This window comes from Zootermopsis nevadensis, unplaced genomic scaffold (genome assembly GCF_977971745.1).
Source record: "Zootermopsis nevadensis isolate Lab colony 2312 unplaced genomic scaffold, Znev_1.0 Znev_ptg000204l, whole genome shotgun sequence".
Taxonomy (NCBI): domain Eukaryota; kingdom Metazoa; phylum Arthropoda; class Insecta; order Blattodea; family Termopsidae; genus Zootermopsis; species Zootermopsis nevadensis.
The window spans coordinates 1-125,760 of NW_028259335.1; the positions used below are offsets into that span (position 1 = coordinate 1).

The 125,760-nt window shown below is 38.3% G+C and overlaps 6 protein-coding genes, 2 long non-coding RNA genes and 2 pseudogenes across 36 annotated transcripts; 8 read left to right on the forward strand and 2 right to left on the reverse strand.

The window, feature by feature from the left end:
• The first annotated feature begins 6 nt into the window (after nucleotides 1-6).
• On the forward strand, nucleotides 7-2,869 carry LOC147870739 (uncharacterized). Of its 3 annotated transcripts, none has more exons than XR_015533204.1 (3): nucleotides 7-1,795; nucleotides 1,927-1,974; nucleotides 2,651-2,869. It is a non-coding gene; the product is annotated as an uncharacterized LOC147870739 (long non-coding RNA). The 3 variants fall into 3 exon arrangements; XR_015533205.1 differs by having other exon boundaries at nucleotides 7-1,746; XR_015533203.1 differs by having other exon boundaries at nucleotides 7-1,974.
• Nucleotides 2,870-2,920: 51 nt separating this feature from the next.
• On the forward strand, nucleotides 2,921-21,574 carry LOC147870740 (uncharacterized). 2 transcript variants are annotated; one of them, XM_087342037.1, is made up of 10 exons: nucleotides 2,921-3,114; nucleotides 12,118-12,190; nucleotides 12,329-12,489; nucleotides 12,875-12,959; nucleotides 13,098-13,267; nucleotides 13,653-13,737; nucleotides 13,867-14,039; nucleotides 14,426-14,510; nucleotides 14,649-14,818; nucleotides 14,923-21,574. In XM_087342037.1, exons 2-10 carry the CDS (start codon nucleotides 12,120-12,122, stop codon nucleotides 15,000-15,002), a joined length of 1,080 nt encoding a protein of 359 aa, XP_087198163.1. In that variant the 5' UTR covers nucleotides 2,921-3,114; nucleotides 12,118-12,119; the 3' UTR covers nucleotides 15,003-21,574. The 2 variants fall into 2 exon arrangements, with proteins under 2 accessions (XP_087198163.1, XP_087198164.1); XM_087342038.1 differs by lacking the exon at nucleotides 2,921-3,114 and adding an exon at nucleotides 9,499-10,239.
• On the reverse strand, nucleotides 4,767-9,704 carry LOC147870741 (uncharacterized). Its single transcript, XM_087342039.1, has 2 exons — nucleotides 9,635-9,704; nucleotides 4,767-9,279 (listed from the first exon to the last, which is right to left on the reverse strand). The coding sequence occupies exon 2, from the start codon at nucleotides 7,642-7,644 to the stop codon at nucleotides 6,715-6,717; it is 930 nt and encodes a 309-aa protein (XP_087198165.1). The 5' UTR covers nucleotides 7,645-9,279; nucleotides 9,635-9,704; the 3' UTR covers nucleotides 4,767-6,714.
• A 2,976-nt stretch (nucleotides 21,575-24,550) lies between the features above and the next one.
• LOC147870742 (structural maintenance of chromosomes protein 6-like) lies at nucleotides 24,551-61,481 on the forward strand. 16 transcript variants are annotated; one of them, XM_087342023.1, is made up of 15 exons: nucleotides 24,892-24,940; nucleotides 27,729-27,834; nucleotides 37,187-37,346; nucleotides 37,778-37,973; nucleotides 38,531-38,689; nucleotides 39,348-39,508; nucleotides 41,586-41,675; nucleotides 42,545-42,667; nucleotides 49,037-49,195; nucleotides 50,699-50,843; nucleotides 51,961-52,021; nucleotides 53,992-54,137; nucleotides 55,385-55,570; nucleotides 59,530-59,593; nucleotides 60,223-61,481. In XM_087342023.1, exons 1-9 carry the CDS (start codon nucleotides 24,907-24,909, stop codon nucleotides 49,079-49,081), a joined length of 1,074 nt encoding a protein of 357 aa, XP_087198149.1. In that variant the 5' UTR covers nucleotides 24,892-24,906; the 3' UTR covers nucleotides 49,082-49,195; nucleotides 50,699-50,843; nucleotides 51,961-52,021; nucleotides 53,992-54,137; nucleotides 55,385-55,570; nucleotides 59,530-59,593; nucleotides 60,223-61,481. The 16 variants fall into 16 exon arrangements, with proteins under 16 accessions (XP_087198155.1, XP_087198161.1, XP_087198149.1 ...); XM_087342024.1 differs by having other exon boundaries at nucleotides 60,675-61,481; XM_087342026.1 differs by lacking the exon at nucleotides 55,385-55,570.
• On the forward strand, nucleotides 27,426-27,538 carry LOC147870743 (U5 spliceosomal RNA; annotated as a pseudogene).
• LOC147870744 (uncharacterized) lies at nucleotides 60,252-68,209 on the reverse strand. The gene is made up of 2 exons (XR_015533206.1): nucleotides 65,026-68,209; nucleotides 60,252-63,712 (listed from the first exon to the last, which is right to left on the reverse strand). It is a non-coding gene; the product is annotated as an uncharacterized LOC147870744 (long non-coding RNA).
• A 587-nt stretch (nucleotides 68,210-68,796) lies between these two features.
• LOC147870745 (fatty acid synthase-like) lies at nucleotides 68,797-83,662 on the forward strand. 10 transcript variants are annotated; one of them, XM_087342043.1, is made up of 10 exons: nucleotides 68,814-68,982; nucleotides 69,130-69,834; nucleotides 70,132-70,248; nucleotides 72,600-72,828; nucleotides 75,483-75,729; nucleotides 75,824-75,935; nucleotides 77,291-77,584; nucleotides 79,266-79,562; nucleotides 80,284-80,474; nucleotides 83,231-83,662. In XM_087342043.1, exons 7-10 carry the CDS (start codon nucleotides 77,570-77,572, stop codon nucleotides 83,298-83,300), a joined length of 573 nt encoding a protein of 190 aa, XP_087198169.1. In that variant the 5' UTR covers nucleotides 68,814-68,982; nucleotides 69,130-69,834; nucleotides 70,132-70,248; nucleotides 72,600-72,828; nucleotides 75,483-75,729; nucleotides 75,824-75,935; nucleotides 77,291-77,569; the 3' UTR covers nucleotides 83,301-83,662. The 10 variants fall into 10 exon arrangements, with proteins under 10 accessions (XP_087198170.1, XP_087198175.1, XP_087198169.1 ...); XM_087342040.1 differs by having other exon boundaries at nucleotides 69,130-69,355; nucleotides 69,710-69,834; nucleotides 75,483-75,935; XM_087342044.1 differs by having other exon boundaries at nucleotides 68,797-68,885; nucleotides 75,483-75,935.
• A 3,561-nt stretch (nucleotides 83,663-87,223) lies between these two features.
• LOC147870746 (calcineurin-binding protein cabin-1-like) lies at nucleotides 87,224-96,656 on the forward strand. The gene is made up of 10 exons (XM_087342019.1): nucleotides 87,224-87,235; nucleotides 87,660-87,839; nucleotides 89,255-89,392; nucleotides 91,166-91,355; nucleotides 91,909-92,054; nucleotides 92,531-92,644; nucleotides 92,974-93,138; nucleotides 94,613-94,711; nucleotides 95,278-95,384; nucleotides 96,160-96,656. The coding sequence occupies exons 1-10, from the start codon at nucleotides 87,224-87,226 to the stop codon at nucleotides 96,206-96,208; spliced, it is 1,200 nt and encodes a 399-aa protein (XP_087198145.1). The 3' UTR covers nucleotides 96,209-96,656.
• Nucleotides 96,657-100,479: 3,823 nt separating this feature from the next.
• On the forward strand, nucleotides 100,480-119,607 carry LOC147870747 (uncharacterized). Of its 2 annotated transcripts, none has more exons than XM_087342051.1 (4): nucleotides 100,480-101,205; nucleotides 103,528-103,633; nucleotides 105,425-105,495; nucleotides 107,065-119,607. In XM_087342051.1, the coding sequence occupies exons 2-4, from the start codon at nucleotides 103,530-103,532 to the stop codon at nucleotides 107,175-107,177; spliced, it is 288 nt and encodes a 95-aa protein (XP_087198177.1). In that variant the 5' UTR covers nucleotides 100,480-101,205; nucleotides 103,528-103,529; the 3' UTR covers nucleotides 107,178-119,607. The 2 variants fall into 2 exon arrangements, with proteins under 2 accessions (XP_087198177.1, XP_087198176.1); XM_087342050.1 differs by lacking the exon at nucleotides 100,480-101,205 and adding an exon at nucleotides 101,212-102,809.
• LOC147870748 (U5 spliceosomal RNA) lies at nucleotides 103,225-103,337 on the forward strand (annotated as a pseudogene).
• Nucleotides 119,608-125,760: the final 6,153 nt, after the last annotated feature.

The following is a 125,760-nucleotide window of genomic DNA, read 5'->3' on the forward strand; positions in this document are numbered from 1 at the left end:
GATTTTGGACGATACTGATCAGGTCATTCTGACACAAAGATCCAGATGCATTCATTGGTCTGGCTCCATTGATTATGTATTTTAACAAGAAACATCAGCAACATGTCACATCATTCCCTGTAGGTTTCTGAAATGCTGGACTTTGCTCCAGATTGATGCTGCTGGTTGCCTGAGAAGATTTTATCACATTTAGTCACTGTGAAAGCTTCAAGTCATTTCTGACTGATGTTCAGTTTTGAAAAGTTTATCATTATCATACTTTTGACTATGTTATGTTACAAGTTATATGATTATGTTTGATTTTCAAGAATGGTGATATAGGAAGTCACATTTTCAAATAGTTTATATGTATATATATATATATATTATTATTATAAAATTATGTTTGCTAAGAAAGCAAAGCATTACTGAAAGAGGGAACATATTTCATATGTACATTGTTTTCAACAGTAATTAGCCAGTTAATGTATTTAAAGCAAATATATATAATTACAAAATTATATGAGATATTTATTACTATTTTCATGTCTTCTTCTTCTTATAGCGTTATAACACTGTGTGGGTCTTAGCTTGTTCAATGATTTTTTTCCATACTGTCCTATCATTCACAATTCTTCTCCATCCTCTTACTCCCATCGTCCTCACATCCTCCTCCACGTCGTCTATCCATCGTTTCCATGGTCTCCCTCTCATCGTTCTTCCAATCGGTCTCCATTCCATCACTCTTCTAGTTACCCGGTTTCCTTCCATTCTTGCAACATGGCCAAGCCAGGCTAACCTTTTGCTTTTGATCAGCCTCACAATATGTGCTCCCTGTATGATACAATCTAGTTCATGATTCATCCTAATTCTTGTGAAAAATAAATTAAATTATATTACATCCTATAGTTGTACCCTAAACAGAAGAATTAGGAAAATAAATAAAATTTCACTTCATTTTAGTGTGCTAATGTAGAGGTTTAGGGGGGATTAGATAACACATTTTCCAAATTGGAAAGTCTGACTGTGAGGTGTATAATGTTTCCACTTTGAGACATGTATAAATACATTTTGGTGTTTCCCGATAGGAAGAGAGACAGTCATATCCATCACATCTTGTTCGACAAAAGATAGCATTCAATTATACTTGATGTCTAAGCTTTCATAGAAATTTACTGAGATAACGATCAATATCCAGTGGTTACAACAGTTGGGGAGTGACTGTTACAAAACCAGTGAGTAGCATAAAAGCTTAATAGGGAGAGATTTAATGCGAATAAAGTACACAGTGTGAATATTAAAGACCAGGAAACAACTTTACAACTTCAGAAATATTTGAAAAAGTGTTATAGTGAACCTAACATTCTCTACCATAGAGAATGTATGTAGTTACAAATTGAAGCAGCATAAACTATGTTTTGATGATGAATTCTGAAAATTAACATTAATAGCAAGGGGATAGTTTTCAGTTGTGGCAAAATCAAGACAGGATGAATGGAGATAGCCTAAACAGTATAACATGAGAAAAGTTGATGTTTAACAACAGAGAAAGGGAGACTATTTGAAAAATAAAATCAACTTGAACACAAAGGAAGAACAAAAAATATTGCACATGTGTTTGAAGTGCTGACGAGAATAGGGGTTCTCTCTGCGTTTCTGATAATGTCATCTCTGGTTGGGACGACGATGGCGCCATCATTCTACTTAGTGTGTTAGGGATTATTTGACTAAGATATTTTGTTGTGTCTTCTGCTTCTGTTTTGTAGTGTGATTATTAATCTTTTCTGTATTTGTTAAGAAATATTGAAATAATTTAGTAAGAGCTTAATATTTTTTATTACATTAACATTTATCTTTATTAATGAGGTCAATATTGCTGTAGAATATTTCCCTGATTTATTTTTTTCATGTTTTCCAGACTGTTTTTATCTTGTTTTTTTGCTCTAGGCTGTTTAGTGTGGTTGTCACATTTAATCTGATTTTGACCTCCAGGAAGTAAGTATCTTACAATATTTCTTGCAGTGAATTTTCATTACTTGGTTGTTCCACTATTGACAAATTAGGTAATCTCTTTTTATCTTTGTGATCCAATCATTCTTTTCAGATATTTTATCACTGTTTTTTTTGGTGAAACTTGCTTATACATTTTTAAGAAATTATTTAGGAATGTGTTGAATTTTAAATCTACATCAAGGCTGTTTCATACTGAGTGCCAATTTTCAATCCATGTGTTGTACATTCTTTAATAGTGTCTTCATTTCTGAGTCTGATTGGTATTCTGTACTTATGATAACTGGAGATCGACTTTTTTATTATTAATATTACTAGAAGTTGTACATCGTGATCAGATGGAGTAATTTTGGATTCTTATGGGGAAATTAACTATTGCCATGACATTGAAAAATGCTACTCGGGCATTTTACACATTTTTATGGTGACTTTCAATAAGATAATTTGTATTGATGATAATGGGACCACAGTTGACGATGTTGTGCTGTAGGTTTAAAAAGATAATTTATAATGCTTTGTAACTTGTTTAGGAAAGTCAGCATTGCCAGTGGGGGCTCTATATATAGCTAGGACATATATGTTGGAATGTTTAGATTCCAATTGCACAATGCAGCTTCTATTTCTTGTTATTTTAGTGACACAATACATTTATCTAATTAAGTATATTGCAGCAAACTACAAGGTCGATTCTGAAAAGTTGGCGTCGTTCATCAAAAAGTACCTCAAGTCAGCCGTAGCATCGGGAGAGCTTGTGCAGACCAAAGGCAAAGGAGCTTCTGGTTCGTTCAAGTTATCCTCTGGTAAGCCTGAGAAGGCTCCGACAGTAGTTACTACTGCTCGCGGCAGGAGTTCTTCAACGTCTGCACCGAAGGAAAAGAAACAGCAGCAACCTACAAAGGCAAAGCTGAAATCTTCGAAAAAACGCCGGTGAAGAAGACTCCTGAGAAAAAGAAGCAGGTTCCAGCGCCGAAGGCCAAGAAATTGCCATCTAAGGCTAAGAAAGCTACAAAAGTCCCTACCAAGAAGCCGAAGCGCCGAGACCGAAGACTACTGCAAAATCCAAGGCAACGAAGAAGGCAGCTGCCAAGAGAAATTGGCACCTTCTTTTACCATATTTCGTCTAGAGTAAGTACCTCCAAAAGTAACATTTTCAAGTTTTACCTCTGGTGTTGGGTTAAACACAGATTAGGGTGTGTATATATTATTAATGGACACTGATAGTTGATCAGTTTTGTTTGAAAGTCCTCTTATGTTATGATGGTGCACCACAGAATTGTTATCTTGATTGTATTCTGAATTTAGAACTGGTTTATTAGCATTGATGTAGACATCTTTCAGGTATTTGGTGACAGATTTGGGCTTAAGCCTAAAAGAAGGGTTAGATCTTACATCAGTGATTACAGGTATCCAGTTTGCACCTAATCTAATTAGCAGTGAGTTGCACAAGCTTCTACTTGCCTTCTGAATTAAGTTGTAATCCGTGTCTGGTATGATCATTCCTATTTGAGGATGAATTGTCAGTTAATCCAATATGTGATTTGTCTGCATTCCAAAGGGCACACTCAAGTAGAATATTTCCACTCCCCACCCACTTGTCTATACTAGAGCAGGGCGCTCCTTTTGGAGCTCCTAGGGGGGGTTGGTCAAGTTTGTAAAACGCAACCAAACTTGGTTAGTCCCAAAGTGGAGTTAGTTTAGTGTCTCATTCAAGTGTTTTAACCCCTGAGTAAGAAACTAAATTAACCCACCCGAATGGGGGATTTAAACACTTGACCAACCCCCCGAAGGGGGTTGGTTGCGTTTTAAAATCTTGAGTAAGACACTAAACTAACCCGTGTGTAAACAAATATAAGGTGATATTGTTGATGACGTCATTTTTTGTCGACAACGATGGCTAATCCTTTCGGAGAGCTTCCTGTAATCTGATGTTTTAGTTCTTTGCGTAGCTTTTCAGAGGCCAACTGTTCTTGATCAGTCAACTTTCTATGTCCAGCAACACCATTGCTAATCTTCGTGTTTTTTTTTCTTTTTATTTTTTTCTGTTCTTGTTGTATACGTTTTTCTATGTTTATGAATGTTACTCTCCCTTCGTTTTACTTTATTTGTTAAATAGGTCTGACGGATTAGTTCTTTACGTCGCTTTTCAGAGGCCAACTGTTCTTGGTCAGTCAACTTTCTACGTCCAGCCCCACCCCTGCAAATCTTCGTCTTAAAATCGATCATAAAGTCAGTTTTCATAATAGTTTTCGTAATCGTAATATATCGAATGGGTATCAGTTTACCTTATTGAAGTTGTTGGAGTTGGTACTTCAAATACTTGATAACGTGTTCTTTCACTTTTCTGATGTTTTAGGCCAACTGTCAGTCAATATTCAAGAATGCGAAGTGCTCCTTCTGGAGCAGTGATAATGCGACTGGCTTGATATTTTTTGATTTCTAATCTGATATTTTACTTCTTTACTTCGCTGTTCTTGGTCAGTCAACTTCCTACGTTCAAAACCCAACCTTTGCAAATGTTAGTCTGTTTCTTATCCCTTCTGTTCTTTTTACATATTTTTTTTACGTTTATGAATGTAAGTCTTACTTACCTTTCCTTCTTCTCTTAATATTTTGCTTTAGCTTTTTTTAATTGTGAGATAAGTCTGATCTTTAAGTTTTTACTTCGCTATTGAAAGGCCAAATGTTCTTGGTCAGTCAACTTACGTATTGTTTGTGTTGAAATAGTATGACAAAAGAGGGAAGTGAATTTTTGAAGGCAATATACGAAGACAACAGAATAGAGTAAAGAAATGACCTAAAATTTGTTATTGTATGATTCTTTCGAATAATAAGAGTGTTACACTTTTACATTAATCGATAAATTTCCTAGATTTTGTAATATGATTATCGTCGAAGATAAGCCATTCATCGTTGTAACGTCGCCATGCCTTAAAATGTCCGTCGTTTCCAGTACCGTTAATGTCCACAAATTCGACCGCACTTTGCAATTTCCAATGTTTTCCATACATTAATTGGTTGTTTTGTGTAATTCTCATTATTTGAAATGTGCGTACTCCATTTAGAGTTAATCTATTTATTTCCAAAATCATGTACTTTTGACGGTCACCAACATCAATATCTGTCGTTCCACGTACGTAGTGTTGTTGACATTCCGTACACGTTCCGTTAACTAATCCTTCCCAAACGCTTAAGTTACGTACCAACATGACAATAGCGTTCTTACGTAGTCGCAAATTATGTGGGGGCAGTGATCGTGGTCGCAAAGTGTCTAAGTATTCGGGTGTCACCATTTCACTGAACTTTTCTATGTCCGAGTCTTCGACACCATCAATGCTCGAGTAGATTCGCTCAGTCTTTTCGTCTAGTAAGTCAACAACTCTCTCATTTATTTCGTCGACGTCACAATTTCTTGCAGCAAGGATTGCGGTAGTTTCGAGCATTTCGATGTCATTGTTTCTTATGATATCTCCGCAAATCTTTTCGATTAAATCGCCCGTGGAAACCATGTTTTCAGGCACTTCTACCATGTCGTCGTGGTCGTTGAGGCGTCCTTCGCCGAGGTCGAGTAAGAATTTAGTCCATTTTATAGCTTGGGGTGTGGCGCGCATGTTTTCAGACAGTGACGTGACCTTAAAGTGTTTCCACAAAGGCGAATATTTTATTGTTGAATACAGTGTTGACGTTTTGTTTGAATTGCGTAAGACAGGTAAAATCTGTCTAAAGTCTCCACCGAGCAACATAACTTTACCTCCAAAGGGTAAGTTACAACGTGTGAAGTCTCGCAAAGTTCTATCGAGTACATCCATACAATACCGTGGTGCCATTGGTGCTTTGTCCCAAATAAATACGTCTGTATCTATCAATTCTTTTCCTCTGTTATCCGTTATCGAAATGTTGGTGTTAGAGTCAGGCAAAACAGGAACGGGCAGCCCGGCTACTCTGTGGACAGTGTTTCCTTTAGGCAACAAACTTGCTGCGATACCTGTATAAGCCATCGTAGTGACTTTCTTTTGTCGTCCTACTAACAAATGGTACAATGTTTTATATGTGTAAGTTTTACCGCATCCTCCTGGACCATCAATGTAGAAGTACAGGTTTTTGACAGTTATTTTTTCGTCTATATGATTAAGTATTAAGTCAACGATTTCCTTTTGTTTCTCGTTGAATGATTTGTACATTTCTTCACCAATTCCAATGTGTTCCTCAACAGTTAATTCTTTGTTAATTACTGTCTGTAATTTTTTAATTTCCTGAGGCAGTGTTGGAAAGTCTTTCAAACTTTTCCCTTCAATAATTAACAATTCATTAATATTAGCATGAGCTTTGTCACGTGCGTCAGAGTCAGAAATTTTATCTTGTTTTTTTAAAGTCTTGCGCCATTATATCGATGAAATCATTGAAAAGCTCTTCGGGGTGCAATGGGTGACAATGGATTAGAATCTGAACAAACAACACACGTAGCTGATAAGGCATTTGGTAGATCGCACCTTCTTGCATTCAGCGTCATCTTCGATCAGTCCACGTGCTAAACAGGCTTCTGTGAATGTTTGGTAAGTGACAGTGTCGTAAGTCTTTAAGTCCTCATAGTTTTCTGCGCCTTTCACATTCATCAAAAGAACACGAAGATGGAATGTTTCTTGATCTCTAGGGCGTCCGATTGTGTGTTTACCATCTCTTCGTGGAAACCATGACTTCTGTTTCTTCAAGTTCGTCTTTTGTTCGTATTCAACAGTTTTCTTCTTCATCATTGGTACCTTTCATTCCTGCTCTCCACGTATAGTGCTTTGGAATTTCGAAATAATAATGCACAGGCAGACGTTTGATTGCATGACTGTGTTTGTGCATTTCATTTTCAAGAATGCGATGTGCTGCTTCTGGAGCAGTGATCATGCGACTGTCTTGGTAGTTGGTGATCTCGTCGTAGTGAAGCTCATCTCCTTCGATGATTGTATAGTTTGTCAAATCACCACCTTTAAAAGCATATTTGAATAGGTACTTTACTGAAGTAATCGACGATACGGACTCAACATTGATGTGACAATTTAATTCGTGCATCAAATACGGACAGTATGGAACAACGTCTTGATTTGTTGCGACAAATCCATTTTTTGCGGAGTAAGTGCGTTCATTATTTTGTTGTTTGTAGTTTGGATAACCGTCTTCGACGATTATTGTGCAAGGAGAAAAGTGTTTGGGAAAACCTTTACTACGCTCATTTCCCTTCATGCAACGCGGACTACATTGATGAATCACGTTACGCGTAACAATGTCGTAGAGATTTGGTTCTGTTTCGGGGTCTGGTAGTTCAGCGCAAATGAATTTGTCAACATCTTCATCAGTCTTAATTTTTGATCCTTCTTGGAGGATTAAAAGGATATGTGCATGCGGAAGTCCTCGCTTCTGAAACTCAACTGCGTACACGTAAGCGAGCGACTTTCCCGTAACTGAATGTTTGGTCAGCAAATCCATCAAGTGATTGAGTTTCAACTTGAATGCTCTGTCAACGAAGTCGGGTCTGTCTGGTGGTGTTTTATGTGGTTCGAGATTTTCGCGAATTTCACGCCAATTAGGATTGGTCGTAATGGTGATGAACAAACACGGCGTGCCGAAAGCAGCGACCATTGCCATTGCTGCGTCTTGGTACAGTTCCAACATGTATCGTGGCGATCCAACGAACGATGAGTTCAAAACTTTAATGCGCCCGATTTTCTTCTTCTTTTCTTTTGCAAGTTTGCTTTCAAACTGCTGCACTTATCTACACGTTTACCTTGTTGGAGTTGGTACCTCAAGTAGTTGATAACGTCTTTTTGACGTTTAATTTCAGTATCAACCAAATATTGTTGGAAAAGTTTCCCACTTTTTGTGATTGGATTAAATTCCTTTTCGCGAGTAGCGATTCTATAGCGAGCGAACATTCCTCGTGTTAAACGATCACCAACTTTAGCATCTTTCAGTCTGAGGTCTTTATGCCATTGCATTGTGCCGTAAGGAAACAGAAGGGGATAGACAAAGGGTTCAACGAATGGATTCATTGTCGAAAGACGTCTGAGTCTTTGCTCCTTGGTACTGTAAACAACAACATACGAATCAGGAATGTCACCGTCGTCGGTTTTAGGACACACAACAGCGACGTCATTGCTCCATTTCGGATTGTACCTGTTTTTGTCGTCTCCAGGAAACATCGACATAACCAAGTTTAGCTCCGGTTCAGACTCGTTGTTACGCTCAGCGTTTTCTTTTTCAAGCTTGTATTGGTAGTTCATCATGCGATAGGATTCTGCGTGGACGTTAATGCGCGAAATTATATCAGTTAATTTCGTGACAATTTCTTCTTTGGTGTCGCCTTTCGAATTCTGACGTGCATTTTCTATTCTTCTTCTTCGTCGATCATAAATAGTTGACCAAAAGTTGCATTCTCATTATCTTTCGGAAAAGATGCCGCATTCATGTTATAATAAATTTGGCCATGCAATTTAAAACAATATGGCCCTGGTCGACTAATTCCGAAGTCCATGAGATTCGCTTGAAATGATGCGAATGCCATCATGTTGTTGTAAACACGACATTTGTTGCGAAAATGTCGAAGAGAAAAGAGTTTTCTAAGTTCATCAGGGTTTCCATGTGCACAACAATCATAAAACGATTTACTGGAACGTTGAGTCGATTCATCAAGCCAGTGATGTTCGTCGTTGTTGAAATGTGCTGCTATTAGCAGTCGTCCTTGGTTCTTCATTACTAATTTACTTTGATATCTAATACTTTCCTTTTCAGCGTCTTGTTTTTTTCTCCTCTGTTCTTACCGAATAAGTTTTTCTACGTGTGTCGTTAATATGGTCTCGTCTATCATTGTAAGTCTTCTTTCGCTCTTCTTTATTTCTTAAATACGTCTGATATTTCAGTTCTTTACGTCGCTGTTCAGAGGAAAACTGTTCTTGGTCAGTCAACTTTCTACGTCTCGTGTATCATTGTAAGTCTTCTTTCTTTCGCTTCTTATTTTCGTAATCGTAATATATCGAGTATATATATGAGTAGTATTATTAGTATCACTTTACCTTGTTGGAGTTGTTGGCTCTGGTACTTCAAATAGTTGATAACGTCTTATTTTAGTTTTCTGATGTTTTCCAATAATGCGATGCCACGTGCTGCTTGTAGAACTGTTATAATGCGACTGGCTTGGTAGTGAAGCGTTATTATTTGTTTACTCGGCATATGATAGCCTACATATTCTTGTGTATTTCATGGTCGGAATTCCTTTAGAGAGAGGCGTTGAAGTCGTGACTGTTCTGCTTCCTGTAGGGAAGAAAATGAACTCAAGTTGCCAAGTAAAGAAATGACGCGAGTGGATTGCGCTAAATAAATATTTGTAGAACCTAAACCATTTGTGATATGTAAAATCTGAAAACAGATATGGAAAGCTCTAGAGGTAATACGTATTTCGTACGCAATATGTCCAGATCCATCTGTTACGGTTTTCGAGAGGCGGGCGCTTAACGCCGCCAGATGCATTAAAAATTGCACACATTGGTTCATTAAAATTACAATAAATATATAAGCAATTATAATTACAACAAAATACATTACAGATTCTTAAAGGTCTTTATTTACTGATCATTTTACATATTGGTTACATTACCCTTACTCTTACCATTCCTGAGGAATGAACATTTAAAGGTGACTCGGCTATGGATAACGCTATTTGATGACGTCATTTCATGAAGACAACGAGGAATCAGAAATTTTTATAGTAAGAAGATAAAAGAAACACAGGTGAAAGCCTTCAACTTGCCTGTGGGGTGGGGGTGGGTGTTCTAAAGAAGATGGATGAAAATCATAATAAAATTCTACTGACAGTAAAACAAAGGCTTCGTGTACTTAGGAAATTTGAGAACAGAGAATGGGCAACAGAATTTATAATAAAAGTATGTGATAGGGATTGAGTGATTCCATCCTTGAAAGAACACCATATACCAGGCTGACCTACTGATGGCTTATTTTGGGCATAGTTTTCTGGGAGTCCAGTAACACTGGTTTGATTATGGGGGAAACTTTCTCCAGATCTAGTAAGAAATCAGGAAATCAAAAGTTCATGTCATGGTGCGTGCTATGAGAAGTTTTGAAAAGATTGACAGTGAACTGAAAAATGGCTTCAAAGTGGTGCGTGTGAAGTGGACATAGTCAGTGCTGCCATGAGACAAATGAGAGTGAAGTTCATGCTGTCATGAGGGAGAGTCTAAAGAGTTTTCAGAACAAGTGAGCATTACAAACTGTTTCTTAAAGAAGGTCTGTTGTGTGAGGAACGTTAAGCAGTTTGTGAAGTTCTGTGAATGCACCAAACAAAATAGTTTGGATTAGCTCTTTTTTTTTATTATTTATGCATCTTCTACCCTTCATTAGCCCTGATAATCAATACAACTGGTGGGAAAGGGAAATTCTTGAAATCTGTTAACTTTTTTGGTTATAGTTGTAAAAGAAAAGTTGTTTAACTGTGATGTCTTCGTTATTATTGTATAAAATATGAAAGAGAATTTCTTGAAATCAGTTTGGCTATTATTCTGTAATTCATGCTCATGTAATTCTCTTGGTCAAGTTTATAAACTTCATATAGGAGTGAATGTTCTGAAGGGAACATACCAAGCTCAGATCTTAATAACACTGGTGTTTCACAGTGATACAAATCTTATAAACTATATCTGGCCAAGGTGTATTCTGGATTTGTGCAAAGTGAAGACTTGAATGTGGAAGATTTCATAGATAAAATTTTGGCTGTGACGCGTACTGCTTGAGTGCGTTAGTCGCCAGGTACCGACTGAGGGCGAAGGTACTGTGCCTGTTACAGTTTTATTTTTATGGAAGCCCCACAGCCCAAATGTTACGCCGAGTTTGAAATCTGTGTGTGTATCTTGTGTTTTCTTTTGATTGGTTTGCCAGCTCTTCCAACACAGACCTTGCCACACATGCAAGGAATTTAAGGTGCAGTGTGTCTTCTATGTGAATGTTCTTTGCTGGTCTTGCTGTTGTTCATTTTGTTTGAGAACATTTGTTGAAACTATCTTCACTATACCAGTGTTGAAATCTTGCAGGGATTGTGACTGGATGTTGATGTGCTGGTCAGGAGCCTGCTTCTGCTTTGCAAGAATTCACATGCCCGATTTATTATTCACTTGTTACAGAACTTTCATTCAGAATTTGAATGACTTTTTTATTGTAATGACAGCTTTTGAGCATGTATTTAAAGTACAAGGATACAGTTTGGTCCAGTATAATATGGATTTTTATAGAAATTCCATCAATGCATAACATTTACATTTTATGATATTCGTGCAGAGATAACCGTATGGAAATGACAGATGTAACTTGGGACACTCCTACTGTCTGTCACATCTATCGTAGGTAATATACGATTGCATAACGCCTTTGAAACACAGTGGTAATAAAGTGTACCACAAAGAGCGTTCAGTGATAGTGCCATTTGGCCACAGAGTATAATGTTTCTGCTTTCTATCATTCTGACAGTAAGCATTGATAATTTCGCTAAAGAGCATTCACCGGTTGAGGAGGCTGTTTTTTGTTAGAAAAAGAAAGTTTATTTTTAAATATTATTTTCACAAGTTTCAGCTGCAAAAGGTTAAAGTTTATACTTGAGGAAGCACCCGACTGTTTCAAGGTACCAGATTGCAAGTGGTAGGGTGTGTGTCATTACATGTTTTGGGGCGGAATTCTGCAGCATAGCGTCGTTTCGTACTGTTATTTCATTCTACTCGTATTTGTTTCAACGTCAATAATTACACGTTTTCCCAGCGCGTGGGGTTTTATCTAATTTTTTATTGTACATTATTTAGCTTATTTAAAAACCCTGGTTTCCCTTCAATACTGAAGATTTCTGTTGAGGGGAACATCTGATTCATACTGTTTCATTCTTACATTTGGATTACTGGTTGATTTTTTTAACTTTGTTGTATTGAGAATGTCAGAACAAAAATGACTACTGTGCAGTTTTGGGATCTAACGTAATATTAATCTCAAACGCTACCGCGTCCTTATCAATTCCCTGTTACAAATGCCATTGCCCATGTCAAATCCTAGATGAAAACTGCTTGAGTTTTCTTTATACGTGCTGTATGTTCACAGCAATGGAACCTGGTCCTTCAAAGAGGGTGAGGCAGGAGGAAACGGCTGCATGTGCCAGCAGCACGTCTGAAGGGTAAGTGTTCATCATTACTTCTCTCTGATGTACAGGGAATATTTCCCTCAGCACAGGGAAATTGTAAAAGTATGAAAGTAAACCACCAGGTGTATCTGAAGTCTTGACCTGATAACTGTCTGTCCTTTTGTTTGCTAGGAATTCTGACATCGCCATCCGTTTGCTGCAGTTGATATGCATTTGCCGATGTTGGCCACCTCCTGCTTACCAGGGGCAGCTGACGCATGATCGGAAGTTCAAACACTTCTGCATTGTGCGGAAGCAGCGTGAGGAAGAGCAAATGAAGCTTCAGGAAACAGGTTAGTTGAGTCATAGCACTGGGTATACGATGAGTGCTATGTTTGTGAATGTGTATGCTATGATGAGGTTAGGAATACCAATAGGTGATGATTTTGTGTCGTCATAGTAATCTATAATTTCCCTAGAAAATTTTGAAATTATTTTTAATATTTATATGAATCATACTGTTTCATTCTTACATTTGGATTACTGATTGATTTCTTAACTTTGTTGTATTAAGAATGTCAGACAAAAATGACTACTCTGCAGTTTTGGGATCTAACGTAATATTAATCTCAAACGCTACCGCGTCCTTATCAATTCCCTGTTACAAATGCCATTGCCCATGTCAAATCCTAGATGAAAACTGCATGACTTTTCTTTATACGTGCTGTATGTTCACAGGTGTGGGCACTGGCCAGTCAATGCAAGAAGCCAAAGAAGCAGCTGCCAAAATTATTTTGGATAAACTGCTTCTTGCTTCCAAAGAGTAAGTGTTCATCATTACTTCTCTCTGATGTACAGAGAATATTTCCTTCAGCGCAGGGAACCTCTAAAAGTATGAAAGTAAACCACCAGGTGTATCTGAAGTCTTGACCTGATAACCGTCTGTCCTTTTGTTTGCTAGGAACTCTGACATCACACTCGACCCCATTACGTCATTGGAGACTATGTGTCTCTCCAGGAATTGGCCGGCTCCTTCTTATGAAGGAGTACTCGCTGAGCAGGGCTCACACACCTGTTCCTGTATTGTCACGAGGCAAGAAGAAGAAGAATATTTGAAGCTTCAGGAAACAGGTTAGTTGAGTCATAGCACTGGGTATTCAATGAGTGCTATGTTTGTGAATGTGTATGCTATGATGTGGTTAGGAATACCAATAGGTGATGATTTTGTGTCGTCATAGTAATCTATAATTTCCCTAGAAAATTTTGAAATTATTTTTAATATTTATATGAACCTTGCTGTTTCATTCTTACATTTGGATTACTGATTGATTTCTTAACTTTGTTGTATTGAGAATGTCAGACAAAAATGACTACTCTGCAGTTTTGGGATCTAACGTAATATTAATCTCAAACGCTACCGCGTCCTCATCAATTCCCTGTTACAAATGCCATTGCCCATGTCAAATCCTAGATGAAAACTCCTTGATTTTTCTTTAAACGTGCTGTATGTTCACAGGTGTGGGCACTGGCCAGTCAGCTGAAGAAGCCAAACGTGTCGCAGCTTCTTTTATTTATGAGAAGTTGTTTGTTCCTTCTGAATAGTAAGTGTTCATCATTACTTCTCTCTGATGTAGAGGGAATATTTCCTTCAGCGCAGGGAACCTGTAAAAGTATGAAAGTAAACCACCAGGTGTATCTGAAGTCTTGACTGTCTTTCCTTCTCTTTCTAGCAAGTCCAGCTTGATACCTCCAAATTCCCTTCGGGCCCTGAAGGAATCATGCAAATATCTTTCTTGGCCGGCACCTGTTTTCAGGAGTGGTCCAACACAGGAGAGGTTGTTCACCTTTACCTGTGTTGTGACCAGGCAAGCAGAAGCAGAATATATGAAGCTTCAGGAAACAGGTTAGTTGAGTCATAGCACTGGGTATACGAAGAGTGGTATGTTTGTGAATGTGTATGCTATGATGTGGTTAGGAATACCGATAGGTGATGATTTTGTGTCGTCATAGTAATCTATAATTTCCCTAGAAAATTTTGAAATTATTTTTAATATTTATATGAACCATACTGTTTCATTCTTACATTTGGATTACTGGTTGATTTTTTTAACTTTGTTGTATTAAGAATGTCAGACAAAAATGACTACTCTGCAGTTTTGGGATCTAACGTAATATTAATCTCAAACGCTACCGCGTCCTTATCAATTCCCTGTTACAAATGCCATTGCCCATGTCAAATCCTAGATGAAAACTACTTGATTTTTCTTTATACATGCTGTATGTTCACAGGTGTGGGGTTTGGAGGGTCAACACAAGAAGCCAAAGAAGCAGCTGCCAAAATTATTTTGGTCAAACTGCTTCTTCCTTCCGAAAAGTAAGTGCTCATCATTACTTCTCTCTGATGTACAGAGAATATTTCTTTCAGCACAGGGAACCTGTAAAAGTATGAAAGTAAACCACCAGGTGTATCTGAAGTCTTGACCTGATAACCGTCTGTCCTTTTGTTTGCTAGGAACTCTGACATCACACTCGACCCCATTACGTCATTGGAGACAATATGTCTCTCCAGGAATTGGCCGGCTCCTTCTTATGAAGGAGGTGTTGCTGCGGGAGGCCTATACTCCTACACGTGTATTGTGATCAAGCAACAAAAAGAAGAATTCTTGAATCATCAGGATACAGGTTAGTTGAGTCATAGCACTGGGTATACGATGAGTGCTATGTTTGTGAATGTGTATGCTATGATGAGGTTAGCAGTACCAATAGGTGATGCTGTATGTTCACAGGTGTGGGGTATGGATCTTCCGAACAAGAAGCCAAAAATGCATCAGCTAAAGTTATTATTGACAAGTTCGTTATTTGTTAAAGGTTCAGATAATTGTACTACAAGTTGTGTTCATCATTTTTGTTTTTATTTGTTGCAACGCACTTATTGCAGGTGCTGTAAATTTAATTTAATTTTGGTACATTTTGTCTGCATACAGTGAAACGTCTATCCATCGTTCCCGGATGCATCGTCTGTTTTGTTCGGTCCCGAATACATCCCATATAAAATAATGTTACATTTTGCCGCTTCTATCGTTCCTCGGACTATCGTTTTATCGCATCGATCGTTCAAAAATGTTAGTCCCGGCCCAAAATTTTCCCGCAATGATCGTTTCTGAGAATTTAAAATGCTGGGTTTTGAGATAAATTAATACCGAAAGACGCACAATGTTTTTGGAATACGCAGTAGCGGTAACATGTTATGTCGCCAAACCATTCTTTTGGAATGAGGGGTGATAGTTGGAGTGAATGGCGGTGCTCATTGTCAGAAATTTTACGATTTTAATTTGGGTGACTCATATTTCGTTCCAGCGATGCCAGATGGCATGTGCAGTGTGAATTTCTTCACAAATGCTTTTATTATAAGTACAAAGGAAAGGCCGGCGACACTTTTCATTTTTCTGGTTCATCTCGTTTCCAGTGGTTCAGTGTCTTCTACAGCTACGTTTCGTTGAGTTCGGCAGTAACAGTACTTCCATTCTTCCTGTTATAGTTCCAGTCTATACTTTTGTTGTTGTTCCCGTAAATATTTTGTTATTCCTCTTACTCCTGTTAATTATTTTGTTATTATTCCTGTACCATCTCTCGCCCAGTAAAACAAGTCAGAATTCTTCTAGAAAGATTAAAAATCATAAAAGAAGTTGAGAAAAATGCATTTGAAAAAAGAATCGACTTTGCTAAACGCCTTGGATTAGCACCATCTACTTTAAATTCAATGATTGCAAAGAAGAAATAAATCCGAAAACAAACTGACAAGTGCGGTAATTCATGCAAAAAAAGGAAAACCGGAAGGAAATCAACTTTCAGTGAGCTAGAAAGTGTCCTCTTCACTTGGTACCAGCAATCGCGGGCCTCAGGAATTCCTGTTGATGGCAACATCTTGCGGGAAAAAGCCAAGACGATAGCCGCAAGACTGAATATTGAAAATTTTGCAGCGTCGAATGGCTGGATTAGTAGATTTAAAGAACGACATGGTATGGTCTACAAGAAGTTAGCCGGCGAAAGTGCTGCTGTGGATGTGGAAAGAACGGAGCTGTGGCTCGAGAGTCTGCTGGAGGGACATTTATAATGTGGATGAGACAGGACTTTTCTACAACGCCCTCCCGGATAGGACGCTGGCATTGAAAGGTGAATCTTGCCACGGGGGAAAACGTGCAAAACACCGAATTACTGTTCTTCTGTGTGTTAACAGTGACGGTAGTGACAAACGGGTTCCGATTGTAGTTGGAAAATCACTAAAACCGCGTTGTTTCAAAAACATGAAAAAACGTCCGGTGAAATATCACGCCAACAAAAAGGCTTGGATGACCACAGACATCTTTACGGCGTTCTTAAGTTCTCTGGATGCCTCCATGGGCACACAAGGCAGAAAGATTTTGCTGTTTGTAGATAATTGTGCCGCTCATCCGAAGGACACGACATTTCTACGAAATGTGAAAGTCGTGCAGTATCCAGCAAATTGCACGAGCGTTTACATACGCTTGATTTAGTCTTTCTTTTATGCGCATAATATTATTGAACGTGACGAGGAAAACATTTTGAATGTGGAAAGGTCTCTGTTTGGCTTAAAACGTAAAGTTTCGACAAACCATTTGTCCATTAAAGACTTTTTTGGTAAAAAGAAGTAACTTTGAAAGAGAAACATTGCTTTTTTTAAATTTTTAATGCTTTCCCGTATTCATCGTTTTTATTTCCCACCCCCGCCGAAACGATGCATCGAGGTTTCACTGTATATGCTTGAAAATGTCTGTTACGCACAGGCACAAAAATGAACACACAAATGGTACAATTATCAGTTCTGGGAAAACACCAATAATAACTTTAGTTTGCTTACTTTAGGTGAGTGCCACTAAGAAATCTGTGAATCATCTCTTCCTATAATCCTGTCATCAGCTTGCTGAAATAAGCTTAACATTTCTTCTTTATGTTTTCAAGGTTATGCCTGCAAGCCTTGTTCACTAAAATGTGTGCGATGTTTACCAGTGTCTCTGAATGGATTTTAGCATTAAAAATGGCTGTCTTCAGCATTGTAGCGTCGTGTATTCTGGTGAAAGTTTACCAGCACGGCACTACAACCTGGAAGACAGCCATCTTCATACTCGCCAATTTGAGAATCTCAAATCTTGCAGTTTATGTTTTATCTGTTTCTTAATAATAAGATTTAATTCATTATTGTTGTGAGGTTTAAGTAAGCAGTAAATAATACTTAAAATGCAGTTTATACCTCAAAGGCAATTTAACGTGTGTCTGTTACGAATATCAGTTAGCTGTGCATTTGAGGGAAATTATCACTGTTTATTCCAAGAAAAATTAATGGAAAACAGGTGCACAGTATCCGGTTTGCAGATTACGAGGTGCGATCAGAAAGTTTCCAGACTGTGTCAATAGAGGGCGAACCGGATGTAGTACGAGCTTCTGCCGCTAGGGGGTGCGGCCTACAATCATAGTGAATCAGTGTGCCAGCCGGCATCATCGAATTAGCATTTGTTTCTTAGTTACGGGCGTTTTGGTAGTGCATTACACCGACCCTCCTGCAATTTCGGAATGGCGTGTGCATCACATTTTGCCAAAGACTCGCCAAAACGGCTACGGAAACCTATGAAATTCTAAAGCAAGCATTTGGGGAGTCCGCAAACTTTTGTGTGGCATTCACGTTTTAAAAATGGCCGAACCTCTGTCGATGATGACGAGCATTCTGGACGACCATCTTCGAGCACAACGCCCGAAAATGTTACGAAGATCGACGTCGTACCATCAACGACTTGTGCGACATTGTTGGGATAGGCTATGGGACCTGTCAGCTGATTCTAAAGGAAGAACTCCACATGCGACGCATCATGACAACGCGCCAGCACACACCGCCCTCAAAGTTCGGCAGTTTTTGGCCTCAAACACCATGGCTGTCATCCCGCACCCTCCTTATTCGCCGTGTGACTTCTTCCTCTTGCCAAAGATGAAAATTCAGCTAAAGGGAAGGAGATTTGAGACGATAGAAGAGATTCAGGCAGAATCGCAGATGGTGCTTGACAGGCTGACAAAGAAAGATCTCCAGGGATGCTTCCAGGCTTGGCAGCGGCGCTGGGAACTACTCCGAGGGTGATGGATGAATTTAATACCTGAGATAAGTGTACAGGTTTTTATAGGCGCAGTCTGTAAACTTTCTGATCGCACCTCGTACATTGCAATAATAGCAAATTGATAAGGTGAAATGAACAGGATGCTTGGAATGTTTAGCAAAAAACTAGAGAAGTTCCAGCTAAAAGTAATGAACTTGACAGTGACTGTCTTGTGGATATGGATATGGCATGATCTTACGTGTTTGACAGCTGTTGAGGCATCTGCAAATTAGCTGATGACAATAGGGAGGGCTTCTTGAGCCCATAGCACAGTATGGAGTCAGCATTTGTTTAGTAGCCTCGTTTCTGTGAAACAAGTGATTACTGACTGAAATGCTTCAAGCGCTCGTATTCACGCTGATTTTGATGAGGCGTTGTATATTTTACGTGCAGAAGTTTGGAAATTGCATGATCTGTGAAATAATCCTACAAAATAGACGATGCGGTACTTTTGACTGATTTGTGGATTTTAGACGATACTGATCAGGTCTTTCTGACACAAAGATCCAGATGCATTCATTGGTCTGGCTGCATTGATTATGTATTTAACAAGAAACAGCAGCGACATGTCGCATCATTCCCTGTAGGTTTCTGAAATGCTGGACTTTGCTCCAGATTGATGCTGCTGGTTGCCTGAGAAGATTTTATCACATTTAGTCACTGTGAAAGCTTCAAGTCATTTCTGACTGATGTTCAGTTTTGAAAAGTTTATCATTATCATACTTTTGACTATGTTATGTTACAAGTTATGTGATTATGTTTGATTTTCAAGAATGGTGATATAGGAAGTCACATTTTCAAATAGTTTATATGTATATATATATATATATTATTATTATAAAATTATGTTTGCTAAGAAAGCAAAGCATTACTGAAAGAGGGAACTTATTTCATATGTACATTGTTTTCAACAGTAACTAGCCAGTTAATGTGTTTAAAGCAAATATATATAATTACAAAATTATATGAGATATTTAGTAATATTACTATTTTCATGTATTACATGCAATTGATATGTATATGTGTCTTCCATGAATGAAAACTGATGGAGCAGCATTTTGCATTTATGTATACATGCATATATGTCTTTATATATGTACACCTAATAAGTGCATACATGCTTATACAGTGTACATGAAATGTGACCATTAAAAGTTTTGGAACCCGTATTTACAAATTTCATGGAGAATTGATTTTTGTATGTGAAGAATCTCTTATGTATGGGTGAAACCATGTGGATGGACGTCTGTTGAGTAGAAGTGAATGTTGCAGTTTGAATATCATAGAGTCGAGTTCTTTTAAGTATATATCAGGTTGCGTGCCAGAGACAAAGTTTTCTTAGTAATTAAAAGTTTGATCTCGTTTGCTTGACACAGAAGAAGAGGACAGTGCAGGCATCTGCAGTCACTGTCGTGATGTTGAATGCCTGATGATAATACACAAGATTTATATAGGAATTTGCTATTCTTGTATTTATATGCAGTCCTGTATGTCAAAAACAATACTGAATAGTTTTCATAGTTTCCATAGGGCCATGCTCTTGGATACCTATATTTATGTTAGTTTTTTTAATGGCAGATCAGAGTTATTGCTTTGCTGTTCTGTTTGCCTTATTGACATGAATTGTTCGTTATATGTTCATGAGTAGGTATTGATTAAACGAGTTGTGATTGTGTCTTTTCACTATACACTTATTGTATAATAAAATGAAAAAGCATAGTTAAAGACTAGTGATAATTCACTATATGATATGAATGAGCAAATAAGGATATATTTGCTTTTAGAGACAATTGGGCATTAAAATATCAACATGTGACTTGTGCGTAACTGAAAAGTTGTTCAGATTTGAAAGGATTCATGAATGTTCAATTGACAGTGCCTGTATCTTTCACCCTTATTGTGCATTTACAACCTATTTGTAATTTTAATTTAGTCCTTATAACCCCTAGTGATTACTGGCTTTAAGATACTTAGAGTAAAGGTGTATTACTGTAAACCTCATTTGCTATACCTTGTGTTCAAAGAAGGATGCATTAAAGAATAATCAAGTTTAGTGTGGATAAAATATCCAGTAACTTCTCTGTTATGGCATCTGACTATGATGAATGGCACAAGCACATTATTGAACCACAGTTCATTATCGAGGTGTCTTACAGGGATTTGGGGAAGTTTTTCCCAGTTTTGGCAAGTGGCCTTGAAAGAATGTGATCGTGGATTTAAAATAACTGGCTGTGATAAAATATTGCATACTGTTTTTACTCTGTATAGCAGCTAAATGTTTTTGAGAAGATCATATTACTCTGCTTGAATTTCAGAAGTATGGATGGAGGATGTCTGAGGACTGGTAAAATACAAGTATCATTGCTTATCTTGTGTCACTTGAAACACTGCGTGCCTCTACACGCCTTTACTGGTAATTGTTTTTCAATTCTCCTGCATGAAATGCATGACATTGCAATATTTTACATTGGCCAAGCTTGCCTCTTTGTGAAATTGCCATTTCTTTTGTAAGTCACAAACCCTCAAGGTAGACATGCTTGAAGAAAGGTGAAAGTACTCACACTGGGACAAATAGTTATTGGGGATTGTCTTTACAAATAAACCAATCTACATCACATACCTTGTGCAGTGATAGTTACACAATTCATCTCTTGGTTTCACACAGCATTAGAAATTACATACACTGTTCTGTCAGAAGTCTTTGTAGAACAAAGCTTGCTATTTCTTTGTGTTGAGAAACTGTTGATAATCTCTGAATATATATATATATAAATTGTAAAAGTGGTTAAAGGCATGTCAGAAACTGTTTCGTTTAAAGTTAAAATGTAATTTCCAGTATTGATGATGTTTGTACTGTTTGTTGTAAGGAATACTTTGTTGTCCATGTGGAATCCCAGGTTTCCCCTTTTTTTAGGGCAAGTGTAGAATTTTCTTATGGATCTGTCAAAGAATTACTCTGTTTAAAGTTATATGTCTTTGCAGCTATGCGTGTGCAGTTTTACAATTTTTGTTAGCAATAATGTTCATAATTTAGCAATATAAAGCAGTTGTACTGTTTAATGGACAGACAGGTTATGTAAAGCTGATGGCAAAGATCATATTAACAAGTAGTTTGAAGAAGAGGGGATGTTACTGAAATGGTTGTGAGAGTGTGAACCAGGTTGAGTAACTATGAATGTAAACACACACACAGAAACAGTTGTTTAATGCCCACTTGTCGTGTTGGTGTCAGATTTTTGTCTTGAATGTTATAAAAAGGAGAGAGTAGTCAGATTGAGATTGTCGTTGTCTATTTTGAATTAATTTTGTTTCCTGCTTGTTTCCCTTAACCTGACGTGTGGACTCATTGCAGACAGTTCAATGTTCATAAAGAGCATGCATAGGAAAACTTTGAAAGCATAATATTGTACCTTAAATGAGCATAAGAGTTTCAGCAGGATCTAGGAAAGAGCATTTAACAATCCTGAATCCATTAAGTCGTGTAATTGAATATTTTATGTGAGAGTGGTTATGAATATGAGGAAGTAACAGTTTGAAACTCAGTGGTTCTAATGCGAATGAAGGCTGGATGATCTTTTAGCTTGGGTGTAAGCGACAAGAAATGCATCAGGAATTGTTGGGGTTTCGGAGGAGGAAGCAGACTTATAAAAAGAGGGAAGATGATGTTAAATTTTGTTATTTTTGACCCAGTTTAGTGTCATCTACGTGGCTACTGTTTGTCCTGGCTAACAAGTCTCATTGGTCGGGTCAGAGCATATAGCACAAGGGAACATGGCTTCTGGTCATGGCTTAGCTCAAGTGTGTCAGGGTCAGTGTCTGCGATAGGTCACATTAGAAAGAGGTAAAATAGTTTTAGGGGCAATCACAAGAGCATGAAAGATTATAACCATCTATTTTTACTAATTCCGAAGCTTAAACTTGGTGTTTGTTTGTTATTCTTGTATATTCCCACATGTTAATGAAATGTGAATTTCATTTAAACAGCAGTACACAAGTAGCTGTCGGACATGTTATTTGAAACATAATTTTATATTAAAACTGTGAGATTTGAGAGCTGCTGTGTGGAATCTCATAAAACATTGAAGAGGACCCCGTGAGCTGAAATGTTTGGCAATGCCTGGTGTAGCTGTAGTGACATATCACACACAAACCCAAGATGGGGAGACCTCAGTTTGAGGTGCAGTGGGTTGAATGTTCTGTGGGAATGTGAGCCATACTTGACTTAGTGCGTTTGAAATGTGGAGGTGCAGATGCAGAGGTAGTAGTTTGTTAACCTCTAATGTATGAGAACTAGGGATTTAAATGCGAATACTTGAGGCTGCTAGCTGGACTCCAATTCTGGGCCGAGGCATAAGACCATTGAAGTCAGATTGTCACAGGAATATTGAAGTGTCTGAGGTACAGTGTTGTATCCCTTTTGCTTCTGTTTATAGTTATCAAGTGTTACGGATTTCGGAGCAGTTCATGTCTTATCTATATTTCAAGATTGTCAGTTGTTAGACAGCGGTCAGTAATATATCTCTTCAATAACATTGAAGGAACCCCACTTCTTGCAGGTAGCTTTGTGAGAGCTGAATATGTAGAGTTTATAGCCTGTTGTGTGTTAAGGGAAAACGATTTTTGTTTTTCTGGTGCTGATATATTCATAGGTTATTTAGCATATAAACTGTATGTCATTTATATGTTTAGCGTTGGTTGCAGTTCCTTTGCCAGCTTCTGAATTAGGTGGTTTGTAGGCTGTATGGATGCCTTGTATGGTGATAATAAGTATTTGAATGGAATTGTGTGTGTGTTTTAGCAACGATCTAGAAAGTGGTTACTTTGGGGACTGAAATGGTAGTGGGAACATGATACTAACATTCACGGTTGTCCTGATATGTCCAGGGTATGAATTTGTGTGAACATTGAATTTGATTGAGCGTGATAGGGGGATGAGAAACGTAGACTGGTGAACAGAGACTAGGCAGATACAAGAAGGAGAGGTAGGAAAGGCCAAAGAGGAAGTTTAAGTGGTGGAAAATGAAGATGGTCACTATTTTTGGAATTTGAGTGTAGAGTCCTAATTTACTATGTTCCTGTTTATAAGTAGGAAGATAGAATAGGTACAAATCTTTAATGCAGCAGAAGGTTTGGCTCCTGTTGGGATGGTGGATATTCTGCAGTGTTTTTTGAACCCTTGGTATGGCAAAGCAGAGAAAGTGGCCTTGAAAACAGTGTTTAAAATTACGTAAAATATAAAATGTAATTAATTGCTTCATATTGTGAAAAATAAATTAAATTATATTAAATCCTTTAGTTTTACCCTAAACAGAAGAATTAGGAAAATAAATAAAATTTCACTTCATTTTAGTGTGCTAATTTAGAGGTTTAGGGTGATTAGATAACACATTTTCCAAATTGGAAAGTCTGACTGTGAGGCATATGATGTTCCACTTTGAGACATGTATAAATACATTTTGGTGTTTCCCGATAGGAAGAGAGACAGTCATATCCATCACATCTTGTTGGACAAAAGACAGCATTCAATTATACTTGATATAAAAGCTTTCATAGAAATTTACTGAGATAACGATCAATATCCAGTGGTTACAACAGTTGGGGAGTGACTGTTACAAAACCAGTGAGTAGCATAAAAGCTTAATAGGGAGAGATTTAATGCGAAGAAAGTACACAGTGTGAATATTAAAGACCAGGAAACAACTTTACAACTTCAGAAATATTTGAAAAAGTGTTATAGTGAACCTAACATTCTCTACCAAAGAGAATGTATCTAGTTACAAATTGAATCAGCATAAACTATGTTTTGATGAAGAATTCTGAAAATTAACATTAATAGCAGGGGGATAGTTTTCAGTTGTAGCAAAATCAAGACAGGATGAATGGAGATAGCCTAAACAGTATAACATGAGAAAAGTTGATGTTTAACAACAGAGAAAGGGAGACAATTTGAAAAATAAAATCAACTTGAACACAAAGGAAGAACAAAAAATATTGCACATGTGTTTGAAGTGCTGACGAGAATAGTGGTTCTCTCTGCGTTTCTGATAATGTCATCTCTGGTCGCGACGACGAAGGCGCCATCATTCTACTTCGTGTGTTTGGGATTGTTTAACTAACATATTTTGTTCGTCTTCTGCTTCTTTTTTGCAACGTGATTATTAATAGATTCTGTATTTGTTAAGAAATATTGAAATAATTTGCTAAGAGCTTAATATTTTTTATTACATTATCATTTATCTTTATTAATGAGGTAAATATTTCTGTAGAATATTTCCATGATTTAATTTTTTCATGTTTTCCAGACTGCTTTTATTTTGTTGGGTTGCTCTAGGTTGTTTAGTCTGATTCTCACATTTAATCTGATTTAGACCTCGAGGAAGTAAGTATTTTAAAATATTTCGTGCAGTGAATTTTCATTATTTGGTTGTTCCACTATTGACAAATTAGTTAATCTTTTTTTATCTTTGTGATCCAATCATTCTTTTCAGATATTTTGTCACTGTTTTGGTGGTGAAACTTGCTTATACATTTTTAAGAGATTATTTATTAATGTGTTAAATTTTGAATCTACATCAAGGCTGTTTAATACTCATTCCCAATTTTCATTCGATGAGAGATACATTCTTTAATAGTGTCTTCATTTGTGAGTCTGATTGGTATTCTGTACTTATGATAACTGGAGATCGATTTTTTATTATTAATATTACTAGAAGTCATACATCGTGATCAGATGGAGTAATTTTGGATTCTTATGGGGAAATTAACTGTTGCCATGACATTGGAAGATGCTACTCGAGCATTTTACACATTTTTATTGTAAATTTCAATAAGATAATTTGTATTGATGATAATGGGACCACAGTTGACGATGTTGTGCTGTAGGTTTATAAAGATAATTTATAATGCTTTGTAACTTGTTTAGGAAAGTCAGCATTGCCAGTGGGGGCTCTATATATAGCTAGGACATATATGTTGGAATGTTTAGATTCCAATTGCACAATGCAGCGTCTATTTCTTGTTATTTTAGTGACACAATACATTTATCTAATTAAATTTTAGGTTCTTTTTGGCAATAATACTTGCACCTTCTTTTACCATATTTCATCTAGAGTAAGTACCTCCAAAAGTAACATTTTCAAGTTTACCTGTGGTGTTGTGTTAAACACAGATTAGGGTGTGTACTTATTATTAATGGACACTGATAGTTGATCAGTTTTGTTTGAAAGTCCTCTTATGTTATGATGGTGCACCACAGAATTGTTATCTTGATTGTATTCTGAATTTAGAACTGGTTTATTAGCATTGATGTAGACATCTTTCAGGTATTTGGTGACAGATTTGGGCTTAAGCCTAAAAGAAGGGTTAGATCTTACATCAGTGATTACAGGTATCCAGTTTGCACCTAATCTAATTAGCAGTGAGTTGCACAAGCTTCTACTTGCCTTCTGAATTAAGTTGTAATCCGTGTCTGGTATGATCATTCCTATTTAAGGATGAATTGTCAGTTAATCCAATATGTGATTTGTCTGCATTCCAAAGCGCACACTCAAGTAGAATATTTCCACTCCCCACCAACTTGTCTATATTGGGCCTGTCATGGTTGCAAAAGGAAAGTACTAGAAATCTGTTGACTTTGTACATTATGATTGCATAATGTCATGAAAGAGAAATTTATGGGTTCTTACTTGTTCAGTAAGCTCCTGATTATGAGTGTTTGGAATATTCATGCATTACTAATTTTTTAAATAAGCACAGGTGAAATAGGCCTTCAACTTACCTGTGGGGTGGGGGTGGGGGTTCTAAAGAAGGTGGATGAAAATCATAATAAAATTCTACTGACAGTAAAACAAAGGCTTCGTGTACTTAGGAAATTTGAGAACAGAAAATGGGCAACAGAATTTATAATAAAAGTATGTGATAGGGATTGAGTGATTCCATCCTTGAAAGAACACCATATACCAGGCTGACCTACTGATGGCGTATTTTGGGCATAGTTTTCTGGGAGTCCAGTAACACTGGTTTGATTATGGGGAAACTTTCTCCAGAGTTAGTAAGAAATGAGGAAATCAAAAGTTCATGTCATGGTGCGTGCTATGAGAAGTTTTGAAAAGATTGACAGTGAACTGAAAAATGGCTTCAGACTGAGAGTGAAGATACTGTGCCTGTTACAGATTTATTTTTATGGAAGCCCCACAACCCAAATGTTACGTCGAGTTTGAAATCTGTGTGTGTATCTTGTGTTTTCTTTTGATTTGTTTGCCAGCTTTTCCAACACAGACCTTGCCCATGAATTTAAGGTGCAGTGTGTCTTTTATGTGAATGTTCGTTGCTGGTCTTGCTGTTGTTCATTTTGTTTGAGAACATTTGTTGAAACTATCTTCACTATACCAGTGTTGAAATCTTGCAGGGATTGTGACTGGATGTTGATGTGCTGGTCAGGAGATTGCTTCTGCTTTGCAAGAATTCACATGCCCATATTATTCACTTGTTACAGAACTTTCATTCAGAATTTGAATGACTTTTTTATTGTAATGACAGCTTTTGAGCACGTATTTAAATACAAGGATACAATTTGGTCCAATATAATATGGGCTTTTATAGAAATTCCCTCAATGCACAACATTTACATTTTATGATATTCGTGCAGAGATAACCGTATGGAAATGACAGATGTAACTTGGGACACTCTTAATGTCTGTCACATCTATCGTAGGTGATATACCATTGCCATTGGTTTAAATTTTTGTCATGTTCATCTTCATTGATGAATTGGTATACTAGTTTGCAGGCTGATCAGCATTGATAATTTTGCTAAAGAGCATTCACCAGTTGATTAGGCTGTTTTTTGTTAGAAAAAGAAAGTTGATTTTTAAATATTATTTGCACGAGTTTCAGCTGCAAAAGGTTAAAGTTTATACTTGAGGAAGCACCCCACTGTTTCAAGGTACCAGATTGTAAGTGGTAGGGTGTGTGTCATTACATGTTTTGGGGCGGAATTCTGCAGCATGGCGTCGTTACATACTGTTATTTCATTATACTCGTATTTCTTTCAACGTCAATAATCACACATTTCCCAAATGCTTGGGGTTTTATCTAATTTTTTATTCTACATTATTTAGCTTATTTAAAAACTCAGGTTTCCCTTGATATTCGCATAAATCTTTTGCCTTTTACTGAAGATTTCTGTTGAGGGGAACATATGGTTCATACAGTTTCATTCCTACATTTAGATTACTGATTTATTTTTTTAACTTTGTTGTATTGAGAATGTCAGAAAAAAGAAGACTTCTGTGCAGTTTTGGGATCTAACGTAATATTATTCTCAAACACTACCGTGTCCTTATCAATTCACTATTACAAATTCCATTGCCCATGTCAAATCCTACATGAAAACTGCTTGTATTTTCTTTATACATGTTGTATGTTCACAGCAATGGAACCTGGTCCATCAAGAAAGAGAGTAAAGCATGTTGTTCAGGATCAGCTGTCTGGCTTGCAGGAAGATCCAGCTGCGTGTGCCAGCGGCCCGTCTAAAGGGTAAGTGTTCATCATTACTTCTCTCTGATGTACAGAGAATATTTCTTTCAGCACAGGGAACCTGTAAAAGTATGAAAGTAAACCACCAGGTGTATCGGAAGTCTTGACCTGATAATTTTCTAGTGATGTGTAGTGCAGTGAAATCGGCTTTCCTGTGTTATGTACCGTGGTGATACTTTATTGAGAGTGTATTGAACACGGCCTATTGAAGCAACGCATGTGGGGTCAGGATGCTCAGTCATGAGCAATTCGGTTAGAGAGAGAGAGAGAGAGAGCGGCTTGCTTGCACGAAACTTGTGACTGGTGGCAAGTGACGATGTCTTGCGCTTGCGCAGGACCCCGCCTTGTTTTAGTTTCTTTGTGTTTTGAGGGTCAGTTCCCTTCGTAACTCTTGGACCCAGGTATTAAATCAGAATATTCATTGCAGTGTGGATCGTTATGGTTTTCCTGTTGTCATTCGGTTATCCTTTAAGACGCTGCAACGTACGTTCATATTCGTTTTTTGCAATTTGAGGTTGTGTTGTGTTGAGTTGTTTGCGAATGTTGTGCGGGCGGTGATTGGAAGAAGAACGCTAGAAATTGACTGCATATTCGAATGTATGTGACTTGGGCAAGGGAAATTGAGTACGTTTATGCATTAATATTGTGGGTATTTTACACGTGCCATTCTGAGAAGTAAATAACTTCACTCGATTCACGCGTAATGACAAAGCCGCTACTTGTCCTTTGTTCGTGGGTTGAACGCATATCGCCATCTTCATAACTGAGGACTGAGTTGGAAATATGTTTGTAACATACTTTATTTTTGTAAAAAGCCTGGAATGTCATTGCCCAAGAATCTCTACTGTTATTGTTTGTGTATGTATGATTGAAAATTAAATTTCTTTAAGATTTTTTCTTGTGGTAAATGTTTGAACACTGTTATTTGTTTTTTCGGACAGGAATAAGTTGTCAAAAGTAATACTGTCCTCTCATCTTGCCAAAGATTTGGCCTGTTTTTATGAATGTGTTGCTGTAAAGGATCTAAAACTTGAATTTATCATCTTTGGTTTTTGAAGGTGTTTCGTCTCATTGTGATCAACATCAACATTATGGATTAAGTTTTGGCCTGCCCCATATACAGGGATTAAAGTTATTCTGTTTTTTTTTTTCAGGCATTCCTGGATTGTTCTACTCTTCGGTTTATGTTGATAAAGTTGCTTTGGAATTCTGTTCTCATGCATCTTTTCATAGTTTTCATGTTGTCCTCATATTTATTATTGGTTCTTCTGTATTATCTTTGTTACATTTAAGATCCGGCATTCTGTATCCTGCAGTTTCTGTGAGGAATCACATTCCTATTGTTTCATTAATAGCCAGTGTCACGAGATGTGACAAGTTAAATTTCCATACTGAAATTTTATCTCAGTACTTATTTGATGCTGTTCTGTTTGGAAGTACCCTTTCAAACCTGTTACAGCAAATACCGAGCTTCTGTAATTTTATAAGTTGCTGTGGAATTTTGAAAACCTAGTCTTTGATTGTCCCCTTTATTTCATTGATGTCATCGAAACCTTTTCGCTTTGAATTCTAAATTGAGTTTTTGGAAGAACGAAAAGTCGCGCAATACTAAATGCGGAGGAATATGTTAAGAAATGCGCAACAGCCGGAATGGTTGTCAGAAATTTCTGCACAAACAACAGAGTGAAGAAAGCAATCACAACATTTTATTTAGAAAAACTTATATATGAAATAAACTCCCAATACAGATTTCTGTTTACATCAAAAGAGGAGGACATTCTATGTGCTCCTTGCATTTGAGTGAACTCGTCTGGCCTCTTTTATGATTCATCATACTAGACCTGTTAATTTTGAAGATTTGTTTTGGGGTTACCCATGAACCATTGTTTTATCACTTCTGATTTTCTTGGAAAGGAAATAAGGTTCTTTCTGAAGTTTTCCAGGAGTTTTGACACATTGACTTGACTCTACTTCCGCTTGTAAGTCAGCAGATGAGACAAATTTTGCAGCAGTATGTTGGTTCTTAAGATTTTGTATCAGAATGAGAATCCATCCTTATTAACTTACATTTGGTGAGATGTCTGATTTATTTGTAAACAAGTCCCCTAATTTGTATAACTTTTTATCTGCTTTACTGTTGGACTGTAAAATTTCAGTATCTTCGATGAAAGTCATTTTATTTTTTTTTTAAATTTTGAAACAGCTTACCTATTTGAGGTCTGCTAATTGTTTCTTCTGTCAAAGATATTTCTGAAATGTTGCAGATGTCTATAGCAATATTGCTTATTTCATATGTTCTGCTAGTTTTTAAGAAATGTAAATTGCAAGTACGACACATGACCTTACATCGAGATTCATAACCTCTAAATGATACATCCTGTGATTTTGAATTTATGGAGAATGATTTAACAGATTGTACTGTGCCATCATCCGTAACAGAGGAACTTTGTACTGACAGAACTGTTTAGATTTATGTACTTTTATATTAACAGTTTTATAATGGTTGTTTCTGTTGAAATTAGAAAAACTTATCAGCATTTTGATGTTGTGATCTTTTTGTTTCTGGTGTCGCTGGGCTTCCATTGAGATCTTCGATGAATTGTTTTGGAAGACACACATTTCTTACAACTGCTCAGATTCCTTCAACAAACTTACTGAAAAGTCTGGTTATGTTTCTTCGCTCATCCTAATTTTACCATAATATTGCTGAGATGCTTTGCAGCCTCCGTCATTTGGGTGATGAGTAAGTCAGATGATAACTGGATCTTGGTGACTGACGCACAGATGCTGAATCATTTCACGTTTTTCAGTATATGCATACTCACTATGTTTCCACTCAGTGTGCATAAATGTTACGTGTGTTATTTAATAGTAAGATATTGTTTAATTACCAGGTGACTTTACGTCATGTTGTAAGTCAGGCAAGAGTTTATAGTTTATTTTCAGCTATCATCTGTTTTTGTTTTTTTTGAAATTTCTGTAATTGAATAAAATATGAGAATTTTCCTTAATCAGCTTTGGTTGCCCAAGAAATGGATTGGTTGGACAAACTAGAGAAGCGATTAGGGAAATCACTTAGTCAGATGACCAGACATAAGATGGCTGTCTTCTGTGGTCTGGTATAAGTTTACCAGTGATCATTGTCTTTGGATTTGTCACTGTGGAAACCTCAAATGTTACATATTCAGTGAATCTGAAATTTACCTTCTGAGGATAATGCATGTAGACTATTTACTGTGAAGGTGATGAGTGCAGGCATTAACACATTTTTTTCCCTCGTAACTGAATGAATAGGAGTAGGGTAGTTTTGAGGGGAGAGTCTACTTTAGGGCAGTTTTCTTGCATTTATGTGAAAATACTAAGGAGACCCCACAAAAATCCTCGGTCAGAATAACTGAGTTTGAAACCTTTGAGAAGACTCCATATCTGCAGGCTATGTAGCAGTTACATTCTGAACTGGCTTATATTCATTTTCACATCTCTTGTTGAAATTTATGGATCAGAGTGAGTTCTGAGGAAATGGTCTTTCAGGGTAGCTTGCAAGGTTATAATTCTTATTTCAGTCTTCTGCACATCTCCTTGATGAGTAAACACATTAAAGAACAAACAATTTATATGGAGTTGTGTTTGAAGATTATGGAATTCCTGCAAATGATCGGTCTTTTGGCTTATATCCTAAAAAGTGTCATTCCTGGATCGCTTTCGAAGTCACTATAGCTACTTTTATGTTTTGTGAAAGTAAATGATTTAGCAATTCTTTTGAAGGACCTTGAAAACTACATTCGAAATCATCCAGAAGCTCGCCTGGCCAAGATCCAGGATATTGGACGTCATTTTGTGGATGATGGCATCATGTCACAGACAGTGAAATCAGATGTGGAGGCTACTACATCAAGGTGGAGTCGTCTGAGTCAGCAGGTAGAAATAGGGAATTCATTACTTGCTTCTTAAGTCAGCATGATGAGATGAAAGTCTGATAATGTGTAATAATGTGATTGCTCCGTATTAATCTGCTTACCTGTTTGTTTTGACTATTGTACTTTTAAGTTGCCCTCAGTGGACTTGTGGTTTGCGTTTTCGCCACTGGACCCAGGGTTCTCGGGTTCAAACCCAGCCAAGGTCGGTGGACTTTTAAGGATGATAAAACTTTCTTCAGAGGGGAAGTAAAGCCGGCGGTCTCATGTCATAGTTTTAGGGCATGTAAAAGAACCTTATGAGCAGGAACAAGATGTTTTGTAAGCAAAATTCATTGGCCATTTCTCACCCGTATCTCTGTTTTTGGAGTTGCAGCCATTTTTACTGTGGTCTGCTTATTGAAAAAAGCAATTTCGGTCATGGCACTGTCCTTTCATGTCTAGTTTCCAAGCAACAGGAAGCACCATCACCAGCACTCAAATTCAGGACTGAGTTTTTGACTTTTCTAAAATATCTTCTTGGTTTCCAGGAAGAAGCACTTCAAATTTCATATGAATTAGAATATATTTTTTTGAACTGTAAGCAAACACACACACAACTCCGAAATTGAAATTAAGATTACCAACCCTATGAAAGTTATTTTTACCAAAAGATCACATGGGGATGATGTCTTGTCAGTGACATCTGAATGTAAGCTAGATGAAACACGCAATGTTGCCACAACAAATAATACTTCATTCATTGTTTGTAGTTGCGTGATTTTTGTTGTTTTGGAAGTTTGAATACTGTAAATGACCTACGTCGTATGTTTACAGAAACTGACATATGTATTGAAGTTACGTTTAGTTGAAACTTGAGGAACGAAATAGAGAACATCTAATTTTGAAGAGTGTCTCTGATGAAGTAATCTCATTTGACAGTGAAATTGAACCAGCTTGTTGTGGCAGTATGGCATCTGGTAATAAGAATAATTCAATTAAAATCTAAAATAAAATTTGGCCAATACCATGACATCCATTGAATTCTCTTGGTGTCCATCATTTTGTTGAAGGTCTCGGTTACTGGACGATATAAGCGTTGATCTGTGTGAACAAATGTTCCTAAGCTTTAAGGGTTAAGTGTCCCATTAATTTGTGTGTGTGTGGTTGGTTGAATAGGACTATATGGTCCTGTTGTGTCATGATATTGTTATAATGTTTGTATATTCAGACAAATAGCACTGTGTATGTCCAAAATGCTTCTAAGGCTTGACAGTACGTCAAAGATTAATTTTTAACCTAATCATCCACTTTAAGGAAAGGATTCTCTAACTAAGATTCACTTGAAATTTTCAAACAATTTGGAATAATTAAAAGGAATTTTGTTTTCCTGCAGAATGTCAAAATCGGACTAAACAGTCTAAAGGCAGTTTAAAATGCCCCTGTTTATATCATTATGACTGTGTATATATTTGAGGGAATGAAGTTCAGACTTCAGCTCTACTTAAAATACCCACGAGTTTATGAGATTGTCATTTTTTATTGGGAAGAAATTGAACTCTTTATATATCATAAAAGCAAGCTGTATCATACTGCAGTACTGTGGGATGTGCTATAGTTTACTACTCTTTCCAGGCAGGTGATACAATACCTTGCTCTGCTAATCCCATTGATACTCTTCAGTCAAATCACCCCTACCCCTGTCTAAATGTCTCCCCCCCTTACAAGGGTCCTGCAGCATACGTATTTGGTCCAAATATTGAACAAAAAAATCTGAGAATGCTCTTTGCTGTTTCAAGGATCTCTATGAAACAAATAACAAGATAGCATATTTAATTCTGTAGCTTCTCAGTTGGTACCTCAGCAATCGACTTGTACCCACAAGTGAATCGTCATATATTGATGTCAAATGCCACCATTTAAATTTATTTTTAAAACATTTTAAACAGTAGATTGTAGTGCCTTAAACCCAGTTTAAAATTACAGGTGACATTTCACTGTGTTTTTCTTCTTGTACAGTCTGAGGAGCAGTGGGTTAAAGAATAATAATTTTGTTGTTTATATAATTTGTTTTAATTAGTATCAAATTAGCAGTGTTCATTATATTAAATGTGTGTGTACTACATATTTACTTGTAGGTTTTATTTAGTATGTGAATGTATCACGTTACCATATCGATAATAATTTTTCTCTAAATGAGTATGAAATTAATTTTTATATATGTAGCAATAAAAAAGGGAATATCTGCCTTTAAAAATTGAGGAATGAATGTATTAACTATAATTAATAGGAAAAATTTATACCGCTGTATGTGGCTTACATCCTGAAATTGGTTACAGGTGTCAAGACTGATGTTTTCTCATCATTCCAGTGAACTATATAACAAAATATGCCACAGCTGCTTTGTTTTACTCTCTTTCCAGTTCACCATAGTCTCAGGATTCAAATCTGATACCCTAACTTTTCAGTTTTCATTATTTTCCTCAGTTCCTCTGGGTATTGCTGTATTCTGTACAATTTATAATTTACAATGTTCCTGCCAGTTTATGATAAGTGTTCCTCGGAAATGACAAAGCATTATTAAAGTAACAGAGGAATAAATATGGTTACTTTTTTCTTTAATGACAATAGCATGAGGGCCTAATGGAGCTTATGTGTTTTAGTATAAAAAGACAGCTTGTTAGGATTTTGGGATCATACTTTCTGTGCCTTGTGATGATTATCTTTTATTGAAAGTCATTCTACATTTGGCATTGCATTGGAATTTGAAAGGCATGCACTGGCCATGCCTTGATTGCATCTTGCTTTGTGAGTTAGGGATCGTACCGTATTGCTTGAGGACTCTGTCACTAGTCTGAGTAAGAAAGCTTTTATTTGTATTTGTTCTTGTGCCAGTTTTTTTAATTGTCAGTGACATTGCAGCAAAAGTATTAGTTGTAATTACAACTGTTCACCAGTACCAAACATTTTTGTCCCTCTACTGAAAGCTGTTAAACTGCGATATCGTGAACAACGTGGCTGTGTGTACAGCTAAGGTGATATTAAACTACAGGTTGAAACTTTTACACTTATGTTATGGTATTCACCAGTAAGAGTTTTACTAATTGCTAAATTCTGTCCTGTAATTTGTGTTGATGAATTAATTATATTTAGTCTTTCAGAATCCATATACATTTCCACTCGCATACACAGCAACCTTTAAAGTATTAGCAGCTGCACGTACCACGCGCAGTCACAATTAGAATACTCCATTTAACTGTTGTGTGAGGCTCTTCGAACTGCATCGGAGTCACATTCGAGCTAAGAGAATCCTAATTGTTCTTCTTTAAAATGGGGACAACAACAAGCAGCGGTTGCCGTAGTAGCCCGAATGAAAAACTTAAAAGTGTTAGAGCAACGGTTTAAAAGGGGATACATTTTTGACAGCGTGTCCGAGTTCATTTTTAACTTGCGGATGGCGTTAACATTCAGGTCATTGTATCTGTCAGTTATCGTCAGGAGGCCAGAATATGTCACAAGGCTGGCCCGGATTTTTCTCTAATTTGTATTTGGAGGTGCCCAATTAGGCACTGCAATTGTAATGAATGAGCTGCTTTTCTGCCGGCCAGTGTGCAGTCGTGGCAGTCACCGGGTGAACTCGCTCGATCTTACCCGTCGAAACAATTTAACGTCAGTGGAAGGCACTATTAGTCGTCTAAAAGTTTAGTCTGTACGGAAGCCGTTTATAGTTTGGTAGATATTGACCGCCGTTTCAGATCCTTGTGCCCCCATCATCATACTCGTCGCCGTGGGGAACTCAGATCTTACCAAAATCATCTTAGTTTTTCTTTAATGACGAGTTTATAAAGCCAAGGAAACGATTCAGTCCATTATTGATTTATATAACGTTATTTTTGTAATATAATTAATGATAAATGTACCTTTCTTCAAGAACATATTGACTGAGCAGCCATTTGTTACGTTTTTATGCAGTCAATTTTCCCTTACTAACGTAAGAATCCTCAAACACGTATAGAAAATAGGTCTACTTGTTCAGTGACAAAGAACATCATCGCAGTCACATAATTACAGTTCGGGTTTCGTATTTGTGAGGCTCTGTTCTCAGCCCAAAGACCGTGCTTTCTGATGGAGGTATTTCATGATTTTCCTCAGTATCTCCAGGAAGATGCCTGGATGGTACCTTAAACTACGCCACTGGCCGTCCATCCTGAATACTTTCCGGTTAATTATTAACTAATTATTCTGTCATTCGACGCTGTCTGGTTTGCGATACTGAAGTTACGTAATTTTAAATGACCAAAACATGTTCGTGTGTGAAGAGAGACCTAGTATGTTGTTATTCTTTGCAACTAAAACAGGGCTGTGTAAACTTCTCTACATTCGAGTCGAATTGAATGTGGATGGATGTATTTGGGATCCGAGTAGAAAGAAATGTGTGCCTTGAAACCAGTTGATAGAATATTTTGTAATTTGTTCCCCCTTGTTCTGTTTCTTGTTAATTAATATTCTTTTTTTGGACTGGTCGGTTTATGTCAAATTCCATACTTTCCCCTCGATATAAACGATTTTGAGCACTTTTTGTACAGAAATGCAAACACAAAGGCTTTACGTTCTGCACGTAGTATCCAGCGTATTCAAAAATATTGTTACGATAATAAAATCTAGGAGGGCTTGATGGAGGAGACATGTAGCGCGCATTGGAGGTATATGAAATGTGTACCTCATGTTTGAAGTAAGGAGACCACTGGCAGGACACAGGCATAAATGGAAATTGACTTTGGTGGCGAGTCGAGCGAACACCATCATGTAACACGGGGAATTATATAATTACCAGCTCCTCCAAGTACGTGCCTTCCAAATTGATGTTTACCAAGAAATTCAGTGTGAATTCCTTAGATTTCTATTTCAAGCCATAAACCCAGCTCATTGTAGGATTTTAGATTTCATTGATCTAAAAATGGCATTTGACCCGTATCTCATGCGAAATTGCTCGCTCACTCTGGCCTTCACATGTCCAGATTATGTTGATTGACTAGAAGTAAATGTGGAAATTGCATATTTGTTTATTCTTGAATTCCTTATGAAATAAGACCTATTAAAAATTACGTACATCTAGTGTCTAGCTGAATGAGAATTGAGTCAGGTGGGCCTGTGTAAGCGAGTAGTGATGTGATACAGTATCGTGAAATATTTAAAATTTGAGTTTAAGCTACATATTTTGTGTGTTTTATGAGTAATTGTTTAGATGTGGTTACTTAGTTTGGATGTAAGGGAGGACGTAACAGCAGAAAGAAAGTTCTATCTTATTTCTAGGATAATTCATTCAAGAAGTACGGTTTATATGAGACAGGTATTACGCATGTAAGTTGTGTTGAAGTCTGTCAAATTAAGTTTGTTACATTTTTATGAAATTATCTAAGAAGTAAAGTTGTAGTTCTCACATGTTTCTGATTCTGTAGGTCATCTTTAAAAATGAATGTGAAAGGAGCTTCACTTGAACAAAAGAACTCTGGCAGTCGAGATGAGCGAGTTCGAGAATCAGACGATGCACCGAGCACCTCTAAATTCCGAAGAGATAATGACGGAGACGAATCCAGTTCTAGTGGACACCCCTCAAATGTGAGTTCTATGTAACTGGTGTGTGTGCGCGTACATGCGTGAATATATACTGTATATGAGTCCTTATTTATAGGCACATGATTACACACGCAGAGCATAAATTATAATATGTACCAGGTTGCCATGTTACTAAATATTTGTTTTGGTGCCTGGGTTTCTTCTAAGTCGTGTATTCATGTGTGAACATTTTAAGAATTTGGATCTTGGAGTTCCACTTTTGTTGTACTGCAGATTGAAGTTTCAATCTGTGTGTCATGAATTGACAGAAAAGTGTGGAACTTTATACATTATAGGAGCCCCTGAAGATTGATTATTATAAATGTGATTGATGTGTTGCAACTGAACTAGCATGGTTCTAGTGCTCAGGGACAAGTTTGCCTCATTTGTAGAGTTTACTGCAATTTTATTTTAAAAGAATATTGACATTACAGGAACCAAAATCTGGGATCATTGAAAAAATATACATAACAAATTTCATGTGCCACTCATCCTTGGAGGTTCGTCTGAACGGAAGAGGTAATTTTGTTTTTGGGAAGAATGGCAGTGGCAAAACTGCGATAGTTTATGCTCTTGTACTTGGTTTGGGAGGTAACCCAAGAGCTATTAAGAGAGGAACCTCTTTGAAAGGTAACATATTGTAACAAGTTGCTAAGGTCATAGGTTTAGTCTTTGCTTATCTAGCTTGAATTTAGTCCAGTCTGAAAAGTCTGAGTGTACAGTCTACACAGGTAATGAACTGAAATTTGTCATCTCTTATCTTCCCTTAAAACTAATTTCCCAGTACATATTATTTATGTTTTTAAATTTCTTTAATCTGATTATATAAAATAATTCATAGTGTGTACATGTGTGAGCTTGGTAACTCAGGGGGCAGAGAAGATCCAGCATATTGTGCGCTGGATATTCTCCTACCATGACTTACCATTCCTGCACTGATAAAAAAAATTATACCATGGTATTTATTGCCAACCCATTAAGTAAATTTTGTAAGATCGTGATGTTTAATATCATCAAGCCCAAATGACTGAATTAGAGAACATGAGAATTGCGAAGGATCCCCTCAGTTAACCTAATACTGAATGAACAGTGGATTTGGTCCAAAACTTTAATTTTATTTCATATGATATTGGAAGGAAGATTAAGTGTGTGTATCAGAATTTTAGAATTGTTCCTGTTTCTTCCAGAATTTATAAAGAAGGGTAAAGTCACTGCTACCATCGAAGTGACATTGAAGAATACTGGTCACCTTAATTACGAGAGAGAACAATATGGTGACCATATAATTGTAAGGAGACGCTTCGATGCAACTGGTCGCGGCACATACGAAATAAAGTCAGAAGAAGGTACTGGGCTTTCTTTCCCTCTGCTTTTCCTTCATCTCATATATTGGATGCTCTCAACAAGAAATTTGTTATCTTTAAACAATTAGTTTTTTATAAATAAAATATGACTTGTCCCCTTCCTGATTGTATATGTGTTTTAAGAGGGCATTTTACCATGCACACTGATTATGTGTAAATGTCTGTTTTGTCATATTTGTTTCAAATATGTTCTATTTTTGGCTGTTTAAAAAGATACGCAGATTTCAGGCCCATTTTACTGAAATTGCGTAAAAGTGTCATATTAGGCTTCTTCTTTTCTGAGAGTCCTGTTGGTCTTCCTCCATATACAGCATTATATAGGAAGTTTCAGTTTATTTCAACTCGCGTTACTTGATGTATTGAATTAATAACTTGGGTGAAGGTTGATTTACAAGATTTATGTACTGTACTCCATTCAAACTAATAGTCTCGATTGACTCTACTATATTACAAAATTTACAGCTTTTAAATATTGAAGATTTCTGTAAGTGGCACATTGCCTATCCTTTCATCTTCGTTAAATTGGCACCAGGTCCCGACCGTCTCAATGAAATAGTTTGTTTGGAGTAGCAGTTGATCACATTTGGGTCAGTGGGTTACATTACTGTGTATATCATTTCTCACTTGTTTCCTGTTGCAGGTGAAGTAATTTCCAGGAAAAAAGAAGAACTGGACAAAATTGTTTCAGCATTCAACATACAAATTGACAATCCTGTAACAATTCTGAATCGGGAAGATGTCCTGGAATTCCTAAACAGTAGCAGTTCTCAGAAGTACAAATTCTTTATGAAGGCAAGGAAGGTAGGACAAATAAAATGGTCATGTGCAGAGTCGATGTCAAATAAACGAAAGGTCACTACCATTTTAAACTCTAAGAAAGAGTATCTTGTTACATTTTTTGTATTGACGACATGTTTCAATGTGTATTACATCATCATCAGGTCTATCAATTTTAAAAACTGTTGTACATCTTGCGTTGCGTATATTGATTTGTTTGGTTTTAAGTTTTGTCTCTCCTTTAAATTTGGAGGTTGTGCTTGGATGTTTTATATTGGGTTGTAAGTGATGTGTTGTGTGTCCGATATTAAGGGACAGTAGTCTACCGTCTACCGTCCCTTAATATCTAAGAAAGAGGTTGTTATTCTGTTCAAATGTTGATTAATGTTTACAATAGAATGAGTTTTGTTACAACTTTTTTACAATTCAGATGGCTGTCATTTCCTCTTTAAATGATTAAATTGTGTAATGCACTTATTTGCATCTGCGCTGTAGTGAATGCATATCAGACTGAACAGCAGTACCAGTTTTATTTTATTCAGACAAATTTACAATTAACTTGGCTTGAGATCCCATTTTCTGTCTGTTGCCATGTGGGTTTGTAGGTGGGTACCTTTTGTCTTGGAGGAACATACTGGAGGAAATATGTTCTTCCATGACTTTGATACTCACCTGTTCTCTGTGAGAAACTCGAATTTCATCCCCACTTTCTGTTTATCCTTTCAGGAAATACGCCGTTGGTGACGGATTTTGTGGATGTCACTTGCTTTAAAAATTATATTTTTATTTGTTTGTGGTTTATTTTTCGCCACTGTCATTAGCTACTAGTTAAGACTTTATGGCATTAGATGATATATAATGGATGGGAAAGGGTGTGGAGGGAGTGCTATCTTGTCCTCACCTAATTTAAGGTACTGACCCAGGATGTGCCTGGAAGGACTGAGGGAAGTCTCAGGATAATAGGTCTCCAGGCTGAAATTTGAACCAGGGACCTCCTGTGTATAAAGCACATGGTAACTACACTGCTGCAATGGTTGTTTGTTTTATGCTGTGTTTATTCCAGAGAAATTACTACTCATTTACTATTAAAAATTGTAATACTCAGGGGAAGTAAAATAAGGCAGGGAAATTTTGTATTGTATGTAAGGAAGCCAGGGTCCACCAACTGAAGAAGAATAAGATTGTATTTGAATGTTTTCTATTTGTGCAGATTGTAATGTGCAAGCAGCAAGAAATCAGGTGACTTGTCTTCTAGGTTATGGTAGAAATTTACCAACGTTTCGGAGGCATTAAGCGCCTCTGCGATGTAGGCGAGTTTCAACCAGACTACACATTGCAACATTGCATCAACTTCATATTTATCGTGCTTGCTTACATTTTGTTAAATCTTTGTAATAGTATGAGTTACACTTGTAAATTTTGCACTGGAAGTTGCAACATCAAGTTTTGATGTAAGTGAAAGTAATAAACTCGGTGTCATTTGCAATCAATGATTAAGTGCCACTTCTGTGCAACTCCTTTGGTGTGGTACTATTAAATGAGAAATGCACATTTTTTAAAAAATGCTACTTTCATTTGAGTGAGAAATCAGACTTTGGAAGCTGCTGGCAGGGGCACAGTGGTTATGGATCAATTGTTGCTGATTCCAGACAACTGACATCACAGACATTGGACCATCACTGTTACGCTGTGCATACATTTCTTAGCTCGTTAAACATTTGTTTAAGTTGTTAAATATGAATTCATGAAGCCGTTGTTGTTAATCCGTAAATATTGGTCTTGTGGGTTGTAAATCCATGTGGATTTGTATGTAAATACCAACATTCCTGAGGAACGTCCTGCTTCCATCTTTAGGGCTGAAAATATCGAGGCAGTATGTTCCTCTGAATTGTTGATATTTGTTACGTGGGTAGTATGAATCCTAGTAGCTGTGGCTAATAATTTTTCGCTGGATAAGGTGAAAATGCAGCTGTTCAGGTACTCCTGCCCTACCAGGTATTTTGAGTTGCGTTTTTGAAGACTGTAGTAGCTGTTGTCTAATTTTATAGGAATTTGAACTGTTTCTTCTGTGGTTATTTAGTTTCTGTTTTGTATGTTTCAGGATCTAGAAAACATGATCGAACCACGTGATATGATTGATTTGCAAGTGAAGTCCCTTTTCGAGAGTTTGCTCCAAGGGTGCGGACGCAAAGTAAGAATCAGAACATTTCTCTAAAACAGTAGTTCTCAACTTTTCTGTTTTATGGACAAGTAGTCTCTCTCAAATCCAACGTATTGTCAGACGTGTGGTGGGATGATATTTAATTTTAAGTGAAACATTAATAGAACTAAATTAAATCGTATGTAGGCAAAAGTGTTTGGGGTTTGACAGTGAAAGCTGAACCAGATGTTTGATGTTTGTGGCCTCTTATGTGTTCTGTTAACTATGTTTTTAATTTGTAATGTGTTTGTGTCTCCTCAGAGACTTTGATTTTGGCAAATGTTGATTGCAGGGTGAAATTAAGATTGATCACCAAAAACAGACATTCTTCTTCTGTATATGTTACACCTTATCGATTTTTGTACCATATTTTACAATTTATTTGCCCAGTATTTTGCATATTTTCAAATGTGTATGGTCAACAGAATTGTGTGATGATGTTAATGTATTTATTTTGACAGAATCATTGTACATAAATCCCTTCTAGTTTGCTTTTCACTCTGAATTCATGAGTCACAAATTCATAGTTGGAATACATTTCTAACTTTAGCGTGTGACTGTATACACCATATTTTAATTTTAATTTTAATATAGTGATTTCCACAAAGACTGAGGTATCGTAGACATAATCCTCAAATATGACCTGTGCCATGCATGGTATTCAGAGTAAATTGTATGAGAACTGTAAGCTATGCCGTCACCAGACGACACGTAGAACGAATAAATAGGCCACATGATTTATAGGAAGCAGAGTAGGCTTTGTATAAATGTTATCCTTACATTGGCATTTCATAGGTGATTTTGTAAGTCCTTGTTTTAAGGTTTTTGTTGCTTCTTTAGTTAAATATTTTATATTTCAGGATATGATGAATCATCAAAGGATCATCGAACCATCCCCGACAGAAGACAGACTTCCAGTTTATCTTCCTCACCGCACAACGCGTATCCGCCATTCAGTCCCATGGGGATGTTACAATACACAGGTACTAAATAAACTAAGAGCAAGATAGAATACTAAGCCTCTTCTCTGTATCGACCACGTTCATCTTCAGTGTCTGGTTGGGTTGGAGGGTTCTTGGAATATTTAATCTTTTTTGCTGTTACATTTGGTGAAAAGTTTGAAGTTGGATAGGATGTTGTGTGTGCGCATACGTGTGCCTGCATGTGTGCACATTAATGCTTTATATTGCATAAATTATACTTGCTATTCTGTGAGTGGTAAATCTTTTCCAGCCCCTGCAATGCCATTTTAAGAGTTTTAAAAGTTTGTTGTTTACCGACTAAGTTTGTGTACCTGTTATCATGAAATACAGATTAATAGTTAACTTCTGCAGCATTAAAAGTGTTGCCTTGTCAGTAGGCTCACGAGAATACAATTCTAGTCTGTTTTTTTGATATTGTGTGCCAGCACTTGCATTTATTAGCTTGCTGTTTGCATGATTTGGTTTTTTAGCTAACAAATAGATACAGTGAAACCTCTATCTATCGTTCCCGGAACTATCGTTTTCCCGGATGCATCGTCCGTTTTGTTCGGTCCCGAATACATCCCATATAAAATAATGTTACATTTTCCCGCTTCTATCGTTCCTCGAACTATCGTTTTATCGCATCGATCGTTCAAAAATCTTAGTCCCGGCCAACAATTTTCCCGCAATGATCGTTTCTGAGAATTTAAAATGCTGGGTTTTGAGATAAATTAATACCGAAAGACGCACAATGTTTTTGGAATACGCAGTAGCGGTAACCTGTTATGTCGCCCAACCAGCACAGATTTTTTTGGAATGAGGGGTCAGCGGTGCAGGGGTGATAGTTGGAGTGAATGGCAGTGCTCATTGTCAGAAATTTTACGATTTTAATTAGGGTGCACTCATATTTCGTTCCAGCGATGCCAAATGGCATGTGCACTGTGAATTTCTTCACAAATGCTTTTATTACAAGTACAAAGGAAAGGCTGGCGGCACTTTTCATTCTTCTGGTTCATCTCGTTTCCAGCGGTTCAGGGTCTTCTACAGCTACGTTTCGTTGAGTTCGGCAGTAACAGTATTTCCATTCTTCCTGTTATTGTTCCAGTCTATACTTTTGTTGTTGTTCCCGTAAATATTTTGTTATTCCTCTTACTCCTGTTAATTATTTTGTTATTATTCCTGTACCATGTCTCGCCCACTAAAGCAAGTCAGAACTCTTCAAGAAAGATTAAAAATCATAGAAGAAGTGGAGAAGAATCCATTTGAAAAAAGAATCGACATTGCTAAACGCCTTGGATTAGCACCATCTACTTTAAATTCAATAGTTGCAAAGAAGAAAGAAATCCGAAAACAAACTGACAAGTGCGGTAATTCATGCAAAAAAAGGAAATCCGGAAGAAAATCAACTTTCAGTGAGCTAGAAAGTGTCCTCTTTACTTGGTACCAGCAATCGCGGGCCTCAGGAATTCCTGTTGATGGCAACATCTTGCGGGAAAAAGCCAAGACGATAGCCGCAAGACTGAATATTGAAAATTTTGCAGCGTCGAATGGCTGGATTAGTAGATTTAAAGAACGACATGGTATGGTCTACAAGAAGTTAGCCGGCGAAAGTGCTGCTGTGGATGTGGAAATAACGGAGCTGTGGCTCGAGAGACTGCCAACACTGCTGGAGGGATATGAGCCGCGGGACATTTATAATGCGGATGAGACCGGACTTTTCTACAACGCCCTCCCGGATAGGACTCTGGCATTGAAAGGTGAATCTTGCCACGGGGGAATACGTGCAAAACACCGAATTACTGTTCTTCTGTGTGTTAACAGTGACGGTAGTGACAAACGGGTTCCGATTGTAGTTGGAAAATCACGAAAACCGCGTTGTTTCAAAAACATGAAAAAACTTCCGGTGAAATATCACGCCAACAAAAAGGCTTGGATGACAACAGACATCTTTACGGCGTTTTTAAGTTCTCTGGATGCCTCCATGGGCGCACAAGGCAGAAAGATTTTGCTGTTTGTTGATAATTGTGCCACTCATCCGAAGGACACGACATTTCTACGAAATGTGAAAGTCGTGCAGTATCCAGCAAATTGCACGAGCGTCTTGCAACCGCTTGATTTGGGCATCATAAAATCTTTCAAGCAGTTGTATAGAAAGCGCCTTGTGCAAACCGCTGTATGTGCAATGGATGCTGGGAAGGATGTCAACATGAAAATTGACGTGCTACAAGCAATTCATTTCACAGTGGCAGCTTGGCGGCATGTCTCCCAACCAACTGTTCTGAATTGTTTTCACAAAGGTGGCTACGGGTGTGAACTTCGCACAGAAGCAGACTCTAACGTCAGTGTGGATGAGCATGATGGCTTTCACGAAGACTGGAATAGATTTGGCGCCGTGAAAGACGTGGTTAAATTTGGTGACTACGCGGCAGTAGACAGCGAGCTTGCTACATGCGGAGTCGACACGATTGATAAGTTGTGTGACGATCGCGAAGGGGGTGGGAGCGGTGAGGAAGACGACGAATGCGAGCCCGAAGCTGTGCCGAGTTTTGCCGAAGCACACGCTGCATTGGCAAAAGTGAAGTCGTTCTTTTATGCCCATAATATTAGCGAACGTGACGAGGAAAACATTTTGAACGTGGAAAGTACTCTGTTTGGTCTAAAACGTAAAGTTTCGACAAACCAGTTGTCCATTAAAGACTTTTTTGGTAAAAAGAAGTAACTTTGAAAGAGAAACATTGTTTTTTTTTAAAATTTTTAATGCTTTCCCGCATCTATCGTTTTTATTTCCCACCCCCGCCGAAAACGATGCATCGAGGTTTCACTGTAGTTCACATGTTTCTGTTGCTTATTTCATCAGTAGTATAACACTGCTTAACTATATGACAGTGTTTCCTTTTAATATCATAATATATTATTTTTATTTACAGGATGGATGATCTATGCAGGGGTAATAATACACAGTGAAGAAGAAGGAGCTTGTATCTTGAAGATTTCTGTCTTCTGGGTTGTTGCGCTCAGTAGTTTGGTCGATGTTAACCAACGTTTCAGAGGTCATACTGCCTCCATCATCAGAGTATGAAGATTTCTGTCTTCTGGGTTGTTGCGCTCAGTAGTCTGGTCGATGTTAACCAACGTTTCAGAGGTCATACTGCCTCCATCATCAGGGCGGTGAGTATGAAGATTTCTGTCTTCTGGGTTGTTGCGCTGTGTATTCTGGTCGATGTTAACCAACGTTTCAGAGGTCATACTGCCTCCATCATCAGGGCGGTGAGTATGAAGATTTCTGTCTTCTGGGTTGTTGCGCTGTGTAGTCTGGTCGATGTTAACCAACGTTTCAGAGGTCGTACTGCCTCCATCATCAGGGCGATGAGTATGAAGATTTCTGTCTTCTGGGTTGTTGCGCTGTGTAGTCTGGTCGATGTTAACCAACGTTTCAGAGGTCATACTGCCTCCATCATCAGAGTATGAAGATTTCTGTCTTCTGGGTTGTTGCGCTCAGTAGTCTGGTCGATGTTAACCAACGTTTCAGAGGTCATACTGCCTCCGTCATCAGGGCGATGAATGTGCCAGTTGGGTGAGTGGTGCTGTTTATAGGAGCTGGACCGTGAATGGAGTATGACCTCTGAAACGTTGGTAAATGTCTACCTGATTACACAGTGCTACAACCCAGAAGATAACTATCTTCGTTCACACTGCCATTAGAACCTCAAATCCCACTAAGAAATTACTTAAGATATCTCAGAGCAGTGCTTTGATTCAGATTAACAGTAAATTGGTATGCTGCATCTTGTCTTAAATATGTCAGTATCATTAACAATTATAATGGGCACAAATCCAGTATTTCAGTACAGCCCCTGCATTGTAACTTGCATACCCACAGTCAACATCTTTACTACAGTGATAACCTGAAAGTTGATATTGTTAACCTCTACAGTTAGGCAACACTATGCAGAGTCAAACAACTAGTTTTGTATCAACCCTGATCATGGAGACTATATGAACATTTCCAAAATGTTGGTAAAAACTTGCTGTATGGGATCACAACCCAGAAGATCACAATTGGCATTGCCTTAAATAGCTTTTTCTTTGTCATTGTTCATATGGAATGAGCTGTGACTAGTTACGGGCTGGACAACTGAAATTTTGTCCTCTAGCCTCTGCATCCAGACTCGTATCCAATGGGTACTGGGGTCCCTTCCTCGGAGTGTGGTGTGACTGGGTCGTGATGCTGACCACTCACCCTCATCTAGTGCTGAGGTCAAGAATTAGGAGCTATACATCCTCTCCCCCCCAAGTGACCTACATGGCGTATAATGGGATGGCTTTACTTTTATTGTGCATGTGGAATGTTATTACCATGCAGTCTTTTCCTCATTTAACACTTCAGAGACAGGGAAATCAGTCTCCAGCATTTCACTGGAAGGAAGCAAAGAAGGCCCATATGTGTCTCTGCGTTGCTTAGTGAGCATTTTGTGGAGTGTCATTGATACCACGACAGAAGATCTTTTGTTTTTAGTGCCAAATAGACCTCTGCAACAGGAAACCTTTGTCTTGCCTTTTGGTGGTCTGATAAGGGATGGTTATTTTCATATGAAGAGAGAATGGCTCCCTGAAGAAACTCCACAGCTATTGCAGTACCCTCCAGAATACCAGAGTGACCAAGAAACCGACTGTAGTTCCTCCCAATAGGAGGCCCATCAGGTGGTCTGTGAATTTCTGTAGTTCACCTACTCCTTGTGCTCTCCCTTGAGATTAAAGATGACATGCGTATGACATGATAAAGACGGTTCTGAGACACCATCCATTTATCTCACACGGATTAAAATCTATTATTTCCTGCATTCTATTGCTGAGGAAGGTGAACCTTTCTCCTTGATTTAATATTTGTAAATTTTTGTATTCTGGGTATTCCAGTAGTGCTCTAGGATTGGTGACCAAACTTCTCTATGTTACTTGTTGTGATTAATAAGGCCATTTGCCTTTCCCTGCAGTAGTTAATTATGTCTGCCAACATAGACAGCAGCAGTTTGATTGAGTCACAGAGCAAGTATGCAGAACACCCTTGCCATTGGTGTTGAGTCAGGTATATAAATGGATCTTCCTATAGAAGTACAGTCAATATCATGGCTGCTGTGTCAGAGATATACTTGTATGCTCTGCAGTCAATTCTTCACTGAGTTTATGAGTGCCCAGTTTGCTGTGATGCTAGTTAATCTGTAGGAAGGACAGCCCCATTCTCAGATAACTAAGAAGGAGCCACCGACCCCCTTTGTCCATGCCTCTGAACAGCATAAATACCATCATCATACACTCTCAAAGTTAGGTGAGTGGACCCCTTTTTGGGGAACTTGTCTGTGCCTATCCTCAGACTTGAATTCTGCTGTCGTAATCTCATAAACGACCGCCACAGTGGTCTAGTGGTCAGAACACTAGCCTTGTAATCCTGGGGTCCCGGGTTCAATTCCCGGTGGTTCTCAGATTTATAACTTGTGTTGGGCAAGACCGTGGTCTAGGTATCACGAAGTTTTCCTCCGGGGGCTTCCCCGGTTTCTCCGTGGCATCCCAACAATTACTCCATTCACACACAGAAGAAGGCAATGGCAAACCACTTCTGGATCATCTGCCAAGAACGTATATGAACAGGTCCCAGTCCGAGAAAAGGATGGAAGGATCCTGTTCATATGGACCTGTCGTCAGACAGAACACTAATAATAATAATAAAAAAAATCTCATAAACATGGTAGCCATCTGCACTGGTTTCCCAGGGATCTATGTCACAAATTTTTCTGAGTTCTGAAATTGATCCAGTCTTCACAACTCTCAGTCTGACTCTCTCCCAGTGACTTATCCGTGAAATTACGCCTCAGAGCCATTCCTTAGCTCATTCAAGAACACACATAAGTGTGCTGCTGCTCAAGATAGGTAGGTGTCATGCCTTTCTCTTCAGGAAACACATCAGTTTCCCTCTCCGCACTTTACACCGTCGACCGTGAACTTCCACAGTGATGCCCATGTCCTGATGACCACCATACCTGAGCATAGCCGGTGGATCCATGGCTGCTGACAGCTGGATATCTCCGGCTTCCCTCTGCAATTTACTGACTTGAACAGCAGAGCCCCCATCATTGGTCCCAGGCTGAATCAGCAACAGAGTTTTTCAGTCAACCTTCTTGAGGAAACCTTTCCTCTTTCTGCCCCTCTTATAATGCAAGCCAGCCTGATTATTCTTCTTGATGGTCAGGTTTGAGATACCTGTTTTAGCCAGACCCTTCACCAGAGCTCATAAGAGATTTTGCCACTTCTCTGCACGGGGAGAGGATAACCATGTTTACAAATTTGAGAACCCTGATAGGTTGTTATAATGGCATGCATTATTATGTTTTGCAGAAGTCCAGCTCGAGTTCCAGAGATTCCGATCCCCATCGAACTTAGAGCCCCGGCTTGCAAGGGCTTTGAAAGAACTGAGTCGTGGAGGAGGCAACTTGCCTGTTAGAACTTGCTTCTGATGATCCAGAAGGGATTGAAGGACAACTTAAGCGTTGCACGGTATGAAAACAGAAAATTGTGATACAGAGCACGAGCAGATCTATATTATTATGGACATAATTATCCAAGACACTCAGTGTGTTTGTTGAAATTCATAGAGAAGCGAGGGGGACATTAATTCAAGTACCGTAATAATTCAGAGCAGGAAGATGGCTGACCGTCTTCGGAGATGTTGCGAATGTGTAGTCTGGTAGATATTGACCAGTGTTTCAGAGGGGCATGCTGCCTTCATTATCATACTTATTACACTGATGATGAAGGTAGCAAACTCATGTACATATTGCGAGAACATAGAATCTCAACTCAGAGCAGTTTCCTTTCTTGTGATGAAAACTGCGGATAAGAACAGGCACATTAGTGCTGTTCCATATCCTCATTGAGTTCTTTTTAACGTTTTGTGACTCGCTAATTTTTATAGTGAGATGTGGTTTGCGCCCCATCTCACATTATTTCACTCATAGCAATAATTTGAGCTGCTTAATGCTAGACGAAGTTAGTACCACGACGTGTTGAAACAACAGAAGACTCGATTACTATCTCATCTTCTGATGCAATTGTATGCAGGCCACCACCATGTAAGATTAAATATTAAGATAAATTTAAAAGATACCTGAAAAAGTATAAACAATATTAATACGAGTATGTACACCCACATTTGATTTATTCAGAATTTAAGGTGCGTACTTAAATAAGTTTACCACACATATTATAATAGTTTCACTATGTTTTAATATAATTTGTAATATACAGCTGACTTTCAAAACGCTATGAAGTTGACTCAGCACAAATATGTTTCCAGTATATTTTTTCAACAGATTATTTTGAACCCAGATATAGTATAATGATTTTTATTTATAGTTACAGATGTAATTATCAGACATAATTTTTACTGAAGGGAGATTTAAGTGTATTTCCTTTGCTTCATCATAAAGCAGCATTTCGTAAAAAGAAGTTTCTACGGACACAAGCAAAGCTTTAAAAATGCCAGCCCAGTTTTTAAAAATTTGAACATGTTTCATAATTATCACAGATACTTTGAAATGTAATCTGAGGACAGGAATGTTGGGTTGAATTCCCCTTGTATCGTCACAGATAAAAACGTGAAAATTTTTAAAGCACTGTTAAATACTGCAATTTGTATTTTGAGTCTTCTGATTCCAAGTTGCACCAACATAACTGCTATAAATTGGCTCTGATTAATCAGAGTTCAATTGGAGAGGGCAAAAGTAGGGCACTTCATCCACATGCACCGAAGAAACGTATCGATCAGTAACAAACAAAAATTTCGCCAAATTATCTTTATCAGATGAACAAGAAATTGCAGTAGAATTTCAAATTAAATTATAACCTATAATAACCTTACTTAAAGCAATTAATTGTAGCACATATGAACTAAAAGAAGGAAGGTTAAAAGAATCAGGCCAATTGAGGAGGGCATTTAAACACAAATTACTTACCTTACGTACATTTAAGACAGCCGCTCTCGTCTAAAACTTCTTGCAGATTACAGCAAACACCGGTCAGTGATTGACTATAGAAGATGGATTACCAACCACAGATCGTATATCAATTGCGAAGTGCTCGTCCTGCCACCTATGAACAATGTAGAAACAACATAATGAAGCAGAGATACCGGTAGATGTACGAGGTATTTAACAGAGTCACCAAAGCTAAAACTGTTTGTGTTACATTCACATAGTTGTGCATAAGAAGGATTTCTCACTCTTTTGTCACAGTGTTCACATGATTGAATGCTTTGTTGGGGGGGGGGGCAATAGTTTTTGGGTTTTGATAACCGCATGAAACATTACCGTAAAATGTGAACTGCCATGGAGCAAATGTTTGATGGATATGGTCCCACAAGTAAAAGAATAGGACTTCTTTCAAAAATGACTTGCACTATATTAGTTTTATAATTACAATTTCTTAGACACCTGCAATCTATGTTCCTCCCTCAGAGAGAGAGACAACGGGCAAAATTATTGTTTTGTACATATTGATCTTTAGTCTCTCAGAAATCAGACGGGAAGTCGAAATATTTCGAACTGAAAATTGTCAAGCATTTCCAGAATATGGTCGCCTCCTGATTTCCTCATGAGTATCATTTCGATTTATTATCGTTGCTCCCAAATATTTAAAATTTGTCACGCTTTTAATGGAATGGAATCAAAGAGCAGAATAAAACCACATCTTACATATTTTTCATTTACACTGACTGTGAAAATGCTCCTGTACTGTCTATAACATAATCTTGTGTCATTTTGCCTCTCATTTATCATTCTGACATCAAAATAAAACAATAAAATATGCAGGTCTGTTATTTCTCCTACCCAATTTAGGGATTCCCCTGTTCCGCTCTGTTCGTTTCTTTGAGCAACAGAAATGCCTGAAGGATTTCTAAATTGACTTCCACTGATGGAACAATCTGAATGACAATAAGAAAACAATTTCATAGATACACGTCATGTAACAGATATTAATAACCAGTGAAACTATTTTACCTCTGCACCTCTTACTGCTCTTATTTCAAATAATTCATTTAACGTACATACACGAGGCGAATTTGTTATCTTCAGATCTAATACCAGGGCTAGGAAAAATCAGTTGAAAGATTTACTATAAATGAGAAAGTAAATCAAAATGTTTCTCATTTATGGTGGCATAGAAGAGAAATTTACTGTCATGTCGGTCAATCTCATCTTAATTTCCGCTTTGAAAATTCAATTTTGTTTTCCAAAATGCAAGATTGTGGTCTGTGTTTTCAGAGGAAGTGATCCTTGCTGAGGGAAGGGCCACAGAAGAGGGAAAAAATGCACTTGATTGAAGGTGAGTTCAAAACAAATGCACGTTGCATTAGTTTTGGTTTTGTAATTATGAAAAAATAAATATTGTAGATGGGTGATTTTCTTTCCAAACACTTCGCAACAACAAAAAATTGTTTGCGTATTAACAACTGCATTATTATCCTGAGTATCTTAGGTTCTCCTTACTTCTACAAGTTGTATATCTTATATGTCAACAGAGCTCTTCAGCATCATAATTGTCACACTTGCTTATATGTTTTATAATCACAAAGTAACGTGCGTGTTACACCTTGTGACCGCGCGTTCTGGGTTCGAGTCCCGGTGAGGCGCAAATAAAAATAAATTGGAAACAAGTAATAAAGATTTACGAGTTTCACTTGTTACGACTGTAAAGGAAAGAATTATCGCACCGTGTGACCCCCAAAATTCTTGCAGGGGGCACCCGCCGGCTAAAGGGTTTTTTTAATGGTCCACGTGAGCTAGGGCATCATTACTGCCCAAATACATCATTTTTTGTGAAAGTTAAGGGGGAAGTCCTATGACTAAAGGACAGGAAATTTTTCTTGTGAGGACACTCTTTTCTGGAATTCAGAGGAAGCAACATCCTAAATTGTTTTGTAGCTCGATTCGGCCAGTGGATGTGAATCGTAAAAGAAATAAATTGTGCTTGCAAAAAACTATGCACTTCAGTCTCGAAGCCATTACCGAAACCTTCAGCTTATACCCCTCCATGTAATATTCCCTGAGAAAAGTTCCATGCCTACATGAGCAGAAATCCCGAATTACATCACATACGACAAGGATCGACAAGACTGCAACCGAGCCGGGCAACTCCAACAGCAGACGGGAGTGGGACGGTTACAACCTGTTATACGAAACAAGCTTGATTCTTATTTTGACTGACGAATTTTAAGTTTGTCATCTTACTTAAGTATTTGGGTTTGAGTTAAAACAAATTGGACCTGTGCACATATCTAATTATCACTTTAATATCAGTTTGTTTACATTTTGAATATGTTCCTTATAAATACTGTATGACGTGATCTGAAAACCATTTCTCTTTTAATAAGACCAGTGAAAGTATACATTTGTTACGATATATTTCATTTGTTTCACCATCGACAATTATATCGAAGTTACAGAACGTTACCCCACAAGAAAATATGATGTGTTATTTCTGGTAGTTGTTTGAAGATGATACAGAATGAAATTTGAAAGGTTTCAACAAGTCAGATCTCTACCCCTTCTGCCATGTGCCATTGGGTCAGTTCCTTTGTTACTCCAGGCTTATTATATTAATTATATTCTTTTGGGGGGTATTCCAAGAAATGTGTCTACAATTTCACAGTTGTCATCAGAATTTACTGAAATGAAGGAACGGATATGTAATATTTGTGCAGACATTTGAATATGTATCCTGTCACTAGAGGTGCCCACGTATGGGAACAATTTCAAATTTTCATGTTCCAGAAATTTAAATAAAATTAGTATTTCTCAAGAGAATGGCATAGCAGGTGCAATTGGACTTTGTTATAGAGAACTTGCCAGATGAAATGAAATGCTACCATCAGGACTTTGCTCTCTTTGTCGAGGACGTGAATATCAAAATTGAGGTTAAGTCATTATTCTTTGTTTATTGTCATTAACATGTAATTTTCAGACTTTGCTTGCAGGACTGAATTTTGAACTTTTTCTCCCAGTGATTTAAAGCTGTTTTATATTTAAGTATATCAGGTGTGACAGATCATAAGATTCTACTGCATGTCTTGTCATTAAGAGTTAAAATATATATATATATGAATAATTGCTGCTGCGTCTTGTTACAGTATTGTAGTTTATTTATTAACTAAAATTTAAATTGCATTATAATAATTAAATCAATTTGAATTTTGGTTGATTTGAATACAGTATACGCTTACAGACACAAATTAGTGATCCGTAAACGTGGATTTAATCGTGTTTGTTCATTTTATAAATTTATACTTGTCGCAGGTGCTGGGAACTCTTTGGTCACGAAATAAATATGACGAGTGAGTTTATTAAGAAATCGCTTGCAGTGTCCAAGCGGAATGAGTATGGGATCCGTGACTTACTTTTATACTACGTAAAACGTGAGCTGTCAGATGAAGAAAACGAAGGTTTGTAATTACACAGGCAATTTTACATGCGTATTCTTAAATCTACTGAATTTGAATCGCCGTGAATATGAGGAATAGACACATTGAAGGTAGGATTCAGCTCCACATGTAGCAGATGGATTTTAAGGAAAAAAAAATATAACTGGATTTAAATTCTGCATGCTACCCTATAATTCCAGGCATTTACTTAAGACTACAGACACATTTGTTTATTCCTACCCATCACTTTCACACACAGAATGAACATAATTCGCTGGGACGATACGCTACAGACTTGTTTATAATTAATAATCTTCATTGATAGAAAGGGGATCTGGGGTAGCTGAGTGATTATAGACTTGATCCCCAACATGGACAAAGGGTTTTTCCTCCTCCGAGGGCTGCCTGCCCCTATCTAGTGTCGAGGTTAACGCCAAGTGCCTACATGGCGTGTAGTGGGACATAAGAATGATAATAATACAAAAATAAAAGTTGCTTATTTAAACATGGACTGTCATGCTTTTTCTCCAAATTTTCTTTTTACTATCGATAATTATTTTCATAACTCATTCAATTAAATCAGTCGAAGCGGTATAATTTTTAGATAATATTTCCATAAAGACTAATTAATTACAGAATGTATTCTGGCCAGAGAACAATAATTTTGATTTGTTCATTAAATTTCTTCTATTCTACCTGAGCATTTGTGGGTATCTAAGGTTAGCTTATGTTTGTCCCTAAAGTTTGGGACTGAAAAAATGTAGTCCGACTGATATTACGCAGTGATGAGCCTGGCCACTATTAAAAAAATTGTTGCCTGCTCGCAGTAAGTCGAGAAAAGTTTGTAATAAATTCTGTGAAATATAAATTGTTTCGCACTAAGATATATTTCATATTCATGTAAGCAGTTTGATATACTTGATTACTTTTTATACTTGGATGAAGTATTTTAGATTATTTCTCTTATCACGGAAGCGTACCGTGCTTATTTTAAAGTGTTAATTATTTTAGTGAAATATATTAAGTTGTCAACACTCCTTAATGGAAATTGGAAAAGCGATGATTATAATAACAGAATTAAAATCCCTATGTAGACGACAGTATGATTTGTTTATTGCACAGCTCGGATCATTGTAAACCCTCTCAGCTCTTGTATTTTTCCCTTTTCATTTGTATTTTAAGTTACAAATCAATAGAACTGGATGAGACAGTGTCATATTTGGTAGCTGGTAACAAATTTAATAGATAAAAAGATGTTATCTTTCCAGGATGAACATCTCACATCGGTGCTACAAGACTTTGAACAGCGGCTTAGATTTACACGAGTACCAACATACAGATATTGTTCAGTGTGGATTGCAGGAACATAGAAATAGTCACATTTACAAGAAAGCATTGAAGATAGCTAAGGAACGGACTAATTTAGTATTTAAAATCGCTGACTTGTTCCGTAGGTACGTTTGATATTAAAATTTTTGCTCTAACCACCTCTTTTTCCTACAAATTCAAGTTTCTTTGCGTGTGTGAAAGGGTTCCATGTCGAAGCAGGCAAGACTCTCCCCGCCATAAGCCGCTTCTAGCGGGGAGAGCTGCATAGTGGCTGATGAGCCGCTCGCACAGGTTCACCGCGGCTCTCGTCTGAAAGGGTCCAATGCGTTTCGCTGGGATTTCTATCTCTAGCAGTCACTTCAGCTCACGTGTGAAAGGGCTATGCCGGCCGGAGCTTCGGCTCATGGTAGGGTCACCCAAGCCGGACAGGTCTAAGGCGATGCGCCAGACTAAGAGCGATACCCTGGTCCTCCAGGTTGGGGCTTGGGGTTATAACAACCCCACCCCGGAAAACGAGTACTGTTAGGATACTCTCAAAAGAGCCTCGGATGGATCATTTTGGTAATGGACCCTGGCAAACGTTCACGGACTCGGAAGCGAACCGCGACACTGACCGTGGCCACATGATGACGGAGGTGCTGAAGTATGGGATGGACGTGGCAGGGTGGATAAAAACGAAGCTATTTAGGTTTCGAGCCTTTAGGAGACAGAATGTGCAAGATAAGGCTCGAAGGACACTTCAGAAACTTGTCCTTTGTTTGGAAGGTACCAAGTATGGATGTGGTCAATCAGATTGATCATGTCCTGGTGTCGAGAAGGCATTCCTCTTCTGGGCCAGGCGCTGGGGAGTTAGAAGTTTGGATTCCTCGACACCGCTCCCCACTAAAGATCACCCCACCGCGCTGAAACCTTTAGCCAAGGGCCCCGGTTCCCAGCCGGGACCCGCTCCCTCGACGCACGTAGCATCTAGGCGCAGCTCTCCCGGAGACGAGTCCATTTCTCTCAGTGGCACGTCAGCTGACGACCACTGCTCGCACCCAAGTGGACAAACAGTTTTAAGTTTCCTATCATCAGCATGTTTTATGTTCTTATGAACATCATTCTGACTCCCTGTGTTTCAAAGGAATCTCTGTTTGAATGATTCAGATCAATGTACAATATCTCTTCTGACATTATGGTACTAGAACACAGAAACAATGTATTTCAAGTGCTCTGATTAACCAACACAATTATCAAACCTTAAAGAGCCTCGAAAGCTTGAAATGTTGAATGAAAAATATGGGAAACCTAATATACCTTAGGAGCTTTGACAGTAAGGATCAGAGAAAAGTGTACAAGCCCATACATAGAAACTGGTTTATTGAACAATACAAACTTCTACAATCACTTACAGTTTATGGCTACTGATCGTTTCCTTCTGTAGACTGAATGTTCTGATAGACTCCCATTAATATTTTCCCCAAAATTCACACAAAACAGATCTATCATGTATTTTAAAACTTTAAATATATAGGCCCCCTCTCTTAGGAGGACTAGCAATTCAAACTGCTTCGATTCTCGTAACAAACTGTCATTAACTACCGATCTCTTTTTAACTGTGAAGTGTTGTCTTTCATTCCTGGTACAGACTGCGTTCTTGAATATTATTTCGACAAATTTTGGGCTTCAAACTGTTCGGGGTTTCCATCGAGCAGAAAATAATAATTCCTGTGTTCAAGAACCATCTGACACGGCAGATTCTCTACCCGGATCAGGGCATGAACATCATCCTCACGTATTATTGAATCTCGAACACGCTGCTCCCGCGTAACTGGTTTATCTTGCAGTCAAAGTCATTAAAGTCGAATATAAAAAATAAAATAATTAAATAAAATAAACCGAGGTCTGAATTTCTCTTATTTGTAAGCATCTGTAATCTTAGCTAGAGAATTAAGCACGTGTGTGGATGAAGCCAAAAAGTATCGTCCACATACACAGAGCTGAAAGATGTATCTGTCCATCGTACAAGATTAAATCCTGTCACATACAGATTAAGATCGGAGTACAGGTAAATAACAGAAGAGTTCGGACACCATGTGGGCTTGGGCTCACAGTTCTTCAGACCTGCGGATAGAAGCAACAGATCCTCCGAAACATTGGTATCTACCAACAAGCCCCAGAGGCTTGACAACCCAACTCCGTCAGAACCTCAAATCCCACAAAGTTTATTTTTATGTTTAAGGCTTTGACCGGGATGTTCTTTTGTTAAATCTTATGTGGTACCGCCTGATTCGACTTCTAATGGTTAAGTGAAGTGTTTTCTTCGCGGTACGGTCTGGATTCGTAAATAATATTCAGACGATCTTCGGCTTCAAAGGGTTAACCAGCTGATTTTCGTAATGGTGAGGTGAAGTGTTTTCTTCGCGGTACGGTCTGAATCCATAAATAATATTCAGACGATCTTCGTCTTCAAAGGGTTAACCAGCTGATTTTCGTAATGGTGAGGTGTAGTGTTTTCTTCGCGGTACGGACTGGATTCGTAAATAATATTCAGACGATCTTCGGCTTCAAAGGGTTAAAGTGAGAATCATATGATATCCATAAATACAAAATTAAGATAGTTATTATTAAAGCAGATGGTATATACATTTACCACTGGGATTTAAAGAGTTGAGAAGGGCTGAAAGTTTATTGTAATCATTTAGAAACAGCAAAAATATTAACATGAAATTAAACTAATCGGATTCGTTGCTTATTCTTAATTCACGTAAGTGCTCAGATTACACAGCACAGAGTAGCAACAAAATTACTCTAGTCAGGATGAAATTAATTCCGGTGAAAATTAACATTTCTATGTCAATGAAACCAATAAATGATAAATCATTCGTACAAACAAATTGAACCGCGTGTGTTAAGCTCAAGTATAGACGTTAATATAGATATCCAGGGCGAGGTTAAATTATGTTGACCTTGAATCTCATCGCCTTGATGATGGAGGCAGCCATCTTGATCTTTTTCGTAAACTAAGATCAAACAACGCACATGGACTCTTGAGAGTCGACCGAAAGAGCACGTAGACACAAGAAGCGCCGATTTTCACATTTTTAGATTTTGTCACGGGGACGTATTTTCGTTCTCTCCGGCTCGAGTTCGATTCTCGTCATATTTTAATATCACGCATCCTCTGTTAGGCTGTCATATGAATTATGAATCCTTTCGCTTAGTTTTCACGTCTCTTTGCTGCTAAGCTTCTATAAAAGAGTTTTCGTAGTGCGAAAGCGGCGTACGTCTGATAAGATAGTGTAATTGCGTCATATTGTGAATATTATATTAATTATTTGTTTTAATCCGTCTGTATTTTATTTGTAGTGTTCTGTCTGACGACAGGTCCATATGAACAGGATCCTTCCATCCTTTTCTCGGACTGGGACCTGTTCATATACGTTCTTGGCAGATGATCCAGAAGTGGTTTGCCATTGCCTTCTTCTGTGTGTGAATGGAGTAATTGTTGGGATGCCACGGAGGAAAACTCCGTGTTGCCTAAACCACGGCCTTGCCCAACACAAGTTATAAATTCGGGCACCGCGATTGTAATCGCATAAGCACCATATTTGGTTGTCAAGAACATAAATTACATCATGAGTCTACTTTAGTGGTTCCTTATGAATCTGGTGTTCTTCTCATAATATAAGAAACTGACGCGTGGTTTTCTGTACACAGAGATTAACATATACATTTCGTAACAGTCGAGAAAAGCATACAATTGAATGAAGAAATACCTGGACTGTGGAGCAGGTTTGGGAGGGAGTAGATTTTCTTCAGACGTTCCATTAGAAAGTCTTTCGTACAGGTTACAGTACCTTGTGATTGTTTACGAACTTCTATACTCTGTACTCTATGCCCATTTTGCATTGAGCAATTGAGTTTGTAAATTGTGTGTTCTACGTTGTTGGTTTGAAACGTAAGGCGAAATATGTCGACTAAAAGAAAGCCCGAGTCCCAAGTATGTCCTTTGTATGTTAATGCTGTTATCTTACACTAGCTATAGGTTAGAATAATATTGGTTTTTCGGAAATATTCGATCCTAACCTCACTTCTTTTTCAGGGGAGCCGGTCAGGAGGTTGGGCGATCGTGTATTATGTTGGAGTATAAAGGAAAGAAGATTATGGTATGTTTAAATACTTCGTGTTTCGCACAGTTTGATTTGTGAGCAATATTTAAGTTTATATCGTGATGTGTAATCTGAATTTCTCGTATAACCTTGTTTATAAAAATTTTTCGTAGATTAACTGTGCACAACGGCTTTAAGTGGAAATTTTCCTCGTGCTCGCTTCCATGCAATATTCCAGCTAGAATTTTATTTCTTGTTCTTGTAACCTTAATGAATCGTAAATGAAACAAAATATATCCCTTAAAATAGATTAATGTTATGTTTTCTCCGACCTAGCATTTGTTTTAAAAGTCTTTTTTCGAGATTTCTAAAGTGTGTGTATTTGATTCCAGTGTCTCAAGCTGTGAAACTTAGGGTTCAATGAAAGACTGGGAATTCCTTGATGACTCAAGAACTCTGCTGCATGGAGTCTGTTATTAAGATTTTTCTGTTATGTTCTGAATGAATTAGTGTTGCATCATATTTAGTAGGCAAAGAGGATTGGAAGAGCAGGCCAAATAAGCTGAGACGAATATATTAGTTTCATAGTTCTAAAGAACTTACAGAACTTTCACTGAAACCCTTAAAGCTGTTTATTTTTGCCAATCTTCTTTTTTTCAAATATATCTTCTGTTTTGTGTGAACAGGTAAGACGTTACTCCAGTATCGGAACATATTCTCTGCACGAGTTGACATTTATTCAGAATCTCAGGGCAGGAAAATATCTTACATGTCATAGGATTTAGGATACTATGTACTACGTATGCACTGATCATTCATCACACATAAGAACAGTCTCAATGATATATACTTTGATGTCTCTTCATATGACCCCTCTGAGTGAAATGATTTACTGCACACATTACATGCATATGGACTCTCTCCACTGTGCGTGACTTGATGTGTCCTGAGACCACCATTTTGACGAAATGATTTTTTGCACACATTACATGCATATGGACTCTCTCCACTGTGTAAAGGTTGATGTTCACTCAAAGGACTCTGTTAAAGAAATGAGAAAAATTTCTGGATGAACATAACATGAAGAGGAGAAAGAATGAGTCTGAAACCAAGGTGATAATTATGTTTTTTTGGATAGCTCAGTCAGTATAGTGACTAGCTACGGGCTGGACGACCGGGGTTCGATCCCCGACGGGGGCAGAGGATTTTTCCTCTAGCCTCTGGGGCCCACCCAGCCTCCTCTACGATGGGTACCGGGGGTCCTTTCCCGGAGGTAAAGCCGACCGGAGCGTGATGCTGACCACACCCCCCATCTAGTGCCGAGGTCAAGGAAGAGAGGAGCTATACCGTCTCTCCACCCAAGCGCCTACATGGCGTATAGTGGGACAAACTTTACTTTACTTACCAAACCCCATCACATGACCAGAATTTAGTGGAAGGTGTGTTTTATAAATATTGCAAGAATTATGGGCCTCCATATTAGTTTAAACTGTTAATTCTGTGTGGTACATGAAGAATTTACATAACATGAATGCTAGGTTATAAAATTATCGAGATATTGTAAATGTGCTAATGCATTTAGTTTGTCAGGTCTGAGTTCAATATGCATCGGTTGGACTCCTGAATGACAGCCTGGTAGGAACAAGGTTCAGGGGCATCGTATCTCCAGTGCATGGAAGACTTGCAAATGTCACTTATGCCACATCTTCCCAGATTCTCATTCCATGCCGTAATGTCCAAACTGAAGTTCTCTTGACCCAGTCAGATTTTGTTAGAAAAACTGGCACACAAGAAGTTAAATTAATTTGTGTGTGGGAACTTAAGTATCAGGAAGTGAGGTTATGCAGTTGTCTTGATGGATTTTGACTAACAGCATATAGTGTTGCTACTCTTGTTAATATATTTTCACAAAATCAGCTTAAATAAACATAACTGCCTTTTCAGATGTTTTGCTGTGTAATCTGGTAGAAGTTTACCAGCATTTCAGAGTCTTAAAACCTTGTATTGTATTGAAATATAAAATAATACATACAAACAAAACTGTTTACACTTGAAGGGACACTAATCCCAAACGTGCCTCAACCTCAAGAGATCATCATCGAGTATTTAGCCCACGCACCGTTAAAGTTCACAGGCACAGACAACACAACTATTAACAACCCCATCCTGTAAGATGGTCCACCAGGACCAGGCAAAGGAATGTCAAGCCATCGAAAGAGAGAAGATAAAAGGAACATGAGAAGAGGAAATTACAGAACAGTAAAGGATTGACCATCTGGTCAGTTGTAACTCAAAGTTGATGGAAAGGCCACTAGAGGGCTACCGCATACAGACAGACAGTCCTCATTCCAGTGGAAAGACTAAACCACACGGTTCATCATCCTAGGCAAGATTCACTGTAAGTGCAGTCTGGTAACTCAGCTTACCCTAATATCAGTGTCACTTACTGCAGAACCATTTTCAGAATCTATGAATGTTAGCAGATCGAACTTCATTTCCTTCATAACTTTGTTACACTCTGTTCCTACACAGCAGGATAGAGTTATCATTACTGTTCTGGGTCTATAACAGGACAACTGATGATTCTCTAAGCAATGATGACAGTAGCAGACTGATGATACAATCTGGACATTGTGTGTTGTCTGAATTATATTTGATATAAACAGTGTTTTGAATATTGGTTCTGTTCCCATCTTCCGGTTGTCATTATTATACTTACAGATGTTAGTCTTCTGCAGACCCAAGATTTCCAACAGGTATTGAAGAAATGGGTGTCGATCAGTCTACTGTCCTGAAAACTATGTTCAGTGGCAGGATGTACTATCAAAACAATGCTTAACAATTTAAAGCCCAGTTGTAACTACATGCGCCACCTACTTTAACAAACAGCAATTATTTCCTTACCCTAACCTAACCTAACCAACCTAACATAACCTAACATAACCAGCTATCTTTGTAATGTTGAAGAGTTGTGCTTTCTTAGTGATACGGAATGAATTCTTCAAAATTATTCAGATGAGCTTTGGTTTCAAAGGGTTAATGGAGGGGATGAAGAAACACAATGTTCCTGTGGTTATAACACTGTTTAAAACATTTCATAATCTACTCAATATTTAATTACTTTCCTAAATTAAGGACTGATTAAAACTAGTACTCTATAAGCAATGTGCAACAAAACATAATCCACTGAACACATTTTGGAAAGCACTCTTCAAAATCCATTCACCAGAAGTGGGTCATTTCCTCTGGATGGACAGATAGAACAACAGATGAAAAACTCAATAGTGTGTTTGAAGATGGCCGTCTTCTGGGTTGTAGCACCGTGTAATCTGACAGGTTACCAACTCATCGCCCTGACGACGGAGGCAGCAAGGAACTCTGAAACGCTGGTAAACTTCTACCAGACTACACGTTGCTACAACCCAGAAGACAGTCATCATTAGAGTCACCGCTGTGAAAAACTCAGATCCTACAAAAGTGACTTTGTGTACTTGTAAAAAATGTTCTCGGCAGTGAAAATAAGATAACCTGTGTTACTGGCACAGAGTGTTCCTCAACTTCTATATCTGTGACATCCTCTGTGTTTATACCGACGACCTGATTTCCATCGTAACACGTCTCACTATCTGAACCAGGTACATCTTTCGGTGAATCTGTGCAGTTCTGTAGAACCACCACACATGTATCAGTCAATGCTATTCCCTCCCATTACATGAAATGGAACAGACATTCTTTACGACTATGTCCGATTGTTATCACTTAGTAGGTGAAGATAATCAATAGACTATTCACTTCGAACCTGTGATCCAGTTCAGAGCACAAAACTGCAACATTATTAAGCTGAAGAAAAGTTGTTTCATTGTAACCATTTCATGCAAATGAAAGCTAACAGCAATGCTTACTTCCGGTTCAAAATTCTTTACAGAAAATGTCGATGGTATGTAAACCTCGTCAGTGTTGATACCAATGGGATCTTCTTCACTCTATTTTCTACTTTGATAATATCAATTTCTTGCTGTAAAATTATGAATTAAACATAATTCTGTTAGATAGCACATTTCTTGTGCACCAAACACACAAAACAGGAGAGAGTCTTTACACTGGCAGATTCCAGACTGAAACTTGCAGACTTCTGATATCATAATTTCAGGACTTCAGAATTAGAACACTGCATGCCTGAAAATTTATAATAATTATTTTCAGGACAAAATGGTATCTCATGATAATTCTTCACTTAATTTCCAGAACATAAACTGTTATCATGTTGTGCACCTTTATGAAACTCATTAACCTTCCATTGCTCAACTGCACTAATGCCAAGGTACACAGCCTCATATACCAGCATCTTACATTTAATCCCCATATATGGACCTTTTTCTTTAAATCATTACATTTTCATCCAAGCTCTACGTTTGAACACTTTGTATAAGATACTAATTAATTCAGACTGGACACAGTTTAAATTAATTATGTCCGTTCCGTAACGCACAATCAATAAATGTGGCAGAGTATATTTTTATTGACTATATTGTGGCGTACCTTAATGCTATTCTATTTGTATGAAATTATTCTAATGGCAGAAGTGTACTTAAGCCATGTGAACATCATCAAAGTGACATGCAAGTTATAGGGACTTAGATTAAGCACAGTAATTCCTATAATAATAATAATTTATTTACATTTCATGGATCCATAAGACAGTCAGATGACGATAGATGTGGAAAAAGTCATAATAAAAATAATAATACAATATATATTATAAAGTAAAATTCGTACTATTATATAAATTCCACATAATACAAAACAAAGTATTGACCTAGAGAAATGATAAGCTACAAATAGATCTACACATTACGCACAAGAAGTTGAAACACTGAAGAAGACATCAAATGTTTGATCTTGAATAAATTTACAGTGAAACTGGGAATGTGCACTAACCACACAACTGTTTGAAACATAGCTGTCTAAATTTAAGACTTTGAATTAATTATTCGGTTTTGTCCGTCTAATCACAATTATATTTAAAATTTACAAATAAGATAATTAAAATATCATCTTATGTTCCACATCGAATAATCGATTTACATTTGGAACATTTTTACAACATGTTTCAGTTTCACCGAACCATCTTCAGGTGTAAAATTATATCGAAATTGTAATTGAGTTTTAAGTTTGTCGATATAATTTTACACCAGAAGATGGTTCGATGAAACCGAAACACGTTGTAAAAATGTTCCAAATGTAAATCGATTATTTGATGTGGGACATAAAATGATAATTTAATTATCTTATTTGTAAAATGATTAGACGGACAAAACCGAATAATTAATTTAATATTTGATTCACAATATGACGCAATTATACTATCTTAAGACTTTGAAATTACAACACACACAGACAGAATGAAAATATGAATCACAAAGCAGCTAATCCAAAAAAATTGAGTGAACATACGAATAATAAAGAGAAATAAAGATAATTATAATGACCTGGCCATACATAACCTAACTGGACACGGCCATGGCAACGACATATTGCAGTGACTGCCTACAATTTTTTTTGCTACATGTAATCAACGATCAAGTAGACCGACGCGAAAGATGGCGGCCGAGTATCTGACGTTTCTGCTCATCTGTTGTCGCTTTCAGAGAGTTGTTGTGTTCGCAGAATTTGTTTTCTTTGCTAGGGTGGTGGTTCCATCATCTCGAAATTGTTTTACCCACTGCTGATAAGTAACTCGTGCGAATTTGAGCATGGTTAAAGAACCATTTCATATGGATTGGAAAACAATTCTTAAAGACCTTTGCTGCCAGTTATCACGTGGGTTTTATAATATTTATTTAAATGTTGCTGCTTTTGACTAGGCGAGTTATCACGCTTTGCTATTTAAAGTCTGGCAAATTCGTCTTTATTATTGTTCTTAATGAATTACTTTTGATCCCAACTCTGTTATTATTTAAGTGAGGATATAAAATATATAAAATGTTTCAAATCATAAAATGAGCTGGAGGCTATATTTACTGTACCTTTAATCAAAACAGTGATTTGAGGTATTGATCTTTGATTTCCCGAAGAGACTTCTATTTGCCAGAGAGGTTTGAAATTCACTGGGGAACATTTATTTTGTATCTATTACTTTGATGTCCCTTTCATTTGTACACTGTAGTAGGAGCTATACTGTAAACTACATTATTCCATGGATTTCAATAAATCTAATTTATGTTCCTGTAAGATGTCAGGGTTCATATGTTCTTTGAATGAGACAAGTGGAGTCCTTGAGACCAGGTCAAGAAATTCCCAGTCTTTTATGGAATTTAGAGGTTCATGAGATCTCTCCATGGGGCCACATGCTTACATCCTACTTCTTCAGGGTTAATTTTAATTTTATTCTCCCCTTTACATTTCTCAGTTGTCATAGTTTCATATCTCCTCAAGCCCAGAGAGAAGGAAACAAATTTTAGCCAGAGCAGACGCTCGAGGGTTCTGAAGGAGAATACGTCATTCTTCGCGATGTCTTAACACCACTGCGTAACGCAAGCCACGCACTGATTAATGATAATATTAAAAACTTAGCTCTCAGCCTAAAGCGCACTCCATAAAGGCGTGAGAGTAGAACTCCACGCAATTCTGACATCGTTAAACGTACATGGTGTGGAGTGGACTGATCTGGCTTAGGGTATGGCGCCCTGTTCCATGAAAAACACTGAACTCAGGCTCAGTAAACAGTTGAAGGGAAATGATGATAGTCTTGAATACTTGAATTCTATAAAAGTAGCGAATTTGAAGTACGTTCATGGATTGAAAGGAATGTCAGAATGCTGTTAGCGAATGAATCCTTGAATGATATTTAAGAATCCAGTCCGTACCGCGAAGAAAACACAACTCTTCACCATTACAGAGATCAACTGGTTAACGCTGTTTAAGGAATTGACCGCTGATTACGGCGAGAACCACACAAAGTGTTACTGATTGTTGGAGTAGGTGGTACGTATACTTACCATTCCATTTAAAGGGTATAAAAGTAAAGTTCGGAGGTCATACTGCCTCCATCATCAGGACGAGTTTTGAGTTTCTTTCATTTGCGAGTAAGAAGGTTCCTACATTCTGGGATGTTGAGCTGTGTAGTCAGGTAGATCTTTACTAACGTTTCGGGGGTCTTACTGCCTCCGTCTTCAGGGCGATATTTGAAGTTTTCACAGCGGTGAGTATGAAGATTCCTGTCTTCTGGGATGTTGAGCTCTGTAGTCAGGTAGATCTCTACTAACGTTTCGGTGGTCATACTGCCTCCATCTTCAGGGCGAAATATGAAGTTTTCTCAGCGGTGAGTATGAATATTTCTGTCTTCTGGGATGTTGAGCTCTGTAGTCAGGTAGATCTCTACTAACGTTTCGGTGGTCATACTGCCTCCATCTTCAGGGCGATATTTGAAGTTTTCAAAGCGGTGAGTATGAATATTTCTGTCTTGTGGGATGTTGAGCTCTGTAGTCAGGTAGATCTCTACTAACGTTTCGGTGGTCATACTGCCTCCATCTTCAGGGCGATATTTGAAGTTTTCAAAGCGGTGAGTATGAATATTTCTGTCTTTTGGGATGTTGAGCTCTGTAGTCAGGTAGATCTCTACTAACGTTTCGGTGGTCATACTGCCTCCATCTTCAGGGCGAAATTTGAAGTTTTCTCAGCGGCGAGAATGAAGATTTCTGTCTTCTGCGATGTTGCGTTGTGTGTGCCCTGAAGATGGAGGCAGTATGACCCCCGAAACTTCTCAGAAGACAGTCTTCTTCGTACTCGCTGCCGTGAGAACCTGAATTCTCGACCTGGGAAGAATTTGTGACACCAACTTTCTTTCTAATGTGTTTAGGTCCATTAGATCTGTTTCTTGTTTACACGAGCTGTCTTTGGTCTTTCTAGATTTCGCTTTTCTAGAAGCGTGTAGTTGAAAACTCTTCTAGGGAATTATTAGCTTGGCTTTAAGTGAAATGGCGTCGTTCATTATCCTAACATCAAGTAGAATGTACGACCTAAAACTTTTACGGCGACATTTCAGGTGTCATCTTTCTCCATCAGGATCATTGATGTGATTATAGTCCTCATACCATCCCTTCCTTTCATTTTATAATTACGGTGATAGTGGCGTATAATATTAATAATCATTACATTTAATTATAACTGTCTAAGCAAAATTTCCATCATTAGGTCAACAGATACAACCTATGTTAATTTTCACCCTGATGCCACGAAATTCGTGGACATGTTTACGTCTGTATACAAAATTTCTATCTCCATCAAAAATTCCTTGAAATTCATGAAGTATTGGAGTTAAAAATCTATGTATCTTTTTATGGCATCCCTGCACCTGTCGTGTGTCTCAGAATGTAACCAGAGTGATGACAGCATCTTCCCGTTTCTATGGAAACGAAGCCAAGACCGCCGTTGAGGAAGGGGGGACGAAAGGTTAGAAGCAACCGCCATTCATCTACCACAGATGCATCTTAAACGTAACTAATTCAAGTTAAATAATCAATGTCTTAATCAAACTTATCTCAATTGTAAAGGATCTATAAAGGAAATATTTAGAATAAAGTCAATATATAAACTTCCTTTCCGTATAGACGTATTTAAGTCAAATTCTCCGGAACCGTGGTTCCAATGAGTGCCGTGAATTATTATATGAAATTGTATATACTCACGTAATAGCCAGAAGAAAGTAATATCTCATCTGTCTCCACCTCCAGTGCTTAAGTGTTTAGAACTATAATACTTTTAGTGGTGGCCTTCATTGCTTAACTAATCAAAGAATACGAACCCATGTCGAAATGAAACCTGCCGACGGATAATTAGATAAATTTTGTGTCTTTATTGTGTGTTTGTTTGATACAGTTTGCCCAAAATAGCAAATGAAAATAGACTGGCGACCCTGTGTGGATGGTTGAGGACGAGGGAAATGCGAGAGTAGAATGCATTTATCTTCGGTGCCGAGACATGCAGGGAAATTAATTGTTGAAGCTTAGGGTATTTATACTTACCATTAGGCTTTAAAGGGTTAAAAATAGCTATTTATAATGCAACATAAACATGCCTTCTTAATAGTAGAATTTAAATATTTACTTCCAAATAATTGGCAGTGACAACTTCTGAAGCGAATTGGAGATGGCTTTGTTCTGAGTTGCAGCGCCTTGTAGTCTGCTAGAAATTTACCAACACAGCTATAAATCCCCCGAAGACCGTCATCTTCGTACTTCCCGCCGTCAGAACCTCATTTCTTTAGCTGTTTTTCAGACGTTGGCGTCCCTGCGTGCGAGAAGATGGCGCAGTTCCTCTGCTGGTATTGTTTACTTCGGACGGCGTGATGGTAGGATGCATGCCCGGTCGAGTGCAGCTTTACTCTTATATTGCCAGGGCTTGTAATTTTATTTGAACTGATGTTTGTCATCTTTCTCCTGTGTGAAGTACGTAAAGTAGGAAATATTTTGGTTGCACGAAAGGCCGGATTAGTTGCCAGTAGGTTATTAATGTGGTGTAGAGTGCCTTCGTAGTAAGAATTAATACTGGTCTCTCAATGCTGATGTTTATTTCTGTACATGGTTTTGTTTCAGGCAGGCGTGAATGCAAGCATATGGGATACTATAGACGTTACGCATTTACGAGTCCATCATTACTACAGAGGTAGCAAGACTTTGCACCGGGAGCTGACATGATCATTGTGCATGATGGACACAATTCATCAGGCGATGCGGTTGGGATGATCCACAGACACGTGTTGGCAGCCTCTGTTTTTGTGACTTGCATGTGGAAATTCAGTAGCTGTTGATTTAAATTTGTGTAAGAGCTTATCACAGTGAAGAAGCTAGAAGTAAGCAGCTAGGGTTACAGGTTGTAATGTTGGTTATGTGGCCACCGCAACACAGTTGCACACTTTTGATTCCTAGTGACCAAATATGGGGTGTTCGTAGCATGCCTCACAATGCCACAAGGAAGACCTCAGGCCCTCGTGTGATCTCCTTGCTTTCCGAGGAGGTGTACGGTTATAGATTCAGTGTGAGTGCCTTGTCTGTCTGAAAGAGGAGTTTGAGATCAGGGGATGTGCTGAGTAGCAACTTTCATGTGAACTGTAGCTGTAGTGTGTGTGGACTGGTATCTACGAAGACACGGCAGACCAATTTGTCTGAATATCAGTGTTTCAGAAGATCAGTTGTGTGCGTGATGGGGAAGCAGCTTATTTGGAGTTGGAGATGTGAAGAACCAGACAGAACGAAGCACCTGGAGCGTTTGTGACTTGGATAAGGAAGTGCAGTATTCAGGTATGTTAGAGAGTAGAGTTTATTTACATTCCATAGATCCTTATTACGACTAAACCAAAGGATGGAGAACAAGTCATTTCATACAATAAACGTAAACTTCTGTATCTTATGGTCAGCTGCAAAAATGATGCTGCAATATCCAAAGGGTTGTGGTTGTGGCTGTGGAATCTGTGTCTTCTATTTGCTCGTTGTTCCAGATATGTGTACTTCCAGTCACATCTAATCATTATTTCCACTCTACTGAGATATGTTCTTCCGCTGCTCTTTATGCATGTCCGTACTGTGATTCTGTTACAGCCGAGTGCCAAATCTGGCGAACGATCTGTGATTATCAGCTTAGAGGATGGATCAGCGAAATATTTATCTGGATATATCATTAATGGAATAAATCTCTTTCCTGCCACTGGCTACCTTGTGAGTTGTAATGTAATTAATTTTATTAACCTTTGAGATAAGATAATTTAAATTCCCTCTTGCAACCTCATGGTTAGATTAAATTTGCTCCTTATTTGTCTTTTAAATTCACTGTATAACAGAAGTTGATCCATGTTGTTTTAATAGAGGGCTCGGAACCAAAATTACAAATATGACCAGAAGGGATACTCAACGTAGAAAACGAATAGAAATAATAAACGTGTTTTGAAATGATTTTTGTACTTGCACAGTAAGAAAGAGGAGTTTGGCTGATCTGACTTACTTTTGAATCTAATATAAATGCAGGTTTTTTATTATGTAAAATGTTCTTATCACATTATTCTAGTAATCAGTGTTCATTTACAATTTTGTGTAGAAATATAATGAAAGATTCTTAGGGCTACGAGCCACATCAGGTGGCTGAATGGTGAATGAACCATATCCTCTGCCAACGTTTTGAGAGCCATCTCTGCTCTCATCTTCAGGGCAGCTGCGTAACAAACTGGTCCTCTGTAGCGTGCTTGCCGATGATTGTTTTTATTTGATAGCTTTCATCACTGTAGTTACGTAAGGATGGTAATTTCACAAACATTAATCCAGTATCAGCTTATATTGTCGAATATTTTCTGATCTTTAGGTACGACTTTTTAGAAAACTAAACTTGGTTTTTACTTTTACGCGATGAGAAATGTAATTGTGTCATGCTTCTGTTCTCTTGTAATCAGGGTCGTTGTCTTAAAAGTAATAGTTCTGGAGCAGTTTGAATTTTTAAATTTAGAATTTAATGGTTAGCCACTGAAAAAATGCACATTCTTAAAAAAGGTTCTTTTCCTTATTGAGCCACCTTACACAGCCGGTAGCCCAAGAAGGATTTATTGTAGTTAAGCTTCGGATACTTCTACAATTTTACATTATCTTCATGTTAATCTGTTTGATATACAGATACGATATATTGTTGGCAGCATTGATCAGTGAGAGAAATATATTTTTCAGTAAGGCATAAATTATTCTCTGTTATATATAATTATATATGTTATCAAAAGTGCGACAAGTAAATGTTATAAATCTTAATAAGATCTGTATTTTGTCACGCAATAATCGTGACAGCTCAGTTTCAGAAACCATATTAAATTCAGTTTTAGGCTCTGTAGATAATAGAGGTTATGTTGTACCTTTTCAAACAAAAGTTATTACCTAGAAAACTTGTGTGTTCACCTCCGATGCTGATTTCTGTTGAAAAATTATTGATTTGTTCATAGATTATACATGATATGAGACCTGTTCATCGTACGCTCATGTATACAGTTCTTCCAAAGATAGGTTAAAACTTGTTTATCATTCTCGTTATATCTTGCACAGGAACTAGTGTGGGAATCAGTTAGTCTGATGTCTGGGAAAATTCACACCAATGTACCTGTTGTATTTGAGGATGTTTAGTTCCACAGGACTACAGAATAATGACACAGTTTATCATTCGTAGTCTATATGTGTGTCTTAAGTGGTACGTGCTTATGTTTCCTATCCTTTCAACGATATGTCCCTCTCCTGCAATCGTATTTTGAAGCGCGTTAAACTCCAGAAAGTAAACGATCTGCGTGCAAGGGAAGTATTTCCAATCTCGTGGTACAAGTGGCAGAGGAGTGATTAGACTACATGCATAGCTAAAGTGTTATGTTGGTAGAGAACCTTCATGTGACTGCAGTCGAACACCTTTTAAAATGGGGGTTTAATAGTGGGGGCTTTTCTGAAAAGAAAATAATCATCGAAAGAGGACGACAGGCATGCAAGTTGCCAGAACTTTGACAGACCAAATCGTGTGTGAAGAAATTTTATTTGGAACAGTATTTGAAAACAGAGTGGCCATCCGGTTGCCGTAACATAGGAAAATTGTTTTGTTGGTCGTGCCTATTGTTTCTGAATGGAAAACAAATGGAACAAGACTGGATTCGGTGATACCAACGACATTCATAAAGCACTGAAACGACATGAGAACTCTCAAACCCCCATTGTTTCAACAGTGCAAATTGTGATGTTTGACAAGTCTCGAATTGACTGTCAACTTGCCAATCAGAAGAAAGCTCTGCTTCCCTTACTGAAAATAACACTGCACGCCACTGCTGGAAATGTTGGATTTATGCTAATAAATAATGTGTTTTAAAATCTTAATAATGCTTTTGTTTGCAGTGCTGACTATATTTAATAAGGAAAACAAAGAAACAAAACACTAGACACTTAATTTCATCAAGGTAACTGCTTGTGGACATTTAAAATTAGTACACTTCGGTACTCTCTTTATCTTTAAAGGGTTAACCTACAGCCCATAACATTAATATTCAGTTGTTTTGTTATAGGAAGCATTCAGTTTACGGTCATGGTTTAGCAAGCAAGTGGGAGGTTTGAGGTAACGGCAAGTGGTTTGGTGCGAGTACCTGCAAACATGTCCTATGAAACGGTGTTGCTGGAGCCCTCGATCCCACACATTAATGATGAGTTGCTTGAACTTTCATCACAGGACATATATAAAGAGTTACGACTACGTGGCTGTGACTACCAAGGACTCTTTCGGGGCTGACAACCATGGTAGGTAGCGCTACAATCTAAAGGAGTAGTTTTAATGTACCTTATAGGCTGTAATATGTGATGGTGTTTATTAGTAGACATTGTTTTTGCAAATGAGCTAACTGTTGTGACCCTATGTAATGGATATATAATGTACAATTTTGTTTTAATTTTACAAAAAAATATTATGGGTCTCAGATATTTATTACATCGTTCAATGTTGTTTTCATCTGAATCTACATTCCACATTTGCTAGTTATGCAGCTTCTGAAATCATATGAGTTTTTTCTTTATATTTCATGTATTCCATTTAATGTTTTCAGCCCACATAAAACAATATCCTTTCTTACAGTTCTTGTGTTTTGCATGTAGAAAGAAGTCAGATTTTAAGTCAGGGTTGATATAGCTCAATGGTTTCAAAATTGGTATAAACCTCATTGTCTTTGGTGTACATGTGTAGTCCAGTTAATTAGACAAGTACGTGGCCTCGTCCTATGAACTGCATATCTCATGTGTCAATAAACATTCAGATAAAATGTTTGGTTCGCAGTGTGTTACTAAGGAACAAATTCTCAACGAACATTTCTTTGGAAGCAGAAAAAAAATATCTTGACATGCACAACTTTCACTTCTCCAGTATTTCGGTAGATTTCCATCAGTGGCTGTGACGTTTAATTTCTGGGTTGTACTTAGAACTCAGAGAGTTTTATCATGACATTATGAGACTTGAAACATTTCTGTCATTTAGAGCTATAAAGATGGATGGAGCAAATTTTCTTTGTTTCATTTTTTGATGATCTATAAACAAATTTTCAACTTTGAAGGTGGTTCTTACCCTTTCGACGTAATCAGTCGGATCCTCTGAAATGTATGTTTAGTGTCTACCGGATTACATCGTGATATATCCCAAAAGATGTCCCTCTTAATTCTCATCACTATGCAAAGCTCAAATCTCACCTATTTTCAGTTGATTTTATGTTTAATTTGCTGACTAAAGTTTCGTCTTTGGCATGTTCAAATATTTTGTCACTCATTCATATGTCAGATGAAACCAATACTTTTTCTTCTTTCTCTTCTCTCCCTGGATTACAAAGGCATCTGTTTATGCACATCACTTATCGTAAGTCACGTGTTCTCTTCCTTCTTTGCTTGTATTTTGATATCACCTCTTAACTACAGGCTAGTTTCAGCATGACTTCATCTTGTATACATTTATCAAAGTTCAACCCAAAAATGTGTAAATTCTTTCTTATAAAATCAGATGAATGTGCAAATAGGATGTAATGATGGCCAAGTCATGATTCTAGGTCTTGAAAGTTGATAGCTGCTAAACTGGTAAAGAAATTCCTCGCTTTTGTGGAATATGAATATTTGTTGTCGTGTTCTGTCCTGAATTAGTTGAGCCCTATTTTAAAAAGGTTCATTTTAATATAAACCTCCCTCCATTACTAATGTAACCCACACAGAATTCTCTTCAGGTTTAATGACCATGTATGTACGTGTCTATTCTACCTCATCATCCTTTATTTAATCAGTCTAATAATATTTAATAAAGTGTACAAATTATGAAGCTCATCATGTATTTTTCTTAGATCCAAATATATTCTTAATTCTTTGTTCGAAGATATCCTCAATCTTAATTTTTCCCTTAGAGTGAGAGAGAAAGTTTTGCACTCTTAATTTACTTTTTTTAATAAATAATGGACAGATTATATTTTAAAGATCATTTAATCATCAGGTATTTTAATGACCCCATTTTTAAATTTAACAGTGGCACATTAGTTAATTATTGTGGGTAATACGCTTCCGAAATTTGACTTCACTTTGGGTAACACTAATTATAATTCACCTTCAGATTGGTTAATAATTATTAACCAATTTGGTTAGCGCATGGCCCATAAGTACTGTATGGAGGTTTTCCTATGTTCCAATTTATTTGCAGTATTTAAAATAATGAAGACTGAGACACATGAACGTAGTTAGAACTCTCGTTTTACCGGGTATTGACTGAAACTGACCAGTGAGACGACGCCACATTTCTGAGACGTAATTAAACACTGAATTTCTGTCTTATTTCACTTTTTGATTTAGTATAGAAGTAAAGCTTATGAATTTGGAATATTACTTGGAATGTTGAGTAACAATGCTTACTGGCTAGGAGTGAGTGGTGTTGGGACAACGAACATCTTCCGGCTGTCATCGTGTGATGACTGCCACACGTAGCTTGTTTTTTGACTCTCGTAAATGACATATAATTCCGTTAAATGTAGTATGACGTTATCGAGGGCCAATCAGTAATGTTAACTGCGAGTAATGACTTATAAGCTGCCAATCACAGACATGCTAAAGGAGTTTCTTTAACAACAAGGAAGAATTGTAAAATTTCTAAGTCAGTTGAAGGTGATGAGTTAATGACAGGAAAAATGAGTCTTTGACCATTTGAAGTTCTAAATTGAACTAGAGCAAACATTTAATCAGCTCTCAATTCTCCATACTGGTTTGAACTTTGCCACATTTACAGAGAATTTAATGGCTTTACATCATGAAACTCTTATAGACTGCAAATTAGAATATGCCCTTATCCAAACTCCAGTGGGCCTCGTGGTATGAGATGAGTAGAAGTCTCCCTAATATACGGTACTGTCTAATGTAGATGATTTCTTGTTCTCCCTTAGGTCAAACGGGAAAGATTTCGTGGAAAGACGACTGGGTAGCATTCCTGGACAACTGCAGATGAAAATACTTGAGGAAGAATCGCGACGTCTCCTCGTTCCAACCTATATCCAGAAGATCACAATAGACGAAGCTGATGTCCGTGAACTGAACACCAAGAGCCATGATGTTGGCGAGTTGGTCCGTTTCAGTTTGAACGAGACTTCATCTGTACGCGTGCATGTGTGTACTGATGGGACGAGATTGCTTGTGAGTTCTTAGCATGGAGTGGAGAACTGCATGCACACCTCCACAATATTTCTGTTCCTTTCAAAAACATTGCCTTGTACGTGGCTGTCTTCAGGGTTGTAGCACCACGTAGTCTGGAAGAAATTTACCAACATTATAGAGGTTCTTGCTGCCTTCATCATCAGAGCACTTATCATCCTGATGGGCAGTGGACAATCAACTGACAGGTATGTGCATTTCTCTGTGTGTGTGTGTATCTCATTACCAAAACGTCCTCTTTCATTCCTAATATAAACTTCGTTCTACAACTTGGTTTCAGAACATTTTCATGCCACACATAGGGCATTCTCCTTTTTTCATGTTTTACCTTTCAGACCCTTTGATCTCCATATACATTAATGTAAGCGTGTACAGCTTTTCCTAAGGTTTAGTCGCATATAATAGTATAATTCCGTCTGTACTCAGTTTTCGTTAGTTCGTAAAAGTGAATTGTACTCTTCCAATTCACACTGTTAAAAATATTTTGCACTTCTGTATCATTGTTTCTGTCTTTACGACTTTCATTACGCTTGTCTCATTCCTTGCGTTTTCGAATTCAAATATACTTCACGCCAGTGCTATCTAACTCAGGCTTTAATAGTGCAGACCATTTTATATTATTTTTATTATCACATACTTGAGAATTATAATAAATGTTTACATTCTCATCATCTCAGAGCATTGCAGTTCTTATTCGCTATAGGACAAGATGATCAAAAAATCAAAATGAAATGTGGGACAGGAAACATAAGAAATCCACAGAAGACAGCAGAATTATTCTATTTGTATATTATCTGAAGCATTCATGGTGACTAAGTGTAATGAATTCTTCTTGGGCTACCAGACGTGTCAGGTTGTTGAGGACGAGGATGAAGACGGTTTTAAAAATGCTAGTTTTTTCTCCATTTAACCACCTGACATGGCTGGTAGCCCAAGAAGAATTCATTATATTCAATTCCTACTTCACAGAAATAGCCATAAATTTTTGAACCAAAATTTTGTTAAATTCTCAAGTTGCATGTTACCACAGTTGTAATAAAACCATGGTTGTATTCCAAGTAACTGAGTTTAAAGTTGAAAAAGGTAACAAAAAGCGTAAGGGCAAATGTTCAGAAGGTGTTGATGGTGTACCAGACTATGTAGTTGATTGATGTATAATCATATCAAAAAACCATTAGCACATATTTACAATGTTTAATTACAATCAGATATGCTTTCAGACAAATTAAAATCGGTGAAAGTACATTTTCAAACTACAAAGGTGGGTTATATGAATAATCTACAACTGTTGAGTGTTATCTATTGGTCTGGCTACTTTTCTAAAGCCATTCTGTAACTTTGATAATATATCTCCAGCCATATTTTTATTCATTTACCCAAAATACTAGAATACATTTTCCCTGTAATTGAAAGCAATGCAGTTCCTCTAAAATTGTTTGTATCATCCACACTCCCTTCTCTTCATTAATTTCTGTGCCTATTACATACCAATTCACTTGTACTAGAGAGTTTAAGTAAATATTTTTACTGTTTCTTGTGACAGTGCTGTCAGTACATGTGTATAAGGAGTTGGATATCATCCAGTCAGCAGGCGTGGAAGTACGAGGACTCCAAACTAATGCCATAACTCAATACAAGTGCCCGACCAAGCCTGTGCTCGAGAAATACGTGTTCACACCTAATGTAGAACCTGCACACTGCACTGAGGGTTTGCACACACATAGCTCTGGAGAACACGAGTGTCACCCATGTGAAGGTGGTGGAGCTGCACAGTCAAGGCACCACACTTCTGTCACCAGCTGTGAATCTCATCATTGCGGACATGCCACTTATAAAAGCAAGTGTAACAATGTGTGACACAGAGTTACTTAATTTATAGTCAGCATTATTTATTATTTTTATTTCACTTGAGGTTGATTGGTCCATGTCTTGATAGGAGGAAACAAAGTGGGATTTCAGCTTTTCCTTTCTATTGTCTCACCTCCTGACATTTTTATGTTGTCTGTACCATTTCTGTAATTATCTCTCTTGTCTTCTTTACTAGTAACTTTGCATGCTGAACTCCTACCACATCATCCTCACAGCTGCAGTATCGTTCTCGTACCAGAATTTCCACATCTGTCTGTGAAACACAACAATTCTTCTTCTTAGATATAGCAATATAGGTTCACTTGGGTGGCCTCTGTACTACCACTGACCACCCTGTGCAGTACCATGGCCTATTAGAATACATGACTAATCCTCTATCTTAACACTGGCACCACTTTGAGGCGTGAGGTGGGCAAGCAGGATTTGAACCCTACTGCCTGCTGCTATGCTCTGTCTTGGTGGTATACTGCCACTATCCCTGTTTTCCATTGGGAGCAGAACCCCTTTCTGAATGTTTTTACTCCTGGTATCTAACCCTTTCCACAGTCTCTTTGTATGTACAGGTAAGGTTAGTTAGGTAGATCAAAGAATACATCCAGTTCACTATATATGATATATATCATTAATGATGCATTCTCCGTCCATCTTAAAGTCTGTTCACTCCTTAGATGTTCCTGTACCTAACAGCTCTTGATTTCCCAATAACATGGCTGGCTCATTTACTTACAGATCCAAGGATTCCTATGGTGGTTACCAGACCAGTCCATATCCTGGCTGGTTGGAACATTAGTATGTGGCATTCCATAGCTTATGGCTCCTTCCCTTTTGGCCTGATCTATCCATCAGCAAGTTTTCCCTCCTGGCTCATGCCTTCTTGACTGTGCTTTTGTGTCATCAAGAGGACTGTTCTGCAGTTTGATGGTGTCAGCTAGTTTCTGTTATCATTTGGCTGTCTGACTCTCCATATGACCTAGTTTCTGGGCCACTTCATGAGATTATGAGATTTATCTTCTGAGCTATATATAATTCTGCATACCTCTGTGTTTTCTTCTTCTGGGTTTCTTAATATTGAAACCAAACCGAGTTTGTTATGGTTTTACACCAGCTCTCCTACTTATAATCTCTACTAGTTCATAGTCTGTGTTTCCATCGTTGTTCATTATTAATATGTCTAATTAGCTTAAGCTTCAAGAAGTAATGTTTGCACTTGATGGAGTCATGGGAAGGCACAGAATTTGTGCCAAGAAAATAACTTGAGTGTTAGAGTCACCAATTTGGAAAAGAGTAAGCAGAAGATATTCATGTTCACTGCCAAAAGCACCAAATTTTTATAACTGAAAGCAAAATGTGCATGTAACCAAATTAACTTTTATTGTGTGAGAATATGGGATTTAAGCCTGTGTACTATGGGGCTGTCTGCTGGTTAATAGTTTTTGTAGTATGTTACTGTGGCCCTTGGCAAACTGTTCCACACTTGAGCCATAATGCATGGCTAATGAAGGTTAAAGATTTGTGAATAGCATTAAGATGCTTCTAGGCTCTTGTTGAAATGTTTTACTAATATTGTTTAAGCTTATGTTTAAAAAAACACAAAAAGGCAAAGAGAACGACAATAATTGAACATGTTTTTTGGTTGTTGTATATTGCAGGCAAATATAACAGTCCTGTCGAATGGTTGTAACCTGTCACACAGAAACTTAAACGAGACAGGGATAATGGTTGAGGAACACAAATTAGAAAATGAGCGCAACTGTACCCTGGTTATTGCTTCAAACATCCTGCTGTATAGAGAATTTCTGCAGACTGCTTTAAGTGCTCTGGCTGATGGGGCGTGCATCCTGACTCGTGAGAAACCTGAAACAAACAGTCTGTTCATCTATGGCTTTAGGCTTGAAATTGTGTTTGAGAAAACCCTAAAGGATGAAAAGTTACTTTTGCTCAGGAAGGTAAGGCAGAACGTTTATAATGTTGATCACAAAAGCCTATGACATTTCCTTTTACTGAGCCGCATGAATCCAATCCCCATCCATCCACTCTGTTTTTATCTCTTTTAATATTATCCTTCCATCTATGTATCAATCTTCAGAGTGGCCTCCTACCTTCAGGTTTTCATGCCTAAGATTTGAATGTTTATCATCTATCTCATGCATGCTACATGCCCCACTCATCTCATTCTCAAGCATGTGCTCACCATAATAATACTTTCTTGACAGTACAGATGTGCTTTAATAATGTTAATAATGAAATATTTCTTTCTTTAGATTATTGTTTCCATGTTTGCTAAAAGTAACATCATCCATTTGTGATATAGCTTCTTAGTCAGTACAGCATAGTGTAAAATATAATAACTGATTAAAAGTAAAACTCCAATAAAAGACATAAGTATGGATGTGAGTGAAATTACTGAAAAGGCATTCTGAGATTTTCAGTTTGTATAAATAAGGATAATGTCTTTACAGTAAATTTTACAAGTTATGTAATTCCATTTCATAATATAAGAGGAAATCTACCACCTCGGGTTGACAAGAGCAAAATGATTAATAAAAAGTAATCCCAGTTAAGCCAGAGGTGGCAGTATGATCATCAGCTCATCAAGAAACTTTGGGTAAACGAAATGATTTTTTTGTTATAATATTTGGTAGAAAGTGTATGTGGAATCTGTTTCAGGGATTGATGGTGGAAAATCCAGTTGTGATCTACATTGCAGCCCAGAACTATGATTGGCTGCCACAAATGCAGACTGTCATCCAAAGCAACACTAAGCATCGCATTATCCTTGTAGCTCAGGATACACCACTCAATGGCATTTTGGGTCTCATGAACTGTATCCGCAAGGAGCCAGAGACCAACTTTGTAAGGTTAGAGACTCCTACTTGAACCTTTTTACTGCCAGTGAAGAAAGTACCACATGTTAACAAGTTTTCACCTGATTTCTAAGATTTGAACATTTGTGTAATATTTAATCTCTTTGACTTATAAATATTATTTTATGTTTTAAAATAAAATTTCCATCTGAGATGGTGATTTATTTAATTTATTGTTCTTACTTATTTATAAATTCTTGGAACATATGCCAGTTTCACTATTACAATAAAGTCCACAATCAGAATTTTTGTTGAAATAAAACCTGTCTTAAATTTGCATAATTGTTCATGTTTAGATAAAATGTTATAATGTACATTTTTGTCTTGAAGATTAGCTGATTTGAGTTGGTTCACTCTTTTCTTATTCATTTTCAAATATTGCATGTTTGATTGTTTGTCATGTTAAGGGTATAGAGCTATGACTCTGTTCTTGCTGTAGAACCTAAAGTGTGGATTTTCCATTCATAACTTTTCTGTAGATGAATGTAACTTAGTTTTGTCTGAATCAAAAAGAGAGAATTTTTAATATGTGCTGATTTTTGTCGTTCCCCAGTTGCATAAGAGCTTACTTGCTTTTCTGGGAGTGATAGCTGATTTTCTGGCATGAAATTAAAACAAGAGACTTTGTGAATTGGCACTGAAATTATGTAATGAATTTAAAGTTATAATTGGTTAGTTTAATTTTGTTTAATTCTTTAGATAGGTCAAAATAAATGTTTGTTTGGAAGTGAGTTTAGTGGTTACATACTATGTGGTCCAGCTTTTACAGCATTGTGGTTGAGAGGATGACCTGTAGATTAGCATCCTGAATCAGTAATTGTAAGGATCACAAATGGAAACAGGCACTTCATTGTTATTCATTTAAACTTATCCAGATAAAAAAATTTAATCAGTCAGACCACATGGGAGATGGAAGCTTAGTTGAAATGATAATATTAAAGTTCATCTTATTGGAATAGGATAGGAAGCTGTGAACTGTATTCTTGTGGCTCACAATAAGGACCAGTTGGCAACAAACCTTTGGTTTCCTTGAAAGGCGGGACTTACTTTACTAGCTGAGTGACCATCAGCTTGGAAGAAAGACTCTGTTTCATGGAGTTTCAAAAGGTTGAATTAAATACATGTGCCTTTTGTGTGAAGACAATGAACATTAATGTTTATTAAACTTATTGAGTAACATTATGATGATAATAAGGAGCCTTAGAATAATTCATATTAGATTCATCAGTTCGAATGACTGCATTATTCATGTCTCAATAAAAGGATATAATTTAAATATATAAGTGAACAAGCAGAAGGTCTACGCCCTCCTGCAAATTTAGTTGTGAGAAATTATCGAGCAGGGAATATCCGTATTAGGTGTTGAGTGCTGCAAGTGCCATAATGAAGTCTGACGAAGGGAAGTTCGTGTTCGTAAGTACGGTTACCAGTGGGCTTAGTCAGTCGGTGTGCTAAAGAGAGTCGTGCAGTACAATCCCGTGGCGACATATAGAATAATCGTTTAAGAATGCTTCGCGCTAAGTTCATTGTGCAGTATTTTACGAAATCCTACCTGTTTTCATAAATGATGGAAGATTTTTAGGTTATGGAAATGTTTGGTAGTTGGTTTTCTATATGTGATGTTGGTTGGCCTGATTAATTGACGCAGCCCGCGTTTCATCTTATTAGTTTCTGCAAATTTCCAAGAATTGAATAAACAGGGAAGATGTCGCTGCTGAATCCGCGTGAGGTGTTGAGTGTCTACATGCCAACATGAAGTCTGACGAGTGGAAGTTCGTGTCCGAGACTACGGTTAGCAGTGGACGCTTTCACTCGGTGTCTTGTGTTATAGATAGTCGTGTAGGTATTAAAGATTTGTGTCTGGTTTTGATCTAAGCAGGGTGTGAAACGTCGCTGGGTTCAGTAACAATTCGGGTGACCGAGAGGCAATGTGTGCCAGAATGTAGGCGATCTAGTTACGAAATGTGTGTTATTTGTTTCATAGTGCTTCGTGCTAAGTTGATTGAGCTGTATTTTACGATCCTAGGTGTTGTTCCGTGTGGTTGGTTTCATAAATGATTTTAGGTTATGATTATGTTTGGTAGTTGGTTTCTTATAGGTGACGGTAGGCGTGTTTCGCCTTCATTTGTTTGTAGTTCCTGTCATTTTTAAGGGCTAAGATGTAACTAATGGCGGTTACGGAAGTACTTTCCAGCAACCCCGTTTCTGCTTATGATTTTACAATTTGTGGAGTGGTATTTCAGGCAGCATTTCGTTCGGCAGTGCAGTGGAGTGTGCTAGGTAGGACATCTACTTCAGCCCTTTTGTCGTTAGATGGCAGAGGAGTTCGTCAGGGTGGGCATATAACGATCATCGAATATCGCTAGTTCAGCGGTGGCGGGATGTGTTCGCTGTTTTTTTCGACGTTGCCGTCCCTGCGTATGAGGAGAATGGCGAATTCTGAGGTCGGCGTGATCGTGGGCTGCATTACGAGTCTAGTGCAGATTCACTGTCATATATTTATATATATATATATATATATATATATATATATATATTGCCATGGCGTGGAAGTTAATTTGATTTTATTAGAATTGATGTGTGTCATCTTTGTGTGAAGGACGTAAAGTGAGAAATATTTTGGTTGCATGGAAGGTCGGTTTAGTTGGCCAGTTGATCATTAATGTGGTGTAGAGTGCCTTCGTAGTAAGAATTAATACTGGTCTCTCAATGCGGATGTTTATTTCGGTACATGGTTTTGTTTCAGGTAGGCGTGCCTGCAAGCATATGGGATACTATAGACGTTACGCATTTACGAGTCCATCATTACTACAGAGGTAGCAAGACTTTGCACCGGGAGCTGACATGATCATTGTGCATGATGGACACAATTCATCAGGCGATGCGGTTGGGATGATCCACAGACACGTGTTGGCAGCCTCAGTTTTAGTGACTTGCTTGTGGAAATTCAGTAGCTGTTTATTTAAGTTTGTGTAAGAGCCTATCGCAGTGGACAAGGTAGAAGTAATCAGCTAGGGTTACAGGTTGTAATGTTGGTTATGTGGCCACCACACCACGGTCGCACACTTTAGATTCCTAGTGACCAAGTATCACGAGTTAGTAGCATGCCTCACAATGCCACAAGGAAGACCTCAGGCCCTCGTGTGATCTCCTTGCTTTCGGAGGAGGTGTACGGTTATAGATTCAGTGTGAGTGCCTTGTCTGTCTGAAAGAGGAGTTTGAGATCAGGGGATGTGCTTAGTGGCAACTTTCTCGTGAACTGTATCTGTAGTGTGTGGAGTAATATTACCAAGAGATGGCAGACAAAGTTATCTGAATGTCAGTGTTTCAGAAGATCAGTTGTGTGCGTGATGGGGAAGCAGCTTATTTGGAGTTGGAGATGTGAAGAACCAGACAGAATGAGGCACCTGGAGTGTTTGTGACTTGGATAGGAAAGTGCAGTATTCAGGTATGTTAGAGCGTAGAGTTTATTTACATTCCATAGATCCTTCTTAGGACTCAATCAAAGGATGGAGAACAAGTCATTTTCTGCAATATACATAAACCTCAGGACTTCATTCAATATACATAAACTTCTGTATTTTCGACACAATAACAAGTACGTGTTTCACATATCAATGTACATATACTGAGAATTTTAAATAAAAATACAAAAGTGACTTTACATATAGATTATAGATATACATAAAGCTTACGGATTTTCAGCAGAGATGAAAGCGTCTACAGAATAGTAAGAGTGAGTGAAGAGGTAACCTTTCAATGCAGGCTTGAATACCTTTATATCATAATTTAGATTTTTAATTGTTGGTGGAAGATTATTAAACAACTTGATACCTGTATAGTACACCCCTTTCTGATATTTAGTAAAGTTAGCATTTGGCACACATAGGTCATGTTTACGTCTTGTATTTAAATTATGTACATCTGTATTTCTTTTAAGATTATCCAATTTTTCCACCACAAATTATAGCAAGCAGAGTATGAATTCACTTGCAAGTGGAAGTATATTAAATTTACGAAATAATTTTCTACAGGATATCCTGCTTTTGACACCGGCCATTATTCTAATTATTTTCTTTTGCATGTAAAAAACTTTATTACTGTCTGTTGAATTCCCCCAAAAGATTAATCCATAAGACACCACAGAGTGGAAATAAGCAAAGTAAACTAGCTTTAAAGTATCTATTGTCATGGGTGGTATGACTGTTCTCATGGCAAGGCACGCAGAGCTTAATTTGGGAATAATAATATACTCAATGTGTTTCTTCCAATCTGAGGTATTGTGAACTCGTAAGCCAAGGAAACTTAAATATATAAGTGAACAAGCAGAAGGTATATTTCAGTATGAGATCTCTGAAACATTTTGTATATATTTTCAGGTGTTATTTTATTCTGGATACATCAGCACGCCCATTAAAGATCTTGTTATGAATGTATACAGTGATGGAAAGTGGGGGTCATACCGACACCTGCCACTAGACAGCTGTGCCACTGTTACTGTGCCACATGCCTATGTCAGCATAATGACCCGAGGAGATTTCTCCAGCTTCAGGTGGCTGGAGGGAAATCTGGACCCTGACAGGTGCTGATCAACTCTTGTACACAGTAATGTGATTACTTTAAAGTTCCATTATAGTGATGAGGGACCAGAATAAATGTACTTAAAATTTAATGCCAAGTGAGCTTGCTTGATTGTTCAACTTCATGAACAAGAAGTATATCAGAGAGTAAATGAAAGTTAGGTTGTCGAATTAACTAACTTCATAGCGTATAAGCTATCTTAAGAATTTGAAAACTGCTAATGTGGCCAAGAATTTACCCTGTATATAAGGAACCTTAAGGTTGGTTATTGTGTTCATAAGAACCACCCACTTTCACGTATTCTGATCCAGTTGGATAGCAAAAAAAAAAAAAAAAAAAAAAAGGGCATGTAGGTTTAAATTTGTTAATTCTGAAGATGAATTATAGTTGATTACAAATACTAGGAAATTTCCCATCAAGAATGGCGAAAAAATCTAAAGTCATACTTAAAAACACATTTTCTTTATTCTTTTACAAATCAATGTATGAAAATTTAAATTTAATGTTTTTTAACAAAAAAAAATCACTATGTATCTTTGCGTAACTAAGATTGTAGTATGATTTAATGTAGTACAGTCTTAAACATGATTTTATATCTAAGTTGTAACAACTGTGCCTCACTGTGTACATGCACATAGTAGGACGACCTTAACAACATATCCATGGCTATAATATTATCTCATAGAGCCCAAAATCTCTTAACAGGAAATGATCACCAACCAACCAATAGTAATTATTATGTAGTTAAATAATAGTCTACTGCTCATCAATTCTCTTGTCAGCTTTCAAAATCTACGCTGTCCTCTGTGTCTATATGCTGGTTTCTCCATTCACTATTAAAGAACGTCCTGTGCCCTTGTGAGAAATTGCACAATCAACATGAAATTCTGAGGGACACACACACACACACACACACACGTATATATGTCTCCATGTCACATAATGTAATAGTTTGTTTTATATATTACATCAAATTTTTTTGTATTTCAGGAAAACTTGGAATTTGTTACTAAAGAATTTTTGTGTTGAAGGGCTAGAGTTCTCTGGACATGACCAGAATGGGCAACGAGTTACAGGACACCTCTGGGCTCTCCATTTGAAATTTATGTCTCTGATTTCTGTTGTAATGTTATAGTCAGTTCTGTGCCTGCATATCTGTTGTGACTATTATTTCCAACTAAACGTCTGTATGTATTTTTTATTAGTTCCTGCATATACTACATATTTTGTCAATTCCATCTTTGTTACCTTATTCCTAACACGTGGCCTCGTGTCTTACAGCGTGAATATGTTCAGGTAGCTTAAATAATATATTCGAGATCTAGACAAAAGAAAACTATCCACATTATCTTTCTGTGGTTTCATTTATAACAAATTAAAAAAGTTGTTTGAATAATGATAGGTGGAACAGTTATTGTTTCATTTCTTTATTCGCAGAAATTTGTTTCTCCCGTGCCATATGTAACTGCTGTATTTTTGGTGGAAATTGCTTCTACTAGCTTCTGCATTACTATTTTGTTGTCAAAGCAACATGCTTACTTTTGAATGTCTTTCTTGTAACAGACGACAAAATAAAATACCAAGGGTTTATTTGCACCGAAATAAATCTAAACTAAATAATAGATCAAGTTATTGACATAAATTGAAGTTCTTTGGTTTCGAATACATAATATTGAATACTTTCATATATTAATATGTATAACTGGATATGGTGAAGTCAGATGGAATCCACTCAAAATTCAGTTTAATGTCTGAATCAACACACACTTTCCAATTGTTATTAACAGAATTATTATGTATTTTGTTATCTAAAAAGAATTTCCAGTCAGTGCAAATAATTGATAATTATTTAACAATGTATAAATTGTGAATTGTGTTTTTTTAATATCCATGGTTTATTATGTCTACTGTCATCTCACTAACTTATGGATCAATGGAACATATTAAAGCTGTATGATGTATGTATAACTATTTAACAAGTTTGAAAAAACAGATGTTTTTTTTTTGTAAAGTTTTCCAGCCCATGTAAGTTTAAAAGAGATTCATCATGCCCCCAGGTCTACTAGTGATCTTGAGATCAAGAAACTGTGAATCTTAACATTCACACCTTGTATTTATCTTTATGACATGGTACTTGGGCAAGGGCCAGTCCCCTAAAGAAAATGAGATTTCAGGTATAAATGGCAGTGAGTATGGAGGTGGCTATCTTCAGGGTTGTTACGCTATGTACTCTGGTAGATTTCCGCCAACGGTTCAGAAGTCATACTGTCTCCGTCAAAAGGGCGATTAACATTTATTGCCCTGATGACAGGCAGTATGACCTCTGAAATGTTGGTGGAAATCTATCAGACTACAGGGAGCAACAACCCAAAAGACAGCAATCTTCATCTTCTGAGTTCTTTTACTGTATAGGCTCATAAAAGTTGTGATCTTTCAGAGGTGGCTGGTGCCACCACCATCAGGAAACATGCACCTCCGAAACACCAGCAGACCTCTACCAAACTACACAGTGCAACAACCCAGAACAGAGCCACCTTTATACCTAAAGAGAATTTAACATAAAAAGAAAAACTTATTGCTTTGCTTTATTGTGAACAGGCTTACTATGCACTTGAGATGATCGGTCACATGAGAAAGGGTGAGTCTGTGCTGGTCCACTTAGAGAGCGGGGGTGTAGGCCAGGCAGCCATCAACATCTGTCTGCACGCAGGTTGTACAGTGTTCACTACTGTTGGCACGCAGGAGAAACGGGCATTCATGAAGAAACAGTTTCCACAGGTATTTCAACAGCCTATTTCCTATCTCATGCACACATAGGGGAGATTTTCCGCCATGATAAATTGAATTATTTTACAGATTCTGAGTGTTATGTGTGAATTTCATTAAAAATCGAAGTTTCGATGTGAAACATACTGTCACAGAACTCAAATACTGCTCCCCATCCCCGCTCAGCTTTCTGCATTGCCTGCTTGTGGCAACATCATGACCAAACAGTTGGGCATACACATAATCACCTTCTACGAAAGCCTGTCAGTGCCAAAACATTTCTAGTCACAATGCAACAAATGAGTTCCCTTTCAAATAATGAAGTATGTGCTCTGTTATGGAATTTCTCACATGACAGCGTTACTGTCTCAGCCATCTGCTGGAGGACTGAACGTGTGTGCTATTTTCCTATTTATATTCTTTATTTTATTCTTTCTGATTGTGGGGCAGCTGTCAGCTTGTCCTGTTAGATTATGTTCCCATACCTCCACCAGGAACATTCATAATTTTTGTCTGGTTTCTTGGTTGTAAATTTTTGTTTTTGGCCTGGATGGACTCTGGGGGTTCTCAGTGATGCATGACGTGGCAGCAGCTGTCATAAGTTCCAAATATCTAATCTGAATTTTTGGTGTTTAGTATGGGGGGAAATTTGGGCCTCAACATGAGAAGATTGTGGGACATTTTGGTTTTCTCTGTGTTGGGCAAAATACTGTTTTTCTTTGTACATATGAGAGATGATCAAGAATGTCTAGGACCAAGGAACTGAGTACTGGTTCTGTGGCTAGAATCATAAATTCTGTTTTTACCATAATTAATATTCTCATTCATGCATTGAGATAGTACAGGATCCATGCCTTTGACCCAGGCACAGTACACTGTTTGAAATATTCTGGAATGTTTTTAACTTACCACATATGTTATAGGGATTTGCATTGGTATGATGTTGAGACTGTTCAGCAAGGAGAATCTGTTACATCACTGTTAAAGAAAGTGCAGAACTTTTTCTCTAGACCTGCAAGTTATAAATGGATGTATGTTCCTTATAGAATACATAATATTCGTTACTGTCCAGAATGTAAATTCAGAAATGGAAATTTTTCTTCCTCCAGGTTTCCCTATTTATAACACTGGTTAGACTACAGTGACAGAAAATGAAAAGTAAAATAATATGCTTTTAAGACATGCAACCATAACAGGTATTGAAAGGACTTGGCCTTGAAGGTAAGATTCCTAGAGTGTTTTCACAATGGATGTGTAAAGTCATCTTATGCTCCGTTTTGAGAATGTTTTGTAATTTGAAGGTAGTTCTCTTGCTTTTAATGCATACAAATTGTCAAACATGTGTGCATATAATCTTCTTTCCCAGTTGACGGACCGCAATATTGGCAGCTCTCGAGAAACCTCTTTTGAGCAACTCATCATGTCAGAGACAAATGGTAGAGGTGTGGACCTTGTTTTCAACTCCCTCACTGAGGAAATGCTGCTGGCCTCTGTACGCTGTCTTGCCCATCGAGGACGGTTCCTTGAGATTGGAACATTTAATCTTTAGAAGAACAACACTATTGGTATTGTAAAAATTTTACTGATTTCACATGGATTCATTATAGCTTATGCATTTGTTAAGTACTCTAAAACAATTGATAATGATTTACTCTTTACTGTACTTGAAGCTACTGATATAAAAATGCTTAAAATAGTTGTTCTCTATTCGTTACACAGTGCCGTGCCCTTCACACACTGGTGTACTTTGTTTGGAGCAGTATGCACCTATTGTTATCTTTGCTTTGGTGATTGTTCAACTTCATGAACAAGAAGTATATCAGAGAGTAAATGAAAGTTAGGTTGTCGAATTAACTAACTTCATAGCGTATAAGCTATCTTAAGAATTTGAAAACTGCTAATGTGGCCAAGAATTTACCCTGTATATAAGGAACCTTAAGGTTGGTTATTGTGTTCATAAGAACCACCCACTTTCACGTATTCTGATCCAGTTGGATAGCAAAAAAAAAGGGCGTGTAGGTTTAAATTTGTTAATTCTGAAGATGAATTATAGTTGATTACAAATACTAGGAAATTTCCCATCAAGAATGGCAAAAAAATTTAAAGTCATACTTAAAAACACATTCTCTTTATTCTTTTACAAATCACTGTATGAAAATTTAAATTTGATGTTTTTTTAACAAAAAAATCACTATGTATCTTTGCTTAACTAAGATTGTAGTATGATTTAATGTAGTACAGTCTTAAACATGATTTTATATCTAAGTTGTAACAACTGTGCTACACTGTGTACATGCACATAGTAGGACGCCCTTAACAACATATCCATGGCTATAATATTATCTCATAGAGCCCAAAATCTCTTAACAGGAAATGATCACCAACCAACCAATAGTGTGCATCCCTTCCAGATGCGGGGTGATGACTGCATTACGACCATCGCATCATTGCGATGGACCAATTGACTTTGAGCTCAGCTTAAGGCGCGTTCCCGCCGTTGTGGGGGAACGAATCAGGTCGCAGCTTTTAAGCCAAATTCAATGACAAATTACGTAATGCAGGGGTATTTAAGCGCGATCGTGGTTGCGGGGCGCTCTCTAAAGTTTTGGTCCTTCGGTTGAGCGGGGGTGTTTTTCTTAACAAACGTACGACAGAACAAAGGAACAGCCGAGCCATCCAGCTGCCTCCGTGAATAGTGCTTAAAAGATATATATGTTCCTGCGCGTATTAAGGAAAAATAAAGTGTCGTCGATCAGTGCAACACAGAAAGACTTTGTTGTCCATTTGTGTAGAAACCTGCTCCACCTTCTAATTCCCGTATATTCCCAGGGAGTCGGAAACTCGTGCTCACCGACAACCTCTCACCATCATCAACAATCCCTTTCTGTATCTTTACATATCCCACGTCAAGAAGCTGTAATCATATGAGCAAACCAGGCTACGACTACGAGTATACTAAACAAGCAGTGTGACGTGTGGTGGACGGAAAGGGACGGTTACAAGTCACCAGGGAAAGGTACCTACTAACCTAACGTAATTAGGATACGACAGATATTAGAAAGTTTGAAATGTATGAACTGTGTTTGAATCATGAAAAAGTTTGTACTCTCAAAGACTAGACCAGCAAACGAAAGACAGAAGTAAGGGGGGGGGGAAACAACAACAACAACAGCATTCGCAGTAAATGTGAAACATGACTGTCGGAAGTAACGTTCTTATAAAGAATCCATTATTATCACAGACGTTTAGGGAATCAAAAATACAAGCTGTATCATACTTAACTTCATCATAAATGTTTTTTTCAAACCTGAGGTCCTAAGGCATTCTTCTCCCAACAGGCGCGCTACCTTCAGGACCACAGAGTCCCTCAAGTCCCCTTGACTTGGGTGCGGGGCATGCAGTTATATCAGTTCTACCTGCCTGATGAACTGCCAGAATTTGATTCCTACCGTGTCACTAGCATCACCGCTGATGTTGAATGTCTGCTGAAAAGGATTGCCTCTCTGATACCTCCTCATTATAATCCAGGTGATATATTTACTATTACTCTGATTTTTAAAAAGAAAAGCAATTTTGTAGGACAATATCTGCTGTCTGTGATAGCCACTTTAATGACGTGGTTGACTTCGTGAAATGCAGAAGGAATATCTTCATGTTGGGTCGTACTGTAAGGCCATATACGAAGGATTGTAAGGCAAACTGTAAACGGAACTCCAGTTTGCCTCCGGCCGTCTTCACCATCTGAGAACGATCAGCGTGCGCAGCCCCCTGCTGTGTGTTTAAATATTTCACAAATGGTCCCGACCCCGCGGCGACACTCAAAGTGTCTCTGATCGGGATGCCGTCTGTTCGCCATACAATATCGCAGCATCTGCAGAATTCTGTGCCCACATCTGCCAAGAGCTGGCTAGCCCACCGTGCATGGTATTCCATTCTGACACTTCGGTACCGGTAACAGCTGTTAGTCGTAACAGCGACCACACGCAAGGGGCTCCACAATGTTGACGTACCTGCTTCTGCCCCATCTATATCGGCTACTGCGAGCACGTACAGAACTGATATGAATTTGTGTTGCTTTCAGCACATCTGGTGGAAAAAGTGATGGCATATATCGATGGGACGAGCCCGTCTTTTCCCGTGTTGGGAGATGCTCGTAGTCAGTTGCCTCGCTCCATGTCAGCGATCTTCTACCTCTTGGCTGACTATTATTTCAAAGTTAATGAATGGGTAAGTAGTTGATAAGATATGTGAATTGTGCTTCCTTTAATCTTAATTTCTTTGGATTCTCTTTTTGAATATTCTACCTTCCTTAATGCCCTCGCTTCACTTCTGTACTGTAACACCAAGACAGACATTTCATTACAAAACTTTGTTAGCATTTCTTCCTTGATTTTGTCTTCAGTGTCCTTGTAAGTATGAAGCTAGTAATTTAGTCCTGTCAGTAACTGCTTCAGGTCGTGTGGGGTAATTCCTGTAAAACCCATATCTTACTTTTCTGTACTGAAATTTTAAAATTGTGCCATGCACATGAAATGTTCGACTCGAACACGAACCTTTGAAGTTCCTCTCCAGAATTATTAATGGACATACATAAGTGTTTGTGGAAGAGTCCTTAGTGTTATCTGAATGATTTTGACACCGATTATTGCCGTGCAGTGTGGAAACAGTGAACACAAGGTTAAAGTGCGGAGTGTCTGTTGCAGGGGAAGGCAATTAGGCACTACCTGCTGGATGTTTGTGTCAATCCTGTACGCATCGACTCCTGGGCAGGAATGGCGCTTGCTCGTGGGAGTCAACTGGAAACTAAACTTAATTCTGTAAGTAAAATATTTACAGTGCGTTCCACTTAATGTAATCACTTTTGCAGGATGTGCATGAAGTGAATGCATGTGTGTGGCTGGTCATATCTGTCTGCGTGATTGAACTTGAGACCCACTGGATGGATTTTGATGAAATTTGGTATGGACTTATGCCATTGGAGTGTACTCTGACTTGCCAACTGCATGGGGCAGAGTCCTGAGACCAGTGGAGTGCCACATGGGAAAAGCGGATCCGCCACTGGGAGCAGACTCCTATGTGTATAATTTTGCTAGTAGCAATCAGTATTTTGTAAATAGGTAAGGTTCAACACAATTTTATGTCGCAGTGTGAACCATTGAAGAGCGAGATGGACTTTTTGCGTCAAGCGTCTGCTGCTCAGCGTTGCTTTCAGCGTGCTCTGGATATTGAGGCGAATCATTCATTGATGTGGATCGAGTACGGCTCCTTTGTCTATATGGTGCATTCCTTCTGTTCCCGCCTGCTTAAACAGGTAAGATAAAAGAGCGTTTCTTGTAGCTGTAAACTCGCTTTTGAGCTTCACTGAGAGCAAGAGTCGTATAACAAGTAACTGAAAATGCTGTCCACTGTTTGATGCTGATGACGGAGGATGTACACAATAGAATATTCTCAGGTGATTGGTCTATCAGTTTGAAGCAGAGGTACGATTTATAATCTCCACCATCAGGGAATGGTGTTTATTGACACACACACACACACACACACATTTACAGATTCACTGGGGCCTACATTTGTGACAACCATTGACCTTTGAAGGTTAGGTTACTTATGCAGAGTAAAGTATAAACTCATGTCGTCACCATTAAGCTCACTGATTCAAAACTTGCAAAAACAAGTTAGAGTGACGCACTTATATGATATTTTTCTGACCTTCTGACATGCATAGTTTTTTCTTCAGAAGCAAGATGGCCTTTCTGAATGTTATTCAACATTCTTGTGAACCTAACCTAACCCTGCTGTGGTTTCTTGGAGTATGTTGGTGAGCTCTTCAAAGTCAGTCCTTGCACCTCCCAGATCATCTTTCAGTTGTCCCAGTATGTTAATACTCTTCTTGTTCAGCCACTGCATTGTCTTGATGTTATTTGTGGTGAGAAACTTGCTGATATCTCCAGAGGAGGAATGCGTATGAGATATTGTGACCATGCCAGTCTTTTGCTTCTCTCTCTCTCTCTGGTTTATCTGTGATGTGCTATAGCCATCTTGTTGGAATGATTTCCATCGATGTTTTATTTACCATTCAGACTTGGCCCAGACGCATTTGCTGTAGCAGAACACAGTACAGAAAGGCAATTCAGAGTGAAGTAGGAGAAGAGTCAATGAGAAACATTTTAGGAACCATGTGAGTAGGAAAGTAGGTGGAAGAGTTTTAGTGACCCAGTGGTTGAAAGTGCGTTAGTTCTGCTGAGTCAGTCACTGCTGGTGAGGCTTAGCAGTTGCTTGATGAAGGTGTCTGAGTGGTAGGTCTGGTTAGAAAGGTGATAAGAGTCTTTACTCGGTCTGTACACATCTTTACAGTTGAAGTTTTGAAGGTGCTCTCTTATTTCAGTGGTTTCCCTGATGGTGCAGGTGTGACTGATCCTGTTGTACATGCCCAGTTCTTGATTTTGGAGTTGTCTGTCCTCTGTGGAACCGAAGCAGACGACTCCAGACTCAAAGATTGGCGTGCACAAGATCCTCTGCTAATGCAGTAAGGTTTACTTGACCAATTGGGTCTTCATATCTCCACCAGGAGTTGGGAACACATTAGAGACTCCAGACTGGAGATTGGCTGTAACAAAACTCTCCACAGAGATGAAACACTGCGTCATCTTTGACAGACAGAACAGAAGACATAGCCATTATCTGCACCTACAATTTCACATCATCAGGGAAGCCATTTAATTAACAAAACATTCTCATTATTGCATTGTAATTTTTGTAAACCATTGAACACTGTGTGTCTGCAGGAAACAGACAGCCTCAGCCTGGAGATGTTTGAGATATTGGAGAATCGAAAGGAGAAGATGTTGGACACGGCAGAGAAGTGTTTCACCACTGCCAGCAAGGTCAGCGGTCAAGTGAATCTTTGTTTGTTGTTTCGCTGTTCTGAGTGTTTTTATTTTTAAAATTGCAGATGTAGGCCATTTATCTCATATGACTAACTCCATGGAGCAGAGTTTATCGTAAGAAGCTCGTAGTCTCTCGGGTAATGAAGAAATTCCCCATCTTGCGTGCGATCGGAAGGTTCATTATCGTGATGACCAAGTATGTACGACTGGCCCCTGACCAGTCCATTCCTAAGGAACTATTAAAAATCTATTTTAATATTATCCCTTATCCAAGCCTTTGTCTTCCATGTGGTCTGTTCCTTTCAAGTTTTCTGACTAAAATTTTGTATCTATTTCTTATCTCTCCACGTGTTTACCCATTTGATAATTCCCTTTGATTTGTCATCAAAATACAGAAAGGCAGCTCAAAGACTAGGTATGCTTCGCCCTGTCTTTAATAGGAGAAATCGCATGTCCATCGGAAATGGCGTGCTGTTTTGTTAGACGGTCATATGTCCTATGATAGATTATACTTCAGCTATAATTTTTGTGGCTAAAATATCAGGACTGGTGTATGTTGACAGATATGGTATGCTGCAGGAGAGGATTGTGGAATACAAGATGAGCGCTGGGTAAAGTGGCAGAGAAGAGAGACCACAATCCAAGAGTTTTCCTTAGCCATTTTGCAAAGGTAAGAGCAGTAGGCTTCCTTGGTGTTTTTATAAATGGATTATAATTATTCTTGGTGTTGTGAAATAAGAGCCCGGTTAGAGTCAGAGGTAAAATGATCAAGAGAATGGGGTTTGTGAGTGGGATCCTGGGAGGGCTGGCAGAGATGGCTTTGAAACTCCTCCACAGACGACGCGAAGTGGGAAATGCCCTCAGGCAATTTGTCTAGGGAGGCAGGATTGGACTGGTCTGAAACTTTCCTGTCGGCAAGGTCACGAGTCCCGTAGGTCAGCTGGCATAGGCGCATCATAATCCTGGTGTACTGATTAGGAAAAATGTTGTCAGCCCAAATGTAAGTTTCTATTTCCTGGATCTGATTAAATTTATTGCACAAGGTTAACAACTCACCAGAGGTTTGATGGAGTCCGAGGCGGACGCGTGAATCTCGCTGCCTGCTAATCACCTAAATATTCTTGGAGGCCGGTGACCTTCCGTATGTTGATCTCATATTCCAGCTCATCCTTCCTGAGGTAGTCCAAATTCGGAAGTGCACGATCCATTGTAAAGATGATAAACAGCTGACAGATTAACAACAATTCACAATAATCAGTACAAAAGAAAAAAATGTGAGTGCAATAACAGAAGACCTTGAGTTAGATAGAATCACAAAACCACGCTCTGTGCTACCACTTGATATGCACAAAGGCCCAGAACCCTTGATAAGAAAATGGTTTATTAACAAACTATGAACTGAACAAGAGTATGCCTGTTGAATATAGACGCGACGTTTATTGCAGGCTTGCGAACACCTTCATCAGACGCAGGCTAGTTATGCCCGTAGGATAAGCTACAGTAATCCACAGAACTTGGCAGTTGAAGCCTTAGAAGTCTACTATAGGATCCACGCTTGCATACTTAAATATTTGGAGCAGAATGAAGGCAGAAAGCTCGATGACAATTTGAAGACGCTGTTTGAAAAAATGCTCAAGGATGCTGCCGCAGGACCATTCATGGCTTCTAATTTGAGAGAAATAGAAGGGTAAGCGTGTTTCTGTGTCATAAGCTACCGTATTGCTTATTAAAGTAACTTGCAGCAGGTGTGTTGTATGACAGCCTTGTGAATTAGTTTTGTTAGAGTACCCGAAACTGTTGTCAAGTCTTTTAAATTATAGATTCCAACAGAAAGTGAGTGAGCGAAAGAGTGATTCATTTGTGGAAATTTGCTTGTGTTTATTGATTGTAGCTGCTAATTTTAACATGTCTTTATCTGAAATAAACATGATTTTCAAATTTTTTTATTTTTGTTGTAATACTATGTGGGGGCTTTTTAAATGTTTGTGGAACTAGGAAGTTGTTTGTAATAAACTGAGAATTTTCTTTAGTTCCATATTTGTAAGTATTCTCTTAAAATGTCTCTGTTGTTTCAACAGGTTTATAATTTTCTTTCGTATTCCGTATTTACTTGCTTTAGGAAAGCCGAGAGTGACGAAGAAACGACCGCCCGTGTCTTTGGATATTTTCGAAGAGGTCCCATTTACAAAGAAAGCACGTCTGGATTTGCCTCTGGTTAGATTATTATTAAATATAAAGCACTATATATAGTAACAACTGTGAGCACATATTTAAGAATGCCTCATTGCAACTTCTTTAACAATTTGTAACCCAGTGTCAGCTGGCAATTGACGTGACGGCGTTACGCCACTGCAGCGCAAAAGGTTGTAATATTTTACTTCTTAATACAACGTTTGCAAGTTACTGACAACAACAGTTACGTGTGTTCTTATTGGTGGTCAAGTGTAGGAATTGAGGCAGTGGGACACAGGAATAAACAGAATATGGGAATAGCTGAGGAGAAGAAGATTAATTGATCCTTGGGATTTTACTCGGGGGAAAGCTGTCTGCCACCTGACCAGCCTACTGCTTGCCAGGAAATCAGTGGATTATGTTCAGTACACTTGGCAGGCTCACTTCATATCTCAACAGAAAATTGGCTGAGATCATGAAGGGCACTCCTGTCTTCTACAGATGTATCTGTCTCAATTTGACGTGCATTGTGTAAGTACACTAGCAATATGATGTATTAGATGTGCTTGTCATGTGATAGAGTTAAGTCTGTCCAAGAATATGTGGCACTGTTTATCATTACAATGCCCTTTGTAACTTGGTTGTTGTATTTCTTGTGGTATAGCTCTTTTGCAAGATGTTTGTTAAAATATTAGAGTGTTCGAGCTGTCTGTTAGTAAAGATTCCTTTGCATATGAATCTTTATCAGAAAAGCTATCAGACTGGTAAACATTTATTGACATATATTGAGGTTGACACTGCATCAGCACAAATTTTTTTTAAGTTGAATGGTTTATTGAGGACCACTACATGCTTAAACCTTAATTTTTAATCTTCACTATTGTCTCTTTAAGTGCTTGAATGTAAGAGACAAGACTGCTAAGTCGTGTACATGTTTGAAGCAGATAACTTTCGCATGGACCCATTGCAAATGCTTTACGATTATTCATATGAGTTATTTACCAGGAAGCATGGGATGTCTGAGCTAGAGTAGAAACACAGTTTTTTCACCAGGTTTAGAAGCACATGCTGAAATGGAAGGGAGAGGAATTTAAGTGGTGTAGCTCTTTTGCAGGATGTTTGTGTTCGAGCCATCTGTGAGTGAAGATTCCTTTCCGTATGAATCTTGGAGGTAGAAGGTACCTTATTGATCTTGATATTGGGTAGTCAATCAGCATATGATTATCATGTTGAAGGGGTCCCGGGATCTTAATAAACATTGTGACCACAATCCGAAATTGTTGTGTAGACACGCTGTCAATTCAGTAATCAGCGTGCACTAAAACGCATATCGTAAAACTGTTTATTGACGTAATGTCAGATATAAAGGTATTGTTTTGTGGAATGGCCTCTGTGGTAAGTTGCATTCTTTATTCTGTTCTGTTTCTGCTTGTTAAAGTTGTTTCATAGAGATTGCTGCTGGTGTGTCATGGAGAGATGTTTCCTCAAGGTAAGGCATTTTGGTGCGCTCTCCTTTACTTAGTGGGGAATCCCCACGTCCACAGTACAGAGTGTCTAAGTATTTGTGACCAGGTTGGTGGCCTCAGCACTCTGCCAGTTTCTCATAGTAACTAGCTCCTTAGCACCTACAGTCATCATTCCATCACTTCTGCATGATGTTCTGGCAGATGCATTTCTCTCCTAATCTTCTGTGAGCGTGGAAATGAGCCTTTGTAAAAACAAATTTCTTGACTAGCTGAATATCAAAGTATTCAGAGAAGGTTTTTCGTCATGGACGTGTTTAATTCGCCATTTTGCAAGCAGGACGTGATCAAGATATTTCCTCATCAGCACAAATCTAAGGTTGCCAAGGAGACAAATATTACCAATTTAATGACTCAAGCCTCAACTTCGGCGCTTGTTTCCACACATTTGCTCGACATTTTTTAGAGCGGGTTACCTTGGCATCTCACTAATTGTTGAATACCTATGTACGCGCATCTAATTATAGGGCTGATACTAACCAAATGTAACACAGACGTAATTAGCTATAAGAAGATGAAAGGGGTTTGGTAAGCATTTTGTAGTTATTGCAAACCTTTTTATACATTTTCAAGATTTCCATCACCAACTGTTTTGATATGGGCGACAGGAAGTCTTTATCTTGTCCACTGAAGACAAGTTTATTGTTTCGTCTTCAATTACATGCACAGCTGCAAATGGCCCGCTGAGGTCAGCACGCCCGGACTTTGAAGGGTCAGAGAAGGTTGTCAACACTGCATCTTTCAAATTACACGACATATTATTTGCAAATGATATCTTATGAAGCCAACTAATTGACTATATGGCTTACCGAACCCGAAGGTTCATCACCGAATTAACCAAAGCCCTGTCCTGGGCCAACAAAATCCAGGCTCCTTCAACTTCTGTCTCCCATAGATCCCGCCTGACATTATCCTCCCATCTACGTCTAGGTCTACCCAGCGGTCTCTTCCCTTCGGGTATCCCAACCAGTACCCGGTGCACACCTCTTGTCTCATCCATGTGCGCTACATGCCCCGCCCATCTCATTCTTCTCGACTTAATCACCCTGACAATATTGGGGGAGGAATATAAATTTTAAAGTTCATTATGCAGTTTTCTCCAGACCCCATCGTCTGCTCTCCTAGGCCCAAATATCCTCCCTTAGAGTGAGAGACCACGTTTTGAACCGATGCAAGACAACTGGCAGAATTATTGTTTCGTATATTATAATCTTCAGGTTCTTAGAAATCAGTCGTGAAGACAAAATATTTTGAACTGAGCAGTAGCAGGCATTTTCGGAATTTAGCCTCCCCCTAATTCCGTCGTGAATAAATTTTGATTTGTTATTGTTGTTTCATTGTTCCGTAAACCCGCGTACTATATAGTAACAGTATCAGAACTTTAACCTGATTTTCGACCACTTTCAAGGTCACTGACAATTTATTCTGGCCGATTAAACGAACGACGTCGCTTTCATTGCTATCGTAAACCACGTGCACTCTTAGCTTCGTGTTGTTGATGATGTGTCCGTGCTATGAATGCTTTTACGAAATCTTGTGACGTATTCGAGTATGGTGACCAAAGAACGTAGAAGCGAAAATCAAGGTAATGCATCGTGGAGATGTACTTTGTATGTCGACTGTTGAACGTTTGAATACAGTCTCGCGAATAATGGTATACGTTGTAAGTGTGCTCGTAGATGTGGAAATGGAGTGCTGACAAGAGTAGGTTTTCTCTCTGCGTTTCTGATAATGTCATCTCTGGTCGCGACGACGATGGCGCCATCATTCTACTTCGTGTGTTTGGGATTGTTTGACTAAGATATTTTGTTGTGACTTCTGCTTCTGTTTTGTAGCGTGATTATTAATCTTTTCTGTATTTGTTAAGAAATATTGAAATAATTTGCTAAGAGCTTAATATTTTTTATTACATTATCATTTATCTTTATTAATGAGGTCAATATTTCTGTAGAATGTTTCCCTGATTTATTTCTTTCATGTTTTCCAGACTGCTTTTATTTTGTTTTTTTGCTCGAGGCTGTTTAGTCTGGTTGTCACATTTAATCTGATTTAGACCTCGAGAAAGTAAGTATCTTGTAATATTTCGTGCAGTGAATTTTCATTACTTGGTTGTTCCACTATTGACAAATTAGGTAATCTTTTTTTATCTTTGTGATCCAGTCATTCTTTTCAGATATTTTATCACTGTTTTGGTGGTGAAACTTGCTTATACATTTTTAAGAGATTATTTAGGAATGTGTTGAATTTTGAATCTACATCAAGGCTGTTTAATACTGAGTGCCAATTTTCATTCGATGTGTTATACATTCTTTAATAGTGTCTTCATTTCTGAGTCTGATTGATATTCTGTACTTATGATAACTGGAGATCGACTTTTTTATTATTAATATTACTAGAAGTCATACATCGTGATCAGATGGAGTAATTTTGGATTCTTATGGGGAAATTAACTATTGCCATGACATTGGAAGATGCTAGTCGATCATTTTACACATTTTTATGGTGACTTTCAATAAGATAATTTGTATTGATGATAATGGGACCACAGTTGACGATGTTGTGCTGTAGGTTTAAAAAGATAATTTATAATGCTTTGTAACTTGTTTAGGAAAGTCAGCATTGCCAGTGGGGGCTCTATATATAGCTAGGACATATATGTTGGAATGTTTAGATTCCAATTGCACAATGCAGCGTCTATTTCTTGTTATTTTAGTGACACAATACATTTATCTAATTAAATTTTAGGTTCTTTTTGGCAATAATACTTGCACCTTCTTTTACCATATTTCATCTAGAGTAAGTACTTCCAAAAGTAACATTTTCAAGTTTTACCTCTGGTGTTGGGTTAAACACAGATTAGGGTGTGTGTTTATTATTAATGGACACTGATAGTTGATCAGTTTTGTTTGAAAGTCCTCTTATGTTATGATGGTGCACCACAGAATTGTTATCTTGATTGTATTCTGAATTTAGAACTGGTTTATTAGCATTGATGTAGACATCTTTCAGGTATTTGGTGACAGATTTGGGCTTAAGCCTAAAAGAAGGGTTAGATCTTACATCAGTGATTACAGGTATCCAGTTTGCACCTAATCTAATTAGCAGTGAGTTGCACAAGCTTCTACTTGCCTTCTGAATTAAGTTGTAATCCGTGTCTGGTATGATCATTCCTATTTAAGGATGAATTGTCAGTTAATCCAATATGTGATTTGTCTGCATTCCAAAGCGCACACTCAAGTAGAATATTTCCACTCCCCACCAACTTGTCTATATTGGGCCTGTCATGGTTGCAAAAGGAAAGTACTAGAAATCTGTTGACTTTGTACATTATGATTGCATAATGTCATGAAAGAGAAATTTATGGGTTCTTACTTGTTCAGTAAGCTCCTGATTATGAGTGTTTGGAATATTCATGCATTACTAATTTTTTAAATAAGCACAGGTGAAATAGGCCTTCAACTTACTTGTGGGGTGGGGGTGGGGGTTCTAAAGAAGGTGGATGAAAATCATAATAAAATTCTACTGACAGTAAAACAAAGGCTTCGTGTACTTAGGAAATTTGAGAACAGAAAATGGGCAACAGAATTTATAATAAAAGTATGTGATAGGGATTGAGTGATTCCATCCTTGAAAGAACACCATATACCAGGCTGACCTACTGATGGCGTATTTTGGGCATAGTTTTCTGGGAGTCCAGTAACACTGGTTTGATTATGGGGAAACTTTCTCCAGAGTTAGTAAGAAATGAGGAAATCAAAAGTTCATGTCATGGTGCGTGCTATGAGAAGTTTTGAAAAGATTGACAGTGAACTGAAAAATGGCTTCAGACTGAGAGTGAAGATACTGTGCCTGTTACAGATTTATTTTTATGGAAGCCCCACAACCCAAATGTTACGTCGAGTTTGAAATCTGTGTGTGTATCTTGTGTTTTCTTTTGATTTGTTTGCCAGCTTTTCCAACACAGACCTTGCCCATGAATTTAAGGTGCAGTGTGTCTTTTATGTGAATGTTCGTTGCTGGTCTTGCTGTTGTTCATTTTGTTTGAGAACATTTGTTGAAACTATCTTCACTATACCAGTGTTGAAATCTTGCAGGGATTGTGACTGGATGTTGATGTGCTGGTCAGGAGATTGCTTCTGCTTTGCAAGAATTCACATGCCCATATTATTCACTTGTTACAGAACTTTCATTCAGAATTTGAATGACTTTTTTATTGTAATGACAGCTTTTGAGCACGTATTTAAATACAAGGATACAATTTGGTCCAATATAATATGGGCTTTTATAGAAATTCCCTCAATGCACAACATTTACATTTTATGATATTCGTGCAGAGATAACCGTATGGAAATGACAGATGTAACTTGGGACACTCTTAATGTCTGTCACATCTATCGTAGGTGATATACCATTGCCATTGGTTTAAATTTTTGTCATGTTCATCTTCATTGATGAATTGGTATACTAGTTTGCAGGCTGATCAGCATTGATAATTTTGCTAAAGAGCATTCACCAGTTGATTAGGCTGTTTTTTGTTAGAAAAAGAAAGTTGATTTTTAAATATTATTTGCACGAGTTTCAGCTGCAAAAGGTTAAAGTTTATACTTGAGGAAGCACCCCACTGTTTCAAGGTACCAGATTGTAAGTGGTAGGGTGTGTGTCATTACATGTTTTGGGGCGGAATTCTGCAGCATGGCGTCGTTACATACTGTTATTTCATTATACTCTTATTTCTTTCAACGTCAATAATCACACATTTCCCAAATGCTTGGGGTTTTATCTAATTTTTTATTCTACATTATTTAGCTTATTTAAAAACTCAGGTTTCCCTTGATATTCGCATAAATCTTTTGCCTTTTACTGAAGATTTCTGTTGAGGGGAACATATGGTTCATACAGTTTCATTCCTACATTTAGATTACTGATTTATTTTTTTAACTTTGTTGTATTGAGAATGTCAGAAAAAAGAAGACTTCTGTGCAGTTTTGGGATCTAACGTAATATTATTCTCAAACACTACCGTGTCCTTATCAATTCACTATTACAAATTCCATTGCCCATGTCAAATCCTAGATGAAAACTGCTTGTATTTTCTTTATACATGCTGTATGTTCACAGCAATGGAACCTGGTCCATCAAGAAAGAGAGTAAAGCATGTTGTTCAGGATCAGCTGTCTGGCTTGCAGGAAGATCCAGCTGCGTGTGCCAGCGGCCCGTCTAAAGGGTAAGTGTTCATCATTACTTCTCTCTGATGTACAGAGAATATTTCTTTCAGCACAGGGAACCTGTAAAATTATGAAAGTAAACCACCAGGTGTATCGGAAGTCTTGACCTGATAATTTTCTAGTGATGTGTAGTGCAGTGAAATCGGCTTTCCTGTGTTATGTACCGTGGTGATACTTTATTGAGAGTGTATTGAACACGGCCTATTGAAGCAACGCATGTGGGGTCAGGATGCTCAGTCATGAGCAATTCGGTTAGAGAGAGAGAGAGAGAGCGGCTTGCTTGCACGAAACTTGTGACTGCTGGCAAGTGACGATGTCTTGCGCTTGCGCAGGACCCCGCCTTGTTTTAGTTTGAAGATTTCTGTCTTCTGGGTTATTGCGCTGTGTAGTCTGGTCGATGTTAACCAACGTTTCAGAGGTCATACTGCCTCCGTCATCAGGGCGATGAATATGCCAATAGGGTGTGAGGAGTTGGATTTTATAGGCAGGGAAGTGAAAGGTGTAGCCTGCCCCGAGCCAATGGGAGCAGGTATGGGAGTGGACCAATGGTAGCACGTGGGCGAGGGTGGGAGAGGGAGAGAAAGGTGAGTGTATTGGCATATTCATCGCCCTGATGACGGAGGCAGTATGACCTCTGAAACGTTGGTTAACATCGACCAGACTACACAGCGCAATAACCCAGAAGACAGAAATCTTCATATTCACCGCTGTGAGAACCTCAAGTCTTACATTGTTTTAGTTTCTTTGTGTTTTGAGGGTCAGTTCCCTTCATAACTCTTGGACCCAGGTATTAAATCAGAATATTCATTGCAGTGTGGATCGTTATGGTTTTCCTGTTGTCATTCGGTTATCCTTTAAGACGCTGCAACGTACGTTCATATTCGTTTTTTGCAATTTGAGGTTGTGTTGTGTTGAGTTGTTTGCGAATGTTGTGCGGGCGGTGATTGGAAGAAGAACGCTAGAAATTGACTGCATATTCGAATGTATGTGACTTGGGCAAGGGAAATTGAGTACGTTTATGCATTAATATTGTGGGTATTTTACACGTGCCATTCTGAGAAGTAAATAACTTCACTCGATTCACGCGTAATGACAAAGCCGCTACTTGTCCTTTGTTCGTGGGTTGAACGCATATCGCCATCTTCATAACTGAGGACTGAGTTGGAAATATGTTTGTAACATACTTTATTTTTGTAAAAAGCCTGGAATGTCATTGCCCAAGAATCTCTACTGTTATTGTTTGTGTATGTATGCATTCAGGAAACTGGATATTTTGGATGTGAATGTTTTTTGTCATTCTAGGAACACTGTACTAGAGGCTTACTTAATTCTTCAGAGTCTGCTGAGTGGCAAATTGTGTGTCACCTGTGTTTGTGCTTGTCTGAAGAGCAGTGCAGCATCACTTTGCGGGCCCACATGATATCACAACCCAAATTCAACCATAAACTTGACCTGTGTTCTTAAGAAACCCCATGTCACTCGCCCCCTCTTTATGTGCGTGTGCATACTGTATGTGGGAGTTTAGTTGGTCCAAGATAATGTGCTTTCAATTAACACTCAGCCATTTTCCACTTCCTAGTAACATTTTCTGGAGCTCAGTTTTCACATAATTGTATTTCTGAAAAAACACATTAACCAAAATGTGTATAACAATAATTAAGAGATGAAAGTGGTTACCACAGAAGTTGCTCAGGGTGAATTTGGTGTCTGGAATAGGAAGAAAATGTGATGGTGATGTCAGGAATCCAGTCAACTAGTCTTCAAAGGACTTTGTACATTTTTGTTTTCAGGACTGGAACAGTTGCAGCCTGGGGCCTTCAAGGTGAGCGCAGAAGTAGTCGTAGCAGCTGGAGTGTAACAAGTAAGTGCCAGTATGACCTGGAGCTTTCCTTGCAAGTAAGATTCTTCTTAGGTTGCCAGCCATGTCGTGTGGTTGAAAGGTAATCTTAAAACCTTGCATACAAACAAAACTGTCTCCACTTTGAAGGACGCTAATGCGAAATGGGTTTTGACCTCTAGAGGTCATCAGTGTCAAAAAGATTATGGTTTTTAACTGAGCATAAAAGGCGTGTTCTTTACAAAATCATATTTGTGTAACACCTCACTGGATGTTGGTGCATTATATTGAGCACTTGGCTGTTTTGTCCACCGGTCTGTTTGCCGTAGTTGCATCACCTGTGCCTGTGACCTTGATGCGTGGGTGTTACTGTTGGTTTTAAAAATGTATAGGGTGTATATTAACTCTGGAATCAGGGTGGCCAACTATTGCATAAGAAAAGTAGTGTAAGATAATGGAAAGAGCCATTTTGTTTCATGCGCACACATGCTTCCACTATTTTACTGTCTTTGCTGTGATGACTCTGGTTTAGTGCCATTTATGTAGCAGAATCAAATGAATTCATGTCTCAGGATTTAGTTCTGGTCTTCAGCACCAGATACCACAGGTGCCATAACTGGAATAAAAGTCTCCCGGCTTCTTATGTCATGCCACGCCTCACTTGAGTGAGTGAGTGAATGGAATTGAATTGAATTGAGTTGGTCTGTGGAACAGGTGCATAATGAAAATATAAAACAAAGAACATTGAGATATAAATTCAAAAATATAGTCTGTGTTATGCTGAAGACATTTCAGTGCAGTTATTTCTCCGAAATTTTGATTTGAATATTTGTGACACAAATGCTGGAAATGATTTATTGAATTGGTGAGTTTGAAAACAGTCTCTTTCTGTGCTGAGCAATTTTAGGTCTACTGCCTTTTAAGTCTTATCATGAAAGTTATTAAATTCATCTTTTAATCACATCGACTGGACGTGATTAGGTTTGCGGTTGTTGAAATGTGACTGCGCCAACAAAGCAGATATTCAGACGTCATTTATCGGATGCTGCGGCTGAGATGCAACCTGAAAGGGCTGTTCAGGAGCATAAATTTAGAAACTTATATTTATCTAAATTATATAAAATGATGCATACAAACAGAACAGTTTACGTTCTGAAAAGCATTTTGTGCCAAATGTGTTTCGACCTCATGAGGTTATCATCAGTGGCAAAAACATTAATTCTTTCGTCTGTCTATTAAAATCATACAATTCATTAGACGATTGCTTGTAATAATGCGCTCAGCATAATAAGGTCGCACTTTTTGAATACCACACTGAATGTTTGAGGATTATGTGAATTTATTTAGCTTAATGTCCACTGGCCACGCTTGTCTTCCTCAGTCGTTGATCCATTCCCCATTGCTGCAAACAAGCAGCTAGTCAAAAATTAAAGTGGCTGCTAGACGCTTTGCTTCTTGAGATGACTGTCCAGTCTGAAGAATGCACTGCACGCGCATAGAGGAATATTACAGCCTATTACAAATGCCATTGCTCATCTTAAATCCTAGATGAAAACTGCATGATTTTCCTTTATACAAGCTGCTTGTTTGCAGGTGTGGGGTATGGAGGGTCATCGGAGAAAGCTAAAGAAGCAGCGGCCAAAATTATTGTGGACAAACTGTTAGTCGCTTCCGAAGAGAAAGTGAACATCATTACGTCTCTCTGATGTACAGAGAATATTTCTTTCAGCGCAGGGAACCTCTAAAAGTATGAAAGCGAAGCGTCTAGCACCTACTTTAATTTTTGAATAGCTGCTTGTTAGCAGCAATAGGGAATGGACAGTCATCTCAAGAAGCAGAGGCTGTTAATGCATGTCCCCGTGTCTTGATTGACTTTGATGTATTTCCTATCTCTGACTCTCCCCTTGCAGGAATGTCTACAATGGGTACCGGGTTCCTTTCCCGGGGGTAAAGCCTGCCGAGGCTGTTAATGCATGTTCGCGTGTCTTGATTGACTTTGATGTATTTCCTATCTCTGACTCTCCCCTTGCACGAATGTCTACAATGGGTACCGGGTTCCTTACCAGGGGGTAAAGCCGGCCGAGGCTCTGAATGCATGTTCGCGTGTCTTGATTGACTTTGATATATTTCCTATCTCTGACTCTCCCCTTGCAGGAATGTCTACAATGGATACCGGGTTCCTTTCCCGGGGGTAAAGCCGGCCGAGGCTCTTAATGCATGTTCGCGTGTCTTGATTGACTTTGATGTATTTCCTATCTCTGACTCTCCCCTTGCAGGAATGTCTACAATGGGTACCGGGTTCCTTTCCCGGGGGTAAAGCCTGCCGAGGCTGTTAATGCATGTTTGCGTGTCTTGATTGACTTTGATGTATTTCCTATCTCTGACTCTCCCCTTGCAGGAATGTCTGCAATGTGTGCCGGGTTCCTTTCCCGGGGGTAAAGCCTGCCGAGGCTCTTAATGCATGTTAGCGTGTCTTGATTGACTTTGATGTATTTCCTATCTCTGACTCTCCCCTTGCAGGAATGTCTACAATGGCTACCGGGGTCCTTTCTCAGAGGTAAAGCCGGCCGAGGCTCTTAATGCATGTTCGCGTGTCTTGATTGACTTTGATGTATTTCCTATCTCTGACACTCCACATCCCACTCATTCATTTCATGGAAAGAAGGGAGCTCTTTGGTAACATTTTGAAAAGTACGAATTTGCACCTTTAAAATACAGAAGTGATGAAGCCATCTTCATTCACAAATACGACTTACCGTCAATTTACTGGTCAGAGCTTGTTTCCTGTAATTGCTATTACACGGTAACATTTTCATCCAGTTATACCTTACAGGGTCAACACTAGTCCATTCGATTTATAATTCATTAGTCCCACGAAAGCATTCAATGAGTTTCAGTCCTAGTGCCACCAAGCCGTCCTGCTTACTGCAAACACATGTCAATGACGTATACAGACTTAAAATGTAAACCACTTACTTCACACATGTGTGCATCACACCGAAACATCAGTTGACAACTGGCCACCTTTCTGCTTGCAATCCGTAATCCACAACACAGACTGATTCACACGAAGCACATTAATTAAGCTTAATCACGGCTGACAGCAAACAACACGCCGTCGTATAAAAATACCCACAAAATGTTCTGCTATAGCTCGTGAACTTCGAAAACACGCATAAAAGCTGTCAAATACGATCTAGTAATCTCAGAGGAGATTATAAATGTTAATTCAGATATCGTCATATCAAAATCAATATTCGTTCCTTCAGATTATATCACTTATCATTGCCTAGAATCTATCATACGAGTGTACTCTTACACACAAGTCTTTCATTTACCTGTAATCATAACCAAGACGTTCGCGTGCGACATCTACTGGCAACATATAAACCACTATCTACTGGAAATATCATGAACTACAACTGTCATACTGGACAATTACTGAACTTTGTACAGCTACGTCGATAAAGCAGGGATCTATCCGTTATTCCAGAATTATAAAAAATTTTAAGATACGAATAAACGGGTGGTGGGTTAAGTGGTAAAAGTGTTTAAAGTCAAGTTTTAAAGAAAGGAAAAACAAATTTTGTAGATTCCCCACAAACCAGTCTTTTTTTTATTATTTTCAAAAAAAGACACATGTTTATACAATTTATTCAGGTACATAATTTTTGAAGTACTAATTTTGCTAACTACAGATAACAGGAAACAATTAGCACATTTCGGTTTTACATGTATCCTTTCCCACAATGAAGAGTTACGTTACATCCCTTTAATCAACATTACTACCTGTAAAGTTTCGTATTCACACGTGAGAAACAGTCACACATAAACCTATGTGTGCCGGGTTCCTTTCCCGGGGGTAAAGCCTGCCGAGGCTCTTAATGCATGTTCGCGTGTCTTGATTGACTTTGATGTATTTCCTATCTCTGACTCTCCCCTTGCAGGAATGTCTACAATGGCTACCGGGGTCCTTTCTCAGAGGTAAAGCCGGCCGAGGCTCTTAATGCATGTTCGCGTGTCTTGATTGACTTTGATGTATTTCCTATCTCTGACACTCCCCTTGCAGGAATGTCTACAATTGGTACCGGGGTCCTTTCCCGGGGGTAAATCCGGCAATGAACCCAGAACCCTAAGACTACGTGTCACTTACGTGGAGAAAGGCGGCTAAGTCTACTACTGCCAAAACGCAGTAGAAGGCGGGGTGGGTCCCCTCTTAACCACTTGAGCCATTTGTGCTGTAATGTGAAAGTGCAAATATTTTAATCGCTGTGATCAAGATCTGCACTTGCGTTTCATGATTTATGCGTCACTTAGGGACACTGTAGCTCCCTGCGTGGGATATTTACCTTGGAATAATAATTAGATCTGACCATAATAAGTTCTTTAATTATCGAGTTGATAGGAAATGCTCTTTCAGCTTACAACGGGAAATAGCCCGAAGGAAAATCCGGTTTTCTAGACGAGTTTCTGCCGACATTCAGACCGGAGTCATTTTGATTTGCTAAAATTTCTCTCCGTGTATGTTTTTTAAGGGCACATACGCAGTCGAATGCCTGCATGCCTCATTCTCGCTTGTAACGGAAATGCCTTTGGAGTTATTTACGTGAATGTTTGCTTTATTTATGCTTCCACAGAATTTCTTGGCTTTTAGAAGAAATGAACTAACCTTCTGCATAAATACGACTCTCCCACCTCTACCAGAGTTTCAGGCACATTCTTCGATATGAAGTAATTTCTCTGGCAAAAATCACCTGGACCACTTGTGGCGCATGAGTAATGTTCTCAGTCGCCATTACAACCCGAAGCCGACACAAAAGCAAAATTACGAAATTCAAGATTATCACGAGCGAGCATGATCTAGTCCGCGTCACAGGCAAAAGTTTGCATGGCGATGAGTTTATTTATGTATTATTGTTTCTTCAAAGTGGGCGTATAGACTTATGAAGAAGTGAGCCCACGAAACTTGTCTGCGCGTTGTATCATCCATGAATGCAGATGTGAGTTCAATTGAAGGACCATAAGAATTGCATTCATTGTCTCTCTCTTGATTTCATTTTATCGTTGGGAGTGACCAGTCGACCGAGGCTGTGGTGCCTCTGTACGCCTTTGGTTGCTGAGCGTGTCCTGTCTCTTGATTGGAGCGGTGGCTTCGGTTGTCGAAACTAGGTCCTGGGTTCGATGGCGCTGAAGCACTTTGTTGAGAAATGTTACAACGTCCGGTGTGTTTCTCGGTTGCGCAACGACCAATGGTCTTTGCCCCTGAATCGGAAAGTGGTGTCAATTGTTACTAATATTTCAGCTTCTCATACGTTACGTGTCGATGAATAGTCATTCTAGGTTCCCACTTTCTATAAAAGCATTTATTCCTGGAGCATAATATTCTTCATATTTGCGTGGAAACAACACACTCCCTCGAACTCGCCAAATAAATTCCTAATTAAAACGTATTGGAATATAAAAAGCCTGTGACGCTGTATTTAAGTCGCGGACCGGGTAGCGAGGCTCCGTTGAAATGTGCGTTTTGGGGTCACTCTTGTGTACAATTCCATGTAGACAGTGAATAAAGAAATCAGATTTATTGGTGACATTTGAGGTTCTGACGGCGCTGAAGACGTAGCTTAGTCATCGCACTGTTGAGCCGTGTATGGCTTAAGACTCGATTGTACCGGGGAAGAAGTCGTGGTGGACTGCATCAGCACGTGCCAATTGTGCCTGTTGCCATGGTAGCAGCAGACGTTCCAATTTTCACGAAAGAGCAACACCAGGCAGGCCAGTGGCGGCACACTTAGATGTAGAACCGACAAGCCTGGGGCACGGAATGTGTTATAATAGTTTTGATCGGTGTATCTAGCTTAATGTTATCCAGTTTCCTCACACAAGAGACATATTCCAAGTATTACGTCTTTATTAGTGCGATTTACTTCTCGGATGGAATGTGCCTGAATTAAAACTTGATGTCCGTACCCTGAACAAGGTTTCAGGAATGTAACTTTGCCTAACCCGTTAGTGGTTACGTCTGCAGGATCGGGCTCTGGACAAGTAACTGTGATGCGTTCGGCGTATGGAGGTGCTACATACACCCAAACGTCCTCAATGTCTTGCAATTCAGTTCTGGTATTCCAGAATCGTTGAATTGAAGGAAAGTCTTACTTCACAGTCTGCAACTGAATGGAAGATCTTGCTTACTCACTCGAGGTTGCAATGACGGGTATAATATTGTCTCCTTTTGTCTGTCAGTACAAATTCCTCCTCAGGTCGAGTGAATGTGACCTTAGCAGTCGACCCGTTTGTCCTATTGGGGAAAGGGTGCACATGATTTGCGAACATCGCTTGATTACTCTCAAGGTTGGCCGCCACCAACTATTGAAGGAAAACTCGCCCTCGAACGCAAGTTCAAGCAATACTTTGTTGTGAGAAAACAGGATGAGGACGAGCACTTGAACCATCAGGAAACAGGTTAGATGAGGCTTAGCACCCACTGGGTATACGATGAGTGCTATGTGTGTGAATGTGTGGTTAGGAATACCGTTAGGTGATGCTGTATGTTCACAGCTGTGGGGTATGGACGGTCATCTCAAGAAGCAAAAGATGTATCAGCTAGATTGCTTTTTCACAAGTTGTTTATTCGTTAATAAGGTTCAGGTAATTGTATCTCCAAGATGTCCAAAGTTGTGTTCATCATTACTACTCAATGATTTATAGAGAATATTTCTTTCAGCACAAGTAAAGTAAAGTTAAGTTTGTCCCGCTATGCGAAAGGTAGGCGCTTGGGGTGAGAGGAGGTCTAGCTCCTCCCTTCCTTGACCTCGGCACTAGATGGGGGTGAGTGGTCAGCATCACCCCCGGCCGGCTTTGCCCCCGAGAAAGGAACCCGGTACCCATTGAATAAGAGGCTGGGTGGGCCCCAGAGCAGGTCTGGACGCAGAGCCTACAGGAAAAATCCTCTGCCCCAGTCGGGGATCGAACCCCGGTCAAAGACAAGCTGACCGCCTCGCAAACGAAGACTGTCGCAGAAAAAACGAGAGAAGGTCGACTCGGATGGTACGAAGACAGAACAATCGCGAAAATCGGACTACAACTGCAGGTGCGTGAGGTATGGATCTTCAGAACAAGAAGCCAAAACTGAAAGTTATTATTGACAAGTTGTTTATTGGTTAATCAGGTTCAGATAATTGTACTGGTGAAATTAATTGTGGCTGTAATATTCCTCTATGCGCGTGCAGTGCGTTTTTCAGAGGCTCTTAATGCATGTTCGCGTGTCTTGATTGACTTTGATGTATTTCCTGTCTCTGACTCTCCCCTTGCAGGAATGTCTGCAATGGGTACCGGGTTCCTTTCCCGGGGATAAAGCCGACCGAGGCTCTTAATGCATGTTCGCGTGTCTTGATTGACTTTGATGTATTTCCTGTCTCTGACTCTCCCCTTGCAGGAATGTCTGCAATGGGTACCGGGTTCCTTTCCCGGGGATAAAGCCGGCCGAGGCTCTTAATGCATGTTCGCGTGTCTTGATTGACTTTGATGTATTTCCTATCTCTGACTCTCCCCTGGCAGGAATGTCTACAATGGGTACCGGGTTCCTTTCCCGGTGGTAAAGCCGGCCGAGGCTCTTAATGCATGTTCGCGTGTCTTGATTGACTTTGGTGTATTTCCTATCTCTGACTCTCCCCTTGCAGGAATGTCTACAATGGGTACCGGGTTCCTTTCCCGGTGGTAAAGCCTGCCGAGGCTGTTAATGCATGTTCGCGTGTCTTGATTGACTTTGATGTATTTCCTATCTCTGACTCTCCCCTTGCAGGAATGTCTACAATGGGTACCGGGTTCCTTTCCCGGGGGTAAAGCCTGCCGAGGCTGTTAATGCATGTTCGCGTGTGTTGATTGACTTTGATGTATTTCCTATCTCTGACTCTCCCCTTGCAGGAATGTCTACAATGGGTACCGGGTTCCTTTCCCGGGGGTAAAGCCGGCCGAGGCTGTTAATGCATGTTCGCGTGTCTTGATTCACTTTGATGTATTTCCTGTCTCTGACTCCCCCCTTGGAGGAATGTGTTAATTGTTTCTTGAAGCTTCAAATATTCTGCCTCTTGTTGTTTTATTACAACACAGGTGTAGGTGTATGGGACTTGGTCAGCAAGTCCTCCTTCGTAAGATGGAGATGGCCGAGGCTGTTAATGCATGTTCGCGTGTCTTGATTCACTTTGATGTATTTCCTGTCTCTGACTCCCCCCTTGGAGGAATGTGTTAATTGTTTCTTGAAGCTTCAAATATTCTGCCTCTTGTTGTTTTATTACAACACAGGTGTAGGTGTATGGGACTTGGTCAGCAAGTCCTCCTTCGTAAGATGGAGATGGCCGAGGCTGTTAATGCATGTTCGCGTGTCTTGATTGACTTTGAGGTATTTCCTATCTCTGACACTCCCCTTGCAGGAATGTGTTAATTGTTTCTTGAAGCTTCAAATATTCTGCCTCTTGTTGTTTTATTACAACACAGGTGTAGGTGTATGGGACTTGGTCAGCAAGTCCTCCTTCGTAAGATGGAGATGGCCGAGGCTGTTAATGCATGTTCGCGTGTCTTGATTGACTCTGATGTATTTCCTATCTCTGACTCTCCCCTTGCAGGAATGTCTACAATGGGTACCGGGGTCCTTTCCCGGGGGTAAAGCCGGCCGAGGCTGTTAATGCATGTTCGCGTGTCTTGATTGACTTTGATGTATTTCCTGTCTCTGACTCTCCCCTTGCAGGAATGTCTACAATGAGTACCGGGTTCCTTTCCCAGGGGTAAAGCCTGCCGACGCTGTTAATGCATGTTCGCGTGTCTTGATTGACTTTGATGTATTTCCTATCTCTGACTCTCCCCTTGCAGGAATGTCTACAATGGGTACCGGGGTCCTTTCCCGGGGGTAAAGCCGGCCGAGGCTGTTAATGCATGTTCGCGTGTCTTGATTGACTTTGATGTATTTCCTGTCTCTGACTCTCCCCTTGCAGGAATGTCTACATAGGGTACCGGGTTCCTTTCCCAGGGGTAAAGCCGGCCGAGGCTGTTAATGCATGTTCGCGTGTCTTGATTGACTTTGATGTATTTCCTATCTCTGACTGTCCCCTTGCAGGAATGTCTACAATGGGTACCGGGGTCCTTTCCCGGGGGTAAAGCCGGCTGAGGCTGTTAATGCATGTTCGCGTGTCTTGATTGACTTTGATGTATTTCCTATCTCTGACTCTCCCCTTGCAGGAATGTCTACAATGGGTACCGGGTTCCTTTCCCGGGGGTAAAGCCGGCCGAGGCTGTTAATGCATGTTCGCGTGTCTTGATTGACTTTGATGTATTTTCTATCTCTGACTCTCCCCTTGCAGTAATGTCTACAATGGGTACCGGGGTTTTTTCCGTGGGGTAAAGCCGGCCGAGGCTGTTAAGGTATCTTCGCCTGTCTTGATTGACTTTGATGTATTTCCTTGAACTGCGTTTAATGAATTGTCCCTTTGCCTATCGCTGACACTCCCCTTGCAGGCATGTGTTCATTGCGAGGTTCGTCGTTGAGGGTTCGGTTTAATGCGTTTAGTGCATTCTTCAGAGGCTGTTGATGCACGTTCGCGTGCAACTCACCAAAACCATAGGACTGATTCCTACTTTGTCGATATTGTTAATCGCACTGGTTCCTTATTTTGTAGTTACCACAAACAGACATTAAATTTTCTTAGATCACACTAACATAAGCAAATGCAGCGGTGAGGCATAAGCCTCGTGTCCCGCAGGTTTTGTTCTTGTTTCAGCCTCCCAGCAGCGCTGTTTCTGAGAAGAAGTTGAGTAGCCATGGAACTTTGCGATCGTGAAGGTCTGGGGGCGCAGCGGTCACCAGCCAACATTTCTGGATGTTTTCTGTTTCAGAGGAATAAAGAAACTTGCAAAGAGTTGCTGAGGAAGTGTCTTGAGAGTACAGACTGCTATAGCAACAGTTTCAAGTACAGGCATTCTGAAAAGTTAGTTGCAGTTGAAAGTCTTATTCGCTGCACTATGGCCTGTTACGGAGGCCTGAGGAATCATTGGGTAATTTCAAGTTATAAGATGGCTGTCTTCTGAGTTTAGCACCATGTAACTCGTCACCGTGGTGATGGAGGCAGCAAGGACCTCTGAAACACTAGGAAACTTCTACCAGACTACACGGTGCTGCAACTCAGAAGACAGCCATCATTGGACTCACTGCTGGAAGAACCTTAAATATAAGTTCAGGTTACTTTTTATGATAATACTTATCGACAATCTCCTCAAATTTATTAATATTCTTTTGGCTTTAGAGTCAGATAAAGAGTGATAATTTTACATCAACTTATTTATACTGATAGCAGAATTTAGTTGTTTTAATTAATAAAATTAAAACAAGTTTTAAAATTTAAAATCAAGAAACCTGGTGATGTTTGTGTACGTCTGTGTCATTACGTAAATTCTTTGGTACAAGTTTCAATTGCATTCTTGAGGAGTCTTGGTAGTGAATGCAAAACTTGTGAAGAAACGTGGCCTGGTGTACAAAAAGAGATTGGCCTGTAACCCCGTATTGTCGTTTAGTTTAGCGCAATTTCAAAATCGACTTTGCCACCACATTTGTGGACGTGCCGTAATTATTCAGTCTCCTGAGTCCTCGCACCCATCACACATGAAGTGAAATTGATCCACCACTATCACTGAATCCATTTGACAGCATTCTTCTTCTTATTGTTGTCCAAATACAATCCACCACATGAACCTTGGGGGGGTGGGGGGGTGAGATTGATTGTTGCTGGTGTGGGCCTGGTTCGAGAAAATATTTCTGCAGATGGATTGTTTGCAGACAGTTCGCACTGTTTTTTACTCACAGGCAGCACATGTTCAGTGTTGACTGGGGTTTTATTCAACTCTTCAACCACCAATACCAACCAGCCATTGACTTTCATAAATAAATGGATAGTTTATCCCTTCAGCTTCAATAACATTGTAGGCTGCCCATCTGACTTGATTGATGGTTAGTCCGACAGCCTTATGCTTCCACTTCATACTTTCGAAAGATTAGAAATGGTTTTTCAGTCTTTTCCAGGTTCAAACTTGCAGGATCGTCCGGATGCTTTTTGTAAGTAGTCTTTTAGAGTGCAACATGGTGTATCATATGACTTTCTTTTGTAAGGTGGCCAGCCTTCATTTTTCATCAGTCATACTGCTTCCTACATACTATGAGCAGTGTATGGGTCTTTATATGCCATAGTCCAAAAAACAACGGATCATAATCTTGTGGAAGCTAAGAAAACTGCTTTTAAATCTAAGGCTTCTGTCGTGTGTACAAAACACCTTCAACTGACACAGAAAAAGAGACAGTCCATGCCACTGCATCCAACTCCAGGACATCTGTATCCTGTCTTCAAGATCTGGATACATGGATTGGCTGGTCAGGGAGGCCGTCAAAATTGAATTGCATCCCAACAACTTCAACAGGGAGGATGAACTTTGCCTGAGCCGGTGATGGAAGCCCCTCATTCACTCCCTCCTAAGGCTCTGGAAGCATCCCAGAGAGCATTGCTTATCCCACCCACCAATACTCTGCCCTTTTCCGGCGAAATCCGTCCCCGGCCAGTACTCCCTTCCACTCTCCTGCTTCCCTCCGCATCTTGACCACCCAACTCCCGTGTGTACCACAAGATGGACTCCTTGAGGCCCTCAAAAGGGTTGTCCTTCGGACCTCTCTCTCCATCTCTCGCGCACTCTACAACTTGCCCAAGCCCTCCTATTGGTTGCCACCCCCTGCCTGATTCTGACACTGGTTAGGATTTAGCTATTCCTTTTAATGTCCTGTTCCTATAAATCTAGCGCTTTCCTCTCACATGGCTCATTCATTGCCCTGATGATGAAGGCAGCATGGACCTCTGAAACGTTGGTGGACATCTACCAGACAACCCAGAAGGCAGCAATCTTCAGACTCACTGCCCTGAAAACCTCAAATCCCACATAGTCTACCAGAACACTGGCAGAATATTGACTGTAGAAATTAATGTATTTGCCTTGACAAACTCACTGCACAACTGTTATCACAATGAGTACTTTGCCATCTAGTGAGGGCAAAATTATCACAAATTTACCCTACAGTCAGTATCAGGCATCGGTCACTTTCAAAAGAGGAATTTTATACACTAAGCAGTTCATTATCACTAATTAATTTGGTGAAAGCTTTATGAATTTTAGTGAATTTCAATTTAAAGATGTCGGTGTTGAGGATTTACAAATGAAACTGAAAGCCTTAAACCATCAAGTTCTGGATAAAAGTTTCCATTGCTGATTGGCCTTCGTTTTAATGTGTACTGTACCAGTTACCGAACTGTGTTACAATTGAGTGTATAAGTGTAAAGGGAATCAGTGTTTAAGCAGACTAGATGGAGAGGTAACGGCATCAGCGGAAGTCAGCTTCGACGAGCCAAGCACTCACCTGAGATGAAGAAGCAGGAACTGCTGTAAGCCAAGATGGAACAGAACCAGCTTTTTGTGGGTCATTCATATTTCTTGCCTCAGCCTTGCAGAACAAAACTGTTTGGAACAAAGGAGACTCTTTAAGTCACACTAAGATTGAGTGTTTCTTTGGTGACGAAACTATTACCTGGTGTGTTTGAACTTTGTGTTTCAGCAGAAACTGAGAGTGAGATGTAAAGAGTAATTCATGTGTAATTTTATGTTCAGTTCAGTTTTTTACTTCTTATGCCACGTGATCAAAAATTCACGCAAGAAAACCCACTGAGGTCACATCATGTAAGCTGGTCTGTTGTGTAGGTGCAAAGATATCTTTTTCATAAGTGTAACGAGTGTTTGTCATCAAACACCATATGGCATCTCGCTTGAACTTAACTCTCCAGAATGATACATTTTCTGATTCTCCTGTGCCAAACAAATCGAGAATGTTGTCTCATGAACCGATTCTATAGCAAAGTTGCACCTCACTGGCTTTTTCAGACATGTTTTAAAGAATGAATGCGTGAATTGCTGAGCACAGTGGACATTTCTGACACACAATATAAGTGTTTTTGTTTTCTGATTTCAATGTAATTTTATTTTTATTTTTAGACCATATGTCAGGAACAGGTTGCTTGACTTTTTGATCACTCTGCTTATACTAATTTCATTTGTCACTTAGCCACACATTTAAATCAATGCCATTTAAAAAAGTGTGCTAATGTAGGAAGTTGTTTATGACAAAGGAAAAGTGTGTTCACATTAGTGAGAATGTTGACCAGGAGCTGTCAGGGCAAGCAGAATGTTGGCCATAATTAGAGTTTTGGAGATGTATTAACATTGTAACTTTATCTAAATCTGAAATTATTCCATTGGTTTACTATTTCGCTACTGAAACCCAAGAGAATGCTTCTGAATGAGTGTGCATGGCCTCTGGCGTGGTGTAAATCCCCGTAAGCCAAGAAGATGTTACATGGCCTCTGGCGTGGTGTGAAAACCCGTAAGCCAACAAGAGATAAATAGAAAAGACTGTGATGTATCAACTTACAACACAGTGTTGTATCTTGGTTGTGTGAAAAAGAGTGTGATACAAAAATCAGACTGTCTGACTTTGTAGTACTAAGATGTATCATGATTTTGTATGGTAAATGCTATCCAGATATTGTATAGTTTCATTTGGTTGAAAAATTAGGAATTAGGGGGAAGACACATTCCTGTTAGTCACATGTTAGGCATTTGTTTTTTGCCCCAAGGAGTCACATTTATTTCAGAACAGGATGTAGAAGCCACACCCCAGGCAGTGCTTACATGCTCAGCATTCTCACACCCTGACCAAACTGTTGTCACGTTTGGCTAAGGTTTACTCAATTCTTTCCTTTGTGTGAGGTGATGTGGGAACTGCACTTGCAGCAGAATCCTAACACCAAAATTTGTGCTAAAGAACCCCATTTCAGTTTGTCTTATACCTGATTGGCTGACAATTAGGTTGTTGCTCTTCATGTTTGAATTGCTACTCCTCGAAAGTTGTAAAATACATGATAGATCTGTTTTGTGTTAATTTTGGGAAAACATTAATGGGAGTCAATCAGCACATTCAGTCTACAGAAGGAAACGATCAGTAGCCATAAATTGTAAGTGGTTATAGAAGTTTGTATTGTACAATAAACCAGTTCCTATGTATGGGCTTGTACACTTTCTCTGATCCTTACTGTCAAAGCTCCTAAGGTATATTAGGTTTCCCATATTTTTTATTCAACATTTCAAGCTTTAGAGGCTCTTTAAGGACTCTCATAGATTCACAGGTTTGATAATTTTGTTGGTTGATCAGAGCACTTGAAATAAATCATTTCTTTGTTCTAGTACCATAATGTCAGAAGAGGTATAGTACATTGATCTGAATCATTCAAACAAAGATTTCTTTGAAACAGGAAGTCAGAATGATGTTCATAAGAACATAAAACATGCTAATGGTAAGAAAGTTAAAACTTCCTGGCCACCACAGGTCCTGGAGGTAAGACTTACAGTGCAGTCATACAATTTTAATCATCCGAAGCTGTCGTATATTGGTCTGGTGTGGTCCAGCGAATGAGTAGAGAGAGCTATTTGAGCTCTGAATTAGGACAGGCTATGGACAGAAGGAAGCCATGATGCCTTACCTCGTCGTCATGTCGATTAGATTAATTTTTATGCAAGTGGTGCTCGGAGGTCTTTCCCCTCAGAGCATAAAGTTGGCTGTGCGTGCACCTATGAACAAGTTACACCACCAGACCTACACACTGACATATTGTTGTTAGAGTGAGAAGATACATTACTATTTCATAGAGAATATGACTTCAGGGATTAAATTATTTGATCAGTTTAGGCAGTGCCTGACATAGATAATATTCTCAAACACTTTTAGAGATACAGAAAATTACATGTATTATGGAAACTGTTAGGAAAGATTGGATTTAGCTATTCTAATGTCTTTTTACCCTCTGTTCCTCAGTGTGGATGCTATACTGTGTTTGTGATAGTAATTACTTAAAAATGATTGGATGTTCCCTGTACTCACAGATTCAATTTCCAGTTTTATTTATTTATTTTGTATCCGAATACACCGTTCAAAGTAGAAATCATTAAATAGAATAATATTAATACCATTGAGATAAAAAGAGGAGGTGGGATAAAATTTAATGTAGAATAAATATGAAAGTAAATTTACAACATATACAAAACTATATTTGAATCCAATATCAGGCATGAAGAATGGCAGTGTCTGTACATGTAGCCAAATCTTCGCTTGTGCAGGGAGAATCTAAGATGGAGGAAGCCAGGAGGTGACCACAGGAACACTGGTCCCTCACACAAGGATAACCCCACCTCATTAGGTTTGCCGCACATCTGCCAGTATAGGTACGGAGTCTGTTCAAAGTTTTCCAGGTGGGCCAGTCTATTTCACTTCTTATTTTCCATAGCTTGGTTCTTTCATCTTTCTAGTTCCCCTGGAGTGGCGAGGTTCTGGCAAGGAAATTCCTTCTAGATTTGAGTCCTTGGTTTGGGAGAATTTGCCCCTTTCCAGTAAGGTAGATTGTATTCTTGCCATCAACACCTTTCACTTAAAAACAGATAATTGCAGTATTTCTCCATACAGCTGAGTTTATTTTACAAGCTTTCAAACAGTTTTGATTTCATGTCATTTTAATTTTATAAAACTAAAGTTATTACAACCACAGTAATGTTTTTGTTGTTTTGTTAAATTGTGTATGGTTTGAATGATGGAACAGCATACCTTCGCACAGTAATGTGATTTAACATTATAGGCCTGCATATACAAAATGTTTATATATAGTTTTTCTATGTGTGTATGCATGAGTGTTCCTAAGCAGCAGAAAGTTTCTGCCCCTCTTGTTTCGGCTAATTCCCAAATCATGTGAGGGCTGGAGGGGAGGAAGTTGTAATTCAAGAGTACTTGGAGGGACTGAGTGAAGTCAAAACAGTTTTTTTGTTTTTTATCATTGCAATGATCAAGATCCAAACTGTATGTACCTGTCATCTAACAAAATGTTTGGTGGAAGTAATTGAATATTCACACACTGTCTTGTCAAGTAATCTCAGATTTAGTGTGATGGTTTCTCATTTATTATATGAGGCAAAAATTAAATGATTAAATATGCTGAAATGTAATTCTTTCATTTGGAATCAGCAGTAATAATGATACAACATACTTTATATTCACTTTGAGTATGCATGGTGGAAACAGTAAATGAATACATTCTGTTTTGAAATCCTCCCTGGAAGACCATTTGGAATACATATAAACATTAAAATTGATGATGAAGAAATAGGCAGTCCATTGTAAATTTCTTGATTGAATAATTGTCAAGAATTCAAGGTGACAATATTTTTGTGGATAATATAAAACTAAGCTCATCTACATTTACCTTAATAAATTCATCAACTACTATAGTACATTTGGAACAGAGAACTGTAAAAATAATGACAGCCATTCAGTTTCAAATTCTACTAAAAAACTAAACTTGGAAAACTGTTCAAAAAAGACAGTTATAGCAAGAATAAGTTTAATTCATTTTGTTGTAAAGAGGGCTGTATTCTGGGTTATTGCACTGTGTAGTCTGGTAGAATGGTACAACAACCTAGAGATGGCCATTTCATGTTACCACCATGAGAACCTGAAATCTCACTGATCTACGTATACTTTTCTGCAGTATTTGTAGCCAGTTTTCTGGTTAAATATTAAAGTACGCACAAGATAATGAACTGGATTACATAATAGAAATATCTTACAAATGTAAAATGAGGCTTTTATATCTACAACAGGAACACTAATGATCCAATAATAACCATTGTAAAATCCTTAATAAAGTTACAAAAAGGGGGAAAAGTTTTATAGTAAACTTCGAGCAAGATATAATCATAAAATAAAAACAGCATGTAACTTGGTAAAGTAGGAAACAACAAATACATTTAACTGAACAGATGCCCTCTTTTTATAAACAATAAAATGTTATAAGGGTCCAGAAAAGATGCTGATGCCTTCAGTAGTTTCTTTCTAACAATAGCAGAAAGATAAGTTAACATGAATTAGGAAAAGAAGATGTGATTTCATTTTTAACATTTATTTCCAATGAATTCCTTGGTTTAAAAATGATTCCAACAACTGAATCTGAAGTTAAATGGAAATATAATTCCTTAAAAAAATCATCAGCATGCGACGAAATAACAAATAAAATTGTGACAACTCATTCTCATCTAATTAATCACTCGTTAAGTAAACATTCCTTTATTTCCTACATAGTTTAACTAATGATACCATCTCCAATTATTTTTCCATTTTGTCCATTCTTTTTGCATGTCCTTTCCATAGTTCGTTGATTCTGCTTTAAATTTGATAACTGGATTAGTAATAAAATGTAATTTCGTTTGTGGCCTAAGTAGTATTCAAACTGCAGTTCTCATAAATTTCAGTTTATATTGTGGATTATTCAAAATTGTGTGTGTGTGTGTGTGTGTGTAAGAAATAGCAGGTCTTTTAATCAGCTGAGCTAATGTAGCAACCAACCGTGACACTAATAACTGATAGTTGGCAGAAGTGGAATTGCAGATTAGTAATATTTCATGTAAGGATGTTGGTAACTAAGTGGAAGAGAGAGTTATTCAAGATGTCGGATGTGAGAAGTCGAAGAAAAGGCTATTTCCGTGTTAAATGGATAGTTGAGTGGTGTGCACGAGTGACTTCGTTATATAATACTAACAATTTAATGTTTTTTTAGACAATTCTGATGTAATTTATACATGTTACCGTAACAAGTTTGGTGCCAATTGTGTTTGCAAACTTACAAAAGAGAAACTCAAAAGAATAAATAGTTCCTTAATTATAAAAAATTGAACATTTCAAAAACAAAGCTGCAACCTTTATACATTGGCAAAACAATTTCAGATTTGGAAGTTTTGCACAACTTTGATGAATTTACAATAATTTATTCACCGTCTTTACACAAGCTTAAAAATTGTTAAAATCACTTAAAATTATAACAGTATAACAGTATCAAATGAAGAAATGTTATAATTTTAAGTGATTTTAACAATTTTTAAGCTTGTGTAAAGACGGTGAATAAATTATTGTATTGAAGAACACAAGCATGACGCAATTAAGATATAAAAAATTTGATGAATTTATCAAAGGGAAAAAAGCAATGATGTCAGTAATTTTATGTTATATACATTATGGGTTTTAACGTTAGAAATAGAAGGATTAGTATGTGAAATGATTTTAACTCTTCATTTTGTAGGCTTTGTAATTCAGCCAAAAAGTTGCTTGACACAGAAAAATAATGTAGGCGTTCTGGTGATCAGGAATTGAGTTACATTCATTACGTGTTATATCTCATTGTGGTGACCGTGATTCAGAAATCATATGAATATCAGAAGGAAAAGGACGATTTGAATAACAAGCTTGGTTCACAGAATATAAAAACTGCAGTGGATTTTGCAGAGAAGCTTGCCAACAGTTTGGAACAAAGATGAATGTAATATGTGTATTATTTACATTAGTTTTGTTTTCCTTTTAATGTCTGACTTCTTCTTCTTCCCTAGCTCTACAGTCTGACATTTACATGATGTGTGGGTACATTTTTTCTGCATTGCAGAATTTAATTTAGTTAATTAAGTTAATTTTTTGTTTAATTATGTCTGATTTATGGTGATTTTGAACCTCCTTTAAAGAGGATTTGTCAACATTTGCATTTAATTTTATAGACTAGTAACAGTACACAAGCATTTTTAGTATTTTCTATTTTGCTTTATAATAGGATTCTGAGAACATGCTGAATTAGTGAGCTGGGGTAGCCTATTGAAAGTACTGTCTGACTATCGACTGAATAATGGGTTCGATCCTCAGCAGGGTCCATTTAGCATATGTTTTCAGTTCAGCTCTTGTATTCACCCAGTCTCATATCCAGTGGGTACTGGTATTTCTTTCTCTGAAAAGGGGGACATAAAGTGCAGCCAGGGGGTGATGGTGACCAGGTCAGTGCTGAGGTCAGTAATGAGTAGGAGCTATACTGCTATCCACACAAGTATGCTAAATTGCATCCTCAAGTGGACAGTAACAAGTGAATACTAAAGTAACATTTTAAGGCCAGAAGGAGCGTGAAGTGAACATTGGGTTTTGACTGTGTGATATTACATAGAGGCAATTGACTGAAGAGGCGACACATGGTTCTTCAGCATTCTTGACTGTAGGAAGGAGAAATTGAGCGTGGGAATAGAATATGGTTACTGGCATGTAATAAAGAATAGGATAATATGAGTACATGAACCACAAATTCAGAAAGTGTGATCCATTACAAAACATGAACAGTAAAATAGAATTACACAGCAGTTGTGAAAATTGTAATAGGGAGATCTTGACAGAAATAAATAAAATGAGTCTAAATGAGACTTGGATTACATTTAAATGTGTGTAGTTCCAAGAATGTGGAGTTAAAAGTTAACGCATTCAGCAGTGATATAACAGAACTTCACTCTAGTAATACATAAGAGCCAAAATATTTATTATGGACAGTATTCAGATGCCTGTTGGACCATTGAAATAATATGTCTCAATTATTACAGTATCTGCGTCATTGTCCACTTATTGTTTATTTTAGGATTGCTGAAACAGATGTTGAAGTCCAGCAGCGATTACAGAAGTGGGATAAATTTTTGGGATCAGGAGAAGTTGCAGCTGGAGAAAATAAAACTAATCATACAGAAAATGTAAGCAGTGCAAGTAATGAAGAGCAGAAGGGTGTTGTTAAGAATTATGTCAATACTTTAGAGATAAACAAGATTCAAGGTAAAAAGTATTTGCCAGAGGTCATTTAGTTTGTGGATGCTTAGTTACAGTTTATGGTGAACTGGTAAGAGGAGCTTGGTATTAATGCTATTGAAGTTGGCTGTCTTCTGGTTGTTGCGCTGCAGCAAGGACCTCTACAACATCGGTACCGGACTGACTACACGGTGCAAAAACCCAGAAAACAGCCTCACCAACTTGAAAACCTTAAATCTTACATTAGTGCTCTTGTTCAACATTTTATGTTGTTTTAACAGTACCTTCCTAAGTGATTACAGTAATTGTATATTCATCAGCACACTACTTGGTGTGTGAGCTACTGTTACGAGCAGTTCATAATAATTACAGTAGAAGTCTTGGTCGCACCTTGGGTTTCATTTCGGAATGGCACGAACTTTTGTGCATTCAAGGACATGACTCATATGTGTTTTTAATGACTAGTAGAACTGCCCACACTCCCAGTTGTTTACCAATACCTGTTATGTGTTGAACAAAAG

Excerpts from the sequence above, each read along its gene's own strand:
- LOC147870747 (XM_087342050.1), top strand. The coding sequence starts at position 102,788 with ATGTCTGTCACATCTATCGTAG. Across the intron at positions 102,810-103,527 it reads GTCTGTCACATCTATCGTAG|CAATGGAACCTGGTCCATCA; the intron begins GTGATATACCAT and ends GTATGTTCACAG. Across the intron at positions 103,634-105,424 it reads GCCAGCGGCCCGTCTAAAGG|GACTGGAACAGTTGCAGCCT; the intron begins GTAAGTGTTCAT and ends TTTTGTTTTCAG.
- LOC147870740 (XM_087342037.1), top strand. The coding sequence starts at position 12,120 with ATGGAACCTGGTCCTTCAAAGAGGGTGAGGCAGGAGGAAACGGCTGCA. Across the intron at positions 12,191-12,328 it reads GCCAGCAGCACGTCTGAAGG|GAATTCTGACATCGCCATCC; the intron begins GTAAGTGTTCAT and ends TTTGTTTGCTAG. Across the intron at positions 14,040-14,425 it reads TATGAAGCTTCAGGAAACAG|GTGTGGGGTTTGGAGGGTCA; the intron begins GTTAGTTGAGTC and ends GTATGTTCACAG.
- LOC147870745 (XM_087342044.1), top strand. Across the intron at positions 79,563-80,283 it reads AGTTACTTTTGCTCAGGAAG|GGATTGATGGTGGAAAATCC; the intron begins GTAAGGCAGAAC and ends AATCTGTTTCAG. Across the intron at positions 80,475-83,230 it reads CCAGAGACCAACTTTGTAAG|GCGTGCCTGCAAGCATATGG; the intron begins GTTAGAGACTCC and ends TGTTTCAGGTAG.
- LOC147870746 (XM_087342019.1), top strand. Across the intron at positions 89,393-91,165 it reads TTAGAAGAACAACACTATTG|GCGCGCTACCTTCAGGACCA; the intron begins GTATTGTAAAAA and ends TTCTCCCAACAG. Across the intron at positions 92,055-92,530 it reads ATTTCAAAGTTAATGAATGG|GGGAAGGCAATTAGGCACTA; the intron begins GTAAGTAGTTGA and ends TGTCTGTTGCAG.
- LOC147870742 (XM_087342020.1), top strand. The coding sequence starts at position 24,907 with ATGAGAGATACATTCTTTAATAGTGTCTTCATTT. Across the intron at positions 24,941-27,728 it reads CTTTAATAGTGTCTTCATTT|CAATGGAACCTGGTCCATCA; the intron begins GTGAGTCTGATT and ends GTATGTTCACAG. Across the intron at positions 37,347-37,777 it reads CTAGTGGACACCCCTCAAAT|GAACCAAAATCTGGGATCAT; the intron begins GTGAGTTCTATG and ends TTGACATTACAG.
- LOC147870741 (XM_087342039.1), bottom strand. The coding sequence starts at position 7,644 with ATGTTGGAACTGTACCAAGACGCAGCAATGGCAATGGTCGCTGCTTTC.